At 37.5% G+C, this 111932-nt stretch overlaps 7 protein-coding genes and 1 pseudogene across 9 annotated transcripts in view; 4 read left to right on the forward strand and 4 right to left on the reverse strand.

Moving 5' to 3' along the window:
• LOC143856592 (basic leucine zipper 43-like) overlaps window positions 1–155 on the forward strand; it is a 752-nt gene extending 597 nt beyond the window's left edge. Inside the window, exon 1 of the mRNA XM_077366859.1 lies at window positions 1–155. This exon is cut by the window's left edge and continues 597 nt beyond it. Coding sequence (XP_077222974.1) covers window positions 1–66 — 66 coding nt within the window. The 3' untranslated portion in view covers window positions 67–155.
• Window positions 156–7003: 6848 nt separating this feature from the next.
• Window positions 7004–33181, reverse strand: LOC143855666 (serine protease SPPA, chloroplastic-like). The gene is made up of 13 exons (XM_077365735.1): window positions 32725–33181; window positions 30442–30625; window positions 27849–27986; window positions 26761–26931; window positions 26559–26662; window positions 23493–23560; window positions 17736–17902; window positions 17248–17317; window positions 14327–14481; window positions 12364–12469; window positions 10355–10442; window positions 10123–10266; window positions 7004–7543 (listed from the first exon to the last, which is right to left on the reverse strand). Exons 1-13 carry the CDS (start codon window positions 33121–33123, stop codon window positions 7313–7315), a joined length of 2025 nt encoding a protein of 674 aa, XP_077221850.1. The 5' UTR covers window positions 33124–33181; the 3' UTR covers window positions 7004–7312.
• A 4264-nt stretch (window positions 33182–37445) lies between these two features.
• On the reverse strand, window positions 37446–38969 carry LOC143856581 (uncharacterized). 2 transcript variants are annotated; one of them, XM_077366846.1, is made up of 2 exons: window positions 38373–38969; window positions 37446–38248 (listed from the first exon to the last, which is right to left on the reverse strand). In XM_077366846.1, exon 2 carries the CDS (start codon window positions 38244–38246, stop codon window positions 37782–37784), a length of 465 nt encoding a protein of 154 aa, XP_077222961.1. In that variant the 5' UTR covers window positions 38247–38248; window positions 38373–38969; the 3' UTR covers window positions 37446–37781. The 2 variants fall into 2 exon arrangements, with proteins under 2 accessions (XP_077222961.1, XP_077222962.1); XM_077366847.1 differs by having other exon boundaries at window positions 38370–38969.
• Window positions 38970–51328: 12359 nt separating this feature from the next.
• On the forward strand, window positions 51329–64638 carry LOC143856289 (ceramide synthase 1 LOH3-like). The gene is made up of 7 exons (XM_077366471.1): window positions 51329–51718; window positions 59244–59467; window positions 59864–60019; window positions 60599–60784; window positions 62784–62968; window positions 64048–64117; window positions 64246–64638. Exons 1-6 carry the CDS (start codon window positions 51524–51526, stop codon window positions 64077–64079), a joined length of 978 nt encoding a protein of 325 aa, XP_077222586.1. The 5' UTR covers window positions 51329–51523; the 3' UTR covers window positions 64080–64117; window positions 64246–64638.
• Window positions 64639–66958: 2320 nt separating this feature from the next.
• Window positions 66959–69238, reverse strand: LOC143856632 (zinc finger protein CONSTANS-LIKE 2 pseudogene; annotated as a pseudogene).
• Window positions 69239–71379: 2141 nt separating this feature from the next.
• LOC143856588 (anthranilate synthase alpha subunit 1, chloroplastic-like) lies at window positions 71380–85306 on the forward strand. The gene is made up of 11 exons (XM_077366854.1): window positions 71380–71566; window positions 71650–71834; window positions 73367–73556; window positions 79352–79503; window positions 79791–79906; window positions 80081–80327; window positions 80443–80499; window positions 80772–80924; window positions 81079–81159; window positions 83700–83786; window positions 84623–85306. Exons 1-11 carry the CDS (start codon window positions 71434–71436, stop codon window positions 84944–84946), a joined length of 1725 nt encoding a protein of 574 aa, XP_077222969.1. The 5' UTR covers window positions 71380–71433; the 3' UTR covers window positions 84947–85306.
• Window positions 85307–85941: 635 nt separating this feature from the next.
• On the reverse strand, window positions 85942–91539 carry LOC143856587 (protein NSP-INTERACTING KINASE 1-like). Of its 2 annotated transcripts, XM_077366852.1 has the most exons (11): window positions 90791–91538; window positions 90581–90713; window positions 90258–90329; window positions 90031–90174; window positions 89743–89814; window positions 89587–89646; window positions 89408–89505; window positions 88603–88752; window positions 87817–88158; window positions 86839–87218; window positions 85942–86587 (listed from the first exon to the last, which is right to left on the reverse strand). In XM_077366852.1, exons 1-11 carry the CDS (start codon window positions 90894–90896, stop codon window positions 86267–86269), a joined length of 1878 nt encoding a protein of 625 aa, XP_077222967.1. In that variant the 5' UTR covers window positions 90897–91538; the 3' UTR covers window positions 85942–86266. The 2 variants fall into 2 exon arrangements, with proteins under 2 accessions (XP_077222967.1, XP_077222968.1); XM_077366853.1 differs by lacking the exon at window positions 89743–89814 and having other exon boundaries at window positions 90791–91539.
• Window positions 91540–100747: 9208 nt separating this feature from the next.
• On the forward strand, window positions 100748–101182 carry LOC143856633 (uncharacterized). The gene has a single exon (XM_077366899.1). The coding sequence runs from the start codon at window positions 100748–100750 to the stop codon at window positions 101180–101182; it is 435 nt and encodes a 144-aa protein (XP_077223014.1).
• The last annotated feature ends 10750 nt before the right edge of the window (window positions 101183–111932 follow it).

The following is a 111932-nucleotide window of genomic DNA, read 5'->3' on the forward strand; positions in this document are numbered from 1 at the left end:
ACTGCTCATCTCAGAGCTGAATCCACAAACCAACCCATTACTACTTCTATGGGTTTGCTTCATTGAGGAGCCTCTTTTTCTTTTTCTCTATGTATGTAATGAAGGTTAATCAGTCTTTCCCTTCAATTAAACAATAGCAACTTTTGAGTATCTCATTTCAAGCTTCATTAATGATCAAGTCACAAGTTAGATACAATGTCATGGGTGTTTGATACACAAGACACTCTCATCTGTTTCTCTAAATTCAAGTATAACAACATTACACTCAATTTTGTTTCACCTCTTCTCTCTGCATAAACATCTCACTGGTAGTAGAGAAAAGTGAGGACTCCATCATGACCTCTTCATTGATCATTTTGAGAACCACGCTGACTTTGATGTAAGAAAAATTATGACTTAAAAACAAAATTCAATTGTTTCCCAAAAAAGGAAGTAAGAATCTCATCTAATGTATTAAAACACAGGCATTAGCGAGTGAAATCTCGAGCGGATGGTCCTTGATAAATCCGGACTGGATAGTCCTTGATGGGAACATGCCCCAGTATCTATAGAGGAAGGTCCTGGTTGTGGTTCACAAGACAAGCCTTGCCATAAGAACTAAAACATCTGAAAAGTCCCACGGATAAAGGTAAAAATGCTGTTCTCAACTTTTTTGTGAGTGCATCAGCACCTGTAATGGGTTGCTCTGTTTTGGATTGGGTTCAGTTGTAGGGACATTCAGCATTTTCTTTTCACTTGAAATCCGAGTTATTACGTATGTCAATGATGTCAATTACCCAACCAAATAAATAATATGGAGCCACTATACATGTAAAATGGAACCCCACATCAGCCCCAATAATTTGGAGCACTTCCTTTTAATGGTTTTACAGACCAAAGAGTTCAGTAGCCATAAAATCACAAAAGTTTAGGGAAATGATATCAGCAAAACCATGTTTTTCCGCTAGTTCACGCAAATCCGAAGAAGTTCTCACGGACGAGCAACATGCAGGGAAACTTGCACGTGTGGTTCTGGCCGGGGTTTTCCTTCGGTATCGTTTCACTAATTCATCTTGTCATTTAGTATTTAAAGAAACTATTATTAGGAGCACGATTGTCCCCATTCAAGCACATACTGTTGGAGAGAATAGTGAGTATATGCATCTGGATCATAATATCATATCAATGTGATTTACATGGAACGTACCATAAACTCATACACATACCTGAGAATTTTTCTACATTCATTGGGACTATAGATAATTTACATTAAGCCTTATAAACATTTAGAAGGTCCGAGACCGTTTTCTGTATTTTATCTCTACAAATATTAGTCTCGATATAAAGTTCTTATTGATAGTAAAACCAATACACATGTCCTGGATTTATCTATTGGCTTAGTAGTAACAAAATTGGCTCATTTAACATTCTGAACTGTAAGAAATCCAAAAAAAGGTTCTAAGAGAGCTAGCATTAACAATCAAGCACACATCATATCAATTAAAGTCATATGGTGTATTAATAATAAGAAATACAAATTTTAATGGAAAAATAAAATAAACAAAAGACACCAGCTTTTTTAAGTCTAACCGATATTGCAATTAAGTATTTGTAGCAATCAAAAGTTCAAAACTGATTGTTATTGGTGAAGCCTGATCTCAGTCTAATCTGGAAAGTACTGTACACTTTTCCCCAACTGCGGCAGTCCGCCCCCAACCCGAATTTTTAAAGGTATTTTTATACTGGGGGTAGTTTTGTACTTTCATGAATTAGGGTTTTTTCTTTTATTGTAATCCGTCTCTGAACGCTATATAAAAGGGTGTGACATCAGAAGCCGCCCCAGAGAGTTGTGAGGGTTTTGTAATCTCTTCTTCAAAATAGTGGAATCGTTGGCTTGTCGCTCTGCTGTGGACGTAGCCCATACCAAACTAGTTGGGTGAACCACGTAAATCTGTGTGTTCTGTTTGTGTGATTTTTTTTTTCTTCGTTTATCTTTTGCATCGTTATTCTGCTGCGTTGTTAATTCCTAACACTGATAAACATGGAACTTAAAAGTTGATAAACTAATTTGCCTGAAACGTAGAAAGGACCACTTGAGGTCCTGCTCGTCCTGGATTTATACGGAGAAGCAACCAATAATATGTATTAGATAATAAGACTAATTGAATTGCACATTTCATTGATCCATTGTTCATATAGTTCAGTGCAGGAATCATGAACTGGATAAAAATTTTAAGGTGGTCAAAAGGCAACGGCCAACGAGAAAAGTTATAGAAGAAAAGACAATCAAATAGTAAGAATTAATGGATACATCATTCAAATGTCCTTAAGGTGGCAAGCAGAGCCCATATATCAGCCAACCAATATAACACTTGGTCAGACTCTTGATGGTTTGCAAAGTCAGGAAGCATCAAGGCTACACAAAGAAGTATAACAATTTATGATTTATATAAAGAATACGTATTCATTGCATAGCCCACAAGATTCAAACTAAGCTCCTTGGTTAGGACATCCTATGCCACAACCTGGATTGAGTATTAGAAAAGTAGAATCCAATTTAAGGAAAGTACTGTATATTAATTCCAGGTTAAAAGTGAAGATAATGCAACAATTTCCAGTAAAATGAGGCAAAAGATGAGTTCAGAGTCACCTTTTGTTTTAAAGACCGCGGTTCATGTGGGCCCATTAATTGTGCTTTTTTGGCTACAGGTGCAGCCATCAACCATACAAAAACTTTAAATATTCTTGATTAAAATGACCCAAAACTCCCATTTACCTTAAACAAGAGGACATGGAAAAAATAGACTGTGGTGGGAATTGCAGCAAAAATCGTCCGAGCAGCAAGCAGGCAGATGGTTTGTGAATGGTTTTCTTTTCGTCCAACAGATTGTGTGCGAGCAAAAAGCAGAAACAAGGCGGCGTTCAAGCCATTATTTTTTGGCCCAGATCCTTCCTCGGCCAAATGAGAAATGTTAAATGAAGAAGGTATGGTTGAAGACTCAGTTGAAGATCATCTTGGTACCGTCCTTAGTGGGGGCCTGCCTAGGTATGAGACTAGGTCAGCCTCGTGTGGGACAGGTTTAAAGGGCCTAGCCTAACCCGTTTCATAATCTCTGGAGCTTTTGGGCGTATTGGTTAGGTACCTAACATTTGATATTAGAGGCTAGAGCAGACACCACGTCCATGTGTTTGAGTCATGGACGGCGACATTTGGAGAGGACTACCAAGAAGGAGCTACTCGGTAACAAGGAGTGGGCCACCACAGAAGGAACGGCATGGAAAAAAGGCTAGAGTGAGAGGTGTCACATAGTGAGCCGCTGAGGATGGCAGATATGGAAGAGTGGTGGAATGTTACCGTCCCAAAGAGGGCCTGCCTGAGTATTGGACTAGCTGGGAACCAGCATAGTCTGAGAATAGATGGGATATGAGACATGTCTAAAGCGCCTAGCTTAATGTGTTCCATCACCTCTAGAGCTTTTGGCATAAGAGGTCGGCCTCTCTAGCCCAATGGTTGAGGCTTTGTATCTTAACCTTGAGGTCTTATGAAAAACAAACACGCGCGCGTGCACATACACAGCTTTTTGCATATTGGTCAGGTACCTACACGTCCCTAGGACGGATCCGGGTGTAAATTGCAAATACGCTCCACACACACACACACAAAAAGAAAAAAAAAAAAAAAATTATCAACGATCTTGATCTCTCGTACATGTTTCCTCGTGGGAAGACTTTTCTTATCATGTATCTTGAAAGTGCTTTAGGCCTAATGTCTCTAATTTTTTTTGGCCGCTGATACATTCTCTATGTTTCAATACTGGCATTCCCGTTAAAAAAAAAAAAAATCTCCTTCTCTAACCTATGGCCCCATGACATGATCTGAACTTTGAACTTTACAAATGAGGGCCTTCAAGAAAAAAAATTCCAGCGTGGGTACAAAAAAATTGAAGTAGTGGTGTAACAGGTTTAGAGCTGAGACAAATTGTAATTCATTCCAGTAACTTAAAACACAAAAGCTTCTAGAATTAATGGACACACCATTCAACTGTCCTCTTTTTTACATTTTTTTTGTTTGGTAAGGTAAGCTTGGGTTAGGCCGACCCTCTACTTATTCTAAGCTCATAAATGTGAGGGTATTTTAGTAATTTCAATTGCGGGCCAAGTAGACAGTCTCATGCTCTTGGGTTCACAATCAATGTGTAAAATACTGGAATACACGGGCTTACACCATATAAAAGGTCCCTGGTGAACCGGGCGCACTACTGAACATTGATTCTCTCTCTTGAACCCTCTCTCTTTCGTAAAGTTTTTATGTGGTGCAAGTCCGTATAGTCTAGTATTTTTCAATTGAAAAGTACTGGATTATACGGACTTGCACCACATAAAAACTTTACGAAAGAGAGAGGGTTCAAGAGAGAGAATCAATGTTCAGTAGTAACTGGATTATATGGACTTGCACCATGTTAAAACTCATGTGAAAGAGGCCTCTCACTGCCATGGGAATGGTTGTCATGTAAGCTATTACGTGCCTAATCGGCCGTAACGGAAATAAACAAAAAGAAAATAGAAATGAGGGGGAAAGAGGTTGATTCGAGGCAACCGGACCTCCTAATGGCTCAAATTGAGAGGAACCATGACTCTCCTACAAAGTTTTCTTTGCTGTAGAATTCTTTTCTTCTTCTCCTTTCATTCAATTACAACTAAATAAATATAAGTAAAAGAGAATGCCACATCACAAGTCCATTTACCCACTTACAAGACACATCACCGATAACTAACCCCATAACTCTAAAACACATAGCCACTACATAATAACTAGATAATAACTAACCCCATATACAAGATTAACTTGCACATATCATAAGCTCTGGAAGTAGAGAAGAGGACATCTCTACGATCAAAGAAGTTTGTCTTGCGATACCAGACACGGACACTCCCGGTGTGGACCTTCTGGATGTGGTTCTTGGGTGTTTTATCTTGTGCCCTTATGTCATTCCTTAACCAATTTTTCGCATACTGGACATAGCCCTATCTAATAGAGATGAAGACATGTTCCTTCATGTTGAATGGACCGTAGTCTAAGGAGAATTCCAGTTGTTGTTGAACGGAGGCCATGAATCGAAGAGCGGGCAGCAAGGCCACCAGACCCCAGAGAATTCTCCTTAGACTCCGGTCCATTCAACATGAAGGAACATGTCCTCATCTCTATTACACAGGGCTCTCGGTCCGGTATGCGAAAAAATTGGTTGAGAAAGGACATAAGGGCACAAGATAAAACACCCAAGAACCACATCCGGAAGGTCCATACGGAGCGTTGGATCATCAATGCTTGTTACTGTCAGACGAACTTCTTCGAATCGGAGAGATGTCTGAGAGAGAGAGAGAGAGAGAGAGAGAGAGATCTTTGACATTGATTGTGAAGATGTAGTTCCTTTAAAAGGTGGGAAAGAAGCAAGAGTGTGAGCCTGTCTACCTAAAATGCAATTGAAACAAAGAGCGTGAGACTGTCTCCTTAGCCTTCAATTGAAATTACTAAAATGCACTTAGATTTGTTACCGTAGAAGTAGAGTACCTACCAAACAAAAACAAAGAGAAATGATCAGCCAACCAATGTACCATTTAGTCAGACACTCCCCTTTGATGGATTACAAAGTTAGGAAGCATCAAAACTACACATAAGAGTATAACAAATTTATGATTTATATAAAATCATATCAGTATATATCTCTGGTCAAATATACAGATTGAATACTAATTCATTGAATAGCCTAGCTTAGAAGGTTCAAAGCAAAGCTCCTTGGTTAGGACCATGGTTTTAAATTTCAAACGAAATTTCGGATTTCGGTGGAGACCAACACCAAAACCACACAAAACCGAAATGGTCATTTATTTCGGCCGAAATTTCGGTTTTTCCGAAATTTGACATAAAAAATCTGTTTTTTTTAATATTAATTTAATATTTCACCGAAATTTCGACCGAAATTACCAAAATTTAATAATGAATAAAATTTTATTTTATTTTTTTTGTACCAGATTTCGTCGAAATTTCAAGGTCCGAAACCGGTACCGAAACTGAAATTTTAAACCTTGGTTAAGACATCCTATGCCACACAACCTAGATTGAGTATTAGAATGTAGGAAGCAATTTAAAGAAAGAACTGTGTATTAATTCCAGGTTAAAGGAGGAGCAAATGCAACAATTTCCTGTACAGAATGAGGCGGAAGATGAGATAAGAGGCCCCTTTTGTTTTAGAGATAGACATTCATGTGGTCCCCTTTTGGTTTTTTGGTTCGCCTCATACTGTCCTACAAGATCAACGATCTTGATCTCACGTACATGTTTCCTGTGGGACTCAAATTTTCTTTATCATGGATCCGTGAAAGCGCTTACGCATAATTCTCTCTAATTTTTTGGCCACTAAACAGAGAAATACTTGTCAAATTAGGGGTTTTTTGATAGGTAAGATTAGTTTTTCATGAGATGAGAAGTATCTGCATCCTGTTCATCACTATCCAAGAGTGAAAACCCATCAATCTCCTGTCATTTTCTTCTCTCCCCTGTTAGAAAATAGAATATAAAATGCTGGGTTTTACTCTGCAGTGACTCAAAACACAACATGCTGGGTCAATTCGTTCCAGTAACACAAAACACAAAAGCTTCTAAACTGAAACATCAGACCAGCAAAGAAGAACCCTCCATCTTTCGACTATGAAATTCCGATGGTTCGCCCTATCAAAATCTGCCTCTGCCCAGGGAGACTGCTGACTAATTTTGGTAGTTACTTCTTTCCCATGTATAAAACGTCGAGGATTTACGATTCTCAATACTGTAGTTGTGTACTTGATAATGTAGTTGTGGGCTCGACACTGTAGTTGTGCTGGTTAGAGGTGTAACTTGGGTCGGGCCGGGTTGAGCTTTTTCTAAAAAATGATATGGAATTAACCAAAACCCAACCTGAGTTTATGGTAAAAGCTCAACCTGCCGAATTTAAAAGAAAAAAACACCCTCAACCCGAATTCCCAATAATAAGCAGAAAAAAATATATATACACAAGTATCAGGTTGGATACATCTTCTAGCAATTGGAACAATTTCTTTTACAACATGCTGTATTTACATTACTGCAATACAGCAGAATTTTGTACAACAAGCACATATACTTTACCATGTATAATACATTGAATTAATTCTTTCTTTTTTTTCTTTCATCATTTTCCCCATATGGGGTCTGTTCCAGTTCTTTTGAATGGCAGCTACTTTATTTTTGAAGGTTGTCAAGGTCCCTAACAAAACCCTGTATTGTGAAGAATATGGGACAAAGGTAAGTGAGATCATGTCAAAGGGAGCTCAGACAGTCCTTTATCAATTGAAAGATGGGATTGCTATAAGAAACCCCTTCCAATCTTTCAAACATGATCCCATCCATTCTAGCTTGAACTCTATCAGAAGATGTCAAGTCCTGCAACAGCTCCTTCACTGTACTTTCTACTCCAAATAAGGAGTTCCCTATTCCACTAATGATCTCCGGCAAGGAAGCTGAGGTTTTTGATACCTCAACTAATGTAACCTGGCCCACATAAAAAATTAACAAATCAAATGGCAGGTCCATGAGGCAACATCTGAAGGAACACAATTTTATGAAACATACAAATATTACTACACAATACCCATGTTTCGTAATGAAAAAACAGTAATAATTTATCAATGTTTGAATTATTGGTATCAGACCTGCGAAAGTGTGCATCGATTGTACAGATCAAAGTTGTCTCCAAATACTCATCTAGCCAAAAAATTCTTAGGAAAATACTGTTAAAAATAATAAGAAATGTATTGGTTTATCGTATAGCATCAACGACTAGACTAAGCAAAGGATAATCATATTAGCAACTGCTTAGCGTAGGATAGCAATTGGTACTGATTAGTAGTATACCAATTGGTACAGATTAGCGTAGTCTACCATTTGGTATTATCGTTCTATCCCATTTGGTCTGTACTTTGTTCTCCCTTGCACAGCGTATTAGAGTATTCAACCCGTTGCCTTACCCTGGATATATGGAACAATATCCCTCTCTCAAGCGCGGATGATTAGAGTATTCTAGGATTAAAATCAACTAGAGTATCATTGGTAGAGACAGCCTGGCTATTGGGATTTCTGGGGAGGAATACTCAATATGGTAATTGAACTGTCTTGAAAATTGCTCTGAACAGACGATGATATCGTATTGTAGGAGCCATCGATGGATGACCCTAGTGGCAATTTATGTAATTTATTAACTTTCACTTATATACAGCAATGTGAGAAGAAAGGTTGAGTATCAACTCTCTCTCTCTCTCTCTCTCTCTCTCTCTCTCTCTCTCTCTCTATATATATATATATATATATATATATATATATATATATATATAGAGAGAGAGAGAGAGAGGAAAGTGAAGCTAACACTCGTGTATAGCTACACCGCCGGCTTAAAATACAGTGGGCCCACATTGTTTGGGTGATCCAAACCATTCATTTGATAGGCCCTCACATTGATAGGGTGTGCCTACAAAATCAGCTCCATAGGATCGTCCTAACCCGTCAAACTGTGGAGGCAAAAATGGACAGATTTGTGAAGGTTTTTACACGTCCATTTTTGCCTCCACAAATCGTAGGGTTGGGATGATCCTATGGAGCTGATTTTTTGGGCACACCCTATCTATGTGAGGGCCCATCAAATGAATGGCTTGCATCATGCAAACAATGTGGGGCCCACTGTCTTTTAAGCCGGCGGTGTAGCTAAGTTAGCTACACGAGTGTGTAGCTACACTTTTATCACATACACACACACACACACACACACCTTTCTCCGTATAAGTGGGTGTCTGGGCAACCCATCAAGAAGCTTAACATTGTATTAGAGCCGGGTTGATCAAGATAATAAAGGTACGTTCATCAACTAGAAATCCTAGCTCTCCCTTCTCTACTTTCTACCCTCTAACCCTAGGTCCATTGGAAACCCTAAACTCCTTCCATAACCCTAACCATGAATGACATTGGAGCCCATAGACAAGATATTTTAGAAGAATACAAGAGAAAAAATCTAGAAAAAATATTTTTATGACTGAGGTTGGTAGTCCATAGACTACACCACAAGAGGGTGGAGAAGGTGCAGGAGACGATGATGAGGATGAAAATCTTGGTATTAGTGGCACCCAGTTGCTACATCAGGGAATAAGGGAAAATAAGTTGCAAAAGAGGGGAAGTGGAAAGATAAAAAAAATTGGGGTATTAGTGGCACCCATGAATGACCATTGGAGCCCAGCCAAGCATAAAAAGTGTTTTAGAGATTCTTCACACCACCAATTCCATATGACCAGAGAACCCTCATCTGTGACAGGGTACAGAGAAAAAAACATAGCAGACTGAAGATCTTACCAAAATGCAATTGCAGTAAGTGGAGAAATAAAACAAACTCCATAAATCTCTCTGAATCTCAGAGAGAGAGAGAGAGAGAGAGAGAATGCTTGTGGGAGACTCGATTGCTGGTCATTCTAGACATGTAGCGGCCGTGGATTTGATAGGTTCCCGGCTTGGACATATAGCCGGTTCCCATAGAACAACTCATAAAAGAATGTGGGACAAGGGATTGAGTATCACTAATTTCTCTTCCCTTCCTCTTTCTCACCCCTCTTCTCCTCTTCCTCTCTTCTACTTTCAAGTTTCAACTCCTTTCTCCATGCGAAGTGGGTGTGGGTAAATCCATCATGAAGTTAAATAATTGTCAGTAGAAGGAACTCATGCCAGGAAACAAGGACAAGGATGAAAAATCCTTTTGAAAGGAAAGATAAAAATAAAAATAAAAAACTGGTTCTAGGAAAATGTAGGTTGCCCTTGCAAGAGCCTCCAATCTGACTCTTCATTCAATTCAAATTCTTTTGGTGGTTTCGAGTAGGAGAGTTTCTCAAGTGCTGCAATATGATGATAAAGACAGTAACAGTTGGTCATTTTGGTTTAGTTCTGTTCCATGGCAGTTATGACATTTTATAACATTGCAGGTGCACTCATGACATTATAGTAAAATATCCATTTATAAAGTTAGATACATGTCATCAAACTTTAAAAGGAAAACTGGAATGTTACATAAAGGAAAAGAAAATTCAGGAAATAACCTTTTGGTCTTGTGGAATATCCGCCTTCAGTTTGGCAATAGCAACAGCTCGGGACATCCCACCAATAGCATCAACCAAACCTAGGGAAGCGGCATCTTTACCAGTCCATACCCTTCCCTGAGCAATCTCCTCCATTTGATCTACCTGGTGGTAAAAGGACAGAAATTTCCATAAAATGACTTAAAGTGAGGGGTACTTTGATTTTAAGCTAAATATCAGAAAGATAACATACAGTCATTGATCTTGAAAATGCTGCTTTGTCTCGAAACTGTTTATATGCATTCTGTGCAGACTTAGCAAAGAGTTCTGCTTCATCTGGCCTGTGAGAAAAGTGTTTTTTTAGTACAAAGCAGTATCAAAAGAAATGTTACACAGCTTTCTTAACAAGAATTAAAAGGACTTGGTTCCAAGAAACAAGAGAAGCCATACAGACTGGTGCTTCCCCTCCTCGCCCAACAATTAAATTGAAATTGTAAGCTCAATTCCAATTTTACCCTTTTAGTAGGGTACTACTACTAATGTAAAACCGGAAGAGAGGACGAGAGGGGAATTGGTCTCTTCTTTCGATGCTTCTCCTTTACAAAACCCTCACAAAACCATTGATGAGGAGATGCATAGAGAGATTTTTCTGATGCAAGGTGACGAAAACCTAAACCTTGATGCCGAGATGACAATGGTTATGACAGAGGAAAAGTAAACTAGCATTTTTGGAGAGAAAAAAGTATGGGTCTTGGAGTCATTTGAGCCAGCGGCACACTTAAGGGCCTGTAATGCGAGTATGAGTTCAGTGTTGAGGGTTTGCCTTCTGACCAGCAACCACTGCTGTCTCTGGAGCCGCACCAGATGAAGGTGATATTATTGTTAGGATTTGATGAGACGAAGAGAGGGGAGAGAGAGAGAGATGAGCAGCTGACATGGGTGAAGAGAGGATGAGGGGGATTAATGCATGTTTTGATAGCTTTCTTAATGTTATGTGTACAAGGGCCTGAGAGAAATGACAGAAAAAGTGGCCAAAACTCCTTGTGATTTATGGTCTAAAACTCAACTCAGAAATTTCACTATTAACAGAGAAAGCTAATCCAGGAAACTGTCAGTTTAAGAAAATAATCAAACAAACAAAAACAGGTCTTCAAGATTGTTTTTAAAGAGCATACATCAACCTTAGAATAACAAAAGTAACAGAAAATATCATCGGAGAAAACTATTTTTTCTTGATGACAAATAATCCAAAAAATTATCTGTCAAGTCTGGGTTATTTGACCTTTACAGCATGGCTAATCATCATTCAATTATTCTATTCCATGTCGCAAGTTTGAGCACAAAGTTTCTCTGAATACAGTTGCAAATCACAAAGATTATATAGCAAAAAATCCATGCTTGTAAGGAACACAAAAAAAGGGTATCTTTATACAGGGTACCATCACTCCATAAGCACTTCAAAGAAGAAAAAAGATACCCTTTTAAGATTTTTTCTCTCATAAATTCAACCAAGCCATCTTAATCGAAGTACGAATATTTCAAAACAAAAAATCACATCAACAAAATATGTTGAGATGTATCGCTCTTTCGTCCAAAGAAAGAGGACTTCTGGAAGGATGGTGATGTCACCAGGTTGTACAACTGATGTCAGAATTTGTACGGTCATGATGGCCTGACTGGATCAAATCAGAGGTGTTAAATCTTACAGAAAAACCCAGATTTTGTCATGAAGCCTACATGGCCATAAACCAACATCTCATACTTAGTTAAAAGATCGAACGCATGTAGTAATTCCTCAAGGCTTTCCTCCATTTCCATTTTCTAAACTTACTTTTTTGACTAAACCTTGATTCTCAAATGCATTCCCATTTTAATTAAATGTTTGGAGAGGACAGCAGTTACACCTTTTTTTGTCAAGGGTTTTGCTACCATTCACTTGTAGGCAGATAATTTACACTTCATCTCATTCTTTTCCACTACATCTTGTATATAGTGGCCATGGATATACTTGCACCATTCATAATCCAAGGGCAGGCAACCCGACAATCATAATAGATTCTGACCTGTTGTTGTATTTACCATTAAATTCAATATAAAGCCCTTTGTATAGATAATATATGAGGTGGCTATGGTATTTAGTTTCCTCAGCATAGTGAGAAGAATCCCTGTTATTTTCCCCTTGAGTGGTGAAAAAGCCCTCTTATTTCCGAACTAAATCAAAACTGCGTGTATTTGTGCTTCTAAAAATGCAAGACAGCTCACCTGAAAGGACGTTGTTCAGCTGCTAGTAGTTCAGCATATTTTCCCTTTGATATAATCTCCTTATTGAAACCAATCCTTTCATATAATTTGTTTAAAATGAATTTTCCTACAAGGAAGAAAGTTCTGTATGTCAACAGCTAGAACTTACATGACCCATAGCCACATAGGAAGAAAAATTGATTTTATTGCCATTCCAGTTGAACTTCTCCATTCCAAGAAAATTACAGTGAAAAAATGAATCCAAGTCGTTCTGCATTTTGAGGAATAAAAGCAAGTTTCTGAATAAAAAAAACATTTAGCAGCAAGCAACTTCATTAGTTTGATGATGTATCAGTCTAGACATGGTATGAAATAAATTTGATCAAATTGACAAGAAATGTCACTCTTATTTATAACTGATTGGGAAGAACCACACCCACCTGTCCTTTTATGTACTCTTCAAGAACACTTGGGCATGGGCTAAATGCTCAATTGTACTATTGAAATTCTTATTGCATATATCACTATTATTATTTAAGTGGTAGTTATGCCGTTATCTAAGTGTTTTCCAACAAAAGGTATAGTTGTCAAGAAGTTTCACTAGTTGGATATGACTTTTCTAGAATCAACAATTTTCCATTCTAATATAGAAATCAAACAAATAAAATTTCACGGCTTCAGAAATTAATTTGTCACAGTTAAGAGTTCATATCGATGTTTGAAAAATGTGTGAGCCGTACGCCTCAAGCCAACGCATGCCTAAAATGCCTCCAAGAATTAAAAAATAGCGCAAAACCCTTGAGGCATGCACTTTTTGTCCCCAGGGTGTTCTGAGCCATAAAAAGATTTTTGTCCCCAGGGTGTTCTGACTTCTGAGCCATAAAAAGCGAGTGCCTTTTGCTTGAGGCATGTGCCTCCGACAAAAGGCGTACCGTGTACGCCTCACAGGTAATTTCCTGTCAGGCGTCGTTTACGACCTAGGCCTCTTTTTTCTAATTTTCACCTTTTTTTCCTTTTAGTAAACTATGTTTAATGATTAAGTCAACAGAAATATGGTTTATTAAGACCATTTTGAAGAAGAAAAATTGTCATTTGAGAGATTTAGGTGAGTTTTGGTGCTCAGAGAACCTTTTCCCTAAACCTTGTTTGATTGATTACTCTCCAACCATTCAACGGAATCAAAATCCGTCACTTCCAATGGATTTCTATCATCAAAACAAAGTCTGTGGTGTTGGGAAAAATTTTCACCGTGCACTCCTTATTGTAGTGAGTGAAAATCCCTAATATTTTGGGGGGTTTTCCTTTATGTATCCATCCATAGCTATTCTTCTAAAAGATTTGGTGGTTTTTTGGCAAGCAGTTGATCTTTTTTATAAAAGCATGGGTGATAAGAACGATTTTACATGGAGATATATGCAAAGGAAATCGAGGGAGAGGGGAAAAGATGATATAACAAATGTTCATTTTGTGACCAAAGGTGCATATGGGCTATTAGCCGCCTAAAAAATCATTTTGCAAGGACACATTATGGAATAAAACCATGCACAAAGTGTCTGCCAGAAGTTATGCATGAATGTTTACATGCTTTAAAAAAATTTAAAAGTGGTAAGAGTTTTATGCTATATTTTTAAGAGATTATAAAAATAATTTGGTTTGTAATGAAAAACTCATCAGAATTTAGTGTCAGTCTGAGATCAGGAACTGTTAAATCAAATTATAGACCCAGAAATAGACTTACAGCATTGTGATGGTTTAATTTTAATCCATCATTAGGGCTTAGTTTACTTGAATGCCATCTCAATATTAAAACATGATGAAAGGTAAATGATAAAATGGATAGTGAGTGATCAAATGCTTAACATGGTAGTAAAAACTAAAAATTTCTAGTTTCCAATTTCCATAAACCATGAAGTTCTTAGTGGCCAGTATATTTCAAATTTGCTTGGCTATACGGAAAAAAAAAGTTTTAAGTTACTACGTTCACCTGTGACGACTCCAATTGAACCTGTTAAGGTAAGATTCTCAGCAACAATTGCTCCTGCTGCCATAGCCATGTAGTACCCTCCACTTGCAGCCACATCAGCCATTGATGCAATCACGGGTTTAGAGGCAGCGAGAAGCCTAATTTCCCGCCACATTCTATCAAACAAACATCAAGGATTGAAAGAATCAAATGCCAGATGTTTGTAATAGATTTCTCACAAAGAAATAATTTTTGCTTAGACAATAAAAAAATTTATGCCTGACATACACAAATATGAGCAGAATGAACATAGTACAAATTTAAAACATCAAAGAATCAAATTAACAGCGTAATTTTTGGTAAAGCATGCCAGCAACTGTTAGAGATATGTTGTACTTAATATGGGTAATATGTATGTATGTGTATGTGTGGAGATTCAGTTCTCGATTCTTATTTTTTTCTTTTCTTCATTAAGAGTATATAGGTCAAAATAATATACTTGTAGGGGTCTTGCCAAACCCAAGCTTGCCACCAAAAACAAACATATAGGGGTCAATATCGTGAATGCTGAAACACTGTAATTTATAAAGACTGATAGAATTGACCGTGTAACCTATCTGCATTACTACGATTTTTCCGTCCACTAATCTCAGCCTTCCCTGCAACTAGTTTCTACAGGCCTAGCATGTCCACCTTCACTCCTTAGTGCCCACCATATGATAGATCTAGACATGATGTCTTCTTCTTTTCTGAGAAGCCTCCCAAAGTACAGGCCTTCTCTTTCTTTCCTTTTTTTCTTTTCGAAAGATAATAAGCCTCACAACATGACGGACATATCTTTCTTTCATTTTTCTTTTTGAAAATGATAATCTTTTGGCATTTTCTCCAATTTCCTCTAACCTATTGGTCCTTTCTCCACTTTTCTTCTTTCTTTTAATTCTAATTGTGTAAAAGAAATATATTAATAAGGAAAGAAATGCAATTAACTAAGGCTTAGGGTGCTGTCACTAGTGATTTACATTCCACACCTCTAATTAGCAAGTTTATCTGCTCCAGCATTACCTCCATCTGAATGTGCCAAATATATCCCCATATTTAAAAGGATGTGTTCCATAACTAGAAATCTGGAAAAAGAGCTTCATGAGAGGAGTTCTCTTATCCTGAAGCATCTTTGGAAGATTAATGACAAGCATGGCCCAGTTAATAGCACTAAAACCTCGGCTTGGTAGAAACCATCTCTCAAGCCACACCCATTCATGTGCACAAAACACAAGTTACATACATACGACATATATGAGGGAGCTGATATTCACACTTATTTTTCAGAAGAACGACCCCGGCACCCAACCACACTTCCATCATTTTCTAACTGGTACAATTATTTTGTTCTGTTGATCTCCTCCTTCCCTCGCTCTTCTTCTCTATGCTCCACCACCACTTTCTTTTCTATCTCCTACCCATTACCAAATCTGCACCCAGCCAATACAGAATAGCAATCCAGCTCCTCGCTCTTCAAACAAAAACACCAATTGAGAATATGAGATTTAAGTGGTTCATCATGTTTCGTGACTATGTCCATGGGTAATCTGAGAGCTTGCACTATATGTGAAGATTACAAAGTACAAGATATGGTCTACAAGAAAAACCTTGTAAAATCCAAACCCCTAACCCAAATATAAGAGTCTCTCCCTCCCTCCGTTGCAGTTAGCGGCACATGGGGGCCCTTTGGTCCCATATTGTAATTGTAAAGGGCCATAGGAATATACACGGGATAGAATTCAAGACACGTATATAACAAAAACGAAAAGGGGAAGAAATGAGAGCTCATTCAATTACTTTCAGCTATATTTTACTGTCAAAATCATCTCAATCAATCATTATTCAGTTCTGCAATGCAACAACTGCAATAATCTTTCAAATCCCAAATAAGATTCCTAGACTTGGTCTCAAATCCATGCTAAGACACCTTCCTAGATCTGTTTTTGACTTGGTTGCAGTTCGGCCTTGTCAAGAACATGCTTTTACAGCCTATTCTCAGCTTATTCTCGCAATTAGTTCGGTAGCTGATCTTGTGTAGGTCAGATCATCGCCAAAAGTTTGCATTCAAATTGATATTAATGTCAACATTTGCCTTGAATGTGGACGAAGTTATCTCATAGTAGTTCAAACAAAGCAATTCTGAATTTGGGCCAGCTAAGTTAAGATGCATATTTTTTTTGTTTTAAAAAAATAAGATTATTAACATTAAAGCAAAATGATACAAAGATAGATCAATACCCAGAAAATGACACAGATAGATCCATACCACAAAGCAAAGCCTGAACCTATATTTATCTGTGTATCTAACAAGAGGAAGTTCGACTATATTCTCTATGATCTTATTTGACCCAATGGTTTTTGGGAGTAATACATCATGTTTATTCCGCAAATTCAGGTTTAAATGCTATCACAAACCATCACTAGGTCCTCATTTCCAATACTGTAGATTGTAGGCTCTGACTTAATTGTGCTTGACCAGGTTCCATACGGGTCCTTTTTTCTTTTTCTTTTTTTTTTGCATGGTTCACTTCTCTCTTCTTTGAGACAATTTTTATTTCTGCCTATTGGTGCAAAAGGTGACTACGGAAACTTTTTGCCCCTCCTATTTTGTCCACAGCATCTTGATATACTGAATAGCTACAATCCAACTAGTGTACATAACAAAAGCATTAGGACTTTCTGGTTCAACATTATCACCTGTATCCAGTGGTTGCAAACAAAATATGATACATCATACATCCAATAATTGGTTCCTAGGCACTTAACCATGGCTTACACATTAAAACAGTTATTCGACCAATCAATAAGGTAATTCATTTAAGCAGCAACTACTAATTTTTCATAAAAGAAAATTTTGAGACATCACAGTTAATGAATGAAGGAACATTTTAGAAGACACTTACAAGTCGGATGCAAGAGCATCACCTCCAGGGCTATCAATTCGTATGATAACAGCCTTATATCTTTTTGATTCTGTAAAGAGAAAGTAAACAAATTCAAACATGCAATGATATATCTAGGAAAAACCAACTCCACATGCCTTGCATTTTTAGATGTGAATGCCAAACCTTCAGGTAATTGTTTTGAACTATATATTTTCAATTGTTAAAAATAAGTCAATAAGCACATAAACAAAAATACAAATTGGTCTATATTTGCCTCTATGTTTACATTATCAAATAGCCTCGCAAGGTTCCGCTTGAAATTCAAACCATGCATATATGTTCACCAGCTACATTCAGATGTTCTTGAGCCCAAAGAAATTTCTAATAATTGATCAGCACATTTCTTTAACTTTCAATATCTGAAAAAACCTAATGCATGGAGAACATATAACTGTATAAGCTAAATTTCAACACAATGCATCAAATCCAATGAACATAAAACCCACCTCTTACACTGCGAATCTTCTCAATGAATTGCTCACCAATGATACCCGAGCTAGACACGCTAAATGGACCACGAACACGACTAATGCTACCAGAGGCCCTGATTATAGCAATTTGGTCTTTACCTCCCGTCAACCCAAGTGTCCATTTTCTAACTCTGGAGTACTTCCTGCAGTTAGAATGAAATAAGTAAAAATACTACATATATTTTCGTTCTTTATTGCGTGCAAGTGGTTCAGAACAGCTTTCATTAATCTATCATTTGTTTAAGCAAACAATGAACCATTGACCTTTTGTGACAAAAGGCATGTGAAAAACATTCATATGAGCATGAATCATAAGTTTAACATCATAACTAAAATTATTGTCATGGAAAATGGAACAATCCCACAGGTTCAGAAAAAAAACACAGAATACCAAAAGAAAGATGTGTACAGTGTGCAAAACATAGCACTTATTATGGTCATTTATGAATCTCCTAAGTAACAAAAGCATATTTTACAGGGGATTTCCTAGGCAATTTCGCAGCTGGCTTTTGCATGTGAGAGAGCCATGAGGCAAAGATCATCCTTCTTTTCTTCCCCTTCACTTGAGCTTTGTCCCGAGGTGCTCAAAGCATCCCAACCGGCGGCAAGAGCCTTATGCTTCTTCCAATCCTTCTTCTTTCCCTTGTACTTGGAGGAGGATGAGTTGAGAAGAGAGCATTCCGGTCTTTTGTGTCCGGTTTTCTTGCAATTGTAACATCTTATAGCTCTCTCAACTTCACTTTCTTCTTTCTTCTTCTTTTTATCTTTTTTATGCTTCTTTCTCCATAAGCTTTAAAATTTTCTTAAAGCTTCTTCTTCATCACTATCCGCCTCACTAGAAGATGATGAGTCCGCTCACCTTGAGTGCTAAGGATCTACTCTCTTTTTCTTTCTCTTTTGGCTTCTTCTCCTCTTGTCGGCTAGTGAGGAGCATCTCATGAGTGATAAGAGATCCTACAAGCTCCTCCATGCTTAGCGTCTTGAGATTCTTTGATTCTTGTATGGCGGTTACCTTTGGATCCCAATATGGAGGAAGAAACCTAAGCAACTTACTTACAAGTTCATCAGTAGGATAAGATTTACCAAGATTAGCTAATTCATTAGAAATTTTAAAAAATCGGGTATACATTTCGGAAATACTTTCATGTTGATCCATTCTAAACATTTCATATTTGCTCTTTAACAAGTTTATTTTGGAATCTTTAACTTGTGATGTTCCCTCATGGGTAACGGCAAGTGTATCCCAAATAATCTTGGCGGAATCAAAAAGAGCAACTCGATTGAACTCCTCCGTAGAGAAGGAAGGCGCAAAACAAAGAATTTATAGCTTTGTAATTTAAATTTGCATGCCTTTTCTCTACCGTATTCCATTCTTCAAATGGTGTGGAAGGCAAAATGTATCCATTTTCAACAATATGCCAAAGTTCCACATCTATCGAAAGTAGATAGATGCGCATCCTTGTCTTCCAATGTCCATAGTTGGACCCATCAAAGAAAGGAGGTCTAGTTGTGGAATGGCCCTCTGGAAGTCCGGTTCCATTTTTGTTTGCCATTTCATAAATAGAAAGTTGCCAAAGATCTTATGATCTTTCCCTTGTTGAAATTTTAAAGAAAAATTTACCAAAGATTTTTAAGAAAGGAAAATCTTTTAAGAGCCTAGGCTCTGATACCAAGTGAAAATCCAAGGGTGGTCAAGAATTGGCAACAAAGAGGAGTAAAAATTATTAGGTTGCTAGCAAGTTTTAACCTTTTGAAAAACTCAAACCTAATTTGGAAATTAAGAGATCAACAATGAAATTCAATCACACAAGTTAAATCTAGAGGTGCAATACAAATAAAGAGCTAGAGTTCAAGAGAGAGTGCACCCGAGATTTAAAGTGGTTCGGTCCTCAAAACGCGAGGCCTACTCCACTCCACCAACAAAAAACCCGTTGATGGCTTCACTATGTGATCTTCTTAACTTCGGCGAAGATCAATGCCGATTACAAAATTCCAACTGCCTTTAACCTTGGTGGCGATCTTCACCACGGAGAGTGGGCTACGCTTCTCCGAACACTCGCCCGATACAAAGTTCTTGAATAAGAAAGACAGAACTAAAAATCCCTCACAAGGGTTTACAAATAAGATGTACAACTTTGAGCCTAATGATCCAAATCCTAATCTTAGAGGATGAGAGGCATAAACAAGCTTTGATTCACTCTTGGGATATTCAAGTAGAGTTTAAGAGTGTTAGGATTGATTTTTGGGGTGTTTGGAATGCCCATATTTATAGAAAAACTCAAATATGACCGTTCAGTGGCATTGTGGTAATTCCAGCAAAATTCCCAACGGCTATAAATCTGGCCGTTATAGTGATCTCGGAGTTCCGAGAAAAAATCTCGGAGTTCCGGGAATACAAACAGAAATTGAAAAAAGGCTACTGGACCATTTCTCGGAGCTCCGAAGAATGTCTCGGAGTTCCGAGCTCGGAGCTCTGAGAATTCTCTCGGAGTTCCGAGAAGCCTATGACAAGCAGATTTTCAATCTTTGTTTTTGGGCTTCCAACTCAAGATTAAGTTGGGATTGTTATGAGGGTTCCAAAGTGTTGGAACACCACAAGGACAATCTCTTATACATTTTAGGGTGTGTGAGATTAACTTAATTATGCCTCTTAAAATCTAAATTAAGATTGGATCTTTTACAATCTAAAATGACTTCGATCTTCAATGTGATTCCTCAAGTCTTCATTCGTCTTGGACTCCGATGACTTTGGCCTTCATGATGTGGTCCAATGAGATCTTCTTGGCTTCAATCCAAGCAATGTTGTCTTAGCACAATTAAGATCTACAACTTAAACAATCAAACACATTAGTGATCTTAAATCACTTGTGTATTGGAATCATCAAAATAAGATGGGAATGCCAAGGTGGAAACCATTGGGCTTACACATAAAAATAAATTTATCAAGGTAAGCAGCACAAGATTTGTCGGCAAATCCAGCAAAAAAAATTTCCTTTTTTCTTTGCTAGAAATGGGAACAAAATTCTCTTTTAACTATGAATGTGGAATGCATCTGTGATACTGTTCTGCTTTTATTCATCTGAAAAGAGTAGAAAGTTCAGAGAAGTATTGGGTATGAGGGGCAAAATTTTCTGACAAGTGGTCAGAAAATTTTTGTTAGCTAATCATTGCTTAAGCACCTCTTAGGGAAAACATTAGGCACGGCCCCAGATCTCAAGGTTCGTACCACCTCAAAGACTTCAATCACAAGTGTGAATATATGTAATGCCCAACCCCACCATGGGTCGGTAATGTAAGTAATTCCCTGATCGATGGATCTAATCGCATCGATCTCTTTATTTACATATTAACGATCTAGATCTATGATCCGATATCCTTAGAACCCTCGGATCGATCGGCTAGCCCAAGCCGGTGGCAGATTCCCTCAAATTTGTCAGGAGATCGCTTTGAACCTCTTGATCGACAGCCACATGAACTAGATTTGAAATCGGATCATTTCGGACCATCGGATCCCTCGGATCATCGATCAAACTTGAGTTGATGCGAGAGCGAGATCATGTCACCCGAGTATGGATCCCCCTTCATCTTCCAAAAATCAAGAAACTTGGAAATCAAGGGCTCTCATTTCATCAAATCTAGGAAATCAAGGTTTTATTTTAATTGTAAAATTCCCTAAATCTAAAGTAAGCTATTTTTCATAAAATTTGTAGAAAATCTTCCTCAAATATGAACGAAAATTTCATATTGTTAAGTATGGAATGATTGAAATCTAAACTATATTGGCAATCATTAGGAGGTTGACTTTTAGAGATTTAACTTAGAAAGTAAAAAAGAAAAATCCCACATGTTTTTGGCATGTTGGCGTAAAGTTCAAAATTCAAACAAGAATGGAGGGAAAGTAATAATAAGATCTTAAAAAGTTTTCCTTCTATTAGAAAGTCAATAAATCATTGCAAGTTCGAAAAGGAAAAAAAGGAAAGCGAATAAAGGGAATGAAATTAGTAAAATAAAAGAGAGAGAGTGAGAGAGAGAATAATAATAAAGAAACTAAAAGGCAACTTAAAGAAGGTAGGGATTGGAAAATTCGTCCAACCCAAAGTTGGAGAAAAAAGAAAAAACGTTGAAAAAACATGGGGGGAGAGAGAGAGAGAGGAAAAACGTGAGGGGGAGAGAAGGAAAAGAGAAAAGAAAAAAGAGGGAAAGAAAAAAAGAGAGGAAGAGGAAGGAAAAGAGAGAAGAAGAAAGAGGGCAAGAAGAAAGAGAAGAAGAGCAAGAAAAGAAGAGAATGAGAGGAAGAAAGAGACGAAAGGAGGAAGAACCTCGTCTTTTTCGGCCTTCCATGTAAGAAACACAAACTTTCTTTCTATCAGTGGAACTGAGGTATCCTCATGGATCCGCCTCTACAAAAAGGCCTAGAAGTTGTGTGAACTCTCATAGGGAGTGGAAGATGGTGAGACTAGAATCCAATGTAGATTATGAGGGACTCCCTAGCTCTAGGACCTCCAAAAATAGGGATAGGAGTTATATCAGCATTTTTGTTTGTGTGTGTGTGTGTCTGTGGTGGTGGTGTGTCTGTGTGTGTGGGTAGGTGGGTTCGTGGTGGTGGTGGAGGGGAGGGGAGGGGAGGGGGGCAGGGGGGTATTCCGTTAAAAAAACCCATTTGAAGGAAGTTAGTTTGTAGAGTAGGTCCACCGGCATCTCCCTTCAAGAGAAGAAGTTCGAAGATTTCAAGGGGTCGATCCTTAGAGATATGGGATGTTCTTCTAGATTCGGCTTTTCAGTCTTGGATGCGGTGGGTGGCATTCTTATTGCTGGGGACTCATCCAAGTTGATTTCAGAAGAGGAGATTATTAGCATTTTATTAGCATCTGTCAAGCATAGGAACAAGGAAGATAATTCTCTAGGGGCTTTCTCTGTTGTGTACGGTCCGACCAATGTGTTCGCAATTTGATCAAGGAGGACTCAAATTCGATCTGAGCACTTTTGGCCAAAGCCTTCGTGTATTGCGTGGAGAGTTGGATGCCCTAGAATTACTTATGGGATAATTGGTTTCTCAAACTTTGTGGGAAGAAACAACCTTGTGGGACCTCCCTTTGACTGGGGTGCGATTTTCCTGGGAATGGAATCATAGCAAAACTAGGTTGGACAGATTTCTTATTTGTCCTTGTTGGTGTACGACGTTCCCGAATTGGATTCAGATTACTCTCCCTAGTCCTATCTCAGATCATCGACCTCTCCTTGATCCCAAGTTGGGCTTGTGGGGTCCTCTTTTTCTTTGTGTTTGCTTGGTTGGAAGATCCATCTTTAAGAAAAAATCTCAAAACTGGTAGGTGAAAATTGTTGCACTGGAAATGCGATGGCAAGACTTGGTCAAAAACTTTGTCATGTTAAAACTAATCTGAATATCTGGGTCAGGGAAGTGTTGTGATGTGAATCAGAGGAAATCTTGTATTTTGGACCTTATCACAGAGCTTGATGGCATTAGTGGGGTTGGCAGCTTAGCAACTGAAAAATCTTTGGAAAGGAGTCAACTTCAGGAGTATAATTGGATTATTTTTCAGGAAAATAGAACTGGAAGCAAAGGTCCAGAGTGCTGTGGTTGAAAAGGGGGCATTCAATAGATGCACCAATGTGAAGTTATGCATGAAAATAGTGGCATTCAATAGATGCACTAATGTGAAGTTATCCATGAAAATACCTTCTCTGAATGGTCTCCAAAAAGATGTTGATTACCTGTAATCAACTTCGGGAAGCTTTTTATCCTCCTTTTGTCCCAGCCTCTCCTTCAGCATTGAGGTAACCTACATACATTTGCATAATAAAATATTTTATCAAGTCAGTTATTATATGAAAACTATTCGATCAAGCACAAACAAGATTTCATGACAATTTAGTAGTTAAAAAAACATTTACATACGGCCAGCAGATTCACAACTATAACTTTTATATAATGACTAAGCAATTAACAAATACAGCTAATAATAAGTCAAAAATAGGGAATTACAAGAATAGACTTTAGTTTTGATAACTGTTCGGAAGACATGCCCATGTCAGGGAGCTTCCTAACAGCCCTCCCTAGTATGCCGATGACTAGCATACACATATCTTTGATAAAATGATAAATATACCTACCTCTATTTAGGTACACATGGCAATATTGGGACGGTCATTTGTAACAACCTTGACACAAGAATGTCTTTTTATTGTAGACTTTGTACCACCCAAGACTTGAACTCTGGTCAAGTTGGTTAACAATAAGAAATTTAACAACCTTAACACAGGAATGTCATTTATTGTTTCCCTTAATTTTTACATTCTATAAGTAAAACAAAAAATTAAAGGTTTTGGTGTAGTTTCATTTCTTTTTTTGGCTGATTGGATGAGTTTTCAAGCTGCTATTAATCAACAGTTTCTGTTGAATGAGCTTTAAATTCATCGGTGAAAGAAATAACTAACTTTTCAACTCAGCCACAATATCACATTGATGATCAAAGATTTCATGATTAAGATGCAATTTGCATGACTGGACATTCTAGCACATCTACTTCCAGTGCAAGCTTAACTCGTTTTGTTTCAGCATTTCCTTTCACCTTCCCTTACATTCCGCAATGGCTAAAGTGCCCATATATCTTTGATAAAATGACAAATATACCTCTATTTAGGTACACATGGCTATATTGGGACGGCTTTTTAGGACAACCCTGACCTAGGAAGCACGGGTACTCTCCCGGGGATCCCGTACCCGTATCCGACACGTATGGGGTGCGGGTACGTTCGGGTACGCCCCGGGTACGTCACGGGTACGCACCCCATACTTTTTTTTTAAAAAGACCTTTTTTTTTGTGTTGGGTGCGTGTCGGGTGCGTCGAGGGTGCGTATCCGTAGCACCCGACATGGAGTTGGACACAGTTTTTACTTTTTTTATAATTTCATCTAAAAGATGCAGTTTTGTTGTTGCTTGTTAGTGAAGATGTGCTGTCTTATATGTAATAAATGCTTTTAATAAAAGTCTGCAGCTTTTGTGTGACTTCTACTTTAAAAGTCTGCTACTTTTTGACAATTTGACAAGTTCTGACAAATATATGATCTTTATTATTTGCTTTCTGCAAAGAAACCTGACAGCTGCACTGAGTAATATCTTCCATAATACGAAAGCAAATAATACATAAACATACTAAAAGGCATGTACATTATATTAGACTTGCAAATACTTGTTCACAGCAATAAATATAAATATATACGTATATTTATATGAGAAGGTTGCTGCCTGTGCCATAATGGCACTGACACACTTTGAAATTTCTGAAATGACAACTATGAGAAATATATGATAGTATAAACATAGACTTGCTACAGCAAAACCGAGAGGAAAGACTCTTAGTTTTTCCATTTCTAATTTTTAAAAGCTCTTTACTAATTTAATGGGGGTGTTTTTTTTTTTTTTTGGGCGAAGGGGCAGGGTTATTGTTATTTGATTGTATTTTTTATTTTTTATAAATATATAATAAAAAATTAAAATATATTATTATATTCGGCGTACCCGAACATACCCGCACCCGGGTTTTTTGGAAAATCACATACCCGCGTACCCATGTCGTACCCGCACCCAGTACCCGTACCCATGCTTCATAGACCCTGACACAAGCATGTCTTTGTGTAACCACGGGCAAGGTTTTAAATTTTGGTTTCAGTTTCAGCCTTGGCCGAAGCCGAAGCCAAAGCCGAAACCGAAATTCCAGAAAATTCGTACAATTTTGGGAAAAAAAATCATTTTTTCAAAATGAAATATCTGAAATTTCTGCCGAAATTTGGGATTTTTCTGAAATTTTGGCTTGGAGAGATTTCAGTTTCGGTCCCCACTGAAATCTGAAATTCTGGTATGTCGGCCGAAATTTAAAACCATGACCAGGGGTAATTATCACTCCTAATTCCTAAAGATTATTCATTTTTCCTAGCACAAGGGGAAAATGACACTACCTGAGATTTAAATCCTAAATAAACCATTCCGACCCCTTTTTTTTTGCAGACCAGACCACAAATCATGTCAAGTCCAACCAGTTCTTCCAGTGGATCAATGTTTTGTATTTTATGAGGAACAGCACAAGAAAGTAATTTTGCTTCAAGATCAACTAGAAAAAGATCACAACAACCTCCTTGCCTCCTTGGTGTTTTCAAAAGAATCAAGACCAGGTACGATACCATTTTTTGCTATTTTCATTTGATTCATTTTCCTTTTTTTTCCCCATGTATTGCAGGTAGTTATTTTTTCTGGTTTGATTTTCTCTGTGTTTTTTTTTTTTTTTTGCTGACCCCAACTAGTTTGGGACAAAAGCTTTGTTGAGTTGAGTTTATTTTCTTTGTTTTTTTGGTAGAAACATATTCTCAATATTCTACTACTGGTCATGGACTGAGGAAGAACCTCTCTGGCGTAGGTTATATGAACAGTTTTCTACTAGGTCTCAATGACAATACAATGTGGAACACATATATTGTAGGTTTGTACTTTGCAAGTAGGCAGGAGAAACCCAGCTTGAACTACTTATAGTTTGCATAAGACGAAGCATAATAGCTTGTTTGAAGTCCCTCTTGAAGTTCAAAAAAGAAATGCGGGATAGCATGGAGTGAACACTGAAACAAGAAGAGACAAAAAGCGACAATACAATAAACCACTTTAGAGAGAAATATCGATGGAACAATGTCATTTGAAACAATCTGATAAAGCTAAGTAGATTGGTTAAGATGTGATAAGATTGATACCCTTATCACATCTCAATGAACAGCTTAGATAGAAATCCACACCTCGTCTTCATAATTTATATTTGTTATCCAACCTTCTTCTTTTAGCCTTTCCACTTTGTAAACTCCTTCATTAATAAAGTCCTGAATTTCTTCTCTTTTCTTCCCTGTAAGTATGAAAATTCAGAATCCAGGAGACCAGCTTTAAAACTGAGTTCTTTCAAGTTTTCAGAAAATTTTAGAGAAGCTATGACGTTTGAAGCACCTCGAGTGGAAGAAATTGTATCCATCCAATTGCCATATATGTTATCAAGCAATGTAGACAGCATCTCAAAATTTTCTTTTGAGATGCTTTTGCGTGAGAGCTGATCCCCGGCACTTTTATATTTACCGATGCGTTCTACTTGTGGTTCAATCCCTATTTTCTCAAAAACACCTGCATTCATTGCATGTTAGTGAAGGGGGGAAATTCTTTGAACAATTTACATAAAGGTAAAGTAAAATACTTTTTTGGGTAGTCATAAGTATAGAAACACGTCCTCGTAAACTTATCATTTTAATTAAGATAATATGCAAAGACAATCACAAAATAAACCTTCGAAATTAATGCATGCTTTGATTAGAAAGCAGATTAGATATATTCAAGGAAGCACTTATTATGTATCTTCTTGATACTTAAATTTGTCTTAACCAAATTTCACTAACCTATAAGTTGTTTTAAACTTAACATAAAATTTAGACTTATCATTTGTGTTCTATTTTCAAGGAAGCACCTATTATGTATCTTCTTGATAGTTACGGTCATCCTATGGAGGAGATTTTTGGGGAACAGCCTATCTACGGCGGGGACCCACAAATGAATGGTTTAGAATCTTTAGATCATCCAAATAGGTGGTGGCCACTGCAATTTTTCCTGTTAGTGATTTACATGGAAATAGATGCAGAGAGCAGTCGCTAAATACAAAGGACCTCATGCTTGTCCAGGGAACTTCAGAAGAACAAACCCTTAGGAGTTATGAAATGCCTCAAGATTATGAAAAAACTGATTTTAAAAAACATATGCTTCTCGATGGGCATCAGAACTATATCAATATTGCCCATAAAAAAAAGAACTATATCAATATCCCATGCGCACATGCATTTCTGTATTTTTGTGTGTACACATGCATATTTTTGTATGTGTCTATGTGTGTAGGAGGCAAACTGATGAATAATAAGAAACATGACTACATTTTTTTAATCTAAAAAAAAAAGAAACATGACAATACATAGTGTGATTGATGGTCAACAATAAAGAGTAGCTTCCCCTGTTAGATTAACTAATTTTGTCACAAACTAACAAAATCAACTTACCCCCTAGGAATGATGCTTGAACCGAAAAACCGTACAAAGCAACATAAGCACTAGGAGGGGCATATAGCTCTCCACAGGCACAGCCAAGGTAATACTCTTTCTCTCCACAAACAGGAACATAGCCGACAATGAATTTACCTATGCCCATGGTTAAAGAAGACGAGTCACAATTTATCACTCCGAGATTAAAAGAAACAAAACAGAAAATGTAAGAATTAGCCAGTAATTGCATCAATAGAAAAGTGACTGGCCATTTCAGCAGAAAAATGTCACTCCAGTAGGATGCTCTAATTGTGATAATCAACATAACAAAAACGATTTAGGCTGATCTATGGGAAAATATTAGAAATGAACTACAGGTTTTCAAATCTCAACTGCTAAAAGAAAAGCAACCAACAAAGGAAAATTGAAGATAATATTGGAAACATCCATAGCAGGTGCCAAAAGAAATAAAATACAGGAAGCGCAAGCTAACATAAAGTCAAGCGAATGAGAATAACCAAGCACGTTGTATATTCGTGCATGAGCATGCACACAAGCATGTGAAAACCAGATGCATAAATGCATGCAAATGCACAAGAATTAGCCTTCACATGAGCGCACAACACATTTCCATGCATAAATATCTCTGGCTCTATGGCAACATGCTATGACTTATATGAACATGTTCATACATACATACATACATATATAAACACATACATGTGTGTATGCGCACGCGTATGTGCGCGCATACAGGATCAGGATACTATGGTCCTGGATCCAATAAGGCCAACATTCTATTCTGGACATGCAGCCCATGTTTGTGCAAGCAAGACCTGAACTAATAGATGCCCCCAAATATGGATTGGTCACAATTTAAACATCCCACGGATTGGTGATAGCCTAGCTTTCCATTTAATGGCAAAAAATTGTCAGTTTTTTATATTTAATGCCCCTGACCAGACATGTGGTGTCACCAATTGGTGGGATTTTTACCTCACGAACTATACAATGTTGGGCCCTATCTAGTAGTGTGGGTCCCACGTGACAAACATGTCATGTGTACTAGTACCATTGTGGGGCAAGGTCCAATTGGACACAGGACCATTGTATCCTGATCCATGTTAAATATTTTTACAATATATACTAAGGGTTCTCTGAATTCGTATATTGTGGAAGGTGACTCTCTTAATGTTATCAGATGGCTTCGGGGAACGGCTTTGCCTCCATGGAGATTTTGGTCCATCTTCGATGAGATTCATGACACTATCTGTGGCTCTTCCATTGTCTTCAATCATGTGCGAAGATCTGCTAATGGCGAGGCAGATGCTTTTGCTCGGGAGGGTGTTGATAAGGATGTATTAGAATTTTTTGATTTCTTGCCTCCTTGAGGCTCTTATAATTTTCTTTTTCTTGTTGTTTTATCCTAGGTGACCTCCTTGGTCTTCCCATTTTTATATATTTTTCTCTGATTACCTTTCAAAATATATATATACACACACACACACACACACACACACACACACACACACACTAGAAAGAAAGATAGACATGAGAGACAATATTCGCACACCCTTGTTTGATATTGGCAACCCTCCCTTTTTTATTACAAGCTTCTCTAGTTGGCCGTTTATAGCTTGTTATAAGATTGTAACATCAAATGAGAAAAGTTTAAAATAAAGAGATGGTGCCAATATCTTTATAATTTATAATATGCACATGCAGGAGTGCACACAAAATATAACAACCACATTTTAGTCAGTATTTCTATATTTTCTAATGGTAATGTCAATATTATTAGAAATAAGAAAAAATGAATACAAAGGGACCAAGATGAGCTCTCAAGGCTACAACATAAAGAAAGAAAAAAAGCACGAATGAAAAAACGTAACTCCCACTTACCTCAATATCGAATAACATCACACAATAGGCAACACTATACCCACTTATAACTCCTCCCCATCAATCCATTCTCTGGGAAGAGTGTTTGCCACGTAGTTAACATGCTCACGATTACTTAAGGGATGGGAGCTCTCTCCAAAGGTCCAGTGAATCAATAACTGCATTCACTATACATTGAGAGTATGGGATTAATCTTGACGCCCAAGCTGTTGTGTCTGTTGAATCACCCTACCAGATCTTAAAGTTCGAAGAAGACATCTCGATACATTGTGAACGAGAGAAATGCCGCTAGAATCAGGAGGCTAATACTTTTCAGGGAGCAAGAAAAGGAAGAGGTAACCACCCTAGAGGCAGATTTGGGTGAGAGACCAAGAGGGCTGATGACTAAAAAATAGGGGGACGGCGGGGGGCATAGAAATAGAAATCGATATGGAGACATTTTTTTGGTAGGTAAGCTGGGATTGAACCTCCGACCTCTAGGTTGAAGAACAAAGCCTTAACCAATTGAGCCAGAGGCTCAACCCCCCGATACAGACATAATAAATAACAAGCCAGATTTTGCTACTAATCTAAGGAAGATTCAAGAAAATAATAACTCATCTAGTTTAGAGAGAGAGAGAGAGAGATGGGCTAGGAATTTAAGAAAATTTGAATGTAATATAATTTAGTTAAATAAGAAACATAAATCAATAATATAATTTATCATTACCTGACTTTCTGAAATCTAGTACATGCCTCCGAATCTCTTCAACTTTTCCCCATCCACAGCTAAGGGGTTCGATTTGAAGATATATACCAGAAATGCGAGGATCATATGCTGCTTTTACAAAATTTTCACAAATTTGAGGTAGGGATAGCCCTGAAGAAAAGCGGCCTCGTAGTTGATCAAAGATCTGAAATAAACAAGAAAAAAGCAAAAAGAAAAAATTAGTAAACCTTTAAACCAAAACAAAAATAGATGCTAAAATTTAGGGTAATGACTTATTAAAAGAAATTCCTATCAGAAAGCCATCAATAAAAATATTTATTTGTCTATGCAAATTACTTGCGCACCTACCATGTTGAAAAGGAATGGGATTTTGTTTTAAAAAATCTCAATTTTACTAAGAAAAGAGTAGAAAAATACAAATGAGTAGACCCCATAAGGAGCAAAGCAAGAGACAAAAAATGAGAAATTTCCACACCCCATTCACCCACCAAAGCATTGGCTACCTGGTAGCTACAAGCATTAATCAAAAACTCCCCGAGTGGACCAATTTTGCCTTTGTCGAATTCTAGTTTGAGTCAGAGTTTGTCCCTATTGGATCAATCAAAAATACCTCTGATTGTTAGTGAAAAGTTGATCACTTCAAGCATTAACTTGCTTGAATCGACCTAGTTTACTTTGGTTGAGTTCCTGTCCGAGTGTGAGTTTTTTTAACACTGGTTAGGGGTAACATAATTCCCAAATTTCCTAACAAGTCTAAAATATAACCTTCACCATAAATTCAGCCCTTTAGTTTTTCATCATGTCACCCTCAATGATATGTTGCTCATAAAAAGGAAAAGAACAAAAACTAAGTTTGAAGGAAAGAAATAGACAGCCCTCTCTGGGGTTTACCACTTATTGATAAGACCTAAAGAGAAGAACTAGTTCACTTATGGTGAGTGAGAACAACTAAAATAATAAAATAAAAATAAAAAAGAAATTATTTGTAATAACACAACCATATATGTACATAATTACATAGATGGCCAGAATGTGGATCAGACTATCCATCAAGGTATAAGAATGCCATCAGGTGGCTCAGAGATCCACATACGCCCCCATGGAGATTTGCAGCCTTCTTCGACAAGATTCATAACCGGTTGGGGTCAGCATCGGTATTATTCACGCATGTTAGAGGCTGATAGGCTGGCTAGGGAGGTACCCAAGGAGAGCATCGAACACTTTGATTACCTCCCTCCCTAATTTATATTGATTGCATTTTATGTATCTTCTCATATAGCCTATAATTTCCTTGTATACTGGGGACTCTCCTGGTCTCATTATCTTTAATGAAATAGTTTACCATTCAAAAAAAAAATTACATAGATGGCCTTATATACTCTCCCTTAAGCTAGTGCATACATGTCAATCATCCATATCCAACTTGTTCAATAGATGATGCAGAAATTCCTTGACCAGTCACATTGGTAAGATATTTGCGACTAGATCTCAATCCTCACACATTGGCTAAAAATCTTGTTTCGGGTGATCTTTCTTTGATGAGATAGAAACCTACCATTATATGCTTCATCTATTCATTGAATACAGGGTTTAAGGAGGCATGGATGTCTTCTTAATTATCACAATTCATCATCGACGGAAGGTGCATGTTGAACCCAATTTTTTTCAACAACTTCTTTAGCCAAACTAGCTCACAAGTTGCATGTACCATGACAATGAACTTGGATTCATATAAGGGCATGACGTTTATTGAGGAACCAAGATCCACAATAAACATACCCATTTCTAGTGGTATCAAACCAATGCCCTCACAAGATCAAATCCCAAGCACAATTTGATATCAGTACCTTTTCAAAATTCACATGGAAAAAGAATAAAAATAGTGCATAAATTTGTTGAATTTTGTGATAGAATTAAGAATTTCACTAATTTTGGTTTCTTGGATTACAATCAATCTCAAAGTGTGCTTATATAGAGCACACTTACAATCTTACATGATAAACATAGTAACAAGTGATAATTGTGGAGAAAGATAAGAGTAGAATACCCTAATCTAACCAGATTGCTAATCTAATCTGGTTGCCTAATCTACCACTAAGATGATCCAACAGTGAATCTCAACCCAATCCAACGGTGAGATCTCACATATTCTAACATTTTGTGCTAAAAAAAGGAAAATTCATGTTCATAAAAGAATCAAATTAAGATAAATCATGCATAAAATAATGACCTAAAACAAAATTCAAGCAATAAAAGAAAACCTAATAAACCAAAAAATAAAACCTGGCCACGCAATTTCATAGACAAGACGCTGCCCTTACGAACACGTTCCCACGGAAACGCGAAAAGCATCCGAAGCTTCACGACGAAGCTTTTCCATCCTGTAATTTCCTCGAACTCGAAATCGCCGCTCGGAAAATCATCTTTTCCTTTAGGGCTACCATTATCAACTACAGGCCATGGAGATTTAGGGGAAGAACCTTTTTCCTCTTCTGAATCCTGTTTGTTTTCGGTTTTAGAAGAAGAGATGGTTTGGCCGTCTGGATTAGTACATAAGAATTGAAAATTTCGCCGTTTGTAGGGAAAATTTCGTGAAGAGATTTTGGATTTAGGGGAAAAATGAGGTAAAGAGAGGGTTCTGCGATTTAGGGCACGAAAATGGGGCAGAATAAGTATCGTCATTCCTCTCTCTCTCTCTCTCTCTCTCTCTGAGTGAGGAGTGAGGAGGGTGAAGAATGAAGGGTGTTTCTTTTTTAGGGAATGACAAGGTTGGATTAACTCCACGTCATTCTCTAGCTTTCGCATGCCATGTCATCTTTTTCGTGTTCTATGCTACACCACGTCATCAATCGATGCCAACAAGGCATCTCTCTCTCTCTATTCTCTCTCTCTCCAAAGAAGTGGGTTTTAAATTTTCGATGGGGGACACAATTTTGAAAAATTGTTAAAAGAGGGTTGATAACTCCCTTTTGGGAGTTTGATAAGACAGTATAGAGGGTTGATAACCCCATTTTAGAGGTACTTTTATAATGTTCTTGACATTCCTTTTTTTATCTTCAATCTTCATAACGTAGGCTCTTACAATGGTTCAGAATTTCTAAGAACACTAATTCTCTTTTCAAGTTCATTATTAGAATTGTTCCTTCCATATTGCTAAGGAAATTTGGAAGGAGAGATGCGGTTGAAGGATGGAAAGCTTTTGGTCAAAGAATTCAAACCAACTGGAAGATGTAGCTTCTTGGAAAGCTTGGATCTAACTAGACCTGGCAAACGAGTGGGTCAGGCCGGGTTTCACCCAACCCGTACGGGTCCGGGTGGTACGGTCCAGGTCACAAATGACCAGGAATCTTACCGGTCACTAATATGTGAACCCAGACCCCACCCGTATGAGCATGGTGGACCTGTGGGTCACCCATTTTTATTTTTATTTTTGCTGTTTTTATTCCCACACTATAAGATGATCCAAATTGTCCATGTGATGGGCCATAACGTAAATAGGTTGTGCCAAAAAAATCAATTCCATAGGATGATCCTAGTCCTCTTTTCTATGGAGGAATTGCATATTCTTATTAATGGAAACCTCGATAGATCAGAGGGCTAGGATCATCCTATGGAAATGATTTTTGGGCACAACCTATTTACGTTGTGATCCATCACATGGACGGTTTAGAACATCCTATGATGTGATCCGTACAATACTTTTTGAAGAATACGGTACTATAAGGGCTTACACCATATAAAATCTCAGTCATTTGGGTTCTTACGGGCACCCATGGGCACCCGCAGGTTGACCCCGCCCGGCCCAGTTTTGATGAAACCCGAAAATGCTTAGTCAGTTCGAAAATATGTTAGTCGGCCCCAAAAGAGTTAGTCGGTCCCATAAAAGCTTAGTCGGCCCCAAATTGAGTTAGTTCGTCCTAGATTTTGCTTAGTCGGCCCCATAATAAGTTAGTCGATCGCAAAATTTGCTTAGTCGGCCCCAAAATGAGTTAGTCGGTCCCAAAATTGCTTAGTCGATTCCAAAATAAGTTAGTCGGACCCAAAAAATGCTTAGTCGGCTCCAAAATGAGTTAGTTGGGCCCAAAAAAGCTCAGTCGATCCCAAAATATGTTAATCGGCCCCAAAAAGAGTTAGTCAGTCCCAAAATTTGCTTAGTCGGCCCCAAAAATGCTTAGTCGGTGCTAAATTATGTTAGTTGGCCCCAAAATGAGTTAGTCGGTCACAAAATTTCCCTAGTCGGCCTCAAAATGAGTTAGTCGGACCCAAAATTGCTTAGTCGGGCCCAAAATGAGTTAGTCATTCCTATCTGGTGCAAGCCACCTACTAATTGGTGTAAAATAAATGTTGATGGGGCGTCTAAAGAGAACCCTGATTTGGCTGGAGGAGGAGGTATTATTAGAAATTATCTTGGCAAGCTTGTCTTTTCTCTTTCTCATTTTTATGGTATATCTTCAAATATGGTAGCTGAAATTAGCGCCTTATTAGATGGGCTGAGATATTGTAAGACTTTAGGCCTCACCAATATTTGGGTTGAATCTGATAACCAAGTCCTTGTTAATCTCATTAAAAGCAACAATAAGCATCCATAGTCTATTCATTATTTTCTCAAAGATATATTGTCTCTCATTTCTAGTATGAACTCCTTCATATCTCACAAGTATAGAGAAGGTAATTGTGCTGCACAAGTATAGAGAAGGTAATTGTGCTGCATATTCATTGGCTAATCATGCTTGTTCTATTCAACTTAATACTACGTTTTTGGAACTGGTTGGATCTCCCAAGAGACACGAGGGGGTTGTTAGATGTGATCACCTTAGTATTCCTAATGTTCGAGTTAAATAAGTATTTTATAGTGTGGTGTGATGGGTTTTAGAGGCAAGGTGACATGTCCTCCTCTTGTACTTCTTTATTTCTCCTAGATAAATTCCGGGTTAAAAAAAAATCGGTTTGGCACTCAAAATCGGTTCTCATAATTTTAAACAAACTGGCCTAAAAGGACAAGGCCAAACCGATTATTGGACTCTCACAATCAGTTGTCGCAATCTTAAACAAAACATCTCCTTAATTTTGAGTCTTAGTAATCAGTTTTGGACTCGCAATCTGTTCCCAAAATCCGAAGGCCCTATTTGTTTTGGATTTTTCAATACTGATTGTGAATCTAAAACTGATTATTTGACTCAAATGTGCTAATATTTTTAGTCCAATAATCAGTTTTGGACTCGCAAGCTGTGACTCAAAATCCAAAACAAACATGGCGTAGAATGTTGCTATAGCAAGAGGGTTTGATGTCTACGTTACAGGTGGAGGGGAAACATTATTTCCTATTTGCGTGGCTTTCTCACCTTCCCACTCCATTCTAAAACACCCATCCCCATTTCCTTTTATCTCAACAAAAGAAAAGTAAGTATTGCTTTATTATGTTCACCAGGGTGTTATGTTGAATTAGATGATGGGTCCTCTAAGGGCAACCAAGGTGAATCGGGAGGGGGGATTATTTGGGATATATAGCAATGCAAAAGTTATTCTAGCATCTTCTCACTACTATGGAGTGAGTACCAATATGCAAGCCTAGTGCTGAGCTTTACTAGATGGTTTAATGTAGTGTATGATATGACCATTAAGGGAGTACTGATTGAATCAGATGATCAATTCCTGAAAAATATCAACTAAAGTAAGGTTAATTAACTCACTTGATTCTTTATTTTTGAGGAGAAATTGATCACTTATTTGGGCTTTTTAATCTTATTACTATATTCAGCAATACAGAGTAGGAAATAAAGCAACAGTACTTATAGAGGCAATACACTTCCATTTGGAAAATAAAGATGAAAGTGAAATTGACAAATGATTTGGCCATTTCCAGAACGTTTTTTGCATTTCCTGGGGATTCGAGCCCACTTCCTTGACTTCTTGTGCATGTGTCACAAGAGAGGATTTGGTCTTTTTTCACAAAAGAGATCTCCCTTTTTCTAGCAGCCGGACGTAAAATTTGTTTTATGTTGTAAAAATGAACATTAAACAAATTTTACGACCATTTTTACGTCGAAAGAAACGGAGCCTTAGTAAAATTTAAAGTGCCTGCCCAGATTCCTAGATAAATTCCATGTTATACAAATTTTTATTTTATGTTAATCTCACTTGTAAATAGTTCATTAAGAAGACTTTTGAAACCAATATCCAAGATATAGAACTATTCATAGCCATTATTTTCATAATAGCATAGTATGCAGATATTTTTTTTAGTGGTAGCCAAAGAGGCCCTAAACCATTCAGAAAATAATAAAACAATATATGCATCCATATCCATTCATGCCATTCCCATATTTTGTTCACAGTCACTCAAGACTTTAAAAAATGTTGGCGGTGTTTTGAACATATTTATCAGGGTGGGAAACGAATTCGAGAAACGACACATGAAACGGAAACGGGAAACGCATAAAAAAAAATACTGGGGAAACGAGAAACGAGAAACAATAGAAAAAAGTATGAGAAACGTCTTAGGAAATCATGTGTTTTTTCCAAAATGATTTTCGTAAGTTCCACACATGTTTCCTACACGTTTAATATGGGTTTTCTATCAGTGTTGCATACGTTTATCACGCGTTTACACATTATTTACATAAGTTTTCCATATGTTTCTCATGTGTTTCAGGAACATTTCTCCAATTTTGTATCATATTTTGGAAACGTTTCTGAAACGAGTTTCCTAATTTTGAGAAACGCGTTTTAGGGGAACCGGGTTTCCCACCCGCCCAAGGAATTTCCGGCAATTATTGATCTTTCTACCTCAGCACAATTAAATAATCCTGGTTCATCACATGCATGTATATGACACATGTCATACATGCTACTCAAAATGTCCATTTGTATCTTGTGTACCTTGTAGAGTTTGAGCAAGGGGTTTTTTATTTCCCTGGCATCACCATTCATTTCTTACTCGCACAAGAAAAGAGAGTTGGTTAAGCAATAACAAGAACAAATACTAATATGAAATCAAAGGCCACTGTTTTCTATTTAATTTATAAAATACATCACCACTTGTTCTTGTTTGATCTCCACACAAGAACAAATATGATATGAAATTCAAGGATCAGTGTTTTCTTTTTTATAAAATACAACACCACTTGTTCTTGTTTTATGTCCACAGTAAAGCATGCTCTGGTGAAATTAGTATTAGCAGGGTTTAAAACCTCTTCTTTGTTTGGACCTTCAAAAGTAGAATAACCTCTCACTTCCTCACATAATTAAACTAAACTGCACTTTAGATAATTTCTTGAAAATAAAAGTTATTCTGCTCATTTGAGAAACACAAGTGGCAATCTAAGGCTATCTTAGAAGATTTACATATCCATCAAGTTGGTTTTCCTTACCTTCTTACTACTGCGCACAAGGAGCTTGGATTCTTTCTCTGCTTCAATCTTTCTTTCTCCATCTCTCTTTTTCTCCTTTGGTTTGGAAAGCTTCTTGTAGGGTTTCTGTCTTTGTTCCTCCTCATCCATATCTTCATCTTCTTCCTCATCAATTTGCTTGGAATTATCCAAGCCATTACCCATATTACGATTAGTTTGTGCATGTTCATGGTGAGATGGACCAGATGATGCATCAGAGGCCAATGAATCATCACTATCAGCACCATCACCACCACCACCACCATTATCATCATCATCATCATCACCATCTCCATCACCATCATCATCACTACCATCATATTCATCGTCATGCATGGGGGAGGCTAAGTATGTGGTCCAACCAGACTCACTACTGCTACATTCTTCTGTACCTCCAATGAGATTGGATGACTCCATTTCTGTACCAAAAGGCAGAAGAGAAAAAGGGTGAGGAACACAACAAACTTAGAGAATATAGAACTCAAACTCCTTCAATAAGAAAAAAGCAAAAGGCTATTACTAAAAACCCATAAGTCTCACCACCTGGAGAACTCTTTATGGATTTATTTCTGACTCTTCACCAGCAAAAAAGCAGCCTTCTAAGAGGAGGAACACAGCTCACACAACTGATACAACATAAAGCCCACACCTTCTTGAATAGCAATAATCAATTTTTACAAACCTGAAAGCTTCATACCTTTAGTTCTCTGACTAGTCATTGGCAGAAATCAGCCTTCTAGAGGAACACATTTCACAGGAAGACCAAAAGAATACAAATTCTTAAATTTGAAAACACTGGGGTTGCTTGCTGTTTATTATTTCACATCTGAAACTCCTAACATCTTTAATTCTCTGCCTTGTCATTATTAAAAAATGCAGGTTTTAAATGCAAGGAAACTGAAGAGCCCATCACACAGTGCAAGAGTAAGAGACCCACATCCTTAAATAGGTAAAAACAACACCCTCTTTACTACCCCTTGTCATTCAGACCTCTAATTCTATGCCTTGTCATAAAGTAGGACTAGTTTTTTATGCAAAATGCAAAGAACCCATCTGGATTTTGGAGATTTTTGATCAGTTTGGAAGAGATGAGGTTGTGAAATAGCTTTTCTGTTCCTTTCCTCTCCTGTCTTGGTTTGCTGTCTGTCTGTCTCTCATAAAACGTGGCAGTGTCTTATACTAAGAACACTGAATTATTTATTTAGGCTACTGATTTTGGCACTGCCATGTTTTTATAATTGCACAAACTCGACTTGTCTTTTCTTTTTTAATTGTCTTGTGAGAGCTTTTGGGAACTGCTAATAACCTAGACAGCTCTTTAAATAATCAAAGACAAGAAGAGTTAGTGCAATTATCAAAACATGGTTGTGCTGATATCATTTCCCTTTATTTAATAATAATTATGAAGTCTGATTACCAAGGTGTAAATTAAACACTCAAGATATTCTCAATTAATAGTCAATTAAATTAAGGTAGATCTATTAATTAAGTATCCAAGTATCGCTACTGAGATTGACAAAATACACCTAACCACTATTTTATTTTCCATGTGGAACTCGGCTCCTTTTCTTTTTTTCATTTTTTTTCATCTATGGTTGGTTGAACAATAACAAGAACTTTCTTATATAAAAGGAAGGGGCAGAGATTGCACCACAGACCAAGTAAAGACCTGACCTATTTACACCCAATTTTTACCTCAAGGCAAAACATATTTACCACCTCCTCAGATAAAAACAAAGCTAAATCATTAGCTTCTCTTACAAGAGACAAAAAAACTCCCTTTTTTAATAATATCCTTCCTCTTCTAGTTAGGCTGTCCTAGCTACCTGTTATTAGTATTGTATGGGCTGCTCACTATAATAGGGATAGCAAACTTGGGTTAATTTTATCCTTGGATAAACTTGTCATCTTTTTTTTTTTCTCTTTTTTGATAGGTAAGGGGGTTAGGCAGGACCCCTACCAGTTTATTAATATTAAAAAAAAGGATATTACAATGAGCACAAAGCACCACACCTATCTACCATAACAAAGGAAAGGGGGAACAAAGGATCTCAGGGCATCCAAATTCTTCTAACACACTAGAGACAATAAACATGGGGAAAAACTAATGGGTTCCCAAAGATCCAATGTATGATGTGGATGTAGCTCAACAATCAATGGATGAGTACTGAGTTACATAGTGGGCTAGCTTGAAAACTTGCTATCTTCTTTTTACGTTCCACATTTATTCATGGCTAAAATATTACCTAATGGGGCTGTTCACCAAGGGAGTAGTGAACTAGTGTTAAGTTTATCCTTGTATATACTTGCTATCTTAAGTTTGCATCGACCTTTATTCATGGATAAAATATTACCTGTTTTTAGGTTGTTATGGGGTTGTTCACTGCAGGGATAACAAACTCCGATTAATTTTATCCTTTTAGATAAACTTACTATCCTCTGTTTATGTCAGCCTATATCCATGCATAAAATATTACCAAAACAAAAGTGGTTAACAGCTGAAAAGACAATTTCAAGATAAACTTATCCAAGCCAAGCAGGATAGGCTTATCCAAGGATTTCAAGATATACTATATATAAGTGAAGCCCCCTTCTACTTTTTATGGGGCTAATTAAAATCTACTATGTATGGACGGACCGACCCTTTTCACCTTCTCCTAAAATCTTGTTCTCTCTTCGCTGGGTTCCTTTTGTAAGTAAAAATAAAAAGGGGGTGCTGAGTTCTTTTACTGATCTTCATTATTCTTTCTTTTGTTGTAATGTCCTCTTTATTTAGGAGGGGATGGAACAAAAGTTGGAGTGTTAGGCCATGTTTGACTATCATGAATTTTTTTTCCATGAAATATTAGCTTACCTAGTGTTGTGAGAGGGGTAGGGAGAGGAGGGGAGAGTCAATTGAGAGGGCATGAATGAGGACAAAGGAGATGATGTGAAGGGGCTGAAAAATAGGGAAAAGAAAAACTCTCCTCACTCATGTCCTCTCCTTTCTCTTCATATCTAATACACTCCGATACGGCGGAAGCGGGAAAATAAATCACAAGAATTAGAAATCGTAGTCCCACGATAGCAAAATAGAGAGAAAAAGAAGAAAACTCCAAGAACGGACGTTTCTCTTCAATTCATTAATTTCATAATCAAAATCAGAAGTCCCATTACATGGCTTGTTCACCCTCTTTTATAGATTAGGAGGGATTCTAAAAATGAAACCTCAAACAAAAAGAAACATCTACAATTAGCACCTTCATATTAAAAAGTAGCTCCTGCGTTCAAAACCCCAAACTTCTTGATATTAAAAATCCATAAAAGATAGGTCACATGTGAGGGGGGAGTGTTGAGCTATAAATGATTAAGTAACACCAACCCTAATATCTTAATCTACCACCACCTGATAACCTAATATTCCATGGAAAAAACTTTCATGGCTACCAAACATGACCTTAAATTCCAATTGGATGTTTAAAATCATTTAGTGGGCATGGTTTTTGGGTTGGTACCCACTCCATTGCTTCTTTGTCTTCAAGCAATAGACAGCTCTCACAAACTTCCTTTTGGGTATTCTTTCTTTAAAAAAATTTAAGATGTCTTTGTAACCTCTCTTTAATATCCAAACAAGGTTCCCAAGGCTGATGAAGTGATGATCATTTTCATATCTGTTGGGCCTTCAACATTGCAAACGGTTTTCACATTTTACATGAAAACAATATGATACTAAAAGCAATATTCATTTTCTGTTGCTTCTTTAGGTTTGTTGATCAGGAAGGAGTCCCATACGGATGGAGACTAGGTCACAGTTGGGGTGGCTGACTAAAGTTCACCTATATCTGTACTCCCCATGTTTTCCACTATCACGTGAAAGAAAGAAAAAATCTTTCTAGGAAAAAAAAATAAAATTTCAAACCTACTAGAACTGATTTTATTTTTTTCTAATTTCAAGGGGGGGGGGAAAACAAACCTATGGGAAGTGATAGATTGCCTCCTTTTCTTCACTGGGCCACCCAGCTAGTGTATTTGTGAGTTGTGAGTTGTGAACTTGTGACTACTCTTTTAGTCTTTTTACACTATAAAGGGGTGTCCTGGGGAAGAAAAGGTGCAGAATATATCATTTCTTTTCTTTTCCTTTCTATTTTGGAGCATCTCTATTTATATATGCATATAATTTTGAGAGGGTGGTCAAAAGTCAAAACAGGCCCTAGGTTTTGGAAATTCAATGAGATTTCTCTACAACTATGTGCATTGATTTAAATTTTGGAGTGATCCCCTTCCATGGGCCCAACACCCTGCAGATTGAAAATAACCACGTTTACCACCAAGTACAGAGCACATTTGGCTGGAGCGGAGACAGAAAGAGATATCCTAGGGCTGAATCTTGAATCTGAGCAGTAATTTAATGCCATAAATAAATTCACTGAGCTTTCTCCACCCCCACCTTATAATAAGCTTTCTCCCCCACCTTACAAATTGGTTTTCATTTTACACATTGACCCTTATGTCAGTTTTAAAAAACTTGGTTGTCATAAATTCACAGTCATCTCCTAGTACATAAATTAAATTGTTTTGGGGGCTACTGGCAAAACGGGATTTCGTTTGGAAAATAAAGACCATAGGTTGTGACACATGAGCAATAAGACAAGGAAGTGAGCTCGAAATCCTAGTGTGGAAATGAGTCGAATGACCCATGACAACTTTCTATTGGTGGCTCTTAATCGGATGGTTACGATTGATCGATTAGATGGATTTGTGGGCCATGAATAGTTCGAGGTCAGGTTCATCATGATGGTTTAGACTAATCAAAATGGGCCTCATGTGTATAGTTTGATACTCGAGAACATTATCTTCTCCAAGCTTTCAGGCAGGCTTCATCGTTGCTCAAGGTAGGGTTCATTGTGTAAATGGTTTACAGTAATAAGAAGTGTTTCGGCTAAAATCTGACCCAAGATTAAATGGGTCACAACTGGTAGCATACTTGAGGAGATGACCTATGTACACAAAGAAACGATCAGAAAGCCATCCAGAGTTTTGGACTCCGGGGAGACTTGCCAATGCTTAAGTTAGAATTGGCAACCATGATATGAGCTCTCTTATGAGAATTTTAGAAATGATTGAATGTAAAAATGGTCAAAAGTCCGTCACCTTGAAAGTTGTGCCTCTATTTATAGGTAGGACTGTCAATTGGGCCGAGCTTGGGCGGGTCTGAGGTGCTCAAGCTCAGCCCATTTCTATACAACGGGCTTCGGGCTGAGTTCAGGCCTGACTAAATTAGAAATTTGCTTGCCCAAACTCCACAACGGGCTTTGGGTCGAGTTCGGGCTTGCCCATCACCTCTTATTTTCTGCACGAGAAAATACTAAGCCAAGCACAGAAAAGCCAATTTCATAGAAAGCCATTAAACTTATTGGCTTTGGCATGTGAGAAAAGCCACACAGATTGATTTTTTGCCAGATTTTGTCTTATTCATTTAATAAATCTGAAGTCGAACTATAGCCTATAGGATATTAATGTTTAAGTAACATATTTAATTAATATTTACTGATTTTTAAGGGCATAAAAAATCTTGAAAAATTATATAGTAAATATATTATCGGGCCCGGGCCTATAACGGGCTGGACGACCCTTGATCAAGCTCAGCCCAAATTAGAGTTCGGGCTTCAACTTTTGACCAAGCTTGGTTTGACTTGTTCTTATTTTAATTATGGGCGGGCTTTTAGTGGGCCGAACGGGCGGACTTCGAGCTTGCCCATCCCGATTGACAGTCCTATTTATAGGAAAGATTAGGGTCCTTACTTGTCATTGGTTGAGTGTCTGTCATGTGTCCGTTTTCGATTGGTGCCACGTGTCCACCCTCATTTGGGTGTTAGTTTTTACCCCCAACAAGAAAGAAAACAAAAGGGATCATTTCCCTGCATATAGGACGATATAAAACCATATCATAGTGACTTTGTACATGAAAAAACCTATAAAAAAAATAAAAAAATTTAAATTGTACATGAAATCAAATGCAATGTAGGATCAGATGCTTACATGGCGAGTTAGGATCACAAAAAAGGGAAACAGAGGTGTAGGTACGATTAGATTTCAGAGATTGAAGATCTTGTTAAGGGTCCTTTGGCACTATCACAGATCCTAAAGCATTGAGAAAAGAACTTGTGACTACTCTTTTAGTCTTTTTACACTAGAAGGGGGTGGCCTGGGGAAGAAAAGGTGCGGAATATAATTTTGAGAGGGTGGTCAAAACAGGCCCTAGGTTTTGGAAATTCAATGAGATTTCTCTCCAACTATGTGCATTGATTTAAATTTTGGAAAGTGATCCCATCCCCTTCCATGGGCCCAACACCCTGCAGATTGAAAATAACCACGTTTACCACCAAGTACATAGCACATTTGGCTGGAGCGGCGACAGAAAGAGATATCCTAGGGCTGAATCTTGAATCTGAGCAGTAATTTAATGCCATAAATAAATTCACTGAGCTTTCTCCCCCCCCCCCCCCCCCCCCCCCCCAACCTTATAATAAGCTTTCTCCCCCACCTTATAAATTGGTTTTCATTTTACACATTGACCCTCATGTCAATTTTAAAAACTTGTTTGTCATAAATTCACAGTCATCTCCTAGTACATAAATTAAATTGTTTTGGGGGCTACCGGCAAAACGGGATTTCGTTTGGAAAATAAAGACCATAGGTTGTGACACATGAGCAATAAGACAAGGAAGTGAGCTCGAAATCCTAGTGTGGAAATGAGTCGAATGACCCATGACAACTTTCTATTTGGTGGCTCTTAATCGGATGGTTACGATTGATCGATTAGATGAATTTGTGGGCCATGAATAGTTCAAGGTAAGGTTCATCATGATGGTTTAGACTAATCAAAATGGGCCTCATGTGTATAGTTTGATACTCGAGAACATTATCTTCTCCAAGCTTTCAGGCAGGCTTCATCGTTGCTCAAGGTAGGGTTCATTGTGTAAATGGTTTACAGTAATAAGAAGTGTTTCGGCTAAAATCTGACCCAAGATTAAATGGGTCACAACTGGTAGCATACTTGAGGAGATGACCTATGTACACAAAGAAACGATCAGAAAGCCATCCAGAGTTTTGGACTCCAAGGAGACTCGCCAATGCTTAACTTAGAATTGACAACCACGATATGAGCTCTCTTATGAGAATTCTAGAAATGATTGAATGTAAAAATGGTCAAAAGTCTCTTACCTTGGAAGTTGTACCTCTATTTATAGGAAAGATTAGAGTCCTTACTTGTCATTGGTTAAGTGTCTGCCATGTGTCCGTTTTCGATTGGTGCCACGTGTCCACTCTCATTTGGGAGTTAGTTTTTACCCCCAACAAGAAAGAAAACAAAAGGGATCATTTCCCTGCATATAGGACGATATACAACCATATCATAGTGAATTTGTACATGAAAAAACCTATCCAAAAAAAAAAAAAAAAAATTTACATGAAATCAAATGCAGTGTAGGATCAGATTCTTACATGGCGAGTTAGGATCACAAAAAAGGGAAACAGAGGTGTAGGTACCATTAGATTACAGAGATTGAAGATCTTGTTAAGGGTCCTTTGGCACCATCACAGATCCTAAAGCATTGAGAAAAGGAAGATCAGAATAACTAGAAAGAAAGAAAAAATTGGTGATATTCTAAGATGATGTTGCTCTCTCTCTCTCTCTCTCTCTCTCTCTCTCTCTGGATATAATACAATGCAGTAAGTAAAATATAGGGATTTTTGCAAAAGAAGTCTTCTACTCTGCTTTATAAGCTAAAAGAGTCTTCTACTTTTACAATTTGCTTAGCTTCATCACATTTGAGTGAATTTCTCAAATCAAACCCTGCCATCAATTTGTGACCAAAATACCCCCCTTTGGATTGTGTTTGACACATAAAAATACCAAAATGTCCTTGTATGTGAGAAAACAAAAATTACCTTATAAAAAGACCGAAATACCCATTGCAGGCTTGGCAGCCAATGACATGTTTTGATTCAAGGGTGTAGGAATATCATTTCTATACCTACTAGCATTCTTGGCCCATGCTATGCAGGGTGTAAACAAATGGATCCATCCCATCAAGACATGAGGTGTAAAATGGTGGGGCCCACCTTATATATGGGCTCGGGTGTAAAATGGTGGGGGCCACCGATGCCGGGGAAGCAAAGGGGGCAATTATGTCACTTTTCAAAATTAATCAGTGTTCTAATAAGTGGTCATGCAGGCTAACCCAGCCCATACGTTTGATGGGCCAACTCTTGGATTTGTCACAGCTATAATACTGGACCGGCCAAAAGTTCCAAAGTTTCTAATCAATTGCCTAATTTCTTAAATCTTAACTGTGAGCAAAGCCATTAGCAACAATACCCAAAATCATTACAAATGAAATAAAATTTTGATCAATGGTTAGAATCAATTGTTCAGTGTAACTTCCAGTGTTTAGCCCGCCAAGAGAAAATCAAGGATTTGGCTTTTATTAAACTCTAAATAAAAGGATTAGCAAAACTGTTTGTATGACACGTCTCCCAAGCTTCAATTAATTGATTTGTAGATGGACCTTACTTTGATGTGGACTCTCATCGTATATATATATATATATATATAAGTAAAGCGGAATCCTCTAAGCTGTGGTTGTGCCACGTGTCAGCCCTTCTTTCCACCGAAATTTCAAAATTGGAATCCTCTAAGCCGTGGTTGTGCCACGTGTCAGCCCTTCTTTCCACCGAAATTTCAAATTTTGTTTTACTTCCCTGTGTACGTCTCATATAATTGAAAGAAAAAAAATTTCTATTTATTCCGGAGGCTACAAAACGTAAATTTATTTTCTCCATAAATTATGCTTACTCTACTTATTTATTTTTATGCTTACTCTACTTGAATATTTGGATTTCAAAGTGTTGTAATTTTCAACATAAGTATATTCATTACGATAATAGCTTAACTTTACCTGTACATCGAAGGAACTGCGGAATTTAGGTTCTTGAATTATCATTTTCTTGGCAGATACTTTGGATGTGATAGTAATTTTTATTTTTTCTTAAAAAATTGATGGCTTAGAGAAAATTTCTAATTTTTAAGCCAAATCTGTATGCTAGATCAATAGCTAGGATCATTAGTTTGATACTGTTTGCATCACTTTCTTATTTAGATTTTAGACATGTATGTTATGTGTATTTATCAGTCTTTAGTTCCTTCACTACATTCTATGAAATTCATACTTATCTATCAAACGTGTATTTAAAATTTGATAAATGAGAAATAAGTCAACCTATGAGGCTGTTATAATATGAGAAATACAAATACAGTATGGCTTTCCTCAAATTCGCTACAGTCTAATTAATAAAAATTTCCAAATGTTTCAAAGAATTGCCTTACCAAACTATGTAACTGTGTACACAAGTGAAAAACACATCCTCAATAAGCTGCAAGTTTAAGGGATATGCATACCAAATTATCTGGTGATATAATGGATGTGTGCAGAACTGTGATCTTTTGATTGTTGCCTTTGCTTACTAATACACATGTGAAAAAACACATTCTCAATAAGCAGCAATTCTAAGGTTTATGTTTACAGAACAATCAACTTTGATATAATGTGCATGTGAATAACAGTACTTGCCCATGCAAGTTTGTAATTTGCAAATGGATTCATGTCATGTATAGTTTGGAAATAATTAGAGTTTTTTGTTAAAATCACCATCAGTTATTTCCAGCCCAAAAGGGTACCTGAAAATATGGAAGGTAAAAGGGGTCATGGAATTATGGTTTGAGCTAAAAAGTGACTTTGTAGTACATAAGAGACAAACAAATTTCTGGAACATAACTTACCTGCTGCCATTAGCAGCCACAACATAAGGATCACTGGTTCGCATATCTCGAACAGCTAAATCAGTGCCTTTTATCACTTTAACCTTCATCACTCCAATGAATTGTACCATGCCTACCTGCTAACAGTCCCATTACGACATGATTACAACAGGTTTTTCACCATAATACTTAGTAGCCAGTAGAACCCACCTTGTATATAAGTAAAGCTGAATGTTGCACAATGAGGTGCTTCCACGTGACACCCGTCCTATACACGCAACTTCTACATATAGCCCCTTTGAAGAGAAATGACATTGTACACACAACTTCTGCGTATAGCACTGAAATTTCATCAGTTTACGTTTGAGAAGGAATTCTACAACTTCCTTATTTCTCTCCATAGCAACCAATTAAATCTATTATAATATCTCTCCCTGTTTTTTAGTTACGTTTTAAAGAGTTTCACGTAAGTAAACAATAAAAACATTGGTTGAAAAGCGGGACAGGGTAATAGGAAAAATTTCACTGGGTTATAAAGAAAATATAAATGGTGAGACCCTTTGTGTAAAACCAACAGATACCAATCCAATATGCTAATAATCTGGATAAGAATTTGCCCCTTCTTTGTCATTTTTTTAATTTTAGCAGTTTCTTTTCTTCTTCTTCTTCTTTTTTTTTTAAAAAAAAAGTTATAAAACAATATTTTTTTGGGTCGCCCTGTGCATCGCACGGGTTTGCAACTAGTTTTCAAGAAAAGCTAAACAAAAGACCTGACCTGTCTATGCTTGGAAAGAGGGGGTGGAGGTATCATTTCTCATATTTTTAATGCCTTGATATTTTCTCATGGGGATTTGCTAGCGTCCATCACAGAAGACTTTTCGCGGATGGTCTGTTGCATCTGACAGCAGCCACAGAGTGAATGAACACAAAATCTGCTGAAAAGTGAGCCTTTGTGGCTGCTGTCACATGCAACAGACCGTCCACGAAATGCCTTCTGCGATGGACGCTAGCAAATCCTTTTCTCATGATGTTACATATGATCAACGACCATGATCTCACATACGTGTGCCCGGCAATATAATGTCATGTGGGACCAGAAACTAAGTAAAATTGACTTCTCTGGAACAATAAGAAGATCTGGTTGCTATGCTTATTCCTTTCCATACACGAGAGCCTTGGTGCAATGGTAAGGTTTCTCCATTGTGACATGGTGGTTACGGGTTTGAGTCACGGAAACAGCCTCTCTGTAAAGCAGGGGTAAGGCTGCGTACATCTAGCCCTCTCAAGACCCAGCAATGGCGGGAGCCTCGTGCACTAGGCCAACCTTTTTTTTTGGGTTGTCTAAGACACGCTTAGATCATGGGCCTAAGGCGGGGCTGGATATTACATTTGAGACAAGTATCACCCCTACAAATGATTGCTCGGTAGTGCAAATGGGTCACGCAGTATATGCCTCAAATATACAACAACTTTGCTCCACCGTTGTAGACTCATGTAGCATGGTAACTTTACTAAGACACTATGCTGCCTTGAAGAGTGAAATTGTAGAGATAAGAGAATAAAAATAGGGCAGTGATATTCCCCCCCTGATGGATATTGTCACCCCGCCCCCCCCCCCCCCCCCCACACCCCACCCTTTGACAGATATCGTTAGGATATACAAAGGGGTGGAGGAACCACCGTTAACTCCAAAAGGCTTAAAATTTAACAATTTCTGTTTTGGAGAGGGGGGGGGGGGGGGGGGATATCACTGCGCTAAAAATAACTAATAAGTTACTTTGGAGAGAGAAAACTCATATATTTATAGGAAATGACAAGGCGACGAAGAGATGTTTCTCTTTCTAATCGCACCCTTAAAACAAACATTATCCTTTCCCAAAGGGAAACAATAATAAATAAATAAATATACATAATTAATTAAATATTAAAAATGTAAACACACATGCCGTCCGCTCTGTCTTGCTCGGCTTGGTTTTGGTGCATATGTAGGGGCGATGCCAAAAATTTTGCACAAGGGGGGCAAAAATTATAGTAATTTTTTTCCTCCAAACAAATAAAAGTAATATTATAGTTTCCCAAAAAAACCCTCTATATATTCCATCACCAGCGGCGTAAACATCACAAAAAAACCCTTTACTTTGGTGCATATGTGTACGAAAAAATTCTTTCCAAGTTCAATAAAATTTAAGGTGCCACCTCAGGTCCATAGATAAATTCCGGGTTAAAAAAAAAAATTTCTTTCCAAGTTCCATAGTTTTCTTTCTAAGAATCTCAACCCTTAAGAAACCACATCTCATGTATAAATCCGTCCTCCCTTCTCACTTTACAATGTAGGACTTAAATTTCTCTTCAAAAGACAAAGGAGAGAAGACTAGAAAAATCAATTCAAAATTTGTTGCTAAAACTAAAAGACATCATCACTAGATACTTTTAATATTGAATTGAAATATTACTTTTTTAACTTAACAAAAATGTCAACAGATGATATTGGTGAGTTCTGCATTCCACATCAAGTAAAAATGTGCATGTTCGCTTGTATGTTGTCATTGACTACACTATATGCTTGCGTGCAGTTCAGATTAATTCCTTTGTTTACCAGTACTGTTTTACTTATTTAGAAGTTTAGACTAGACACAGGTGAGGGATTAATTCATCTAAATAAACTACATCAACATAAACTAGTAGTTGACTGAAAGTTCTAAATTTTCCAAAATTCTTAGCTTGCATAACGTAGATAGGACCTATGCCACTCTGATATCTTCAATTAGGATCCAATCAATATCGGATTCAATTGATTAGAGATTCGAATGGATTGTAACCTAGCCACAAGGATCTGTTTACACCCATATCAGCTGTTTGGATGCATGGAAATTTATCTTAGAAACTTTTTTTTGATGGAAAATGAGTTTTCCAATGTTTGACTAACTCATTTTCAGTGAAAAAATTCCTAATTTTCAAGAAAATTGCAACACTATTAGACTGGAGTATATATTTTTTTCAATGAATATTATTTTCTATGGATTTTTTTTTCATATTTTATTTGTCACAACCTTGGTTTTAAATTTCGGTTTCGGTATGCGTTTTGACCCTCACCAAACTGAAATTTCGGCCGAAATCGGGTACACAATTAAAAATTAATATTTTATTTAATACCAATTTCGGCAGAAATTTCCGAAATTTCAGTAAAATGGCTATATAATTAAATTTTTTTTGAGAATTTTGGGTTGAATTTTATTTGTCACAACATCCATAATTCCATATTGCCTTTAAGTTTCAACACTTGGGATGTGGCAAGATGAGATGCACTCACAGAAGAAGTTTTCCATAGGATGAGCCACTTAAGAGACATCAATGTAATAGAGATGTAATATCCCACAATCAGCTTATTAAAAGCAAGCCTAAGGCCCTGTTTGTTTTGATTTTGACTCAAATAATCAGTTCTGAACACAGCAATCAGTTCTCAAAATCCAAACAAAAAGGGGCCTAAACAAAACCACATTATTTTTTGTAGAGATGATAAATATACCCCCATTGTTTACTAGGAACACTCCTTTTATTAACTCTATATCTGAAAATAAAATAAAGTTTCAAGAATCACAAAACTACTATAAATCTAACAGTGAAAGTGACTATTCAACTTGGTTGCTCGTTAAAGCAGTAGAGACAAGCGATGAAACACCCTCCATCCTATGTTTTTTACCGTCCCTTATCCCTTTTAATCAACTCTTACTTACAAGAATGGGTTACCAAACTTTGAAAATTCAATTTTCAAGGAAAATACCTTTGACAGGAAAATTTTGGTGTAATTCTGAGAACCCATAAAACGAAAATTACATCTGGGCTGAGAAATTAAATTCACGGATTTAAATTTCTCTGTCTGGTATGCCACCAAGGAATGTCTGAGACTTGCCGAGTTCCCTCTTCTCTCACTCTCAATCTTCGATTAGACGAAATGGGTTTGATTCAAAAGATTTTTTCTATCGATTGGGAGGAGGAATCCTTTCCTTTATATGAAGATTTCGTCGTGCTTCCTTTTCTGGCTTTGTTTTTCCCTTCAATAAGGTTCCTCCTTGATAGATTCCTATTCGAGGTATGCAAAAGCATGATCAGTTTCGTCTGATGTTCTTTTTAATTTTGTGGGTTTTGATTTTTATGAAATGGGTGATCTTTTTATTTTCTTTTGGGTTGAAAAATCCTTCCATTCATGTGGCTTCTTATATTTTTTTGGTGGGTTTTGTCTATTTGTTTATCTTATGCTAGATTATGAGCTTGTTTTGAACTTTTGATTCTGTTATTAGGAACAAAAATCGACTCCTAGTATTGGGTATCTTTTTTTTTTTTTCTAATGGAGGACTAGAATGTTAGGGTTTTATTTTTGATGTCCTGTTCATTATGTGAAAGAACAATGATGAAGAATTTTGGGTTTTCAGGGATGTTTGGACATAGAAAATAGACTGATTCAGTTTAGTGATATTATAGTCAACGCCCAGTTTGACATGGAAATTACTCAAATTAGTGTTGGTGTGTTACCTGTTTTTTTTTTTTTTTTTTTTTCTCATTGTTATATGTTAGGTAGTTTCTTTGTGGGGAGGGTTTGGGTTCAATAATGTTTTAGTTAGTGTTGGTTTTGCCAATTTTTTTTTTTGCTGACACTTTGCTTAGGGAATCAAGGAATAATAAACTATAATAGTCTCTACTCTCTATAAGATTTAAGTTGTATTCTTTATCCAGTCAGTAACATATGTTAGTTTTTGACTTTTTTCCTTTGACATTGTTGTCTTTTAGTGACTGATTACTAAATTGAAGATACTCATTCTTCCTTATTTTCTTTATCTTGCACGAGGATAAAATGAAAAGCAAAAAAGATAGAATGATTACAGTATTGTCTAGACTATGCGACTGTAGATGAGCAAAGTTTTGGTTGTCACTAAGAGTTACCTGTGAATTGTAGTTGGGATGTTAGGGTTGAAAACATTTGTGTTAAATAGATGTGTAATAAGTGTCCATGTAATTGGTTATGGAGATAATGTAAGCAAGTAATTGCTCTATAGGGTTAGAGATGGGATCAGTCAACCTTGGATACAAAAGTTCAGGGATGTGAAATTATATTCAGATGCAAGCCTTTTTTAGATACAATTAGTATTTTTTTTGGGGACCATTTAAAAAAAAGGTATTTTTGGGGGTTCTGATTTGATGATTTAAGGATGAGCATTCTGTGATGCTTTTTATGTGCTATCTATTGCTGCTTATTGACAGTCAATTGTTAGAGACATGACATTGCAGTTTGCAAGGTGTGTAGAAGGTGCCCCGTTTTGCTTATCATATTGCCTTATGCTTTGCAAGTGTGATCTTTACTTATAGGCTCTTTTATCTGTGTTGGGATCTATGGTTAACACTTGATATTCTTCCCTAAGGAAATAAAAGAGAAATGTTTTTTTTTTTTTTTTTAATTCGGCGATGATTTACTAAATAGAACGCAAAAGTAGCCCAGCAACTAAGATGATCAAGAGAAACACCAAAGCAAAAACAAGAATATAAAGAGACCCTTGAGCGGGGGTGATCAAACTAGTGTTTAAAAACTCCTTGACTCGACAAGGAACTCCCCCGAGTCGACTCCTTTTTGCTTTGGCCGCGTTCCGCGTTGCACCACATCCGCATTCTGCGTTTTGCCCTACAAAGTCAATAAACTCCTTCGACTCTCCCGAGGTATGACCACGTTGACCTCATCAACCGCATTTTTGGCCTCGTCCGCGCCGAGTTGAGAAGGATTTTTCTTGGCCGCGTTCCGCGTCACATCCGCATTTCAAACACCTCCAAAATTGCTCTCAACACTTTAACAAACCAGATGATCCGCCTCTCCATTGGCAGACCGAAAGACATGCTAGAAGGGCATTGGCAGACCGAAAGACATTCTGGAAGGGCATAACATGCCCATCAATCATATCCAAAACGTCATTGATAGCGTCTATGAACCTCCATATGAACTCTTTACCCTTCGTCATCCATTGAATGACATTGAGAGAATCCTCCTCAACCACAAGGAAATCAAGAAGGGAAGGGTCCACGTGTAAGATCCCACTCAAAAGAGACTGAAGTTCTAGATCATTCAAATATCTCTTTGATAGCCAGAGAGGGACCACCTAACCGAGCTGTCCGCATTGCTAAGAAGACTAGCGATGCAAGCATAACCCAGATTCTCTCAAAGCTAGAACCATCAATGTTTAGCTTCATGAACTCAGTGCGAGGAGATCATTTTTTTTGTGTGTGTGTGTGTGGGTGGAGGTGGGGGTGGGGGTCAATCTTGAACCTGCTTAATCTTTCCACATCCTTAGAAAAGTGAATGGATGATTCTGTCACGCCTCTAAAATCCTAGCTGTCCATCAGATGACATAGGAGATCTGTCGGTGAATACTATGGGATCTCTATGTTGGTCCCCTTAAATATCCTCTTGTTCCTCTCCTTCCAAACTACAAAACCGCGGAGAGAGAGAGAGAGAGAGAGAGAGAGAGAGAGAGAGAGAGAGAGAGAGAGAGAGAGAGAGAGGGGTCCCCCCTCTGGATGGCCATGGGGCATAAACCCCACCCTCAAGAAGATTTGCAATGTGATTCGACAGCACCCAAGTTACACTAAAGGGGATCAATCTGGAACCTTCTTAATCTTCCCACATCTTAAGAAAAGTGAATTGATGATTCTGTCACGCCTCTAAAATCCTAGCTGTCCATCAGATGACATAGGAGATCTGTCGGTGAATACTATGGGATCTCTTTGTTGGACCCCTTGAATATCCTCTTGTTCCTCTCCTTCCAAACTACAAAACTGTGGAGAGAGAGAAAGAGAGAGAGAGAGAGAGGTCCCCCCTCTGGATGGCCATGGGGCATAAACCCCACGCTCAAGAAGATTTGCAATGTGATTTGATAGCACCCAAATTACACTAAAGGGAAAGATGCCGAAATGTTTCCATTTCCATCCCTACTGAAATAAAATATACTGATTTCTTTTTACATCATTATTTCTTTGAAATATTGACTGAAATTCTAGAAATTCGACCGAAATTCGACCGAAATGGTCGGAATGACAAAAAATGGAAAGATATTATTTGCATTTCATTAATGTAGAGAATGATATTTGGTAGGCAACATCATCAAACTGCACAACAAAGTAACCGTATCTTATGCATGAGATGTCAGATCAACATGGGACCAATAATAGCTCGTAACTCTATGTGGTATTGACATTTGAGGCCCTTAAGACTGGTCATTGTACTTTCTTCAATTTCATTGCATTGTACTTCTTTATTGACTTTATTGTTCAGACATGTGAAACAACGAATGTCACTAGGTGTTCGATGTGATTAAGCCATTATGGATGACTATCTTGTTTATGCAATGGTTTTTAAGTATGTATCTGTGCGTACTCTAGCATTTCCCAAAGTTTTATCTTAAAATTTCATGTTTTGCATTTTTTTTAAAAGATAAAAAAATTTCATCATTTGCATATGTTGCCGCGATTTACGAGATTTCTACCGAAACCGAAATGTTTCCGTTTCTGTGCTGATCGAATCTAAAACCGAAACTTAAAACTAGGGCTGCAACTCGGGTCGGGCGGGTCGGGTTTTGGAGAACCCAACCCTACCCGAGAAATATCTCGGGTCGGGTTTTTTTTCGGAAAACCCACGATTCCCAAACCCGGCCCTACCCATGATAAATCTCGGGTCGGGTCGGGTTTTTTCACGTTGACGCAATTTTTTAAGGAAAATTCTTGTTTGGCAAGGCAACTCAACTCATAGAATTAGAAATTACACTCACAGTACACTTGAATCAAACAATGATGTAATTACACTCACATTACACTTGAATCAAACAATGTTGTAATCAAACAATGTTGTAATTACAATCAAACAATGCTGAATCAAACACTTGAATCAACTCAACTCATAGAAGCAGAAATTACACTCACATACAATAACAGTGGGTGCGTGGGTTTTCACTTTTAACTTTTAACTAACAATAGAAAAAAATGTACATACTATAACTTATGTGACTCGGGTCGGGTCGGGTCGGGCCCCTTCAAACCCGGCTCGACCCGAGATTCATGCGGGCTTTTGAATGCTCAACCCGGCTCTACCCGAAACCCATGAAACCTGAACCCAACCCAGGCTATTTTCGGGTCGGGTCGATGCGGGTTGGGTAAAACCCGGCTCGAGTTGCAGCCCTACTTAAAACCTTGGTGAATAAAGAGGTGATCAACGGTCTCTGCTGTACAATGCATTGCCTTTTATTTTACATATGGTTGATTGTAATAGTCTTATACAAACAAGCAACCCAGAAGAAAGCACATACACGATAAGGCACTGGAGACTTCCACTCTCTCTCTGGAGTCCCATTGTGTCAAGTGAAATATTATTTAGTATCGAATATTGTGTTTACCTCCTCTTTTATGATTATTTCTTATTTTAGAACTAACTCTTCTTTAACTAGTATTTGTTGTTATCTCCCCTCCCCTAAACCTAAATATTAAACAAACACTCTTCTAATCCATATTCATCATATCATATTCGTCTCCCTTTCTCGATGCATATTGAAGACTGAAGATAACTAGATTAGATAGTTGAATGCACTGATATTTGATTACTTTGTGTTTTTTTTAACTTATAGTTGTTTAATCCTAAGATTTATTTGTTTGTTAAATGAATACCATGTTTATTTTGTTATAATTATGATTAGTAATCACTAATCAGTAATTTTATCCATAAGTATGTGTCGTGTCTCCGTTCTAGATTTTTAGGGTTTGCCATGTCGGACACCTCATATCCACATCGACAAACAAACGATCCTTGTCTACTGATCATAGCCAATGTGTCATGTAGGTACCGCCAGGTGTCTCTGATTTTATGTTTCCTACTAGAAGTTAACCACCGTGCAACCTGGAACCTAGGAATTGTTTCCATAGAATATATGACCATTCATAATCATAAGAAGTTTGTATTATGACCACCACTGTCTCTTCTAAACTTGTTCATGTTCACCATAGTATTTCTTTTAGCTCCATGTTATGTGTCAGTTCACCATTCTCTATATATTTTGTTGTTCCCTTCACCAACATGGTTTCATTTATTTTTTTACTAGAACTGTATGAAATCTGAAATGGTATCTCATGTGAAAGTTTTCTGGTATCATCTGAAGAAAATTGCAATATATGGATTTCATTTTTTTTACTTTATTCTGCTCATTATGATTTTTTTACAAGATGCATATTAGGTGATTATTGCAACGAGCATGCATATATGCTTGTTTTTGGAAGTTGGACATCATGTTTCTCAAAGGAGCCAGAGATGTATCGGTTTTGTAAGTGATATAAATTTCATGCCCTTATCTTTTTACGCTAGTTATGGATGAGCTTACGGAGGGTATCAAGGATGAGGTGCCGTGGTGTATGTTATTTGCAGATGACATAGTATTAATCGACGAAACCAAAGCAGGAGTAAATGCAAAGTTAGAGTTATGGAGAACTATTTTGGAATCCAAAGGTTTTAGACTGAGTAGGACTAAGACAGAGTAATGGAGTGCAACTGTAGTAATGTAAGGAGGCGGGACGAGGATGTGGTAAATATGATTGGATAGGAGGTACCTAAGAGGGACATCTTTCGCTATCTTGGTTCAATTCCACATAAGGAAAGAGAGATTGAAGAGGATGTTAACCATAGAATAAGAGCTGGTTGGTTGAAGTGGAAGCATGCCTCCGGAGTTCTGTGCGACTGTAAAATCCCTACCAAGTTGAAGGTAAAGTTTTATAAGACAGCTGTGAGGCCAGTCATGCTCTGTACGGCTCAGAATGTTGGGCCACCAAGAAGCAGCATGTGCATAAGATGAGTGTAGCGGAGATGCAAATGCTTAGATGGATGTGTGTCCACACAAGGTCAGATAGAATTAAAAATGAAGACATTCGAGGGGGTGGCACTAATTGAGGAGAAGATGAGAGAGCACCGCTTCAGATGGTTTGAACTTTGGACATATCCAACGTAGGCCTTTGGATGCTCTAGTGAGAAGAGGCGACTCGTGCCAAATTGATGGAGTAAAAAGAGGTAGGGGTAGGCCGAAAACAACTTGGGTAGAAACAGTGAGGAAAGACTTGATAGCTAGGAACATAACAGAGAACATGACCTTGGATAGGATAGAATGGAAGAAAATGATCCACGTAGAAGAACCCAACTAGAGCCAGGATTAGAGCTAGGTAGATTCCTTTCACCTTCTTCATGAAATTTTTCTAAAGGATTCATTTAGCCGACCCCAAATAGTTTGGGACAAAGGCTTTGTTGAGTTGAGTTGAGTTTGAGTTTAGAATTTAGTGCCACTCAGAGAAGATAAATGACATTAAACAAGGGTATTAAGAAAATAAAATCAGTTATAGTGCTAGCGGCAGTTATCAATTGTACCAAAGTTACCCTTAAATAATCTTCAACAAAATGGTTGAAATGTTATTTGACTGTATTATGCTCTGGATTTATTTCATCATTTTATTTAAAAAAAAATAAAAAATGCTCTGGATTTATAAATCATTGCTTTTCCGACTGGTGTTTTTTTTCATTGTTATTCATGTTTTGTCGCATCCAATTGTCTGCTTTTCATATGGTGATATATTCTGTATTTATAAACCTTCGCTTTTCTGAGAGAAGCGATATCATCAACGCTGAAAGAAGTCATTAGGGACTTCTTGAAGCGACAATGGAAGCTCTTTAAAGAGGCGGCTAGTAGGAGGCCAGAAGTATTCTTTTGTGTAACTGGGTCACGCAATGTTAAAGAAACCCACTTACCTATGCATAAGCACCCCTTCTTTACCAAGGTCCTGGCGGATGAAAAGAATTTGAGGCTCCTACAATGGGAAGGAGATAAGGTGTCGGGGATTCAAAAGTTGGAGGCTATAATCAAACGGAAAAGGGCATTCGAAGAAATGGACCCAAACGACGAGGAGCTCTAGGCTATCAGCCTTGATGAGGAGGTCTTTGCATCTGAGATTGAACGACTTCTGTTGGACTTACAAAAATGCTCATCTTAAGGGGAGCTTTCAAGATCTTTAATAGAAGGTTGTACAGGTTTTAACAAGTATATATCAGGGTTTTGAAAGGTTTTTGCAGGGGCCTTGGAATGGAGGTATTTTGTGTTTTGGATGGTGACAGTTTTAGGATGATGCTGAAGTGACTTAAGGAATTTTTTATTTTTTAGGGCCGAGTGGTGATCCCCTGGATCCCATACATTGTAAATCAGAAAGGGACTTCTGGTCCCTAACTTCTGTAATTCTCGTATAAGTTATAATATATATGTCATTTTTCAAAAAATAAATAAATAAACCATCGCTTTTCCGACTGTTTTTTTTCATCATTATACATGTTTCGCATCCAATTGTCTGCTTTTTATATGGCGATACATTCTCTTTCTTCCATATGCTGATGCATGATTTGATCTTTTTCATTTGATGAACAATTCATAACTCATGAGTTGCTGTCTTTAATGGAAATGGGTATGTTACTTGGCTAGATTTCAGATTTTATTAAACGATGACTGTTTGCAAATTTTCTCTTTCAAGGTTTATAGTATAATTTGAACGACTTCTTTTAACAGAAGTTGGCAAAACGAGTTATTCTTGGAAATGGGCGTGACACGCCGGATAACAAAGAACCGAGAAGAAAGCTCAAGAAATTCAAGGAGTCAGCATGGAAGTGCATTTATTATTTTTCAGCAGAGCTTCTGGCAGTGTCTGTTACATATAATGAGCCCTGGTTCACAAACACCAAATATTTTTGGCAAGGACCTGGTGAACAGGTCTGGCCAGATCAAAAGACTAAGTAAGTTTACCATATTAATTCTTCAATCTTGACTATTAAACTTCAGAAGATTTATCTGGCATAACTCGGTAATCAATTTTATCCCTATTTTCATGGTATACAAGAAAAATCCTATCTGTATGAAGCTTTGTAACTTAGTAATGTTTCTCTGTGTAAGATATGTTCATCATCCGTGTATACATCGCCACTTTTATACAGTTGATTGATAATCCTAAACAATATATTATTATCTAAATATTGTCTCATAGTATATATTAAAAAATAAAAACAATGACAAATTAAGATTCTATCTCAGAAATATGCTGGTGCATTTCCGACATTCATATCCAACACGACAATTATTTAGAAAATGGAATACATAAGATGTCAGTTGGCTGATTGTTTCCTTTGATACAGGTTGAAACTAAAGGCAATGTACATGTTTACTGCTGGATTCTACATGTACTCCATATTTGCTTTAATTTTTTGGGAGACAAGGAGGTCAGACTTCGGAGTATCAATGGGTCACCATATTGCAACTTTCATTCTTATCGTGTGCTCTTATGTATGGAGGTTTGTTCATGAATTGGACTTTTGCTCTTGATTTTTCATTTACGTACTCCTTTAACCATTTTTATATTGATGTTGTTAACATTAATCAAAACCAAACGAACAACAAGACTGAGGTCATGAAAGAAGCAAGAGTAAAAGGAAAAACCACAAGCTAGAAGAGAGAGAAGAAAATAAAAGGAAAAATATCCGCAAGAGGATGGTGATAAAAAAAAAAAGAGGAAGGCGATCAATAGTCAAAATTGCACATCTGTCTACACCCAAACGAGCCAGTTTATGTGCATCACTGTTGGCTGATCTCCGGACATGCCGAATCTTCGTGGCATGACCCTCGAGCACAACAAGAATCTCCTCAATACTTTCCCCAAATCCCCAAGGACAGCAAGCCCCTTCTCTCATCTTTGTCAACTTATTATTATTAGAATTAGCAGTCATTCAGAAAAATTAGCAGTCATTCAGCGAGGCTATTGTTTTTGCTGGCATGCGATTATTTGCACTCCATGCACTGCTGCAGCATATAAGGATCATGTTTTAATAGGCTGCCATCGTTCTCCTAACTTCCTGATCTTCCTTTCCTTGCAGGTTTGCTCGTGTTGGTTCTATTGTTCTCGCTCTTCATGATGTAAGTGATGTTCTTTTGGAAGTGGGGAAGATGTCCAAATATAGTGGCTATGAAAAAGTTGCTAGCTTTACATTCATTCTTTTTGTTGCATCATGGATCATACTTCGCCTCATATACTACCCATTCTGGATACTTTGGAGTACAAGGTTGGTATAATTTAGTTCATGTAGGTATCTTTTGATTGGCTATTACTAATATTAAGGCCCAGTTCGTTGAAGATTATGCCAACCGATTGTGAGTCCAAAACCAATTATTGGACTCAAATTTATGTTTAATTTTGAGTCCAATAATTGGTTTTAGACTCACAATCAGTTGGCATAATCTCAAACGAACAGGGCCTAAGTATTCTCTGTTTCTTGACATCCGATTTCACACCCCATAATCTTATATCGATGTAGAAAGAAACTGCAGATACATGTTATTATTTTAAAAAATTGTTATGTTTATTTATTTTATTGTTCGTTTGTGTGCAGCAATACTTTTATCTCTGTTCTCCTTTTGAGGATTTTGTGAAATCTGCGGATTTACTGGCTAATTTACTGGCCTTTTAAATATTCTCTTGAGATATACGTACCTTACAAAAGATGGAAAATCAATCGAAACAAAAAAAAAAAAAAAAATTGTCCTGCAAAATAGGAAAAACATCAAAATAATGACATTTGTTAATGGTATCAAAATAAGGACATTACTGATAAGATACATTGGTATTGTGTTAAGACAAAGGATAAAAGGAAAGTTTGATTTGTCACCCAAATTTTCGAATGGTTAAAGCTCAGGTTGCTTCATTACTTCAATGTCTGCATAGATTGCTAAAAGCGCTTAGATTATTTTATTTTATTTTGGAATGGCAATTGGCAAAGAATTATATTAAAAATAATGACTGACATGATCAATAAAAAGGGAGGAAATAAACATACCAAATAAGATGCATAATACGGACTCTCATGGTGGCAAAAAAATAAGAAACCTCCAGGTTCTCCCTGGCTACTCCTGCCCTAGCTAACCTATCCAGCTCACTATTAGTCGATCTTCTCACATGTTGATAGGAAATATCTGAGCCTGCAACTTAATCTTGGACCTCTTCAATCCGCCAAGTGAATCTCCAAGGGTGAGAATGACTCCCCTTCAGCCACCTGATTGTATTGAGGGAGTCTCCCTCCGCAATCAGATGATCCAAATCATTCCTCTCTGTTATCCTTATGCACTGGAGGACTACTCTTACCCCCGCCTCTTTAGAATCCATGATCCAAAATGGACCCGAGAAAGCCCACCTGGCCAATCCATTCTCATCTCTAATAACATCGCCTACCCCTACCCAGGATTACCCATGCTAGACCCATCTAAGTTTAGTTTCAACTGACTGGGTCCAAGTAGGATCAAATCCGGAGAGATAGGTATTGCATGCTCACTATTAAGCGGATCTCTCTCCAAGGTATTGCATGCTCACTTGAAACTAGGGTGTTTTGACCCACAAAATGGTTAGAGAAATTATCTTTGAAAAGATGAATTACGGCCTTTTAACCAAACCTTTAAAGACTTGAGCATTTCTTTCCTTCCACGGCACCCATATATCGTGGCCAACAATATAACCTTCCAAAGAATCTTTCCTTTTTTTTTGCCAACGCATGAAAAACTGGCAATCTAGTAAATCAGTAAGTCTGAGTGGGAAAACCCAAGACAAGCCGAATCTACTCAAGACTCTGCTCCACATGTCCCTGACCATAAAGCATGTATATTTTTATGAAAAATGATTTGAGGATGCCCTTTTAAGACATCTGTGCCTGGACTACCACTTCCCTGTACACTGAATGTGGGCACAGGTGATCTGGCCAACATTTAGGTAGTTATTGTTGAGACTGTCCCATTGGTCTATCACATGGAGAACAAAATTGTTTGTGTGGGAAGTAAAATTTCTTAATGGTGTCTTCTGAAGAAAAGTGCTCAAACAAGTGTGAAATTACCAAGAAAGCATGTTAAACCATTGACATCATATCTTAGCAACATGTATATATTTCATTAATGAGACTAAATATAGTTTTGTGACCCTAGTTTCAGAATCTGTTAGTTCTTTTATATAGAGAGCAAGGTCTAAAGTAAAGTGATCTTTAAGTTGTGTACATGTTTTTATGTTTCCATTTTTGGCAGTTATGAAGTTCTTTTGACCTTGGACAAGGAGAAACATCGGATTGATGGATCCATATTCTATTATTTGTTCAATACTCTTCTCTTCTGCTTGTTTGTTCTTCACATTTATTGGTGGGTGTTAATGTACCGGATGCTCGTAAAACAAATCCAAGCAAGAGGCCAGCTTGGAGATGACGTCCGATCTGGTATGTTCTGGATGTTTTCTTGATGGTTTCCTGAACTGCACATACACACATTTACAAGCACACATGTGCATGTACACGTTAAGATTGAAAATGCCAATGCAAATTACCAAAACCTTCGTATTGTAGAATCACTGAGGCCCCTCCTGCTTCTTTTGGATTTTGAGAACTGATAGTGAGTCCACAACTTACTATTGAACCCCAAATTAGGTAATTACTATTGGACCCAAAATTAGTTAATTTGGGTCCCATAATCTGTTTGGACTCATTATCGGTTCCCAAAAATCCGAAGCAAACGGGGTCTAAATATTATCTCACGCAAAGACCTTCAAGTTTGGGATACTTCCATTTTGTCTTTCAAGATGCCTTGCCTTCCGCTTCTTAGTAGGCTTTTTTTAGTATTGCTTGGCTGGATTTGCTTAGTACCGGGGATACTAAATACTGTTGGTATAGCTACGGTCCAAATGCTGGTAAACACAACAGCCGGAAAAATGGGGCACTTTACGAGTTTCTCCCGTTAAAGATAAACATATACTAGCAAGTTTATGTGACCGCCGGTGTATGTATGATGTTTTACCGGCGGTCATAAAACCACCTGTAAAAATATTATATACCGGCGGTTTTATGACTGCTTTTGTATGACCACCCCACCTGTAAATTTAGTCTGTAAAATACAACTTCCTTGTAGTGTATGCACGCCTTGCTTGTGGACCAGACAGCTCAAATTATTTTCCACATGAGACTCACAATATAATTCTAATTTGAATGACAAAGCCAATATAAGAGAATCACATCTTTGCATTGTTCTACAATTCCTCAGAAACCATTATAGGGAAGCATTCATGGTTAAAAAAAGGGGTGTTTCTAGCAAGCCCTTTGTGAAAAGACTCCATCATATCACGACATTGCACCAGTTGAAGAACCAAAAAAATTGTAGCCAGTTCATCTTAAACCCAGTAGTATATTGCATTACATGTACTTTGCCATTCTTGACATAATCCCATGAAAGGAATCCAGGATGAACCAATTATTTATTTTTAAATGTGTCGTACAATTTATGAATGCACTGATTTCTTATGTAGATTCTGAAGACGAAGGTGAACATGAGGATTGACCTTCAATAGATTGATTCTCCACATTTATGCTGCCAAGGTGCTCAAACAAACAGACAGCAACATTATTGTTATTATGTGTTTATTTGTGCGCACACCGTTCTTAGGTCAGGTATAGGTGCTGTTTTATTGAAAAAAAATATTCAGAAGTTCTATTTTTTTTTACAGGTTTGAGATCCCACACTTATTCAGATGAAAATGCCTGGGATGGGAAATCCTTCCCAATTGGTGGGATTGTATAGTTGTTTGAAAAGCAAATGTGGAGGCAAAGATAGAATGATCAGTGAAGATGCGGTTCTAATCTCTTATGTCATAATGATGTTTATAACAGATTCTAATTGTATTGGAAATGCAATAAAAATATCAAGAAAACATCAAAGATCACAAAATGCAACACTAAGCACGTGATGTGAGGTTCAAGAACACTGCATTTTCGGTCTCGGCTACTCAAATGTTGAGATTTGTTGGTAATAATTTGGTGGTCTTTGTTGTCTTAAACTTATTGTACAGGCTCTTTTCTCTCTACACACTGGTCACATTGTATAGATGAATGATTAACGACGATAGAGAACTTTTTTAAGGAAGAAAGGGGAAAGCCTAGCGACAGAACTGGTCAATATAGAGATGAGAAGGAAACAATATGAGGAGAGCTATGATAAAATAACATACAAAAAGGCTCACGGTGGGAGAAAATCAAATCTTTAACTGAGTTGTATCAACTCCTACATAAGCTAACTTATCTGCGTCACTGTTAGTCGATCTTCTAACATGCTTGAGACGAACTGAAATACCCTCTTGGTCTTAGATCTCATCAATCATGTGCATGAGTCTCCAATGACGAGGATGACTCTTGTTCATCAACCTAATGACATTAAGGAAGCGCTCTACAACTAGCTTGCTCACGTTCCTGCTCTTCATGATCCTGATACCCTGTAACATCGTCATCAATTCTACTTTATTGGAATCCATGATCTCAATGGGGCCGGAGAAGGCCCATCTGATGAAGCCCCACTCATCCATTAGCATTCCCCCTACTTCAGCTGGCCTTGAGTTAGTTAAACTAGATCTAAAGAATTTGATGATATTCCTAGTATTGAATTGGGAACCCCAGCATTCAGGATAAAACGGAACTTAGAAATGGATATCATAATTTTCTTAAAGGGGTCATCCTTGGAAAATAGCAGTGAAACCATAAGAAAATTTCAGATATTCATGCTGATGTCAAAAGCAAATTCCAATTCACTTGACCCTCAAAAGCAAAATTCTAGATATGCATGCTGATGTCAATGAGACATGCAAGCACAATGGAATCAACATTGAAGAATGATTGTACCTCTGAAAAAAAAAGTACTTCAGTCAAAAGGAGTAAAGCTATAAGGAAGAGAATTGATTCTAAGATAAATTAGACCATGAAAAAGTGTTGGCTTGTGCTCTTGAAGTCTATATCATGGCCTGCTGTTCATAGTTTATGTTTGGAAAAGTTCTATTGCTATTTCTCAAGCTAATCCACAATCGATGTAATGAAAGCAAAGGACCCACACTAAACCCATGACAATGATAGAACACCCAGAGCGTACAACTTTAATCTGATTATCATTGTACTTAGAATCATTCGGTTCACGAAGTTTTGTATTAATACCCACAAATTTTTTCTTTTTTGAGATCTACTAGAATTCTGTGGATTTCATTCCAGTAGTTAAGATCCAAGAGTGTAAATCTGGTGTTAAATTCTTTGTAACTACTAATTCATCAGGAACTGCTAGTTTTATTGACACCCTGTTATTTAAAAGGATCTTAAAATCAAACGAGAACTCATTCTTCTTGCTACTCTCTTCAGATCCGAAAGCAAAGATGAGGTCTCAGAATATTTTACACAGAGAAAGAATCTGGAGGGTGTACTTTACAAGTGGAGAAAAGCACATAAGCAAGCCAATGGCAGCACAGGAATGGATGGTAAAGTGAAAAAAAGAGAAGAAAACTTTTTAAGGATCCTTCCAGGGCTGAAATTGTTTATCCTTTGTGCCTATCTTCCCCACCACAAAGTTCAAGAAGTGCAGTGAACTTTTCTTTTTCCATGAGCCTGAAATTTGTTCTCCTTGTGGTATCTTTCCACACCAAAAAGGTGAAAAAGTGCAATGAGCTTTTATTACCGATCATTAGTGAGAGAGCGCGCGCCTCTGTACTGGTGAGTTATGATTGGGATTCACATCCGAATCATAACCTAGCATTTCACAGAAGGTAACCTAGTTGCTTGTACAACCATGTTACCTTCTTCATTGGTTCACTTGTTTCTGGTTCAGGTTCACAGCTTGCAACTTTCATATGAACCCTGTTCGCCTTTATAAACTGAGCAACTTCTTTGAAACACAAAAAGAAACTGGCCAAATGTTCTTGATATCCCAAATGTGCACTTGATGCTGGATATGGTTAAATGCATTTCCTTCCTATATTTGATTCTTCAGTTTGGAGTATGAAAATTTTGAAATGAAAAATATGACTGAGGAAGTTTGAACAGAAAGTAAAAACTCCTTCACTGCTTAAATTAAACTGACTGTCATTTGAGTTGGTTCCCAATTCATTCTTTTTCTTTTTCGAATCACTGTGTAACTTAAACTTATTGTGAACTGGTTCACTATATGCTGAGCAAAACTATCACAAACACAATGTGCAAGAATTCAGAAAGCAATGAACTAAGTTTTAACTATATGATCCATCAATAAGGGGTAAATTTAGGCTTCCATTATCAGAGAGAGAGAGAGAGAGAGAGAGAGAGAGCACAAGATTGTACAAAAATACTATTTCTCTCATTGTTTCAAACTGTTTATGTCGGAAATATACAATACTGAGTCATAATTCTCTTACACCAAGATGGCTTATAGAGTTAGAATGATGGCACAATTCCGTTGCAGTTTTCGGCCAAGATAATGGCAGAGAACATTTTATCTACTTCAACCTCTACATTTGTTCTTTTGGCAAAGCGGCCCTTGATTCGGGGTTTGGTTTCAGCGTACACCTTTCTCGAGGCATATCTTTTGTCTTCCCAAATTTCCTAGTTTTTCTTTTCTCTCTGTATCTGAGAACTCTGGCTTCCCTATCCATGGGAATAAATTGAGGTAGAATTTGAAGAGGGTCTGAAAAGAGGTCAATAGTTCCTTTGGAAAGTCTGGTGTGCGAGTTCGATATATCAGTCATGGTTCCATCTGGTACGGTGCTGGCTTCCATAGTTGCCATAGAAACCTATAATCATCACAAAATGGTGATCAAACTATATAAATTTAAAGGATGAAAATCCAACAATAGATTAAGTACTTGTTACATATCATTGATTAAAAGGGAAGAACAAGAACAGCCAAAGACCTTTATGTCTGATATTATGCCTAGCTAAAGATGAGCATAAAAAAATTAGACCGTGAACTAGAAACAGGACAAACAATAGATTAATTACTTGTTACATATCATTGAAAAAAAGCTCTCAAAAGTAATAAAAAACCAACTCCCACATAGAACCCCTGTGATTTGTTAAAAGTAATAGAAGTTCCTTAAATCTTCAAAAACAGAATACTGATAACTTGAGTGAGGTGAAAAAAAAGAAGAAACACACTAATTCAGGGAACTGTTTACAGTTTGCAATGTTTAGAGAGCACCAAAATTCTCAAAATAAATTAAACATATATTATTCAAAGTAAAAAAGCAGAAATTTCATTGGAATTGTAAATTTCCGGGAAAAAGAAGGAATATGAAAAACAACTCAATCAGGAGACAAATGAAAGGAAATCATTGAGTTTTCATGAGTTGGAAACTTATGCAGATGACGAATTGATTCGAGTGGATGTCCTTGAAATTTTTCGAAAATTTCAACTTTAGTGCTGAGAAAATGCATGGGAATTTTTTAGCAAAAATTCAACTGATCATAAAAGGGGACGAATCAAGAAACTTAAAAGAGGTTCAAGAAAAAAATGACATAAATTCGTGTATAAATCTTGATATGCCATCCAAAATTAAGGAAAGGAAAAACCAACATGAACCATGAGTGAAGCACCCAATTCAGAACATATCTTAATTTATACCCTTCAGAAGTCAGAATAAGAAGAAATCACTCTCTGAAACTGATAAGTAACATTAATGGAGAATCATATAAACACAAAATACTCATCCAAAAACTACTCAAGAGAGAGAACCACTGGTCTAACAGAAAAAAAAATCAAAACTAATAAGAAATGAAGCACTACTGCACTATGCCATGAAACTCAGTAGATTTAACAGCTACCCATAAAAAAATAACAACAAAATAGAAGAAAAGGAAAATACCCATCAAATCTAAATTTGAAGAGAACTAAATTAAAGCAATTAAAGGCGAAAAAAACTAAAGAAAGCTTACGCTGTTACTAAGAGAAGCAGAGTAACTAAATACAGCTTTGGAGGCCTCAAACTCCTTACCCAACTGAGCATTCTGTTGTTTTTGTTCATTTGCTGCAACACACTGTACTGGAACAGCACTGTCCCTTCCATCATTCTTCTCATGATTCTGAACACTGCATTGGTTCTCAATACCTGAATTATACTCCACAAGATCAAAGTACTCATCAATCTCTCCTCCAAAGAAAAACCCATTACTCTGATTATTATTCGTAACAGGATCTAAAACCAACCAAGATGTTGCCTCATCTTCTTCCTTATGAGGATCGTAGTCGCATGGGACCCAATCAGTGGCATATTTGCCCAATAGGACTTTCTCCGCATTCTTCTCATTCTCTTCCTCCACCGCCACAAACCCGTCACCAGCATAATCATCTAGGCCTGCCAGCCTATTTTCGGCAGGTGGGCCCAAGAGGTGACCGGTAATTGGGACGACTGGAATCCGATGGTGCCGACGGGCAAGCGAGCTAGCACTGTGGACGTCAGTGTCACATGAGTCACAGAGCATGGCCGCGTCCACCTTGCATGTGACAGCGGCCGGCGCATTCTCGCACGCCTTGCACACCCACACGCGCTCGTGCCGGGATGCAACTTGGTTCTCCAAGTGGACCCGGGCGTCGCACTCTGTGCACAGGTACGCCGAGTCTGCTCGGCAGTACATTCTGCACGCCGCAACTCGGCACGAGTCACACATGCGCGCTGGCCCTCCGGCGATCCAACCGGAAGTTCCTCCCTCCTTAAACATTTTGGTTGTATTATTTGTTCAGAATTCTCTCTCTTATCTTTCACTTAGTTGTAGTTGTAGTAGGGGTGATGAAAAGAGGAGGGGGTTGAAACTTGAAATTCAAGAGGCTAACAAAGTAAGCAAGGGGGTGGGAAGAGGAGCATTTATATGATGTAAGCCCGTGTAGTCCAGTATTTTAAAATAAGTACTCTACGTTAGTAGAGCATTTCTGATCATGAAAACTTGCTAGAATAGTAATGACTTCAATGAAATAGAAAAGTTGTATTCCTTTCCCTGCGGGTCAAAATAAGGTTGAATGGACTGTGGAAGAGTCGAGGCCAAAGAGGAAGTGTGGAATAAAAGGTGTGGAAATATGAAAAATGTTCCAATCAGAAGGAGAATTTAGGTTGGCGAAATTTATACGACTCTGGTTTTAAGCTGAATTTTCAAAGCAAAAAAACACGACCAGCCCATGCACCATGTAAAATTTTCTAGTAATTTCACTAAACTTGGATGATTTACAGTAGAGCTCAAGGTGTGCTTATATTGAGCACATACATGATAAACATAGAAAGAGATCAAGCAGACTATGGAAAGAGATAATGATGGAGTATTCTAATCTAATCTACTTACTAATTAAATCTAGCTGCCTATTCTAGTGGGTTGCCTCATTAACCAACTTGCCTAATCTCCCACAAGAAGATCTAACGGTGAGATCTTCACCTAATCCAACGATGGATCTCACATATTCTAACACTTGAAGTCAATATGCATGGTTAGACCTGTAGACTTAGAAAAGTATATAATAAATATGATGAAGTACTTAGAGACCAATAAATATGTGTTTGGTTGCACAAAAGCCGGCATAGGAGTTTTTCTTGGCATTTGGTTTTGCTTTACTCAGATTTTCCACCGAAAAAATGAGATTTTCTTCGGCAATTGAATCTGACCAGCCCCTTTTACACGTGGCAATAGACTCATTCAAGTGAGTTAAGCCCCAAATCACTGACTCGTCCGAGTTGACTCCCTTTCACATTGGCCGCCGAGTTCTCATCCGAATTGTGTCCTACTAAGTCAATTAAAACTCCTTTGACTCATCGGAGTAAACTCTCTTTTATCATGGCCGAGTTCTGACCTAAGTAAGTTTTGAAATTCCAAAGCCCAACTCTCGATCCCACAATGTCAATGCATCATCCCAATTCCTCCCGACTTTCGTTTTAGCCATCCATTATGTGTAGGTCATCAAATGGATGGTTGGGATCAATTTAGCTATTGCATTTTTGGTTTCATGTCGGGACCCACCTCTTGTTGTGATCACTGAACATAAATGGTGGAGACAATGGATGGCTTGCTTTATTTGAATGCTTAATCTCAGGTGGAAACAAGAGTTTTCATATTATGTCCACGAGCAACTACGCCTATTTTTCAAGTACAGTAGGCCCACCTTGTTCTAAGATCCAAACCATTGATTTGGATCGTACCAACATAAATAGGTCGGGATCCCCAAAATCATCGCCAAAGGATGATCCTAACCGTCCGATCTGTATATTTTCTATAATGTACCACCCATTGACAGATCAGACAGATAGGATCAATCTTTAGATAATCTAGATTTTATATTATGCCCGCTCACACTTGCATGTATTTTTCATGAAGTACAGTGAAACTCACCTTGTTCAAAGATCCAAACGATTCATTCGGGTGGGCCCCTAGGTAAATAGGTTAATCCTAACCCTCTGATATGTGGAGCTTCTATAATGGACGGTTTTTCTAGAACTCGGGAAAGAAAAATTTTATATGGTGTAAGCCCTTATAGTCCCGTATTTTTCAGAAAGTACTGTACGGCCCACACTTTAGGATGATCCAAACCGTCCATATGATGGACAATAACATATATAGGTGGGAGAATTTATATGATGGGTGGCCGTGAAAACACGTGAAGTCTAAAAAAAAGTAGGTACGGCCCACTTTTTTTGATGATCCAAACCGTCCATGTGTAAGCCCTTATAATCCCGTATTTAACACAACCTATTTATGTTACGACCCATCACATGGACGGTTTGGATCATCCTAGAGTGTGGTCCGTACAGTACTTTTAAAAAAAATACGAGAGTATAAGGGCTTACACCATATAAAATCTCATACTCTCTGCTCGTGTTTTCCGACACAAATTAAAAAACCCTTCCGTCTCTTGTCATACAAGCTTCAAAACAGAAATGAAAACCCTCGCCGTCTCACCGAATCTCTCTCCGTTAACTTCCCGTCTATCTTCAACGTTTTCCGTTAACTCCATAACATTCTCCACCTCTCGTTCATTCAAATGCTCTGCTCTTTCCACTCCCTCCCTCTGTACGTTTAAATTTCCCTTTTCAGAAACCCTAATTTATTCAAAAATCACATTTGAAAAACCTGATAATCTGATTTCTCTACAGCTGATGAAGCCACAAAATTCTTTGAAGCTTCGAAGATCGGAAATCTCGTCCCGCTCTACCGGTGCATATTCTCCGATCACCTTACTCCGGTTCTCGCTTACCGGTGTCTGGTTAAGGAAGATGATCGGGACGCGCCGAGTTTTTTGTTTGAATCTGTGGAGCAAGGTTTTAGAGGAACTAATGTTGTAAGCCCTATATCTTTTTTTCCTTTTTTTGTCTCCCTATTTGTTTGGTTCTTAATTGGAAGTAAGACAAATAGACAAAGAAAAAAGATGGGAAAAGAGAGGAATCATGACTTGTGAGTTGCAAGGTTTAAAGTTTCGGTTCCGGTACCGGTTTCGGACCTTGAAATTCGAAATTTCGGTCGAAATCTGGTACAAAAATCGAAACAAATATTTTATTCATTATTACATTTCGGTAATTTCGGTCGAAATTTCGGTGAAATATTAAATTAATTAAAAAAAAACAGATTTTTTGGGTCAAATTTCGGAAAAACCGAAATTTCAGCCGAAATAAATGACCATTTCGGTTTTGGGTGGTTTCGGTGTCAGTCTCCACAATTTTGGATTTCGGTCGAAATTTAAAACCATGGTGAGTTGTGAATTATAAGTTTTTGTTTTGGTTGTGAATTTTCGCGTTTTTATTAAGACATAACTTCTTAAATAGAAACATAAAAGTGTGTATCAAGTATCAACCCACTTACATGATAAGCAATAACTAACACCCATAACCCTAAAACAAATACCCACAACTGCATAATAACTACATTACAATTACCCTATAAATACAATAATAATATGCACATATAATTCCTTGGTCCTTAGAAATAACCTTGTTCTCTAGGTCGAATTAGTGGAGAAAAATACTTTATTCCTTTAGGGTTCCAATTCCCAAATTGTATTTGGGCATAATTTTGTGGAACAACATAATTAACTTTAGGCCTTCATATTCTTAAAAAATAACGATCTTGATGTTTTGAATCACACTTTCAAATTGATGAAGGCGCATCCAAATGATAGAATGATTGAATTGGTTGGCAAAATCTAGATGATCCTTGACAACAACTTGTTCAACTAAATCATCTTTGTCACCATCAAATTTTTTTTTTTTTTTTTTTCATTTTTGTCTACTCGAACATCAACATTCTCAAGATTTACCTTTCCTTAGTCTATGTGCATTTCTCCGATCACTATGCTGATTTTGTACAAGTGCTTTGATCTTTCAGAAATCATGATGTATAGAATCGAAAATCTCCCAAGACGCAGTAATGGTTTAGGATCGATTGCTCTGATACCACTTGTTACGTGCATAATTACTGTAACATGAATAAACAAAGAAAAAGATCGGGAAAGGGTTGATTCGAGGCAACCAAACCTCCTAGTGGTTCTTTTTAGTTGCCATGACTCTCAAGAGGAACCATGATTCTCCTGAAACATAAGTTTCTGATTTAGTTGCAAATTCTCTCCATTTTCATTAAGATATCACTTCCTAAATACAAACACAAAGGTGTGATGCATCACTACCCTATCAACCCACTTACATTGCACATGAGCAATAACTAACTCCCATAACCCTAAAAGCAAATTCTTACAACTACATAATAGCTAGTACATTACAACTGCCCCATAAACACAATAATAATATGCACATATCATTTTTTTATTGTTTTGTTTCTTTGGTTCTTTTCGTTTATTTGGTTTTCAGTTATTTCTGTTAGGGACGCTATAGTATTGTCGGGGCTCAGCCAACGATGGAAGTCGTGGCAAAAGAGAATCTGGTCACAATCATGGACCATGCTGAAGGGTGCAGGAAGGAAGAGTTTGTGGAGGATCCAATGGGAGTCCCTCGGAGAATCATGGAGCGTTGGAATCCCCAACTTATCGACGAGCTTCCGGATGCCTTTTGCGGTAAGATATATATATATATATATATATATATATATATGTTGATGGTTGTAAGTTTTTTTAGAGTCTGGCAACAACTTACATTTTGGGGAAAATTGTGTGCGAATTGCTTGATTCCATCAGAAATGGAACGACAAAGGGTTTTGCGACTGTTAATCGTTGTAAACATAATCTAATGAATATTAGGGGTTGAAGGTTGATGTAATGAAATTGCCGTCAACATACTACAAATGACTTCTTTCCTGTGTCTGATTGGAATAAATGTTCTGTATTACGAAATATAAATGACATGTAATCTTATCAATTGATTAAAATTGAATGTGGAGTGTTGGCGTATGGTTGTTTTGGCCATATCTAGTCTGCCAATACTGCAAATTACAATTTCTTAATATTTGATCGAAACCCAAGGTCCTGAATGAGAAACTGCATGAAACTTAAATAGTTGCTTAAAGCCCACTAGCATTTCCAAACTAAAAATGCAGAAATGAACGTAATGAAATGGGCTATTTTTGCAGTAATGCAATTGTAGCAATTTGAGAGATTTATTTTATTTATTTACATATACCAATTATTTATTGTTAAGATGCATCATCAGTTACTTTGTTTGATTGAGTTATTTCTAGTTTTATTCGTGTCCTTTCTCTTATCTTGGATTGCTTGTTTGTAATTCAATATTATTCTTTATTTATTGACTTCATGTTATGAGGAGTATAGTTTGTATTGATCTTCGGATAAATTACTTTAACTTATTGGATAAGAACAACGCGAGAGTGTACATAACGTACAATTTCATAAAGACACTGACTACTTATCAGAGTAGTGTCATTCGTATGATTTGAAAGGCTCCTTGCTTAGGCTGTAACCAACAATATCACGTGTCACTCTATGAACATGGTGAAATAGACCTCCATAAAATGGCAAAGTAGGCAAACAGACCGATAGTGAATCTCTTCTAGACGATTATAGTTTGAATTATACCAAACAAGTCCAGAAAGAAACTCCTAACCATCCAGATGACTACAGTTTGTACCTTCTCTTATGTGTTGTAAGAAAATGTATGATGGTTTAGGCTATATAGGGTATCGGGGACATATTTTTCTATGATATGGTGCAATAACAGGCAACTCCTTGTGGACTTAAAGTATCAAGCAAATAAAAAGTTCAGTAATCTATGAAGACAGCAAGAAAACTCCAACATATATGAATTGGATTTTCTAATACCGCTAAACATTATACAATTCAGCAATGCATAAATGCTAATGCATGTGACAGATTCTATGTTGTGAGTGAGATGTTCAAAGGGATTTGCAAACCCTACACTTTGGCACTTTTGGCTACCGTGAATTTTTTTTAATGATAAACTGGTGTCTCCAACTGGATACGAGGGTGAAGTGGCTAAAAATCAGGAAACTAGTGTCTCCAAGTGATGAGAATTGGCTAAAAGCCAGAAAGCAAAAAACTCTACTCTAAATAGGGTGGACTTTTTCCTATTTTATCCACTTCTCACCCTCATCTCGATCGTGCCCTCTCAAATCCCTCATCCCACCCGCCCCACCCGTCTCTTACCACTTGGAGACGCTAATTTATCATGAAAAAACATTCCTGGCAGCTAGACATGACCTCAGGGGTTCTTTGGATGCATATAATTCAATTGCGAGCATAAATCGGTTTCGCCTGAAACAGATTTCATCTGAATTATATTTGCAGTTCAAATAATTCTACACTGTTTGGGAGGGATCTTTCATTTCTTACAAAATATATTTACATCGTTTGGATGAAATCCTTGAATTTCTCATAAAATTGAATTAGTGTTTGTTTGGCAAATAATTTCATGAACTTTATTTGTTATCAAAATTGTTTGCTTAATCCAATTGATATTATATATTAGATTTAACTTTTTTAAAAATTATGTAGAACTTAAGTCCTAACTATTAAAATATTTTATTGAGTAACTAATTTCTATTGGACCTAACTATTAAAATATTATTGTAGCCTGCTTGATGAAGAGGAAATACACAATCCTGTTTTCATTACAAATATTGCCCATAGGCACGCATCACATGTCTAGATGAAGAGGAAAAAAGCAATCAAACTGCTGGGGAAAAACTATTTTTTATGAGATGATGAAAATACCTTACTTCACGAGTTAATTTTGAAGAGAGTGGAAAAGTCATCTCCAATGGCTGGACAAAAACGCTGATTGAAGTCTCTCTTCCAACAAATACGGTGCCAGAAGAAAATTTGACCAACGAAAGGGTATTGGAAGTCTCTCTTCCAATACCCTTCGTTGGAAGTCTCTCTTCCAACAAAAACGCTCATTTTCTGAGGTAAGGGGTATTATTGTCATTTTACCTCCTTACACAAGCGTGCTACCCATTCATCTCTTAGCCAACAACAAACATTGAAATGTTTGTAGAATAATAACAAGATTTGCCAACAATTTTAGTGTTCAATACTTACTCCTTACAAGTTTGCCACTATGTTGTAAACAGCTCATCTAACCCTTATGTCATGAGATGTTGGCCTATTAACTCACAATGTGAGTGACACCTGACACCACCTTATATCACGGGTTGTGGTCCTACTACCATGGTTTTAAATTTCCACCAAACAGACACTTACGGCGTGTTCGGTAACACTCCTCGTTCGTGCCTCTGAAATCGGGTAGAATTGGATTGCGGAAGCGACTCTTAGTCGCTCCGTAGAATCTCCTCATTTAACCGTGAAAAAATGAGAAGTAAAAGAAACAGACTCTCATGGGTCGCTATCCCGAACAAAATTCTCTGAAATTTTGTTGCTTTCGCACCTACAAAATAGGGAGAATCTATTTTAAAGTTGATTGCCGAACACACCCTAAATGACCAAAATGTTTCTGTTTCCATCCCCCACCAAAACGCACACTGAAAACCAAAAACGCAAGTGTATTAGTGGCATGGTTTTAAATTTAGGTGGGGACCAAAACTGAAATTTCCCAAAATTGGAAATTTTGGTTGGAAATTTCTGTAATTTCGGTCCGAAATTTTGATTAAATGCCATTTTTTATTTTTTTTATAAATTGTTTCAAAATTTCGGACCAAAATACCAAATTTCGGTTCGAAATTTCGGTGGGGTCCGAAATTGGTACCGAAACCGAAATTTAAAACCTTGATTAGTGGTATACTCTATCTTTATGTGTTACATAAATAAAATTATATGAACTGCACATGAAATATGTTATATGTATTATGTACAAATAATTATATGAAGTGCTTGTGAAATGTGGTTTGTATTGAATTATTAGACATGCATGACAATACATGTCACTAGGTGTTTGATGAAGGGGGAATTGGCCCAAAAATGGGATATGGGTCAAGACGCAGCCGGGCGCCGGTGGCTGACTCAAGTGCCTCTTGAACCGCGCGAAATGGTCACCTATTACACGGTTTTCTGATCTTGCTAATCTACTTTCTAGTTCAAGTTCTGGACAGGGCAGGAGGAGACCCTAGGACATACACCTACAAGGCCGAGAAGAAAAAGGACAACAAGGAAGAATAGGCACCTCCAGTGCCACCTGCCGACCCACAGGAGATCCTCCACCAGGCTCCTCGTAGGCCAGTTACCCTGTTGGTCTTTTACGGAAACAAAAGAGAAAACCAGCCGTGGATCTCGACCGTTTGGATAGAGATTTTCTCTGCATGCCATTGTGGGTCCTATGAGTACGAGCAGTAAAGTTGCTAGCTTTATCCATGCTCAAAGGCGAGGAAGAAAGAAGGAGCCGCTCGTCCTGGTAAACGAAGTACGCTTTGGTGAGTGAGAAGTAGCCGGAGAAGAGGCGGCTGGCTGAGTAAAGTAGAGAGACCATTCATCGCGATGACAATGAGAAATAAAAAATAAAGGAGTGAGAATAAGTCGAGGAGTATTAGTTGTTATTGGTTGTTGAATGCGGAGAATTGGTAAGCAACCTATTTACTGCGTATAATTAATAGTTGTTATTGGTTGTTGAATGCGGAGAATTGGTAAGCAACCTATTTACCTGCGTATAATTAGTAATTTAATATTAGTTACCTGCTACGAAATCTGAAGGTGTGTCCCGTTTAGGTATCCACGCCTACAACTACCTGCTTGCCCATGCTACTCACTTACTAGAACAGGCAAGCTATGGACATCGAAACGGCCTAAAGGATAACTTTGAACTAGAACTAATGGATTAGAGGATTACTGAGCGTATTTACCTGGTTGCTTTCTTACCTTAGGTACCGTCTAGTCAAAATACTAATAATTAGAACTAAGAAAGAAGGACACTCTTGTAAAAGAGTAGTTTCCCCTTGTCCCGAAGTCCATAGCTACAGGGGAATCGCTAGCTCCATGCCGTGTAGTATAGGGTATACGAATCCCTCGGGCCCTAGCACTTGGGTGAGGCTAGGGATTTTCCGCTCGCATGGTAGGACTAAACCGGGAGAGCTCTCCAGTGCAGTACTGGAAGGGACAGGGGTTATTAGCGGAGAAAGGAATCGCTGAGAGATAGATTCTACTGTTTGGTCAGGACAAATAAGTGGCTGTGAGGCTATAACATAGAGTTGGAGGCCTCATTTGTTGGACATCCAGAAAAGCCATCCCACTCAAGATGCCCCTACTTATACCCCGGCTCCTTTTTGTAGTTGTTATCAATCTCTTTGTTTTAGGGGACGGCGTTCCTCTGTTGACATTCTAACCTTTTCCAAACAGACTTTTCACACCCGAAAACATAGTAAAAAAGGACCTGGCCTCTCGTCCATAACCGAGTCCGGATATGTAAAAAAGGGCCTCAAATGTGCATTTTTACCTTTAAGCTTATATCGAAAAGGATAATCCGACAAGCCCCATTTGAGGGGGATCTTGGCCTGTTGTTAAATCATTATGGATGATTGTCTTGCTTATGTGATGGTTTCAAAGTGCGTATTTGTGCTTATTCTAGCATTTCCTGGAGTTCCATCTTAAAATTCAGTCATTTGCAATTTTTTCATATTTTTCATGATTTTATAGGATTTCCACCAAAATTCCTAACTGAAATTGAAACATTTTTGTTTCCATGCCAACCGAATCCGAAATTTAAAACCTTACTTACTACACCACCTGGCATTGTGAGACTACATGGTGCTTGTCTTTTTAGAGAAGAGGTTTAGGTTTGTTAAAGTATAAAAGATATATAACGCCTTTCTCCAACAGCTTAAGCTTTTGGAGAAGTTGGTAATTTAACAAGGTTCATGTTATGAGAAGAATATGTGTTTCCTTGCAAGTATAACCCACTTGATGGCATAAGAAATGGTATATACCTTAACACATTTTGAGTGTGTACTGTCATTCACCAATAATTTATCCCTTATAAACTTAGAATCTTGTGGGTTTCATGTAGTTTAGGTAAAACAGGCATGTTACTTGGCTGCTCTTTATTCTTCGAATAAACTTCTATGGTCACTTAGATCTACCATTCAAAAAAGAAAAAAGAAAGAGAAAAGGTCACTTAGGTTTACTTGGCCATTGTTTATACCTGATGACAACAACAGTAGAATACAGGCTGAGATAGGAATATTTGTTTTACATGTGGTTCTGAAATAGCTCATCATAAAGATGGCCTCTCTCTCTCTCTCTCTCTCTCTCTCTCTCTCTCTCTCCACACGCACACAGATAAATATGTTCATATATACATATATTGATGATAAAAGCTATTTCTATTTCTTTTCATTACATGCACATTTTCGGCCCAAGATCCAAATGAATAGATTTTTGGAAAATCTCTTGAGCCACACATAGTGATTTAATTTGTTTTCTCATATGAACAGGAGGATGGGTGGGTTTTTTTTCGTATGATACTGTGCGATATGTGGAGAAGAAAAAGCTGCCATTCTCAAGTGCAGCTGAGGACGATCGAAACCTACCAGATGTTCATTTGGGACTCTATAATGATGTCATAGTGTTTGATCATGTAGAGAAGGTATCCCAATTTTTATTCATTGACCATCTTTGATCTCTTAAGCATAAAGTAAAATTCAATTTTTGACATGTTTGCCATGCAACATTGGTTTTGAAGTGTCTGATTGTGTTGGTAAAAAGATGCTTCAAATATATATACCCACTATACTAATCATTCCCTCTGTATTGTGTAACTAACATATCTATAATGACGATTTCATTGGTTTGGTTGTTGTTATCATTTTCAGTGGTCAAATAAGTTTTTGCTTGATGTAATGGACTTGCTTATAATATCATTTTTCCCCTCAGAAAGCTTATGTTATTCACTGGGTGAGGCTCGATCGTTACTCTTCAGTTGAAAAGGCTTATGATGATGGAAAGAATCAGCTAGACATTTTAGTGTCTAGGGTACAAAATATTGACCCGTGAGTAATATCTTTGTTTTTTTAATAATATTTTCTTTGTTTTTTGAATAATTCACACAACCCGTGAGTAATATTTTTGTTTCCCATGTTTTCTTTTATAAAATTACGATTCTTCTCACCACTTCCCTGTTTAGTGCTATACTTCACTATTTTAAGTACATTTTTATTTGTTAGCCCAAGGCTAGCTGCAGGTTGTGTGAATTCACATACTCTCCCTTTTGGTTATTCCTTGGAAATGTCAACCATGACAAGTGAAGAATACAAGAAAGCTGTTGTGCAGGCAAAAGAACACATCTTAGCAGGAGACATTTTCCAGATTGTGCTGAGTCAGCGTTTTGAGCGCCGAACATTTGCAGATCCCTTCGAAGTGTATAGAGCTCTAAGAGTTGTGAATCCTAGTTCATATATGACTTACTTACAGGTATGTCTACCCTCCACAATTTTTTCATGGTTTACTTTATACTGTAAACCCCTTTTGTATCCCTCTTTTGGCACTTTTCTTTTCTCAATTTGTTTTTTTATTCTTTCTATATCAGGCTAGAGGGTGTATTCTTGTCGCTTCAAGCCCTGAAATCCTTACTCGCGTACAGAAGGTAAATTGATTTTATTACTGATGAATTATGATGACTGGCAAGGTTTGTTCAGAACTCTTAATCAGGGATGTCACAGGACGACTTCGGATTTGATCCACCTATGTCTTGGTCACAATCCCTTTGGATCCCTTATCGGACGGATCCTTTTTGGTGTGCTTTTCAGATCATACTTTTTTTGCGTCTGCGTCACAATCCATTTTTATGTTTCCCATTCTGAACACTCTTTAGTATTTACTTGCAACAATGTGTATTAATTTCATCTGTATTGGCAGAGGAAGATTGTTAACCGACCGCTTGCTGGGACTGTTAGAAGAGGCAAGGCCCAAAAGGAGGATGAGATGTTAGAAAGGCAGCTTCTGAATGATCAAAAGCAACGTGCTGAGCACATTATGCTAGTTGATTTGGGGAGGAATGATGTTGGAAAGGTTCTTCCTTCCATTAGTTTCTACTACCACCAATTATTATGCCTGCTTGGAAGCTCCAAATTTGGATTTGCTTTCCAATTTGATTTAAATAGCTGACAAAAGTTTTCATGGATTGGGATTGCGCATATTATACTTACACAGACTATTCTTGCAGGTCTCAAAGCCTGGTTCTGTAAAGGTGGAGAAGCTCATGAACGTTGAACGATACTCACATGTTATGCATATAAGCTCTACGGTGAGGCTTTGTCCTCATTTTTTGTAAAAGAGTGGGAAACTCATGCCTAGCACCAATTTTTTATACATCACTCTATGTATTCTACTGTGTGCTTGAAAATCCCGATGCATATTGGTCAATACGATTTTACATGTATTAATCTGTCCGTTGATCTCTGCATATACCAAGATATTATTGTCCCTGATAATTGAGTTTTCCTTGGATCTTCTTAGCCCGACTCTACTTTTTGTTTGGATGTGTTCATTCCATCTCTAGCATTATGAACCATTCTTTTCCTTTAGTTTCTAGAAAAATATTGCTCATGGATAGGTACACGAGGCTTTCTTCTGATAGATATGGCTGTAGCATTCTCAGATGATGTCGAAATGATAAAAAACAGTGTACATGAGACTTTTTTCCCCAAGTAATAGCCCAATGCCAGAATGAGCTTACATTGATTTGGCATTTGGTGTTTCAGGTTTGTTCATCATGATTTGATTCTCCATTTTTTAGTTTGCAGTCAGTTTGTTCATTCGATGTTGACTTTATAAATTGGATTTTTTGAGCCCACAGCTTCCATGTGTTTTCCGTAAGTTTGTTCATTCCCATGTTGAGCATATGAATTGAATTATTGACCCAACTGCTTTCATATGTTTGCAGTCAGTATGCAAATTCCAATTTTGAGTGTGTCCATTGTAAACTTTATTCCTGATAAAATCAAGTTATGCTATTTTAGTTGATGGGTCGTATTAATTTACTGAAAAAGTTTATTTGCTGACACTTTTATCATGCACAATTTTATGGAATATGAACAAGCCAGTAATCTTTTCATTTTCTTTTTCCACATTGTGACCTGAATTACAGTTTAGTCCTTTCAACTTGTACATAGGGAGACCTTGAGCCTTGGTGTTGCATTACAACTCTTTTTTTTGAAACGGTAAAATGAGAATATATTAAAAGGCGAACCGAGAAGGTTCAAAACAAATTACAGAAGGAGAAAGAAACGAAAATACAAAATCATGGCGGGTGATAATCAAACCGCTCCAGACTAGATCTAAAAACACCACCCCTTGCTAGGGAGTCAGCATCTGAATTAGCAGATCTCCTCACATGCGTAAACAATATAGATGAGTCAAGAACTATATCATCAATTTCCTCGAAAAAAGATAAAAACCGCCACGGAGGAGAAGCCGCACCCAAAAGCCAGAGAACAACATTAGAGGAGTCCCCTTCCACTATCACCTTATCTAACACAGAATTATCCAAAAACTTGATCCCACAATGAACTGCTCTCACTTCCGCTTCATTAGAGTCTGCCACACCAATGAGGCTCGAGAAGGCCCAGAGAACATCCCCTTTGGAATCTCTACATAAACCCCCAATCCCTGCATCACCAGGATTGCCAAGAGATCATCCATCGAAATTCATCTTTAGCATCCCATCAGGAGGAGGGAGTCAGGATTGAGTAATTTTGACTTTGCTAACCCCCTCCTTGCAAATAATCTGCCAACCTTCCCATAGATCATACGCTGAGACGAAATGAAACAGAGGAAGGCTTCTAGCCCAAGAAATGACCGCTGCAATGATCTTGATAAATATCCAGTAAGACGATTTTGCCACTCCTTCAAATACTCGAGAATTTCTTTCTTTCCAAATGAACCACCATGAAGCCAACATACACATCTTCCACAGCGTCTTATCCTTTCTTTTCCAGGGGCACCAATCCCAACTTTTAATAAAATCTGATATGGTGTTAGGGAGGGCCCATGATACCCCAAAGCGAGATAGGATAAAGCCCCATACATCTCTAGCAAACTTACAGTGAATGAATAGATGATCAATGGATTCGCCATCCGCTAAACATAAAGGGCAATGGTTCACCAAAATCATTCCTCTCTTCCTCAAAAATTCAATTGTCTGGATACGGCCACAACATACTGCCCACGCAAAAAAGGAAACCCTCGGCGGGCAAGAAAACTTCCAGATCGAAGCAGATAGAGACTCAACTTCGCTACACACCAAATGTTGATAAAAAGATTTAACAGAGAAAAATCCAGATGAACACCAAAACCACACATGGGAATCAACCCCCCTCCTCTTAATATAACACCCTTCAAATCAAAGACAACAACTCTAAAACTGAATTCAACTCTCTATCAAAAAAGTCTCTTCTGAACTTCGGCTTCCAAACCACTATCGAGTTAACCCGCTCAAAACAATCCGCCACCCATGCCACCTTTTGAGAAGACACCAAAAACAGATCAGGGAATAATACCCTAAGAGGCTTCCAACTTATTTACTGTTTAATTTAGTTTCTTAAAGAAAAAGTTGTGTACGCTGTGAAATTGTTTCCTTTTATTTAAGCTAATACTTTCAATTTGACTCTGGAAAATTTCAATCATGCCACTTTCATAATGGCACTGAGAGCTATAGTGCACACAACCAGCAAGCGGCAACCAAATACCTTATGTCCTGAATGATGTTTACAGTGGATGGAATTTTCTTTCTTCCTATAAATATAAGTTCAAAGTCCTGTACACTATTCTATTGCTATTGTGCAGGTTACAGGAGAGTTACTTGATCATCTCTCTTGCTGGGATGCTCTACGTGCTGCTTTGCCTGTTGGAACAGTGAGCGGAGCACCAAAGGTTCATTCATATGCCCTATTTCGCATAATAAAATTGATGACTCTTGCTCATTCTCTTTTGGTTTGGGGAGTTGCTTACTCACTCTCAAGGGGTGGGGATATATTTCATCTTTTTGCAAAACACCCTAATTGACACTCCCTCGTTAACTCTTATTCTCTCACTTTTTGACCGAACACATTAGTTGTCATAAAATATCCTTACTGATTCTAACTAGTACTCATTAACTATATTAATATAGGATCCCTTGAGGAATGGTCGAGGCACATTCTCAATTGTAATGTAAACAGGAACATATGTATTGCATAAGTGGGATCCACCATCCTGTTGATCAATCTGGATTCTGGACTGCCCACATAGTAATCCCCACCTTGGATCTTCCAAGGTTCGAAACACGATGCTGATTTTGGCCATTGAATGCCTACTGTTTCCTGAAGTTTTTGACAGTCCATTTGCAAACCCTCCAAAAAGGGTTGTGGGATCAAGATGACTACTGGGGCATTGGAGAACCAAGGCAGGGGTCAACTAGATCGAAGGGGGAACCCACCTATGCAACATAAGTGTGCCTCAATACACAATAGATTTAATATTTTTCCTCATGACCTATGGAATATTGCCATTCATATCTTGTGATTCTATGGATGCCTATGGTAATTCAGATTCGTGTTTTTGATTTTTTGCTCCCCTACCATACCTTTATCTGGGCATCTTTAGCCAATATACTTATTCTGCACCTTTTTTTTTCTGTTTCAACTGTCCTTCCCATAGTTCTCATACTATGCCTCACTGAGAAATTTTAATTTTCCTTGGTTTCCTTTGCAATCTCTGGTGCAAAACAGGTGAAAGCCATGGAGTTGATTGACCAGTTGGAAGTAACAAGACGAGGACCGTACAGTGGTGGGTTCGGAGGTATCTCATTTTCAGGTCACATGGATATTGCCCTCGCCCTTCGGACGATTGTTTTCCCAACCAATGCCCGATATGACACAATGTATTTGTACAAGGATACTAACAAACGTAAGGAGTGGGTGGCCCACCTTCAGGCTGGAGCTGGCATTGTGGCTGACAGTGATCCTGATGATGAACAGAGAGAATGTGAGAACAAAGCCGCCGGTCTCGCCCGTGCCATTGATCTCGCAGAATCTGCATTTGTGGACAGATGATCACTCATCTTTCTGTTTGCATTGGCCAGTAAATTTTCCGGTAGTGTTTCTGGTTGGGTTCCTTGGATTGGATTCTTCAGGAATCAATAGTATATCAAAAATCAGTATAATTTATTTAGATATAACAGAAATCCTTTGATTAGTTGGTGATAAGTAGTAGTTAGTTTTTACTTTATGGGTTAAAAAACTTTGTCAATTAGGATCTGATTTTGGTATTACAAATGTCCAAGTCAAAAGGGCATGCCTTCTATTTATGATTTGTTAAAAGCAGAGAGTAATAATAAGAAGAGAAATGCTATGTAATGGACTATTAAATATGATTATAGGAGAGAAAATAGAAGATTGAAAGTTTGAGGTATAGTATGAAAATGTATAAAGTAAGTTTATCTCTTTTGTCATAGCATTTTCCATCAAGAAGCAACATTTTCTATGCTCTTTGTTGGATTCCTTTGGAGACATTAGCTTATATAAACCACATCAACCGCCTTCTAAGAAGGTTCATATCATATCATACAAATTAGAGCACTAAACATGAAAGTCATGGATTCGTGGCTTTCCTTTCTTTATTGTTAGAGAAATTATATGGAAGGATAACCAAATATATGTGAAATAGATTTGAGTTTTCTGGACAAGAGAAGAAGGCAAGTCCTTTTGGTTCTTACCGACATATTTCTAGGTTTTCTCCATCAATATTTAAAGATACATGATAGAAATTTTTTCACTTGTACGATTATCAGAGCACTGTATTGTGTCTTTAGAAACTCACTCCCAAGAGAGTTTATATTTCCATAGAGCTTAAAATACAGAGAGGGAGTGGGAGCTACCAAAACAGGGGCATGGAATATCAGCTTCCTTGGCCAAAACATGACGAGGCAGTGTGAAACACCCTTCTACAATAAAGTGAACCAATTCACCACCTTCCTTATAAACTGCAACAGCCCATGAAATTTGCTGAACTTCAAATCATATAGTTTGTAATTCAAACATAACACCTCTTTATCAAGTATTTTCCTTTTCATTAAACAATCGGGACCCATTTCAATCACATTATCATCCAACCGCATTGACTTATTGCGCAACTCAATCCTATCCAATCTTCTTCACTCACTGAAAAAAAAGATATGAAATACAACTCACTCTAATACTGTCAGTTCCTCAAATCAGCTTCTGTACAGTCAGGATTGCCATGGCAACCCTGTTTGAACTCCAATGTACTATACAAACTCTTCCATGGGAACTTGGGCTTCATTACGACAGACCGAACCCATTAGGATAACAGTATGAGCGCGTTTTTTCTTCTTTATCTATTTTTGTTGCAGTTCACCTTGGACCAGAGAGTTCCATTGCTTGGACAAGTAACGAAGAGTCGTCGGTAAGATCAGAATATCGCTCGGAAGAGGAGAATTCATGGCCTCTCCATTTGGGCCCTTCACCTCTCTGCGAAGCTTCCCATCTCTCTGCAAGTCCATCACCTTCCAGCATTCGTACCACTTCAGACATCTTGGGTCTCTGTCCAGGGTGGTACTGAGTAGATAAAAGAGCCACCTGAACCATTTCTCCAAGCTCAATCCGATCATAGTTGTTTTTCAGGTCCTTGTCAACAAGCATATCTAGCTTTTTTTCCTGGTGAATTTTCTTGACCTGCGACAAGAATTAGTGTCAGATAAATTAATCAAGCAGAAAAGTGTAAGAAATAAATATAGAACATCTTTTGCAGTTTGAGAAAATGGCTCTTCAATCTGAATGATGTTTTCGAAAATTCCCATAAATCAATCAATTCCATTAGTTCTGATAAAAACCGCAGGCAGCATCCATTTTCTACAACTTTTTTTTTTTTTGAATGGTTCCATTTTCTAGAGCTTAAGTTCAACAAGTATAAATTTTTTGCTTACCCAGTCAAGCATGGCTCCTTTCTGATTTGCCGCCTTTCCGAATTCTAGAGCTCTCTGACCAGTGATCAATTCAAGGAGGAGGATTCCAAACCCAAAGACATCTGTTTTCTCGGAGGACTGGCCCGTGGACAGATACTCCGGAGCTATATGCCCCACGGTCCCTCTCACGGCAGTTGTTACGTGCGAGTCTCTGTGATCCAAAAGCTTCGCCAACCCAAAGTCTCCCACTATGGCTTCACAGTAGTCATCAAGCAATATATTAGCAGCCTTTACATCCCTGTGAATTATCTTGGGATCACACTGTTCATGAAGATACAATAGACCTCTTGCTGCTCCCAAAGCTATTCTCTTCCTAGTACCCCAATCTAATACTGGCTTTCCTATAAGAAAGAAGTAAAAATAGATAAACTCCATTTGTATATATCAGTAACAAATGAAAGGAGTTGAATGTAGAGCCTTAAGTCTCTGACATTAATCTGTTTATGTCTTAAAAGCCTCTGGCTTCCATATTTTGAAACTTTCATTACCTATGTTGCATCAGTACTGATACGAGTGTCGGAGTCCGACACGGGTATCAAGTGTCGGATTCGGCAAACATTAAAAAGAACAATTCATGTATTCGCCACAATATTTTAATCAATCTCAAATTTTATTTTTTTATAATAATATGCTTATAACCATGGATTTAAATTTCGGTGAGGGACGAAACAAAATGGTACCGAAACCGAAATTTTCGAAACTTTTAATAAAATAATAGTTTTTTATTGCGTTAAAGAATTTCGATCGAAATTTCATCCTAAAATTACGGGATTTCGATTGGCAATACCAAATTTCGCCCGTCGGTTAAGTACGAAATTTTAGCTGAAACCGAAATTTAAAACCATGCTTATAACTAGTAATATATTGAAAATTTTAATAGGTCCAGTAGGAGAAATTATATGGTGTGAGGCCTTACAACAATATAACATGGTTCATTACCTTTTAGTCGAGAAGCTAAGCTTCCATTAGACATGTATGGGTAAACTAGAAGCCTCTCTGTGCTTGTCATACAAAAGCCACAGAGCCTGAGGAGGTTCCTGTGCACGGCTAAGCTGATCATTTCTAATTCGGTCTGAAATTGGATATCTCCACCAGCAGCATTTCCATCCTTAAGCCTTTTAACGGCCACGATAGTTCCATCCTGGAGATAACCCTTGTAGACATTTCCGAAGCCACCTTTTCCAAGAATGTTTTTGCTGCTGAAGTTATCTGTTGCAATCTGAAGCTCCCTGAATTGGAACCTCTTCAAGTTTCCAAGACAAACTTCCTCATGATGTTGGCCTGATAAGTTGAAGGGATGGATAATTAGAGTGAAAATCACAGCACAACCAAATTATTTTGTGATAATTGAAGAATTTGGAAGTTTTGATGGATTCACTACAGAAGGAGATCAGGCATATAATTGCACCGATATTGACGCACTACCATGTTTTAATAATTGCACAAACCCATCTTGTCTTTTTCTTTTTTAATTGGCTTCTGAGATCTTTTTGAGAACTGTAATAAGCTTTGACAGCTGTTTAAATAATAAAAGACGAGTTGATTTAGTGCAATTATCAAAACATGGTAGTGCTAATATCAGTAGCCTGTTCGTGTACTCTCGTCGTTGTTCACATTATATGAGGTTGTTTTACTGTGCTGCTCAGAAATCCTCTGTTTACAAGTTTGTTTTCGTTTGAGAAATTGATGGACTCAAAGTTGTTCTCATCTATGCATGTTACTAACCATTAACCTCAAAGAGGATCTGTTGGTTATGTCTTTGTTTCCACCAGAGAAGAAGCCCAAATCCAAAAATGAGTAGACAGATGGATCCAAGACTTGTTCCAAGAGCAAGGGCCATTTTGTGACTTCTGGATCTTCCCGAAGTTACAGAGCCTTTAAAAACATAGAGAGTGAGAAGTCAGTATGAAAGCAACTAAGTATATCCATGTCAGAATGGAGGAAAAAGAACTTGAGCACAATTGATTGGAATGTCTGAGCAGAGAATGTTAATGGATTGGATCAAGGGAAAATGCAAGATTTCAGTTTAGAAAATAGCATCAGAGAGAAAATTTTATGGGTGGAGGAAGATTAATTAATAAAAATCAGGATAAATGATTGTTATAACATGTCTTAAAGCACAAAAGGAAGTCCAATTTTCATCACCTTGAGAAAATAATGGTAGATTCAGAAAAGTGAATTACAATCATTGGAGGATGGCCATAGTTTGAGCATAGCAGATGATCAACCATAAAATTCAGAAAATAGAAAAAACAAAAAAATAATACACCAAGATCAGAAATAAAAAATAAAAAAATGAAAGGCTAACTATAAGGAGTACCAATAGCCAAAATCGAGTGGCCAAGGCTAATGATGAAAAAAGGTCATGACTAAAGATAATCATCAAAAGCTGGATTCATTTGCAGAGCTTCATTCATGAAAGGGCCACAAAAAAAAAAGGAAATAATGACTATTGAGTAGCAGACTTGAGAACCAAAAAGAACAATAAAGAAACTTCCAATTTGCAAGCTATAAAATTTGTGATCAGTACTCTGTGAATTATTGATGTTGAAGGAAAGTGGCATTAGCACCGTCCCATAGCACTCTTGTTCTGTGCCCGTTGCACAGATCAGAGGATTTCCAATAATGCTGTTGCCAAAAAAGAAAGAAACCAGTTCAGCATTCCAAATCTTCAATAAAAGAAAAAAAAGCACAATTATTAGTTCTTACTTGAATGTTTTAGCAGGAAATCTGGGAATAGGGCCGCTCAAATTGTTGTAAGACAAATCCCTTAAGCATGAAATAAACAGATCTTTTTCAGCTACAAATTAGCATTAGAGAAAAATAATAAACTACTGAAATATATGTTAAGGTCAAGTGATTTACAGAAAAGCAAGCTGAGAGATGTTAGCAAGAGACAAAGGGAATTCTCCTGAAAGACTGTTATTGTTAAGCCTCCTGATGTTTCAAATCAAATATCCAATGTCAGAATCAGGCCAAGAACACAATTGCAAATACAAAATCATCTATGTTTTTACTTGTCAATTCAGAGAAAGAACTTGAAATAATTCAATGGTTCAAAAAATTGATATATTTTTCTTTATGGGTTTCTGTTCAAGAACTAAAACAATCAAACTTCAGAAGCACTTTTCTCTTCATCAACAAGGTACTTACAAGTATTCAAGGCTTTTCAGGTGGCTTAAAGAAGAGGGAATTTCGCCAGTGAAGAAATTGTTAGACAGATCAAGTGTATGAAGTCTTGAGAGCTTCCCTATCTCTTGGGGAATAGGTCCTGATATGTTGTTGTTCTGTAGAAGCCTGCAAAACATCTCATTGCAAAACTATTAGCGGAAAAACCAAGTCAATACAAAATTATGTTATCTTTTTTTCTCTCTACTTACACAGTCTGGAGATTTGTCAAGTTTCCTATACTTGGAGAAAGAGTACCAGATAAATTTTGGCTGGGAGTTCCTCTGCAATAGAACCATTAAAATAATTAAAAAAAAAAACCCTCTTCATTTTACAGAAGGAATAAGACCTCCAAGTTTCCATTTTTTGTTTGGTGCTATATAGGCATAATTTCAAAAAGAAAGGGCTAGTTTTCTTCTTTGTTTTGCTGAGGCTCTCTAGTGCAATTAACAGAAAACTTGAAAAGAATTTCATTTCTTTTGATAACATAAATCAAAGAAAACAAAATTCCTGACAATGTTACTTTAGAACTTACAGTCCAATGACTAGATTTTCAGCTGAACAAGTAACCATAGTCCAACTACATGGATCAACAGAGTCCCTATCCCAATTTTCTAGAATATTATGAGGATCCTCCAGAGATTCTTTTACACCCATCAAAGCTTGCACTGAAACAAAAAACTCAGATCACGACTCTTATCAAAACCCATTTGCAAAAGTAGAAGAAAACATTCAAATTAATTACCTTCAAAGTTTACACCTTTAGGAGAAAGCAGACCAGTTACAGAACAACTCCAAAACCAGAACAAAATAACTAAACAGAGAACAAATTTCTCTCTCTTTCTTTCCATTGAATATGCTTAGATACGAGGACCCAGATACAAAAACAGCTCGTGGAGATTTTGGGAACTTGTATGAGTGGTTTAATGTAGTCAACTAATAGATCCTCAATGGATTTTCTGTTTCTATTTTAAGGCAATTTTCAGTGCAATCCACAAGTAGAGAACCTCATGCTACCCATTATAGGCATCAACCCACTCAAACTTGCTGTTAGAGATGGAGAAAAAAAAAGCCAAGAGGTTTGGTAGGAAAGAAAGGACTAATATGCCTGCCACTGATTCAGTATAAAAATAGAAAGGAAATACAGAATTCTGCTCAAATGCCAACTTCAAAATTGTAAAGAAAAAGGTAAGAACAGGAAAATTCCTTGGTGGGTCAATCAAACATTTGTGTACAATGGATAGTGTGCATGAGTTTTTTTAATCTTGGATTGCAAAACCAACATAGAAACAAAGAAATCCAGAGAGAATTCAAAAGAGAAACTAAATGGAATCCAACATTCCCTGAGTTTGGCCATTGATTAAACTCTATCTTTTGTAGTAATTCAAAAAAGTAAGAAAGAAGACGTGTGAGAATCTCGAGAGTAGCTCGAGATTTGTGCCAGAAGAGTTCAATGAAGGCCATGAGATCTTTGTTGGGGATTTTTATTCCCTTTTTTTTAATGTTTTTTGGGGTTTGCTTTATTGATTCCACAACCCCATTAGCACACTCACACGGTCTGTACCGTCAGCAGACAATCCATTCAATCCACAAAAGTGTAAACTTTGAAAAGCAAAAGCTGCCACTCTAGTACTAAAGGGGAATGGGTAGAGGACTAAAATTTGCTATACAGGGTCAGTGTGAGAATGAATGGTACGAAGAGGACTGCTTAACTACTCTGCAGCTCTGCTGATGGATGGGTGTTTTGGGAATCAGTGTTAACTACTTAAGGTTAAGGGGTTATATTTGAAATCTATTTTTGAGCTGTTCCAGCATAAGAGTTATCCATTGTTTGTCAACCAATTTAAATTGATAATATCAACCCAAGATAATAATACATTTTCTGGGATTTGCTAGAGACCTTCGCAGAAAGGCATTTCGCGGCTGGTTATTGCATGTGAGAGCAGCCACCTCAGATGAATTAAATGAAAAATGCAAAATCTGCTGAAAAGTGAGCCTGTGTGGCTGCTCTCACATGCAACAACCAGCCGTGAAATGCCTTTCTGCGATGGTCTCTAGCAAATCCTAAAAAAGTATTATTATCTTCAAAAAACAAGGAAATTTTTTAATTCCAGCTAAAAAGTTGAATTGCACTGTGCTGCCACTGCTGATTCCGTTCGTGTGCTGATCTTTGCTTCATTGTCTTCATTTGTCCTGGAGCATAAGCTCTAACCTCTCCAAAAGTTACTAAATTCACTACTTAGGATAGGCCAAGGAGCTTGAAAATGACTCTGCATATGCAAACTAGCCCACGGTTAGGTTATGAAATTGAAAGGTGTTAGGCACCGGTTCTTGCTGTACATGTGGCACATGTGGCCTCCCTTTTGGTTGGCCGTACACGTGGATTTTTAATATCAAGGAATTGTTGGGTTTAGGACTAGGGACCTGCGCAATAGATTTGATCATGTGAAACAACCAATTACTCCAAAAGCTTAAGCTGTTAGAGAATAGAGTTGGTCTTATTTAATCATTTATACTTCAATAAAAACTTGTGCTACATGCCTATAAATGTGGTGATTTAATGGACTTGAAAATCAAATGGATCTCATGGTTAAGGTCTAAGGCTCACAAGGACAAACCCTTGGCCTCGAAGTCCCTACAGAATAGTGAATGTTCTCGCATGTATTTGCACTGGTTTGATTGCTTAATATAATCCTCAAATCCTGAGATTTGAAGGGCAGGAATAAACTTTTTAGGCATCAAATAATATTTTGCGAGTTTCGAAAGATTTTAGAAATTCAGTTTCACGACAATTCGAAATTGGAAAACTTATATTTGAGATTGCAAATTGGATTGTGATCACAAATGCCTTTGATTTTAGAAAATAAATTTTTGAATGTGAGTTGGCTCTGGGCGTAAGGTCTACTCGAGATCGAAGGAAAGTCTAAATTTTGAAATATTTTTTAAACATTTCAGGTTTTCAAATCTAGGGTTTTTTGGACAATCTAACATCGACTTAAATTTGCGTACCATTTTATAACATTGGATGGCTCAGATTTGAAATATCTTTTTTGAAAATTGACATTGCGAAATATGATATTTCATTCAAACAGAATAAGTATATTGAGAAAACATCTCTTAGATAGTCCACACATGAGTGCTACTAAGGCAGCCTCACCAAAGAGAAGTTCACAACATTGTTCATCATTAGAGATACTACAACTGACTTATTTCAGATTAGCTAGGTAGAACAAAATAAGGTGTCTACATGCACTTATCTTTATTTTTTCAAAGAAATAAGGTGTTTCAGGGATAGAAATCATATGGAATAGAACTTAACTAGAATAGCCTCTAGAATACAAGGCGACCAAAGATAGGGTCTTATCCATGAAAAAATATACCACAATCAACTGGTATAACACTATAACTGCTTGAAAGGGTTTGCAAACATAATGTATAAACATTAAAATACTTTCATAGTTATGATGGAAGGCTTTGGAGCCAAAAAAAAAGGAGTCAATAAAGGAAAAGTGAGAAAATCTTTTAAATATCTATGATGTGCAGTTAAGACTAGCTATTTTGAGGGATCCCATTGGAGGAAAGCAATTGGACCCACTTACCCTTAATTGAAAATCATGCAATTCACGTGTCGATCTCCCTCATTCCACAAGTGGGTCACATAATTTTACCACTAGACAGGGCCTCATGTAGTGTAGCTAATTCAGTACCCTTATGGGGCACAATCCTTTTACCCCACCAATATAATAGACATCAGAGATCAATTAAGACATCTTGTCTAACTTTTCCATAGTAAAAAGAGGGAAGGATGATTGCGTTTTTCTCTTTAGACTCTTATGTACATTATTCATTGTCTTCCAATAAAGAGAAAACAGGAAAAGAGAAGAGGGAAGATCATCAGTATATAAATACACACATGGTGAAATAATATTTCCACCCCATTTGTTCACTGAAAAAGAATAAATTTTCAGTAAAAGAGAAACAAAAGTGGGTGAAAATGCTGGGAAAGGGGGTCATTTTCAAAAGACATGTATAATATATATGAAGGTTTTGGAGCCAAAAAGGAGTCAAAGAGGAAGAGGGGAGAGAGATTTGAGGATGCTTCCATGAAGACATGCACTTGTGGATAGCCAAATGAGTGGGAAATTATTATTCTTTTTCCAGTCTTTAGGTTTGAATGGATGGAGGGAAGAGTAGTGGTGCTTCTGTAACTGAGGAGACAGACACTCACATGATATGCTTTGGCCATGCACCTAAAGGCAGATCCATCAACAAAGCATCCAAAACACTAGACAGATTTGTACCCCCTTTGTCTCTTAGTCTCAGAACCCTACTCTAACCTGGGATTCTTGTTTCCTTCCTACACCGTATTGGAACTTGAGTGTACATACAAAAGCTCCCAAGAACTTAACTGCATTCCATGGCATTAGTTTATGAGCAATGCAAAGCAGCACGCAGAATGAAGCACTTGGATTAATTGCCCAAGTTCTAAGACAATATTAGCATATTTGGTTTGCTTTTAGATTCATGAACAGTGGAAGACTAGAGAGAGGTGGTTTCTATGGAACAACAGACAATCTAGCTAGTCACCCTATAAATTCCTAATGGGTCTGCTCACCATGGGGATAGCAAGCTGGGATTTATTTTATCCTTGGATAGATATCTTTTGGGTTAGTAATGACATTTTGGTGCAAGTTCTAACTTAAGAACAAAGGAAGAATAAGTTCGTTAAAGGACACAGAAGTTTAGCCGTTTAGGTAGTACTTAGCTTTTCTCCGTGGAGATTTTTTTTTTTTTTTTCTTGAGAAGGAAGCTATTTCATTTCATCTGTAAAAATTTACAAATTGACACACAGGACAAGCTATCCCTGTGGCTGTAAAAAAAGAGCAAGACATATAATCTTATGTTATCCCCGTGATATCGTTAAAAGATATTTCCGTGTCTGGTCGTATTGCCCCCGCCTTTGCTAAAACATCCGCCATTGAATTTGTTGTTCGTCTCCTATGCGTTAATGATTGGCGGATATCTCGAACAAGGTCTCTAATCTCTTCCACAACACTTGCTAGTCTCCATGGCCCAGCACGTCTGCCCCCAGCCCACGCAATAACATTTGTGGAGTCCCCTTCTACTATCAGAGGATACATATTGTGAGACTTATACCATCTCAGTCCGAAGAGTAATGATTTTGCCTCAGCCTCATTTGCATCACACATCCCAACCGGCCCTGAGTAAGTCATGATGACTACCCCATTTGCGTCACGTAGCGCGCGCCCAATTCCACCCGGGCCTGGATTTCCCAAAGAGCTTCCATCAAAATTTAACTTCTAAAATCCGTCAGGAGGTGCTATCCACCGTGGGGCTATAGTTTTTGACACTTTTCCTTCACGGAATACAATTTGAGGCTTCTGTAAGGTCTGATCAACTGAATAAGAGAGATCCCCTTTGCATTTCGCCCACTGAATAATGGCAATCTTAATGGTCAGGGAGATATGTGGAGCTGCCATAGATTTACCATTGAAGATTCTATTGTTCCGTTCCAACCAGATAAACCAAATCACGGCGTATGGTATAGAATACCATAACGTTTCTCCTATACATCCCTTGAATGCGCCTACCCAACTCTTCATAGTGTCTGATATGCTATTTAATGTTACTCAAGACATTCCACATAATCTCATTATATCCATCCACACAGATGAAGAGAATGGGCATAATAATAGCACATGGTCCAGAGTCTCCACATTCTTTTGACACAAGATGCACCAGCTAGCAAGATGGACATTCTTTGCATGTAATATGTCGCAAGTGTTAATACACCAATGCGATACTGCCCCTGCAAAAGCTGCAACACGAGGTGGAATGTATGGTCTCCAACAATTCCACCAGCGATTATTTTGGGAGGTATCCTCTCAAAAAACGATTTCACAGAAAAGACACCTTCAAAATCCGGGATCCAGATCCAGGCATCCTTCACATAAGCAGACATGTAAATAGAATTTAGCGATTCTAGAAGAGTCGAGAAACTATTGATCTCATTCTCCTTAAGATTTCTTCTCATCCGAATGTCCCAGAAAATCCCATCTGTCTCAGTATTTCGAATTAAGTAGTCTGATATCTTGGCATTACGATCTGAAGCAATGCTATATAAGGTAGGAAATGACCCACACAAGCACGATTCACCAAGCCATAAATCACACCAAAACCGCACAGAGTCACCAACTCCCACCTTGAATCTGATAAGCTTACTAAAATGGTATAGAACACCAAGCCCCCACCCCGCCCCAATGGTGCCCCACATACCCAGTTACCCCATCCTCTTCCATATTTGTCCCCAGTTATAGCATGCCACAAAGCATCCTTCTCGGTTCCAAATCTCCATAACCATTTTCCCATTAGCGATTTATTGCGTAATCTTATCTTTCCAATCCCGAGGACCCCTTTCTTTTTGGAATGACATACCGATTCCCACTTTAGCAAATGTTTCAACCGACTGTTCCCTCCTCAGATCCTTCCCAAAGGAAGTTACGTTGTAATTTCTCTATCCGTGGAGATGTTGTTTGTATTGATAAACTTGAAAATTTATATTGTGAGCAGTGGTTGAATTGCTAAAACACCCTTATTGGTAGAAGAATCACAACTCTTGGATTAAAGGGTAACTTGAAGTGTTAGAACTCTTCATTCCAAATAAGTGTACCTATCCTTCAGCTACCCACAAAAAATAAAACGAAAATACTAATCAGGGTTCATAGTTGGTCTAGTTTGTTGAATCTTGTCTAAAGCTTCACTATGATTTTTATTTTTTTTGTGTTTATGAATTTATTCTCAATTCACCAAATGTGATCTAATGTTAACACCATAAGAATCAATGGGCACCTGCTAGGCTGCTACCATTGTGGTGGAGTTATTCTAAATTGCACTTCTATAAGATTTACAAAGGTCTTTTAACTGATAAAGAAAGGCAAAATAATTTCTGATTTAGACAAGTTGTTCAATCACACTGTACCACCCAACATGGGGAAAAAAAAGATTGTCTGGAATCACAAAGTTCACTATTCCCTTGTGATGGACTTCAACACCTTGAAAAGACCACAAACATCTCTTTACTCATGACTTTATGCTACCCCATCCCACAAGAATAATTTTCATGCATGGTTAATTAAGGCATTCTTCTCCTTTCTTTCCCACTCAAGCTTAAGCTTTGTTTCCTTGCTGTCTTTTTTATCCTCATTTGGTTGCACCTAGATTTTCTTGTCCCACTAAAAGGAAATCTTGCCATTCAAGTGGATGTCACTCAATGCAAACCTTTCATTTTCATCAGAATAATGTCTACTTTCAATGGAAAATCAAATGAAAAATCCTTGTAACCGATACAGTACCTACTTTATTGTCCTACTATCTTTGGCTTCAACGGGTTAAATTCCTTCTAGTAACATTGAAATAAGAATTTTGTATTTAGAAATTGGGCCACCTTCTTGTTGTTGGGCCACCTTCTGGTTGGGAACAATTTTGGCCATACAATCTATAAAGGGGCTTTTCTTCCCATGGATTGAAATCCTTGGACAAGCTGCTCCTGGGATTGGCTACCCTGCTTGGATAATTTTATCCTAAATAAACCCCTCGGATTGGCTATCCTGATTGGATAGCATACTCTACCCATTGGGGTTGTTCTCTACATGAATATCCATGGATAAAATAAACCAATGTTTGCTATCCTCATGGAAAACAACCCCGAATGCACATAACCCCATCCTAGACAATTACTGCACAGCTGTCTTATTTTCTAGACTTTGTTCCCAAAGAACTGACGCATGGGCATGGAGGATACAAGAAAATGATGAGATGTCCCAATAAGACGATACAATATGGGAAATGATATATTCACCCCTTTTTCTTCCATGGGTCACTCCCTTTAGTGTTACAAGAAGAGTGATAAATACACTAGAGGGTGGCCCAGGGAAGAAATTAGAAGGGGGAAATATATTAAGCATGGCAAAAAACCTTGCTGATGAGGAAATGTAAGAAACATACCTAATTAATACCCTAAAAATAGGGCTGCAAATGAACCGAGCCGGCTCGCGAACATGTCTGGGTTCGGCTCGTTAAAAGCTCGTCTCGGGCTCGTTTACTAAACGAGCCAAACTTGAGCTTTGTATAGTTCGGCTCGGAAAAGCTCGGAGCTTTTTAGGCTCGGTTCGGAGCTTTTAAGCTTGGATTATGTTTAATTTTTATATATAAAACAAAAGAATGTGGGTTATTTATCACGAATGAAACTTTGGCCGGATTTAAAGGGGGCTTGGGTTCAAATCCCACGAATGTATGTTTTTATCATTTTGAGACGAGCCGAGCTTAAGCTCGGTTCGTTCCACTTAACGAGCCAAGCTTTCTCGAATATTTCACGAGCCGAGCTGAACATGAGCTTTCATAAAATCTAAACGAGCCGAGCCCGAACACCCCAAAGCTCGGCTCGGCTCGGCTCTAAAAATAAACACAAAACATCATTTTCTTCCCATGCTTGTACTTCAACTTTTTCAATGCCACTTCTCTATCCAAAGTTTGTGGTGATTTTAACTACTCACTACAAAGACAGCTTAGATTTTGTTCTCATGTATGAATAATAAACAAAACAGCTTCTTCTGGTCCCCTTCACAAATGAGAATAGAACATCCATGTGAAACTAGGGTTAAATTTATGGAAATGATATATTCACCTCTTTTCTTTCCCTGGGGTACCCCCTTCAAGGGAGCAGTCATAGATTACAATAGAGTGGCAGTGACCCGGGGAAGAAAAGGGAGCGAATATATCAATTCCATAATCTTTTTTATTATCAAATGTACGATAAAACAAGCAACCAAAACATAGATTTGTTTTCTAACCAAATAAGAAAAACATAGGTGCACCCCGTTTTTGAGGTAGTAGCAATTAGTTTCTAGGTTGCTAATTGGATGGTCAAGATTGTCTATGGGTGCAATTTTGAATTATAAAAGAAGAATTACAAAGCCAACCGTCCGATCTCTATAGAAGGTTAGAATCATCCTATGGAAATGATTTTTGGGGAACAACCTATTTACATTGTGGCCCATCAAATGGACGGTTTGAATCATCCTATGGTGTGGGCTGTTCATTTTGAAAAAATACGGGGTGAATTCATCCTGGAAAGGGTGTGAATTTATCACCACCCATCATATAATCATATCATAATGCATAGATTGTGCATTTGTGTTCGCGAGTACACAATATGTTCGATGTATACGCGATACATTAGATAATTTCTGTAGGAGAATTTGACCTTAAAATACTTAAGGAAAATGATATCAACACAACCATGTTTTAATAAGTGCACAAACCCAGCTTGTTTTTTCTTTTTTTTTTAATCGGCTTGTGAGAGCTTTTTTTTTTTAATAACCTTCGACCGCTCTTTAAATAATAAAAGACGAGAAGAATTAGTGCAAATATCCAAACATGGTTGTTGTGGTGATATCATTTCCTAATGCTGAATACGCTAAAACCCTTGTTGCCAAAAACAAAAGAGCCTCTGTTCGAGGCTTAAACCCTTTCCTCTGTTTCCTGGAGGGACAAAAGAAGAGAGATGTATGCCAGAAGAAGCTCCATGTGTTTGGAATGTATTAGATTAGATCTAGAAAGATCTGACCGTTGGATCATCACAGTTAGGAAGTTATTTTAGTTATGTATTTTGAATGTGTAAAGATTAGTACATGGAATTCCATATGTGAATTCTTTGTGCTGATAAATTAGTTGGGCCCCTGGAAATTATGACCATTGCTGCTTTGCATCTGCTTGTTAACTGTGTATTTTGTTTCACTAAATTTCTATTATCAGTACTAAAGGTTCATAGATGGTACTCATTAATTTAATACTGACCTTGTCACTTATACTAGTCACACATTACAATCTCCCTGCTGTAGGCCTTTAGGAAACACATATTAGAACTGAAACTTCAGCTTGAATATACTCTTTTGTTGTGCCTTTAGAAATAATATAAATCTATACCAAAATATTCTGTTTGCAAGAGATTCTGCAGTTGAATGTATATTTTTGCTTGTTTTGTCTCCTTGGTAGTGACAACAGATAAATCCATGAAAGCTGGAAAAAGTAAAGAGAATATTCATCCTACATCAGACAAGAGAAGAAGCTAGTTGAGAAGAAAATTGAAGAGGATGAGAATTATCATATGATATATGATGTTGGATGGTCTTGCTATTCATTGAGCTTTCTATTTTTGAGTTTTCTTAGAGTAGAAGTTAGAAGTTTCTACACTAATCTTGATTTCTAGGCTATTCTTTAGTTTCTAGACTATTCCTGTCTTTCTATTTAGTATGTCATTAGAGTCTATAAATATAGGGTATGAGAGGTGTTTTGATCATCTTAGAATTGAATAAGACTTAAGTTCTTATTTTCTCTTGGGGATTCAAGAGTGTTTTTTTCACTAAAGAAGGCGGTGTTCTTCTGTGACGAGTTGAAGACGGTGTTCTTCATCTTTTCTCACACCTCCGACATGGGTTAATATGACGCTGCTATGATTACAATTTGTGCTACATAAACTTGATTATGTATATCAAAATACTTGCTAATACATATCATCAAATCCTAAAATTCTCTGGGCAACTCTGCACCTCCAAATGCTGCACCTGGGACAAACCAGTTGAAGGAGAACATAAACTTAATACAGATGCGTCCTTAAATGATGATGGGGGGACTTGGTGCTATCATCAGAAACAGTGTTGGAACTGTTCAGGCCGTGTTATCTGTTAATGTAGAATCTGAACCAATTTACGAGTTGGAGATGCTAGCGATTGAAAAAGGTGTTGCCATGGCTAGAGTGATGGGTCTTGATCAGATTTGGATTGAGTCTGACTCAAAATTTGCTGTAGATGTTGTCAAAGGTAGAGCCAAAACTACTTGGAAAAAGAAGAACTTGATAGAAAAGCTTTCTGTGGCCCTTTCACTTTTCAGAAAATGGCACATTTCTCACTCTTGGAGAGAAGGGAATAGAGCTGCTGACTTCCTCTCCAAGAGGGATTGTGTCTGCAAGGGAACCATCATACAACTTGACCAAATCCCTCAACCCCTTCTTGAGATCCTCCAGGAAGACAGAGAGGGAAAGATCTACTATCGCACATAACGGATGTATCCTTAATTTTGGTAATTTTCTGTTTGCTGTTTTTGTTGTTGGGCGATTAGCCCCTTCCTGCTGGCCTTAGTGCCCCCATTTGTAATTTTCTCTTTCTTATCAATGATATCTGGTAGGGGTCCTGCCTAACCCCAGCTTAATCATCATCAAAAAAAAAAATCAAATCCTAAAATTTAAAATAATAACCCATGATTCATCCATTCCTAATAAATTTTTTAAAGGCATAAAATTAATTCTTAATAATATTTTACTAACGAAACATAAATATGTAAAATGTTTTAAGACTTATGAAAGTGCTATGTAGTGTTCAAATTGACAAAAGTATCTCAATGTTGAGACTTCATCCCCTGAGACGAAGAAAGACCCCTATTTTTGTAGTTCCTATAATGCCCTTAGAGCTTATTACATAATTGAATTAGATTATTAATTAGCAAACACTAATTCAGACAATCTAACAATGCTTGTTATCTAAATCCAGCAATAGATCTTAGTTCAACACATCTTAGATTTCACCCAAGACTTCAAGGTGTAACTCCAAGTGGTGTTGTAGGTTTTTTCTGAAGGGAGGTGGTCAATTCTTCATAAGCAATGGATGCTATGATGCCAATGCTATTGATCTTTTACTAATTTTCCATAATTTTCTTTTCCCTATGTATGAGGAACCCCTAAAATGAAAATGAGATTTCTTGCATCAGATTCCATATTGCACATGTGTCAATTATTTTATACCCTTTTTTCTGCTTTTCTTCTAATTTTTAATGTTTTTCTTTCCGCGGAGATATATATTACTGGAAATGCATATTTTTATTTTGAAAAATATGGACGGCTAGATAGAAATACAACTGGAGATTATCTATTGTGGGGCCCACCTATTGGATGATCTAACCCATTCGTTGTTGGTCCCTGGTTGGCCCAAAATTCTTGTCATGGGATGATCCTAACCTTTGATACATGGAGCTTTTTCACTATGGCCACTTTTGGCATCCATGAAAAATTACTCCATGTAATCTTTGTTGGCACAACTGCATGAAAAGGGCTAAGAAGTAAGGAGAGGGAGAGAATTGAGTGTGGTCGAAAAGAGAGAGGATCTATATAGAATTGGCTTTTTAGGAGTTTTTCATGTTGGTTTTTTGTTTTCTTGAGTTTTAGGAGTTTTTCAAGCTCCCCTCATTGGTAGCCAAACATAGTCTATCATTTTTTGAACTTTCTGAGCTCCCTAGATTTTACTAAATATATAGAAGAGTTAGGATCATCCTCTGGAAAGTTTTTTTTTGGGTCGCGGCCTATCTACTTGAGGCCCAAAAACTTAATGGTTTAAATCACCCTACAATGTGGGCCCCATTGTATTTTTTTGATACACTTGCATGCATTGTTGCCATTGTTGCCATGCATACAGCATGATCATAGAGTTCGTATGCATCTTTTGTGATTAGCCTCTTTAAATAAATGTAAAAACATGCATCAAGTGTGAGGAGTAACCATCTCATTCTTTGAACATAATTCTGCCTTATAGAAGCTATATGTGAGAGACTACTAAACAAAATAATGAGAAGCAAAATGGAGAGGATCTCTTAAGTAAGTTATTCACCTTAAGATTTGTTTTGATATTTTTAAGTGTATTTTAATGTTACAGATATGTTTAAGTTTACTTATGCAAAATAATTGATTGTTTATGGTAAAAAGGAATTTTTCCAATTACACATAGTAATTGTTAAGTAACCTTTTGTTAAATTGAAAAGTAAGGTTATAGTTTACCCCTGAGGGTGCAATATATATATATATATATATGATAAAACATTTCCTACACACTTGTGTAGATAAGTTACCTACACACTAGCTTAAAATACAGTGGGGGCCCACATTGTTTGGGTGATCCAAACCATTCATTTGAATGGTACTCACAGAGATAGGGTGTCCACAAAAAATCAGATCCATAGGATCATTCCAACCCTACGATTTGTGGAGGTAAAATGGACGTGTATAAACCTTCACAAATTAGTCCATTTTTTGCCTCCATAGTTTGAATGGTTGGGATGATCCTATGGATCTGATTTTTTGTGGACACCCTATCTATGTGAGGACCATTCAAATGAATGGTTTGGATCACCCAAACAATGTGGGCCCCGACTGTATTTTAAGCTAGTGTGTAGGTAACTTACCTACACAAGTGTGTAGGAAATGTTTTCTCATATATATATATATATATATATATATATATATATATATATATATATATATATATATATATATATATATATATATATATATATATCTTAATTGATGCTACTTAGATGCATTAACTTTTATATTTGTTTTTCTAGAGTATACAAATTGAATGGCCGCTTAAATATAAATGAGATATCGGAGGAAGACCAAAAACAACAAAGAAGGTAATTGTTAAATTAGAAACATGGTTTAGCTTCTCTCAATAAAACTCTAAACTGAATTTAATAAAGGTGGTATGATTATCCCATCGACATGGGACTAATGACAATGGGATTGACTTAAGTTTTCCTGTAAAAAATGGACGGGTATAAACCTTCACAAATCTTTCCATTTTTTACCTGCACAAATCGAAGGGTTAGGATGATCCTATAAAGCTCATTTTTTGGGCACATCCTATCTATGTGAGGGCCCATCAAATGAATGCTTTGGATCGCCCAGACAATGTGGCCCATCAAATGAATACTCTATTTTAAGCCCACGGAGTAGATAAGTTATTATTACTCTGGGAATAGGAACTCTCTCTCTCTCTCTCTCTCTCTCTCTCTCTCTCTCTCTATGTGTGTGTGTGTGTGTGTGTGAAAAGTGTATTTACACAATCGAGCAGATAACTTATCTACTCCGCTGGCTTAAAATTCACTGGGCCCACATTGTTTGGATGATCCAGAGCATTCATTTGATAAGCCCTCACATGGATAGGGTGTGGCCAAAAAATCAGATCCTTAGGATCATCATAACCCTTCGAACTGTGGTGGTAAGAAATGGACAAATTTGTGAAGGTTTATACCCGTCAATTTTAACCTCCACAAATCGAAGGGTTAGGATGATCCTATGGAGTTGATTTTTTGGGCACACCCTATCTATGTGAGGGCCCATCAAATGAATGGTTTGCATCACCCAAACAATGTGGACCTCACTGTATTTTAAGCTGACGGAATAGATAAGTTATCTACTCGACCGTGTAGATACACTTTAGTCTCTGTCTCTCTATATATACATACTAGTTAAATGCTAGAGTTTCTCATGTTTTCAGTGTGTTTGGTGGCACAAAAAGCAGGATGGCTTGGGGCTGATTTTTCTGAAATTTCCCAATTTTTTTGGTAGGAGGATAAATTATCTTTTAATTGAATTGAAGAAGATCACAAAAATGTGATCGACATTTTAACTAGACATATTAATCCTCCGATGTTTACAGGGTGTGAGCTATGATGCGGAGTTGGGATGGATATGATTCACTTCATTTCGAACATGCGGAGTTGGTTTGGAAGGTATTTAACTTGCCGTGAAAAAGACCACCAAAATAGGATTCATAAGCGATCTTAAGGGACCTAGAAAAGTTCCTGATTAGATTATGTTTTATCCATTTGTGCAGCATTTGTGTGGTAATTGGAATCCGGATGCTTAAGCCATGTTTGACAACCATGAAAAATTATTTCATGGAATATTGTTGAGCACAACTATGAAATAAGAGACTATTGAAAGTGTATGGGAAATCCCCATAAACAGTGGAAAAATAACTTCATATTGAGTTTTTTTTTTCTTTGTTTTTCAAGGGCTTTTCATGCTACCTCACTCCACCCTCTCAAGAAAGAAGTGGTAAGCCATGGTAGAAAATAAGCTACTTCATGACCCTAAAATATAGATATTCTCATGATTATGAAGCAAGAAACGTAAAAGTAAAAAAATTTGTACAAAAAATACCCGTGATGGAGTCCAAGATCCCAGCAAAAATACACATATTACTGGGATATAATTTATTGGAGTTCAAAATCAATTCTATACAGCAAGCTAAATATTCGGGCCATGTTCATTTGCATTTTGAGTCCAAAACTGATTATCGGACTCAAAATCAATTCTCAAAATCTAAAATGAACAGAGCCTAAAAGTGATTACTGATTCCTGAACTTTTTCAAGTAATCCTTCATTATAGGTTGTCAATTCTATTTCCCGCGACTTACACTAATGATCCTAAAAATACACTTGATCAGACATTGTCATGAACATCCAATCAGTGTGACTCTTATACTATGGACTCATAGATGAGATGGTCTAGATCAATGGAATATGTGAACAAATAAAATGAAAAATAAGTTGTATGTAATATACGATGAATATCTATACACTATACATTGAGTTTCTATGTATAAGTCAGAAAGACATTCCAGTAGATCAGTTTCATAGAATATGCACCGAATTTCCAAACAATTTCTATGTATGCATAATCTCCTTAAATATCACTTACACTTGTGAGGATAACCAAATTCGTTTGAAGTATGATGCTAAGCAGAGGTTGTTAGTTGTCATGACCATGGATTTAGGATATGAGCCCCTCCTTTTCCCAATGATAATCCCACAAAACTGCATCTATGCATGTATAAAGAAAAAAAAAATACTTCCATAAATGCTAAGAGAAGCTGCAGAACAGATCCACCTCTTGATCTTTGCCTCCAATACTAACTAAATAAACACATAGAAAGCTAATTTTGGGTGGAATGATAAGGCATTCTCTATCACTTCTTCCCCTGTTCTTCTTGTCCATGGTCAAAGCTGAAGGAAAAAAAAGCCCATTATTCGAAAAAACATGAAAAACTGTATCTACCAAACACAGTCATCACATATCCAAATCAATAAAGAATTTGCAGATGATGGTGATGATGAAAAGAAGTCTTTTGCTATTATCTCCATGCAGTTGCCCAAAGTGACCGAGGATTCTCTATTCATCTTCAAGCATTGAAATACTTTAAATTTAAGCCACACATTACGCTTCAAAGATCAGTAAATAATAAAAGAAATAAAAAAATCACTACAAAGAAACTGACAATGAACATGTGCGAGAGAATACACATGGATGTATAGATAGATAGAGAGAGAGAGAGAGAGAGAGAGAGAGAGAGAGAGAGAGAGAGAGAGAGAGAGAGAGAGAGAGAGAGAGAGATCAAATGAACCATGGCTATGAGATCCCAAATGACTGATAGAAATAGATGAAATATTTTATCAAGGAAGAGGAATCTGTTTTCTGTGAAGGATATTTCAAGAATTACTAAAGTTTTAGTATAAAAAATAACCTTCGATCAATTATGAAAAAAGTACTGTGAATCATGTTCTCCCCAAATTCTCTAAGCACATAACCAACCACAGATAAATCTGAAAGACTGAAACAACAACAAAATCGAACCTCTTAAAAAAATAACAAATGCTAGGCATTAACAAAAGGAAATAATAAAATAAAAAATCTTAATTACTACAGGAAACAAAATGATAATATAATTCAGAATAAGAGGAAAGAAAAAGAGAGATTTACCATTTTTCTTACAACCTTCCTGCAACCTTACCGAACGAAGAAGTGGCCTACGTTATCCATGTCCCAGCAAGCTCAGAATAGAAGCTCAAATTTCTGGATGCTTGTAATGGAAGGTAGAGGGGAGTGCAACTTCGTCAGAGAATCCAGAGGATCTACCCATCAATGCCTTCTTGGAAAGAAAGGGTTTAAGGGTTTTATGCATTGGAAGGGGAAAGGGAAGGGTTAATGTCTTCTTTTAGTAAGTTTCGGCCGTTTCGGTTTCGGTACGTTTTGGTGTCGGTCTCTACCGTCGAAATTTAAAACCATGGTTAGGGATAGGGATTAATGCCAACATGTAAATCTCACAGAATTTTCCATCATGTTCATGACTATTATCGGGTTATTTGATCCTCCATGACGTTTATTCCTATGTTTTATGTTCTATGGGGTAATAATTATCTTTTTACTATAATATAAATACTATGGTAAGTTGAAATTTAACTTTGACGGCTCTAACATGGGTAGCCGGGCCACAAAACACTGATGACTCCAACTACAATGTGTTCACAAAGAAATCCATCATTTTCTTAATTTTCTCCTCTGAACAAGAAAAAAAATGTGGCTCTCGCTTAAAAGCACTCATAACTTGTTCATCAGACCACCCCAAACTCTTAAATAATTTAAGTTTCCTGTCCCATGTTGACTTACCCATCGATGTCATTACTTGAACTGAACGGGTAAAACTATGAGAATTTGGTAGGATGTCTAATTTCTTAACTGCTTTAACATTTTGGATGAACCTAGTGGTACTTTGCATTACAGCTCTTGGATGGGTCATGATCAGATTTGAAATACTTGAAATGGGCACCCCTTCATTTACTAAAAGTGTAACATTTGGAGCCATGGTTCTCTTCAGATCATATGTTAGCAACCACTTGGAGCGCTTACAGACCTTCATAACATTATCATTAGTATGAAGCAAGCTCTTTAGTAAATCAAAGCATGGTTTTAACTGATTATTCATACTTTTCTTCATAATGCTTGGATTTGATAGGACTAGTTCATGGATATTTAAATTTGAGTAGCCTATTTCAAGGAAGAATTGGATTTTCGGCTTGATGGTTTTGTCAACACTGGATTGGAGGATCATAGGGAACTTTGTGATGAGTTTTGTGATGTGGGTTTTTAAAAATTGATGGGATTTAAGGAGGGTAAGGACAGAATCTAGTTTTTTAAGGTTTATCTCTTTGAGGTGGGGCATTTGGGATGTGGACAGAGCTGTTTCTAAAGAGAGCCCACATGAGTTTATGAGGTAATGAACTGAGAAGGATAGTGGTGTTGCTGTGGAGACTGTTGTGAAGGGTTTAAGAGATGGGTTCTGCAGAAAATGTAAATGGAGTATTTTTTTGCAGAAAATATGTGGCATTTGCGCAGATCAATAGAAAAGCAGAGAACAGGGTAAAAAAATAGAGAGTTTTGTTGGGAAGGAAGATTTACCTATTTGGATTCCAAAAAGAACGGGAAAGCAAAATCGAGTACTTTATTCTTCTCTCCTCAGTCCATGTGATGGGCCATAACACAAATAGGATGATCCTAGCCCTCCTATCTATAGAGGTTTCTGTAATATGCAGTTCATCTATAGATCGGAGGGTAGGATCATCCTATAGAAATGTGTTTTTGGGCACAACCTATTTACGTTATGGCCCATCACATGGATGGTTTGGATCATCCTATAGTGTGGTCCGTTCAGTACTTTTTGAAAAAATAAGGGACTATAAGGGCTTACACCATATAAAATCTGGCGACTTTCGAGCTTTACCCCTTGTACAATTAACAAATGAGAATTTTTATATTTTGTGGGCGGTATAGTCTAGTACTTTTTTAAAATGTACCCTACTGCCCACTCCAGATGATCCAAACCGTCCATTTGTTGGGCCACAGCATAGATACATTTGGCCTAAAAATCATTTTCATAAAATGATCCTAACCCTCTGAAGTCATGGTACAAAGCCTTCTTGAAGTTTAAAATGGAGCATAAAAATTCGATGGTTTGCAAGAGAATTATGTAACTATGTTTGGATCAGGTCTTCAACACACAGAGCAGGGTGTCAACGGATCCACTTCGGATTGGATCCATCTGTGTCTTAATCAACATCCATTCAAATTCTTATAGTCGGATCAGATTTGAAGTGTTCTTTGGATCCTTCTACCTAAGTCTCGGTCATGATCTATTTCAAATAGGACAGTCCATCGGAGTGTCCTGGTAGATCCTAATTCTTAAAAGTGGGCGAATGCAAACGTGACCAATAGCTGCGAGGGTGTGCTGCAGCGGCAGCAACTCCAGGGACATGGTCAATGGTTAGAGAAGGAAGAGAAGAGTGTGATTGAAGGCATGAGAGAGATTAAAAAAAAAAATTACTAAAATAGGAATTGTTTAATTTTAAAACACCGAAGTTATGAAAAAATTAACGGATATTTTTGTAAAATAATATAATAAGGAAAACACTTTGAAAACGATTCCCTGTTGAAGATAAAAACGGGCTGGTTGTAACCGTTGATTTGACCTTTTCAAGATGTCTTTATGGGGATTTGAGCTCCCTTCTATTTTAGTAGGGGTGCAACTCAAGTCGGGTTCAACTCGATCCTGATAGGTTCAACCTGATTTTTGGGTGGCTTGGGTTGATTTTTTTTCGGGTTGGATTGGGTTGCAGGTTGGGAATTTATAACCCGATTGAAAATCAGGTTGGGTAGGGTTGAGGTATCAGACGACCCTATACGAATTGTAGCCCAACCATTTTCTGCCAAGTTTTGTTTTATTTTTTTCAAGTTTTAGTAATATTTACAGGTTTAGACCTTTAGGGTGCGTTTGGATTGCCAGAATAAGGAATTGGTATCGACTTCATATTCCAATCCTATTCCAATTCCCCCTGTAAACGGAATGATTATTCTGATTCTAGTGTTTGGGTAAGGATTTGGATTCAACAAGGGAATCAATCATGATTCCAATTCCAACGTTTGGTAATGTTCGGACCAACATCGGAATGGAATCAAATTTTTAATAAATTTTCCATTACATCGTCAATCAACAAGACATTTTCTTTTGCTAAGCTTCAATAAGACTTATCTTACTGAACTCCAAACATTATTCTTAAAATTTGAAATCCAAGCATCAGGGCAACTTGTTCAAGGTGGTAAACGGGCCGTGCCCACGGCACGAAACTTCTCGGCCCGATGTGGCCCACGGGTCACGCATGGCACCACACGTTTCGTCACAGGCCGTGCTGACACGGCACGGAAAAGTTGAAGGTTCGGCACGGCCCGGCCCACGGCCCGTATCTTGAAAATTGTGATTCAATGAACAATTGTTATCTCTACGAATGAGTTGAAAATTGCTTTGCCTTTTTCATCAGTCATAATTTTGCAGGTTCTTAATCTGAATATTCTTGAGGCGATTTCCCATTTCCAGCATCCATCTCGTACCATAGGCACCAGCATCGAAATTTAGGAATTCCAACAGACTACATCTCTCTCAAACATTCCATCAAACACTCAACGTGCAAGAAATAAATCATCACATTTTGTGCAAGATAGCAATGGGGATTTCCAACAACAGCATTCGAAGCAGTCCTAAATCTGTATACATGGCCATGAATCTGCTTACCGAAGTCCAGGTATGCAAGGTCAGTTCAAGCTTTCAGCACCAAGGGAATGTAAACTTGTTGGAAAGAACATGACCTCTATTAAGGGCCCTACATGTGAGAGATTTTTCAACCCTAACAACATGCTCTCACATCTTCTCGTTAGCGGCTCCGCTAAAATGGAGGGTACCGAAACATGCCTTGGAACATCTAGACTTTGCCCTCAACCATGTGCTGAAACAGAGAGGAGAAGGGAAGAGAGGAGATGAGTGGAGAGCAGAGGAGAGGAACGACAATCGTGTGATGCGTGAGAAGGGCGAGTTGGTTTGGAAAAATGGGTTCCTCGGGTTGGGTCGGGTTGAAACCCGTCGGTTTGGTGAGTTGGTTTGGAAAAATGGGTTACTCGGGTTGGATCGGGTTGAAACCCGCCGGGTTGGTGAGTTGGGTTGGAAAAATGGGTTCCTCGGGTTGGGTCGGGTTGCACCCCTATATTTTAGTGGAAGTGTACCCAATGAATGGTGCCCCTTTTTTTCTCAAAACGGATTTCGTTTTCCTAGCAGTGCTCAATAAGGAAATCGGATTTAGGAGTGTCCTGCGGGCTTTTGTTGGTTATGTGATCCAATCGGTAATAAGTTCGGATCTTATGTTAGGGTCCCAAAATGTGCCCATGGATCTTAGTAATGTGTCTAGATGCTGTCTATTTAAGTTCGGGTTCGGATAGTCCTCGGTAGACCTGGCAAACGGGTGGGTCGGGCCGAGTCAACCCGCGGGTGATGCGAGTGCGGGTCCACGGGTCGGGTGAGTAAATGACCCGCATTTTTGCGGGTCAGAATTTAGGTGACCCGCGCGGCCCGCGGGTGGGCTGGTTCAACCCGCGGGTCACTCGCAAATATATGGGATTGTAATAATTATCCGATTTGACCGCATCTGTTTTTTTCCGTAATTGTCATAACCTTTTATATTTTATTTGTATTTTTTCGTAATTTTAGAACTTTATAAACATTTCTAGGTAATTTTTCATTTAAAACTTTATAATTTAGCTATTTTACTTTTATTACTTTTTTTGTTTTTTTTATTTGCTAGCAACATTTGCCATGTTTGCATCGTTGCACGACGATGGCCACATGCCGAGAAGTTGCCATAGGAGAAGTTTGGTAGCAAATTCTTGTAAAATAAAAAACCGAAGGAAATGTTATCCACAATACTGTTTTCTTATAAGCGCACTCTCACTTTATTAAAAGTATGGTATGGCCCACACCATAGGATGATCCAAACCGTCCATTAGATGAGCCATAGCCTAAATAGGTTATGCTCCAAAAATCATTTTCATAGGATGATCCTAACCCTCCAATCTGAATGTTAGAGGGTTGATCCTAGCCCTCTATAGATCGGAGGGTTAGAACCAACCAAATGGAAAAAAATTTGGGGCATAACCTATTTAGGCTATGGCCCATCTAATGGACGGTTTGGATAATCCTATGGTGCGGGCCATACCGTACTTTTTATAAAGTGAGGAGTTCCCTCGAAAAAAACAGTAGTACTGATAACATTCTGAAGAAAAATTAAAAATACGTAAAAATGCGGGTGCCCGCGGGTTGAC

Source organism: Tasmannia lanceolata, unplaced genomic scaffold (assembly GCF_043159265.1).
Source record: "Tasmannia lanceolata isolate RefF3 unplaced genomic scaffold, GAP_Taslan_0.1 ptg000023l, whole genome shotgun sequence".
Lineage (NCBI taxonomy): Eukaryota > Viridiplantae > Streptophyta > Magnoliopsida > Canellales > Winteraceae > Tasmannia > Tasmannia lanceolata.

What these genes read in the sequence shown, in the direction of transcription:
- LOC143855666 (XM_077365735.1), bottom strand. Translation starts at nt 33,123, where the DNA reads ATGACGATACTTATTCTGCCCCATTTTCGTGCCCTAAATCGCAGAACC. An exon ending in TACAATTTCTTCCACTCGAG is followed by an intron (nt 26,663 to 26,760) that starts GTGCTTCAAACG and finishes TCATACTTACAG; the next exon opens with GGAAGAAAAGAGAAGAAATT. An exon ending in CTTCCCGAAGTTGATTACAG is followed by an intron (nt 17,903 to 23,492) that starts GTAATCAACATC and finishes TTCTAACTGCAG; the next exon opens with GAAGTACTCCAGAGTTAGAA.
- LOC143856581 (XM_077366846.1), bottom strand. Translation starts at nt 38,246, where the DNA reads ATGGAGTCATCCAATCTCATTGGAGGTACAGAAGAATGTAGCAGTAGT.
- LOC143856289 (XM_077366471.1), top strand. Translation starts at nt 51,524, where the DNA reads ATGTCTGAGACTTGCCGAGTTCCCTCTTCTCTCACTCTCAATCTTCGA. An exon ending in GTGTGCTCTTATGTATGGAG is followed by an intron (nt 60,020 to 60,598) that starts GTTTGTTCATGA and finishes CTTTCCTTGCAG; the next exon opens with GTTTGCTCGTGTTGGTTCTA. An exon ending in TGGAGATGACGTCCGATCTG is followed by an intron (nt 62,969 to 64,047) that starts GTATGTTCTGGA and finishes TTTCTTATGTAG; the next exon opens with ATTCTGAAGACGAAGGTGAA.
- LOC143856588 (XM_077366854.1), top strand. Translation starts at nt 71,434, where the DNA reads ATGAAAACCCTCGCCGTCTCACCGAATCTCTCTCCGTTAACTTCCCGT. An exon ending in CATATATGACTTACTTACAG is followed by an intron (nt 80,328 to 80,442) that starts GTATGTCTACCC and finishes TTTCTATATCAG; the next exon opens with GCTAGAGGGTGTATTCTTGT. An exon ending in CAGTGAGCGGAGCACCAAAG is followed by an intron (nt 83,787 to 84,622) that starts GTTCATTCATAT and finishes GGTGCAAAACAG; the next exon opens with GTGAAAGCCATGGAGTTGAT.
- LOC143856587 (XM_077366852.1), bottom strand. Translation starts at nt 90,896, where the DNA reads ATGGAAAGAAAGAGAGAGAAATTTGTTCTCTGTTTAGTTATTTTGTTC. An exon ending in CTTAGCTTCTCGACTAAAAG is followed by an intron (nt 87,219 to 87,816) that starts GTAATGAACCAT and finishes TCTTTCTTATAG; the next exon opens with GAAAGCCAGTATTAGATTGG. An exon ending in AAGGAGCCATGCTTGACTGG is followed by an intron (nt 86,588 to 86,838) that starts GTAAGCAAAAAA and finishes TTCTTGTCGCAG; the next exon opens with GTCAAGAAAATTCACCAGGA.
- LOC143856633 (XM_077366899.1), top strand. Translation starts at nt 100,748, where the DNA reads ATGGGGGGACTTGGTGCTATCATCAGAAACAGTGTTGGAACTGTTCAG.